We start from the raw sequence: 114,768 nt of genomic DNA on the forward strand, positions 1-114,768 counted from the left end.
ATAGCGTAGCTAAAAGTAGGGGAAATGGTTTCCCATCCAAATAGGCACTTAAAATGACTAATTAATTTGATCATTTATACACGAAAAAGAACATTATAAATACGCAAACCTAATGGGATAGGTTTAAAAATCCTAAAGTTTACATTTCTCTTAAATTTCTTTTCCTATGCCTGTACCTGCACAGACGCAATTTTCGCAGAAAGACTTCAAATTAAATATTATTTAAAAAGTATGAAGCAAAAATTACTGTCTGCTTTCTAAAGTTTGAAAATTGTTTTTTACCAAAGGACGACAGTAAATCTAAGTCTTGTACATAATGACTTTTGTAAATATTTTTTTTCTTTCTAATAAACATTATCTTTGATGTGCTCCTACCGCACATTTATATTTCTTTATTTACTATCATGGGTGTGTTGCGTTATTGTGTGTTCAGCGGATTAGATCTATTTTGTCAATTTTAAGAATATATATATATATATATAAATATATCTGAAAATTGACACGCTTTTTTCTTATCGCTTAACAAGGGTACTACCCTGCACCGCTTTCATAATCCAATTAAGAATAATTGTCGATAAACTGACGCTACGATATCGATTTATGTGATGATATTTTAGCGTCGTTAATAAACGTATGCTTGTTCTCTCCTTTTAATTGCGCGCCGTGTTTCTATTAAGTTTATTCGATTCACGGCTAAGCGGCACTAACCGACACCCGCAGATGTGTTCAGAAGTTCACAATTAACGTATTTATCGAAACCGCCTTCATGCTTACATACAAGAATATTCAATAGATTAATAAAAAGTTTATATAAAAATATTTAATTGATCTACGCTGATCAGTCAATCGTTAATTGTATTTTTAAAAAATGTAAAAAACCTTTTTAAATATAGGCCTGGTGAATTACAATTATCTTTATTTTTTATAGAAAAAACCAGTTTCCCGATAATTATCACTGTATGTTAACTTATGTGCTAATTATATAATTGTATGTTATTTTTCATTTATTTCTCTAATCATTTAGATGTTGGAACTGTTAGCTTTGTGGGGCTGTTACAGCTTCATCAGTCACAGGGGTCGAATTTGAGATCCGTGAGCTTAAATTTAAATTCTTCCACTCCCAGATCTGCCCGTTCTCATGCGCCGCTTAGATGTTAAGTGGCACATCTGTGTGACTCTGGTAAACTATTTCTTCGTCCCTCCGGGTCTTATTTGGTGGAGCAGTCCTCGTTCCATAGCTGTTGCCGTCGTTATGGTCATTCTACAGCTCACGGTGTTAATGTTTCTTTCTTTCTTAGGTTTTTTTCTTTTATTTCAGGCGGCCTTCTTGCATGGACGTGTCCAGTCCATGTGGTAACCCACGTGGTGGTGGTCGACGCTTGTAGCGCTTGTTTTAGGAGGCTTAACCCGTGTGTGTATTTTTCCGCTGCGACAACTATTTTGTCAGGGTGGTGTAAGGTGTCTTTGAAGTATCTTCTTGACGCCTCTCCGAAAAACTCCGATATTGTCAGTAGATTCAAATAGCTATACATATCGATATTTCTCTAGTATGGCTCCGCGCTGGTCACTTCCCGGGCGAAGTTATTTTGGATGACTTACAGGCGATTCAGTTTGTCCTTATTGATATGAGTGGAAGCGACACTGTAAGACATAATTGACTTTAGGCAAGACTTGTACTAGTATTTTATATTTTGTATCTCAGCACGAGTTTACTGCACGAACAGATTAACTGGTATATCCTACCTGTTATGTACACGACCTCGTTTCTCACATTCTCGGTATGTGATGTGTAGCGGAGTTTGGAGTCAAGAGTGACTACGAGGACTTAGACCTCCTCCAAAGATCACCGGAATGGTCGGTCTTGTACTGCCCGCAACCGGCGACTTCTCGTAATGCCGCACTGCAGACGAGCAATTCTTCATTTCTAAAGCTGATGACTTCAGTACTTCTGCGAATATCCTCATTTCTGTTACTATTTAAATAAATAATATGGAATATCTTAATAACAAAATTTGATTCTCTATTATCACTCGATTTTCTGCGTAATAAATAAATAAACAAGGTAATTTTATATTATAAACACAATTTACTGGCGGTTTATTTTCGTTCTAAAATTGCAACAAAAAGGGACCTTCATAACCTGTAACGGGCTGTCGCATGCAGACAGACACGTTGGGATATATACAGAACATAAAGACCAGCATACTGTCAGCTCTATTGATTTCACGGCACATTGCGCACGTGAGTTACGAGCTCTGCGGTGCGCCCTGACTTATGGCCGCATCCTCCCGATTTATTAGACCGTTATACCGCATCGGGGCGAAATAAATCCAATTCAATTCCATTTTTATTCTTCATTCTCTCGCGACAAATTACAGAGGGCCAATCCGAACGTCGGCATGCGGGTGACGCCTTTATTTTGTTTTTCAGTCAATTGCGTTGTTCTAAATAACAACAGGAATATCGGAACCTACACTAATGCTGAGAACTAAATTAGTTCTCAACAGATTACAATTTACCGTTTGTTCGTCGCTGAAGCCTGGAAATATAAGTAAGCTTATATCAGTTACTTTGTAACTGTAGATATTGAAATGACGAGATGAAGACAGACGCAGAGTTGCGCAGGATTTTGTAATATAAATTGCGATTGTCTAATGTTAGAGATAAGTTCCACAGCTAGATTGTCCAGTTAGTATCGTTGTATTAGAGAAAACAAATATCACCTTGTCACCGGTAATGCAGGTACGTTTTGGTCATCTGAAGTCTTCTTCGAATAATGCAGACACCAGTAAATCTGATGACGGATCTGACCAAGTTTTTAATTATGATATTAGTACAATAGATGTATGTAATCCTAGTAAATTGTTTTTCAGAAAACATAATAGGATCCCGCAAATAATATATAATAGCAACAGTATATATATTTATTGGGTTAGGAACAGGAATTTTTTTTATGCCTAGGTTACGAAAAATATCTCAGATTAGCCATATTTTTTAAGTACAAAGTGCCTATAATCCGAGTAAATTTTAATGTGCCCCTGAATGTTATCCAATAGAACTATATTTTTTTTCCAATATCTTGAAAACAAGTAATTACTGTTAAACTTAATACTGTAAAAACTGTAAAAAGTCATCCAAATTGTTTTAGCTGGTGACTCATAACAAATAGATAAACATGACAAATTCGATGATGACGATCGTATGAAACTTATTTTGAGACAGCTTACTATAAGAAAAATAATAAATTCTTTTAATCATAGTAACACTGTATTGTTTTTTCTATATTAGAATTAAAAAACGAAAACTTAAAATTAAAATGTTTGATGAGTTTTCGATACGGATAAAATACTAGGTTTTAGAAAACTAAACATCTCAAGAACATTAATTAAAGAATGACTGCTTACGTAGTATTATTTTACTGAGGGACAATTGATTAATATTCGAATTAGAAATTTCTAAGTATATAGGACTTATTCTTTGTAATCTTAATTGTTAAGTTTAGTTTAGGCAATAAGTTAGATGTTGTGTAGACTTGAATCAGAATTCCCAATATCAATCTTAGGGGCAATTTTTTTTGAAGGCGTGTCAAAAATATTTTTAGGAACAATTAAAGTACACGGACACAGCTGCGTTAAATCGTACATTGCGAAGCTGATGCGGCGAGAGTCATCGCGCGCATTACAAATCGAAAGGGTAATTTCAGTTATATGACACGGCTATAAAAACGATGTTTACTACATTGTTGTTCGAAATAAATGAGCGCGTTTTGTCATGCGGGAAGCGCTGTCACAACAAACGTTATTTCATTTTATTTTTATTCTTCCGTAACGCGCCGTGAAGCGACGCTTTTTGGAAACTGCCATTGTGTAATAACGAAGATTTACAATGTTTTTGAAGCTCTGTTAGGGGTTACATCCTTTTACATTAGTGCTACTCTCGTTGTACCAAACTTTCGCCGTCTTGATTTATTCAAAAAGAATAATAACAGTATAACAATAAATTATTCGGATCACCAAGCATTTAATCATTGTGCGACATTTTAAATGAATGAACAATCTGGGTAGATAAGAATTTTTATATATCATCATCACACTGTCAGCCGATAGACGCCCACTATAAGTCATGGCCTCCCAAAGATCATCAACTTCCCGTGACTTTGACTATATCATCGGTCCTCCTAGTGGGAGCTCTGCCCACGTTGCATCTCCCGGCTTGTCGCCACTCGAGAACCTTTCGGCCTCAACCGCCGTCGCTTGCACAATCAGCGTGCCCCGCTCACCGCCACTTCATCCGAACAACTCTTCGAGCTACGTCAATGACTTTAGTTCTCCTGAAAATCTCCTAATTTACGATCCTATTTCGCAGCAAAGCTCCGAGAGAGCATTTTTATATGTATTCAACAAAAATTCAATATTTCGTTTCATCGTCAATATAAAATAAAATTAATTACCGGGAGTTAATCTAACTGGCAATCCCAAACATAAAATGTATCGATTACGAGCTTGTAAAATCGATAAAGTGGAATTTCAAAAACGATGCGTGAATCAATAAACACATTCCGCACTCCCGTCGCATGATAGAGCCCAATAAAAACCGTAAATACGAGATGATCCGGAATAACAACAGTGTTCAAATTTACGATTCGATTCGGATTTAAACAAAAACGTTTGATTTAATAGTGGTGTGTCGAGCACGGGTGTATGCACTGGCTACACCGGTTCGGTGTGAGCTTTTCTAATCGATTTGGTGGCGGACGCGTGCTCGGTTGGTGCTCTCGAGTACTGAGTTCCGGTTGGTTTCGGTTCCGTAGATCGCATCTGTAATTTCGATTCGGCCCAAGAGCGTTCGATGTCGCTCGCGTGCCGCCGGCCGATGCGATCCTCGGACCGCAATCAGCGATTCGATAGACAATGATTGCTACGAGAGCAATATTGAAATTCTATTATCTTCTTTGTTATTGTGTGGGTGGGAACGTATACTTTACATGCGTTGTTCTAATTCCGAATCATCTATAACAAATTACATTTATTTGTCACGGTGTGCTTTCTAAATTAGAAAACCGTTTGATAGATCAAATGTTACTGTAACGGAATGAAACGTAGCAATTTTACGTTCTTAATTGTACTTTTATTCCATCAAAATTTAAATTGAATTTATTAATCAAAACAGACAAACAAAAAAATCTACGTTTTACGTCTTTGTTTACTATTTAAAAATAAGTATACATGTCCCTCCGTAATATCATTTGATTAAACAAAACAAATCGACAAAATTGTAATTGATTAATCACGATTTTAGTCCATGGTTAGCTGTTTAAAAAATACATAAGAAATGTATGCCATATATATATTTTTAATTTACAATAATGTCTCGAAAGTTTAAAAAATTATAAAGATCGCCCTGTCGCATCCGTGATCGTAGCGGCAAGGTCCTGAGAGTTTCGGTGTTTCAATAAATCTTCTGTTCTGTTCTGGAAAATATAGCAATCGATGTGAAGCACAGTGTCGCAACGAGTCTGGCATAGCACATTCCTTAGTTGTTCAGAGAAACTAAATTATCTGTAAAAGTATGTAATAAAATAAGTCTTGTTTAATAGAAATGTCAGGAACTTGGTTAGTTGCCTAATGTGCAGGTGCGCTTTATAATATCCATATTATAATACATATGGCAAACATTGTTAAATTTTATTGAAAAAGAGCAACTGTTAAGTTTGAAAATCAAGTGGTGGTCATTGGCCTTTTAATGATCTTAAAAATAATTGACGATTCAAGAGTGATATACAAGCGTACTTTAATAAAGATATTTTAAATTTTAAATTCGTATTCGTATATGTCTCGGAACTCGGAACATATAATCGCCAATCGCCTCTCGGAATATATAATCCTACATTACACACACGTCAATATAAACTCGTGACAAATTATTGAATAATAATTACAATTATAAAGTACGTTATTGGTGTACGATATTCTATTTATTTATAATTATACAATTACTTATCGTTAAAGTTGTAGCAGCAACCCTCTCCCCGATTGCTCCCCTTCATACGTACGGTTGTAAGGAAATAGTCGAAATTGTACAAAACGTATGGGCGGGGACATTTTGAGCCCCGCTAATGATATTATTATGTGGTTTATTTTTACGAATATTTACTATGGAAATAAACAATTTAAAAAAATATATCATATAGTATAAACTTATTATTATTTTTGCAAAAATAACACTAGTCGAGGAGTATCCTTGCAACATATACATTATAATAATAATAACAAACATGATAATTACGTAAATTAAAGATAGTGCTTAATAAAAAATTCTACATTAGGCACATCATGTCTCGTTAAGTGAAATTACGTTGTAGTTACTTTATGGATTGTAAGAAGATTAAGAAAAAAAAAAGGAAATTAAAACGGCTACGATAGTTACTATATGCTTTTCATAAAATTTTTATTATGTTAAAATAACCAATTTAACCATTCATTTTTAATGTACATCTATTATTTAGAAAAAATGTTAAACTTATATAAAATCTATATATTTAAAAATTAAAGAACAGAAACATATATGAAATAAATATTTACTGGTGCGTTTAGTGATGCACCTTTTCCACCAGCCAATGATAGTTAACAAGTCTTAGAATAAGTCTGCAACCCACGACTTGAGATTTTTCAAATTTGTTTGTTTTTTTCTTGGACTGGAATGTCACTCTTGCCCAAATGGCATTTGCAGATTCCCCGATTTTGAGGTGGCGAGGCGCAGAGCATGACTAGCCGAAGGCCTCTTTTTAAGTAGCGAAGCAAGAGAACTCATGGGGGAGACCCGGCCCAGGTCACCACATATTATTATTTTACCAGATTGGGATGTCGCTGAGGTCGCTGAGGTTAGGTTGTTTCGATGGACGCTCCAAGGGGTGACTAGGCTAAACCTCCCCCCCCCCCCAGGGGATTGAACTGTCACTCGTCGATATTAACGATAAAAGCCTCTTCCGCTCTGTGGCTGAGGATACAGTATTAAGTATGTGTATAGAAATTTCGTACATTTAATTTTTTCAGTAGTAAAAATTACCTATATCTTTTAAAAAAATTAACTCTAAACGATTAATAAAAATTATGTTTTATTAATAAAGAAGCGATAAATTACCCCAATACGCGGTAAGTCGGTAACTCAATATTGAATCACACCGAAGTTTCCAAATTATCCTCATAACATTGCCGACCCGTATGTCCGTAAAACAATAAATATTTAAAGAGGTTAGCAGGTGCAATACACCACAAATTGGTGTCCAAATAACAGTGTGTGGACGAATAAAAATAATAGTAAAAAAAGCGTTGCGTCTTTGAAAGGTAGGCCGCAATTTTAGAATTAATTCTCTCTCACATTTCGCTTGATTCCCGACCGACGCACTGTTTTATGGCGGCCATGACACCGCAGCAGCTGATTATTGTGAAACAATCTTGCCGCCCGCAATCTCACTTCTCATTAGCGGGTCAATTAACGAGCGCCGTTTATGAATCATTATTTGTAATATCCCTCTTAAGTTGGAATCACTTTTACGACACGTATTTGTATTGGCGGTATTTAGAATCCACTCGGCTACGTTTATGCATTAAGTTGTAATTAGTATCGTCTAGTCTCTTAAAACTCGTAAGAAAATCATCGTAAAAATATGTATAAAACGTTGTAGTAAATAGTGTACCATACGTTAACTGCAAACGATGTATACATTCACCCCTTTAAAGGAATAACTGAGAAATTAAAATCTGTAGTGTTTTTGAAAGTATTGTTAGTTTTGCCGAAATCATTAGCATAATTATTGTGATTGCAAAAAATTAAATACAACATAGTTTCGCGAAATCATCTATTCTACCAGCAGTGAAATAATATCTGTAATTTAAAAACTTAAGCGATTCAAACGACGACTTTATGTCTACTATATTCGATTAATGCTAGGCACTGATAGCTTTTCCGGGTCTAATGGCTTCATTGGACCTAAGTCTATATATCATTAGTGTGTCGTCATTTATACTCACCAACAAATAGAAATATTTGTCTACGATCTATTCATATTTTTTATCAATCCAATTACAAAATGCATGTTTACGGCAACTATATATATAATAAAAGTGTTGCCATGTTTTTTTTTTAATATACAATCTGCCATTATGACTGATAATTAATACAGGCTCTGATATAATAACTGTCATTAACTTTTAATTTATCATTGCGTAGTCGATTTAATTTTTCCTATTTTCTCTTCATAAGAATATTCGTTCTCTTTTAATGTAAATAGAAAAAAATGGTTAAATTACTCGACCTATTTCCAAATTTTGTCCTTGGACGGCTTAAATATTAATGAAGATTATAGAGCTATCAATTTATAATCTGTGTAACACTTAAATGAAATAAAAAATAAAGAGTATAAAGTATGATAAGGCTTGACCAAGTATGTGTTATTAATAAAAATGTTCTTAAAGCGTTTGCTCGTGAATAATTTTGTTATTATATGGACGTTATGCACATGTAGCGCGAAACTCGTTAATTCAGAAGTTCCTAAGCGCATGCATCGCGTGTCCACGTCTCTTAAGTTAGCGGCTCTTGTGCGGTGCACGTGTTTTCTACAAGCGGAACCAACGAATCGATCAAACGGACTATGAAAATTTCTAATTTGGCACAAAACATTGTAATAGCTGCTTCGACCGGCAACCGAATACCGCACACACCGCACACACAGTTTAACGCGTCAGCTGCACTTTAATTTTTTTTTTAGAGTTTATAGTTTATATATTACCAACACGTAATTTTAAAGATACCTAATATAGTAAATAATACACAAAAAAACAAAATTAACTTATTTTAAATGTTTTCATTTGGTTTTTTGGCGATTAAATTCCTTATCTTCCCTGCTATTCAAAGATTATATTACGGCCAGCATTATTTCTCTACTCACTTCTAATTTTGTCATTTTATACAAGAGGTTAGTATAAAGACTTTGAAGGGGTGAATGGATCGCTGGACTTTTAATTTTTTGTATATATCTTTGCCAGCATCATTTTTGTATAATTTTTTTGAGAATCGAAATTATTTCATAATAGCTGAGAATTTTTAACGTCAAAGATTTTTTACAATGTACTATAATATATCCACAGTGTACTATAATACCACACTGCGATCGCCAATTCGCCTGCTAAGCGTGGCGATTACGGTATATCCCTCCATAGATATCTTTGGTGCATATGCCTTGTAATAGGCATCTGTAGGTTGAAACGAGACGAAAACTTACGCATAAGTGAATTCGTAGTGCCGTACAAGCATATTTGTGCTCGATTTTCTTATAAAATAAGCTAAGGGATTTCGTATATAAAAATAAAAAGTTCTTTATCGACGATATCCTTCATTTATTAAAAATTTCTGTACAACATTTCGAAACACTACTACCTTCGCTTGCTTACATTTGCTACGGTGTCCACGAAGTACCCAATCAGTGCGCACCGTAGATAAGTCGCGATTTGTCACGAAGGATTAAACCAACCGGCCCAAGTTCTACATCTCACAAGGTCAAGGTCACGCCCGACGCTGACAGACACCCGGCAGAATCTAAAAACGACCATAAACTACATCATTTGATTGGTTCCAATCAAGCACGGTCTCGATTAAATATCGAAGATACGAAGCCGATTTTAAAAATGATTGCCACGGTCAATTTAAGATCCTTCAGAAATTATAGAGAACTGATATTATTTTAAACGGTGTTGATTAAAATAGTTGTTACTATTTTGATTTCTTGTAATGAATAATTAATCAGTTATGCCATATCCTTTTTTTTGTTTTTAAAGTTTGTTTATGTATCAAAATTATAAAATATATGGTGATTGATTACCTAAAACTGTAAACGCTTTAAAAGTGTGAATGTTCAGCCTTTTTGCTGTCAATTACTTTGTGACATTCAAAAATCAAAGATTCCAGGAACAATAAATAACGTTATACTCGTAATAAAATGTAATTAATTATTATTTACTATTTGTCCCTGCACACTTTATACTGCCAAAAATTATTGTATGTCGGGTTTAAACAAAAAAAAATAATTAATTAGAGTGATCACTTTATGCATAATGATTTAAAATAGCTCTTAAAGCTTTTTACTGTCAAATATATATGTATATGTATAATATATACACTAATATATATTTATATATATATCAGTCTATCACCGCATATAATATATAATAAAATTAGTAGTATATAATAAAATAAATGTCACAGTTTTAATTCGTTCTTACGGCACAAGCACAACTAGCGACATTCACGGACAATTTAGGAACACTACGTCCCTAAATTATGCATGGATGTTTTAATCATTACAGCTACAATTTAAAGTTATAATTAGTATTACCTAACTTCAGTGCAATTAAATGCAATAACGGGGGTCCGTAACGTATGATTAAAACCGTCAAGACCATAGAAATAAGATAATTGCATACGAAACGGTGAACCATCACCGACAACTGTCCATGTAACACATGTGGGCGTGTCGACCAAAAGCCATTTTTAACAATAGAGCACAGCGAACAACGGAAATGCTGGAAGTGATAATTCGAAAAATATAAACCGCAGTGTAATCAGCAAAAAGACGCTCTTCGTACCCGATGAAATGACTACGAAGGGACCCATAATTAGCGTGCTAAGCAAAATGGCTGCCAGTTCAACTTGCATAATTAGCCTCATGCTTAAATTGCTACTAGTCTTTATTTATATTAGTGTAAAGTTTAATTCACGTTGCCGTTTTCGTGTGAGGGATCGCACCGTTTTGGTCGCCCGTCCTCCCCCGTGTTACACGGCGTGCGCGTGTTCTAATTTAATTTTCTACTTGCATTAATTGCAGAGCGCCATGACGGGCAGCGGATCTACGTGACACTGTAACGAGTTATTTGCATAGAACGGGTGCCTATTTGCGTGTCTGTCTGTTAGTTTTCGCCTTGATTTTATTTACTTTAGATTTTGTTTTATCTTGCAAACTATAATCGATATATCACTGAAAGATTTACTTCGTGAGAATTTGTATTATCTTACAAGGAAATTAATTCAATAGCCGCATGTTATATGTTATTATGTGTGAGTTTATTGTACTTTTAAATTGTAATGTTGTATAATTACGTTGGTATTGTGTACGATTTATAATAACCATCACCATATCGCTCATAGACGCCCACAGGTAAATATAGGCCTCCCGAAAAGACCGCCACGATGACCAGTCTTACTCTGCCCGCATAAAGTGACTTCCCACAACTTTAACTAAGTCAACGGAGTAATCATAATATCATTAATTAATAAATCGCTGCACCGAAAGTCAACTTAGTATCTAAATGCGTCGTGAGGATACGAGAGTCAATTGACTATCCGTACAAGTCAATGCGCCGACAAATATAATATTAATAAAAAAATAACGTAATTCGTAAATAATTGCCAATATCCATCTGTGTGGTATTATACAGATTGTTGGGAGCGCGTCGGACGCCCCGCGGCGCTTAGCGGCCATTTTGTGCCATTTGTCATGTTAACACTAAACGCGCGAAGAGCCGTTATTAATGACCAACAGATTATGTCGGCTCAGGCCAATTGTTGCCATTGTCGGCTTGCGTGCGTTCGTGCGGCCTCCGCAATATAATTTTTTTCTTTATTTGCTTAGAAGCCGGAATAATGGTGACATGCCGAGAAGGGCACATAAAAAGTTTATTGAAACACCTGAAGTTAATTGTTCTGCTATTTTAAATAAACAAAAATCACAATGCTCTTACGTATACAGTGAGGAGATTTGTGATTTTTTTCCAGCAAAGAAACTAACTCATAAATTATATGCATGGACGAAAGTCTTTGTCGTTGAATTTACGGGTTTCTCTCATGCGGGGAACTGGTGCAAAGAGATGATATATAGGGATTCTGACAGAAATCCAGGCAGAATCCCTTTATACCATAAAGTTTAATTATGTGAATATGATTTTACGGGTGATGAGTCTAATGTTCCAGAACCTTAAAGCCCATTGCAGGGTGGAGACCGGCATACATGCGTGGGACATCCACTTATAAAGTGAGAAGACCACCTTGTTAAGGTCGTAAGATGCAGGAGACAGGCTGATCCTAATCAATGCTATTGAAATTCTCTGTGTGTAACATGTCCAACAGTGTTCACCCTACGACTGAAACGGTAATGATGATAATTTATTAATAATCCGTGAAAACGTTTTGAAGCTATTGCCTGTGAACAGGTAATATTTCAATTATTAATGTAGCATCTGTTTCGGTTTTAAATTTCAATAAAAAAATTACTATGAAAAAAATTATTTGCGAAAATAAATGGTGCCATTTGTTTTTTACTAAATAAACGTCTGAATGTACATTCAATATATTAAGTATATCTAATTACGTTTATCCTTATATTTGCTTAGTCGATGAATATGATACGGGTCTAAAGTTAAATTTTATTCATATTTACTGATTAATCATGAGTATCGTACGTGATTTCGTTATGATATTAAATATGCAATTACCTACATCTCTTAAATCTAAAGGTGTTATACCATAAACACATAAACTGCAGGTGTTCACCCTAACTACCACCATAATATATCTTCGTTCTCCTCTCCTAATCGTGTTTGATTACGCCTTATTAAAAGCTTCTTGTAAACTATATTCATTATAAGAGAGCAATGTATTTCGACTCGAGCGATCTAGCCTCTTTATTACCTGTGAGTTCTTATATTCTCACACAGAAGTTATGTGGTGTCGTTTACAAATTTATTGTTACGAATTCTGAGAAGATTGTTCCAAGGTTTCATTGATGTTTGTTGTAAAATGAACCAATTATGTAATAAAGTTTTTTTTTCACAAAACAAACGTATGATGTTTTTGTTACTTGGACCGCTTTGATCTTCATGTTATTAATATGGTTATTTTTACAACAAATAAAAGAGATTCAACTGACATTTTCTTATGTAAAGAAAAATATAAAAAACATGGTAATTTTTGATTTTTTGTTTTTAGTAACAGCGTTTACATTAAATTTTATTAGTTGAGTTCTCGAAATACCTTATTACCAACTTCGTCTATTTGAGTTACACACTCATCCTACAAGATATATCGGTATTTAAATGTATGACACGAAGTTGACAGTAGACTTTGTTGAGATCGTCGATAGATCCTGAATGCTGGCCGCTTCCTACCGTTCTTATTAGAAATCTTTGGGCGAGCTTTATGTCCAGCTGTGGACGTCGTACGGCTACAATAATTATGATGATGATTAAAATAAATAAACAAATAATCACAGGGAATAAATAGGCTACAACATATTGTTAAACAATTTTAATTGTAAACGAATAAAGATTATAAAATTATAAACTAAGATTATAAAGGAATCTGTTAACCTGTCTTTTATTGTGCTCTATAAGACTCTTTAACTAAATCGAATTATATAACAGATTATAAATATAAAAATTGCGCAGATTGTAAAAATGACCAAATCAATTTTATAGGTAAATAGTTTTTTTTTCGCGACATCGGAATACATTTGACGTAGGCTGCAATCGGTGCTTCTTTAAATCTTTAGAGGAGGCCTATATCCAGTGGACGTGCTACGGTTAAAATAATAACGAATATGAAATATTTTTTTAAATCATATTTTAAATGAAATGTTCATACATGTTCATAAATAATTACATGTTGATACAATTTCTCTATGGTCTTACTATAAAAGATTACGTCCGAATGACAAGTTCTATAATAAAAAAGACATTAAGGTACCGTAAAACTTTTATATCATAGTTCAAAAATACAAAGAACCTGTAGACAATTTATATTTTTATAACTAATATAATTTTATTTAAAATAACCACATAATAATAAAATTAAATATTATCTAGTAAGAATCTTAACATTAAAGTGTTTAAAAGTAAAACTGTTTCCTCTCTTTTTCCTCTTATTTGCTGTTAAAACATTTGTTTCACTCGTTTTTGTGTCTCGAAAAATATTTAAAATATCCATAAGTTTAAAAAATAATTGTTAATTCATTATTTAGTACTGTGTTATTTATAACATTGGTTTCCAATCTAGTTAATGCAAAAAATGGCGATAGATGATTCGAACTAACCTGATTTATTTATGGTCGAAAAATTTCGACGATTAGCATAGATTCCTTGTAATACTTTTTAGCAAAAAGTAAGGTGTTTGTTTATAAAATGTGAATTATTTATTTATTCTTCCAAATCTATTCGATACCTTCGAAGTAATCTCCCATCCGATAAAACACACTTTTGCCAACGCCTTTTCCAGTCCTCGAAACAGTCGGAATAGTCTTCGGTAACCCTTTAAAGACCTTCTTCAATTTGGTTTATATCTCGTTAACTATGTTAAAACGTCGTGCCTGCCAATACGCCTCTCTAGTTTGCTGAATATCCAGAAGTCGTACGCGCCAAATCCAGCATATACGGTCGTTGCAGAACGGTATGAGTTAAGCATTTAAGGCTTTTTTTTTTTCAAAAAATTGAGCGATTTTGTCATTAATCGATACTTAACGCCTTTGAAAAAATTTAAACATTTGACAAAACATGTGTAACTTGGAGATAAAAAATACACGTTTGACAAATGTTATAGACAGTCTACCAACCTAGGAAAAATTACCTGCTTTCCATTAGGAAACACTCTCGGGCATTAACCCGATGTAAATGTATATGTATGTGTCCTATAATCAGTATACTGGGATAATAGGTTTAAAAATAGAAAGGCGTGAATATGAAGCTCGTTTCTTAAAGAAAAATTTTAAATATTTTACCCCTATTTTCAATCAACTTGTATAAAGTAATCACTGAGAAAAATGTTAATAAAAAAATAATTTATTTTTTCTAATGGAAAGCGACAGGCCAATAAATTCTATCATTATTAAATCTGCTTGGACAGATAGTAAATACTAATTTATTTTAATATGTAGTAATCCGAATTCTGAAAACGATTTTACTCACCATGTTACTTATTTATTATTTCTGAAACCATTAATTTTTGGATACCGTATATTAATTGACGGCAAATGAGTTTATAAAGGTTTTATAGCTATTATTACATGTATAATATTATCATACACTTCTTTTAAGGTTACAAAATGCAAAAAGCGTCGTAGCTGTCAAAATTGACAAAAGAAAACAACATGGCGCTCCATAAATATTTTAAAACACCCAAGCTCATTAAGGGCAAAAGCATTGTGTAACATTATTCCTAATCGATTCAGCCGTAGAAAACAGTTATCATACTTACGCCCAGCGCCATCCGCACCACAAATAACTTGGAACACAACGGATCTAGCATTTCGTGATTGGGGCGTGCCATGCCATGCGTATAATGCACCTACCCGGGACGATAACCATCGAACGCTTTGTAAACGCCGACCCATTGTGAGTTGGAGCCGCGAGAAAAGTAATTCTTATTCTTAATAGACAATAAGACCGGTGTTTAGCGGTTTTATTTATGTAACACAATGCCACGGTTTGCGAGTGATGTATGGATCGGGCCCCGCTTAATCGACGTGCCGATTGGGGCAAGGGGTTAGATTTGGATATTGTAACTTCTTAGAATTATAAAGAATATAGCAAACGACATAGCCATAATAGTTTTTCTGTGTCAAGTATATGTTGTACTGATTGGTTACTCATACAATCATATGTACATGATTGACCAAAAATGTAAACAAAAAGTTGAACTTCTATTTTCACTGTATGTGAATGGCTATAGGTGTAAAGCTTTGAAAGTGAATGCATATCACATTTACTCTCAATTAATGTACACCCTATTCAAAAACAAAAAAAGAAAAAATAAAAAGCGTAATGAGATATAGCGAGAAAAAGCCTTTTCAAAATTTGGATCATTACATATTAAAATTAATTACTGTCTACTATTTGTTCTTGTAGACTTTTTACTGGCAGAAGTTATCGGCTTGCCGCATTCAATAAAAAATGTTGTAACATATTTCAGAGTGATCGCCTTATATAGGATGATTAGAAGTAAGTGTAAAAGTTTAGTCGTATCGTACATTAATCACCTGTATAATAATTTAATGTTCATTGCTAAAAAACCTTTTGTATTTTTTGCGACTACATATAAAGTCGGAAAATGAAATATTCTAATTTTGACAGGTTCACATTTAAAATGCATTGTGAGAATAGACCGAAAAGGCATACTTGCCAAATCCGGTTTCGCTGAGTCACAATCGATTGGCCTTTATCGATTACCGAACTCGAGTACTAAAACTTTGTTCATCGATTTATTAATCGATTTGTTCTCGCTAGATGCTGGCCAGTCGTGCAAGTCGGACGATAAATTAGCCGGTGAGCTGGCCGCTTGCTAATCGCACCACAACACAAATATTTAATAACAATCCCAGATCCTCTGAGACGACCACTTATCTGAACAACATGGACAGAGAAATACATAAAGTTGCTGTTCAATAAAGGATTATTAATATATTCATGTTAAACAAAACTTCTTGTTAATTATGAATATCATCACCATTTCGGCATGACCTCTGCTGGACATAGGCCTCTTCTATAGATCTCAATAGGACTGGTTGGAAACGGATCAATCGTCTTCCGACAATCTTTACACTGGAAGGTAGCCTACGCTGCACTTGAATTTCCAAAACCTTAAGGCATCTATTTGCCAATACGCTGGGCTATTTCGATTACTTTCGTCTACGAAACTCCTCATTCCTGATACGATATCGTAATGTATTCCCAAGCAAACCTTTTCCATTCGAAAAGTATAAAGTAGCAATTATGTGTTAGTAAAACTAAGCCGTTTCGATCGTATTTAATAAAAAGAATTCTTTTTGGAGTATCGTTTTTATGAACGTTGGGTTCAATAATTATGTCAATTGGACATTGGACGTAACATGCTAAGATCTACAATGGCCTAAATATATATATTGTTAACATTAATTCCCTGTGATTATATATCCCAAATTCAAAATAATTTTATTGAGTAGGCATTTATATGCCCTTTTGGATCATCAATTATTCTAATATTGAATACTTTTGATCTACAACCGGCTCGAAAAGCCGATTTTCTGAGAAAAACTAACCAGAACTTCATCAGTGTTTATATATATGCTTTATATATAATAATCAAATTCTACACATTTCGAACAACTAAAAATATTGAATATTATAAAAAGATTTATTTAGTAACATACTTATAATTATATATTTAAAGTTTTTTTTTTAGTTAAAGAAAAAGAAGGTCAGAAGACTGAGATACGTCACGGAACTTTAATTAAATTTATTTTTTCTTGAAGACTTGATTTCTTCCAGAAATTATGTTGATAAAACTGAATACCACACGAGACATTTAATCTTGGCGGGAAAGCAACAGCGACTAATAGCGACTCTACAGTATTCGCTGTTCGAATTATCGCTGCACGATTGTTAAACATTATTACGTCGGGTGTTGTTTAATAGAAACAAAAATATCTGGCGGCTCGCCTCGTGTTTGATCTCGAGGTGTTCGCCCGTCCAGCGCGATTAGCCCTCACTCAACGTATAATCAAATGAGCCTCGGGCTCCCCCCACCATGAAACTTCACAGCTTAAATTGTTATCGCTCCATCACGCAGGTTGTTCACGATTCGTAAGCGTACCTCTCAACGAAATCTCAAATGTACTCTACTGTGCCATATTAAATCGTTTTTGAAAGTATATGAGGTGGAACGTGGTACGAAGGTGCGGACGACTTCGGCTGACGAAGCCTCTCATTTGGACGCCATTTGTCGGCCATTCTGGTGCACAGATCATAAATGGAGCCCGCTTCGGGTCACGTTAACGTCTCGGGAGAAAACGTGAAAAATCACACTTCGACGCGTGAAATTATAATTGCAACGTACATTGCAGCGTGAGCTTAATCACGTTATTGTATAACTAACTTTACTGATCTTGTTTATTATTTATTAGTGGAAACATTAACATTTTATAACCGAAGTCTTAGGTGACATATGTTGTGCTGCAATCGTAAAAATTATAACATAGTCACCGTATGTGTTCATATAAATAATTTTTAACAATAGATGTATGCTCTTACTTTTAATGAATTTAGGAAAGTGACGTATTTCTATTGTTAATTTTAAAGTTATAAATTCTGATGCACTTATGATAATTCTAAGAACTCCTTGATATATACCATGTGGTTATCGATAACTAGAAGTATAGATTATGGCGTCATTTCAACTGCAATCTACTTAATTCCTCATATCAATAGCTGTATTTAAGTCTTCAAAGGCTTATTAACTGCATCGACAGCATACTGAAACTGCGGTGTCAGAGCTATTTGGACGATTTGCGGAGTCAGGCATAATTGTAAAGTCCAACCCTCAACTCCATGAAGGCCTGTAATAATCAGAGATCGTATGTCCAGATGCATATTTAGCAAAAGTAATTAATTGGCTAAGATAACATAGAGATGGCTTTCGTACGTTTTTATAGATAAATTAATTAAAGAAAATTTTATTTACCATCTTCAGCAACTTACAAATATATGTTGTTTACCTGCTTTACACGCTTAAGCGTATTTCGGTATATTTTGTCGATACAAAATAGTTTTTCTTGATTAGGCTACTTCCACCTTTAACAGTTGATATAGGTTACTTCTCCTGGATATTTCTTATAACCTGGCCATATCACATATCAGGAAAAACTCCCGGCTATTTAAATTATATATATATATATGTATATACACACACATATATATTAATTTTATTGTGTTTAAGTTTCTTGTTTGGTTTTGCGAAAAGATTAACTAACCTTAATTGTTTTCTTGTACTTAGCTTTAACAAAGTTATTATACCGAAATGTGTTACATTGGAATGCGACGGGCTAATTATTTATGACAGTACAAAGTCTGCCATTATCCGAATTTAGAAAACGTTTTTTCTTACTACGTTATTAAGTAATTTATTACTTCTGAAATCATAGATTTTTGGAAAGGTTGTATCACGTATTAATTGACATCAAATAAACTATACAATTTCCTTTAAAGCTTTTAAACCTATAAGCGACGAAGTTGAACAACCATTTCTTTTCTTAGCTATATGCATACTTAGGATTCTTATCGTTGTAAAAGATAATGTAACATACTTCATATGTATATATATTTTAGGTGTTAAATTATATGAGCGCGAGAAATAATTAACAGTTAATTTCAATAATGAACTCATTATTAATGCAAAGTCAAAATGCCGTTCAACGTCTGTCATGTCGCTGTGAGTTGCTCATGAGTTTTTTTTTTTAATAACCGGTTGCGTAGGAATATTGATAAGCAGATTAATTGAATGCTCCCGCGAACGGCAGCACTGCATTGATTCGTTATTGATTATAAAATATTAGCCGGCTAACTTGCATAGTCTTAATACTTCATAGTGTGTTCAAGCTTTCTAAATCGTACGGGTATAATTTTTGTAAATTTTAAGAGAACTTGATTTTTTTATTATTATCATCATTAAAGTTAAAGGATGTCCGCTGCTAGATATTTCTGACCCGCGTGACCTACAACTAGCTTTATTCAATTGTTTGTAACATTAGAAAATAATACCTACAAGTAAAAAAAATACTAATAAATAAATGATCATAAGTAGATACCTAGGACCATTTGAGCACGTTATAAGGATACTGCCAGAAAAGGCCAATTTCATCGAAAACCCTTATAAAAGTATTATATTAAGTGGCATCAAGTATTCCCTGGTCTAATAAGAACCCACAATTAACTTAAAAGGATATTTTTTAATCATTTTCACAATATCTTTAATTTAGTAGTAGAGCAATTTTTTCAAGTTTTATTATCTACGTTTATATTTCTTTAATTTATTACATGGCAATTCAGACAGTTGCTCACATAAGAGTAACTAAATTTATGAAGCTTGGTGTAAGGTAAGTGAAGACAACAAATTAATTTTTATTTCTAATGTTTAAGCATTCAATATTTCTAAGGGAAATATTAGAAAAAATAACAATGTACATACATATATAGATTATAGTCTGTAGGCACTTCGGGGTAGGTGTAAAAGCTTTAAAGTTGTAATTGTATAGCTGTCAATATCTATGGTACACCATGAAAAGTCAATGGTTTCAGAAGAAATAAAAACCTAATGATAATATAGTAATAAAAAGCGTTTTATAAAATTTGGATTACTACATATAGCATTTTATTATTGTTTATCATCTATTCCTGCAGACTTTGTACTAATAGAAGTTACTGGACTATGGCAACACAGTAGAAAAAATTAATTAATGTAACATATTTCAAAGTGAGCGAGAGAGGTGTTGCTGTCAAATGAGCTATACATTCACCACTTACAATTTACACCTGCAATCACAGACTTGAAATTTTTCTTGAAAAATCCACAAGCGACGGTTAGTGGCAAATGTTTGAGCACTGTCCGCACAGTTAATCTCGTTCTAAACGAGGCATCAACTCATACATCGGGCATCCAAATGAGCATCGTAAGGGATTAACACGCCGCTTGACGTGATGGATGAGATTTGAAAATTTGTTTGATTAGATACGCCTTGAGAGGATACTCATTAGTTGTTCGGTCATAACCTTTTTGTGTCCAATTTTATACGACTTATGCATTGTTAGGACCGATTCCATTGTTGGATTATTTGGGAACGTTATTAATATAATAACTCATGGTTACTTTATTTGTTTGTATACAGAAAAACTTAATTAAATTTTCGACCAATTAAAGTTTTCAAATTACTTGGGTAGTTCGATTATATAGTGGTAGTGCCATCTGTTGTCGAATAGTAACCTTTTTATTTTTCATAAACTCGCCATAATTTCTTTTTGCATAATCTCAGTAAGACCAAAATAAATAATAAAGTAAAATAACAGGCAATAAAAGTTATAAATGTTTCGGAAGAAAGATTTTGAACGATTTAACGATTTTTATTTCAAATGTCTCTCTCAAGCGGGTGATTTTAATCAGAATCAATTTGCCATGTTGTAGCAATTCAGGCAACAGAATGGCTTGGCGTTGCTTTCCGCCCCTACTGATGGGACTCGAACAATATGCTGAGTTGTAGTCGCAGCGACTTCTAGCCTCCTCGCGACATTGTAATCGAGGGGGACGGTCCCGACTCGTTTGTCATCCCACCCCTGTAACCTAAACCTATTGAAACGAATTTAAGCCCTAAGTGTATTAACCACAGAGTGTAAATTGCATAATACGAAAATTTGCAAGCGTCATAAATTTTATGGCATTTTAATACAGCCGTAACAACATAATAATAATAGGGTAAATGTTTTGGTAAGCCATAAATAAATGCAATTACGTCTCGCTGCGTACGACAATATAAGCAAGTTTGCCAATTTTAGCGCTGCGGGAACTTTCCAACAGAGTAAAAATTACGTACAATATCAAGTTTATTAATACGAGCTACTTATTCAGCCAACTTTTCCTTTTGTATAACATTACACTTTTTCATTTTTATGTAAGACATTTGACGGCTATTTCTTTACCCATCAAATCCACACTACTTCGCTATCTACGGTTGATTGTTTATAGATGTAAAAACTTAAAAGGGTGAATGTATAGCTCAGATATTTTTAATTATTGTATGGTACATCCCATCTAAAAATTAATGGTTTTAGAAATAACGTGAAACAGTAAATAACGTAATGATAATATAGTAAGACAAAGGGTGTACAAAATTGGAATACAAGATTTTATAATTAACTATTTGTCGAAAATTCTTTTTACGATCATATAAACAATCACTCTGTATAAGGCTTTTATGTTACATTTACGTTACCTGAATGCCATAGAATGCCAACCGTGCATAAGCGTCCCCGATAGATTTCCAATAGGAGCTTCTGGTTGTTGAATTTTATATTTTAAAATTTTAAAAATGTAAGTGAGAATGAAAGTTATAATCACGATAACTTGAGCATGATTTTTGATTTATAACATTTACGTTTTTTTTAAATTCGTTTACATGCCGCTCTTACAGCTTCATTGACAAAATTTGACGTTGGAGGTTTTTTTTTAAAAGTATGAACATGTCATGATGTAGCAAATACTGCCAATTTTTAAGTATTTAAATATTTTAAATGTGGAATAAACTTAGACTACACTATTAAGGACTTTTATTTCTCTATTTGGGAAAAACATTCACCCTGACTGACTCTAATATCCTGAACTGGTGACCCCGACGTGATTTGAACAGGCAGCTCTGTTTCTTCCATCGTAGAAGCGATCTAGGCTATATTTACGTACGTCAGCACTGTATAAATTTCTCGAGCAATTTCTATCAAGCGTAAACACGGCTCACACCTCCACATTAAGTACGACCGGAGTGCAATTTTCAATTATTGATGCGACGTTTAGTGCAAACGTAGAGCCGGCGGGCTCGCTAGACACGGCAAAAAACAATGCGCTTGTTTACTCGAACCAGTTAATAGCCCATTAGCTTTCAACTTGCCCGTCCAGTGCCCTCGCATGCACGCAACGGCTTTTAGATAAATAACCTGATTCCTCTTATCATAAATTTTTTTGCGAATAATTAATTGTAAATTGTTATGATTAGAACAATAAGGCACTTCATTCAGGAAATACTCACGTGAAAACTGTTAATGAAATTACAGCACTTGTAATGTCTAACAAGTTAAACTTTTTAAGATTATTGCTAAATATTATAGTTCAAGCGTAACCAGTAGCGGAGGCTCGATCAAAGTTAGCTTAGGAAAAGCGAATAGATTGTTGTTCTGGTTCCCTGTCTATGGGATGGTATCCATAGCGATGGTTTATTTTTGCTATTATTTTCAAATAGGAAATTTTAATATTGCGTTCTTCAATAATACGTAAATTTCGAGAAACGCTTTGTTTATTGTATTAAAATTAGCAGTACAATTACTCGCGTTTATTGATAAAGTAGATAAGCGCCATCTGTCGACACGATTCGAAGTTACAGCGTTCCAATATACTAGGTGTTATTTAAACAGCGATACATGGAAGTTATTTATTAATTCTAATAATTTTTTGATGTATAAGTTTATATATGAATTAAAGATAATATAATACAGTTCAGAGATTTTGGGTACAGCACCCGTTCTTTACTGTAGTATTAGTACAGAAGCAAAGATATATCGGTGATTTATTCCAGCATTATTTGCACTTACACTTTATTTTTACACGAAACCTGGCAACATAAAAGCCGAGTAGGGCGCAGCGCTAAGCACATACAATAAATCTGCTGGATTTATGCCGTAAGAGCGCCGTAAATATCTCGGCGAGCGGGGCGAGAGTGTGAACTGCTGTTAGCGGTAATATCGCGCATACGTGCGGTATTTATTTAAGAGCCACTAAGTGAGGCCGGGCGCCGAGATCCGCGGAAATGGCCCAAAACTAATGCCAAGCCGCCGCCCGATCGCCCCGTCTACATTAATCCACTCCTACTTTCAGCGGGATTTTATTAGCAAACTTTGAACAGTCGACATTTTTCACTGGTTCATTTTATATTTACTCCATCTACACACATTGATTAGTTGAAGTGGCAGTTGGTAAGCCCCATAGCGCGCTGAGTAGGCTACGGCGGCCTTAAGATTCTGGAGTGGAGACCACGGAACAACGGTGCAGCATAGAAGACAAGCCTTGTTAAATCCATCGGAAGTTTCTGGATGCCGGTCGCTTCTTACCGTTCCTATTGGAAATGCATAGGAGAAACCATTTCCAGTAGTAGCCGCCCCACGGTTTAAATGATGATAATGATGATGTAGCTTTCTCGTAAGAACGCTTCGTAGTGAGCAGCAATACTCCCTCATTTCTTACGAAGGTTTTATTACTCCGTTGAGGGATGACGCAACGTTGCGTTACTACGCCCACAATAATTTGTTTTAAATCATTCTTACGAGAATTTTAAATAAGACGCCACCAGTAAAATACTACTGTCGACGTTAGATTTAGGCTGATAAGATGCAAATACGTGCATGGGTGATAGTTAATCACTCACTAAACGCGTATTATGTGATCATCGCAATAATGCTATTAAAGCCGGAGTTGCCGACTTGGTGCTTTAAAGGAACACCATTGAGACTATTTCAATATATACATATTATGTGTATACATTTGATGTGAATTTATGTATAAGATATATATTATCATCTATTTGTTGTGCGGACATGTTTCAAGAAGTAGTTCCTGTAAAGTAAAGTGAAGTAGCCACTGTCTGACCGCCACCGACTATCTCTGCTATACAGTATGCTACATTTAATAAGTACAAACAATAAATAAATAATAAAGTATAAAATAAACAGTAAAATACAATACAATAAAGAAAATAAAGAGTGCAAGAGATTGAAGAAACCGAAATAAAATGTAAATAAAGAATGAAACGTCATGTACTCGCTGTGTTTTGACCAATCTTTTTAAAAAAAACATTTATTTTTTTTATTATGCCCGCCTTATTCGGTATCTTATTCCATAATTAGAACCGTTTTAGTAAGTGACGACACAGACTGTGCTGGGTTTTGTACAAACTCTTTGATAACTTCGCTTTATAACTGATTTGTAGGGTCATTCATCACATTGATTTAATATCACGAAAACAAATAATTTTTATCAATACTTAATAATATATATTACTTAATATATATACGTAATAGCTACACTACAGTCATCTATAAATTTAAGTTTTAAGTAAAAATACATTAAAATACTATAAAACAAAATACAAAAGGAACATTCATCCATCGTATTAAAATATTTTGTCATGAAGACAAATTATAAGAATAAATTGGAAAATAAGAGTCACTAAAAATCATATGTATGAAATGTCAGAATAAATACTCGGACATTGGATAAAAAATCGTAAAGTAGAAACTAAGGAAATCGTTAGAGCAAATATTATTGCGGGCAGTGGAGCGGTCACCGCAAGTCGTACTAATGTGTCGGAACCCTCGTCGGAGAAATAAAATAGCCCTCTTTACTTTCACTGATTGCGCACAATCGAATTACTTTAACGCGACCATTCCTATTAAACCTTTATTTTATTAACGATACAATATTAAAAAAAATATGTACACAAAAAATTGATAATTGACTTCAATTTATTTATTGCATCCTTATATTTTAGACAACCAAAACCAAACAGATAGCACCGGGAAATACACAAATATCGAATAAGTCATGATCAAAACTGCAGGCATAATAATTAGCTACTATGCCTAAAATAATAAATTAAGAGGTAGAAATTAAAATAAGCTAAGAGAAAACAGACAAAAAATAAGCGGTTGTTACATCCCATAGACTACGTTTGCAAGGCATATTTCTCCGCTAAAAATGACTGTATTAATAAGTATCGCAATAAAACTCTCAATAACACTCTGTATTGTTGACAATATAAAATAATATTATGATATATAACTACTATCTTTATAATAGGTACATAAATTGAAAATATATTCTTATTAATTTACGTTCCCTATGTGTAACTTGCGCCTAAAACTACATAATAAAATTATTTTACATGCTCTTTTAATGCAGCTGACAAGACAAATTTATTCATTAAATCGATGAGTGACGGTTACGGCCTAGGTGCACAACGTTCGCTCGCCTGTAATTATGTTGCATTAGCTACCATTATCGAGTACAGTACTATCAATTTAAATCAATGCCACATGAACAAACGGCCGCATGTACATCGACTACCATGTCATTCGATACTAGTATTATGTGTTATATCGATTGCATTACACTCTTTAAATAGCTACGGGATTGGCGGGAAACACGAATATCGCCGGCACGTACGTCATATGTCCTGTCATGTGAAATGTCATCAATGAATTTTAGATGCAAGAAGACGTAATTGTAGAATGCATTAGTGAAAAAGGTCAATTTAAATTGACAATGATTTGTGTTTTAGTTATATATATATATATATATATATATATATATATATATATATATATATATATATATATATATATATATAGTATATAACTTAAAATTATATTATTTTATTATAGAATTGATTTGTAAATAGTAAATCTTTAGTATTAATAAATTTCATGTGTTACTCTCGGGGTTTTTTTCATTTAGTTCAGTCCATTTTACAGATGTCGGTCCCGGAATATGCTGGATTGTTCAGAATGTTTTCACGTATGAGATTTAATGCACACTCAATTTCAATTACTATCGTATATAAAAATATCTTCAACCTCTAGGCCGCCCCCTACCATACTACTTGCATATACAGTTTATCGCACATTAACTTCTGTTTCTGTCAAAACTGTAATTATTTATAAAACTAAAATATTGTTTTTTTAACCTTTTTTTCAGTGTCGATATCAGAGTAAATTATTTTGAATATCCGAGTCTATTTCAGAAACATTCCCTTTATGCGTCCGCTCATCGATTGCTGCAATATCATGTCTATTCCAGTCACTGCTTTTCTCAAAGAATCCTACAAAACCTTTGTGATTCAAAAACTTTTGAAAGTATGAAGTTCATTGAATTTGTTGTTGTCTATGTAAAACCAAAGTCACCAAAGTCGTATTTACAAATTAATAAAGTAAGTTAATAGTTCGTAATGGGAGGAGATATTTATTAAATAAATATTGTTAAATATTTTGTATGGATTTGTACAAAGGTGGTGTTACGATTTTTTTTTAAATGTTACCCAGTCATATTATATAGCCAACAGTTTAAATCTAGACATATGTATAACATAGAAGGAAATTCCTTGGCAGTCGAAAATCGTTGTCAAAAAGCTAAAATGATAATTACTGCGCCGTAATTGACGTATTTTACACAATCTTTTGAGCGAATTTGACTTTTCATCAGAAAATTTTACATCATTGTCACTATTTTAGCCTCCAAACTCCTACCCCCTAACATGGCATATGTTCTCTATAGATTTCCAAAATGACCGGATGTGCCCTGCATCTAGAGTCTACCGACCTTGGAAACTAATAGCCAACGTAGCGTAAAACATGTCACCATCATTGTTCAATCACATCATCGCCGCATCGCAAGATCACCTAGTCGACCGATCTTACGCTACCCGTATCCAAAGATTTCTCGCATCTACCAGCTTGTGGTCACTACTCGAGAACCTTTCGGCTCCATCGGCAGTCATTTCCATGAGCGATGTTCCTCACCCTCTGCCATTTCAGACGAGCAATTCTTCGAGCAACGTCGGTAAACTCGGCCGATCTTCTTATCTCTGATTCGATCTCGTAGCGAAAATCCGAACTCTTTCTACCGATTTCTTGGTGAGCTCTAGTCTTCTGCTTGAGGCCCATCGTAAACGACAGCGTCTCAGAGCCATAAGTCATGATCGACAACACGTACTGATCCAAACCTTCCTCTTCATACATTGCGGTATTTTTGACGAGGAAATGTTATTGCTTTTTCTATAACTCGGTTATCGTAGATGCTTCGTCTTAGAGTTCCATCGTCCCTGACATCTTAAGTAATAGCCCGAGAAGAGATCCTTTGTTGAGGGATTTTGCGGTCAGTCACTGTGTGAATCGTCCTTTCAAGCGGACCAAAAGCTGCATGGTGTACCGATCCGGACAAATAAGAAACTATTAAAACCAAGGCTTCCAAGGATGTCTTCAAACTTAATTATTATGACGAAACCTAGGCATAGAAATTTCAACTAGAAATTCTATAGAGTGATTGGTTATATGTGTAAAAGCTTAAAAATGGCGAATTTATTATACATTTGTAAACAAAACGGTTTAAAGCTTTTACACATATTTACGATCATCCTGTATAAAATGATCACTCCAAAATACACAAGAGACAACGCGATAACTTCTGCCAATACAAAGCTTGCTAGGAGAGATAGTAAACAATAATTATTTTTAACATGCATTAATTCAAATTCTATAAACGTTTTTTCTAACTGTGTTATAATTACGTTGTTTATTATTTCTGTACCCATAGAATTTTAGAAAGGTCAAGAAAAAAAAGGTTAAGAAAATCAAGCATAAAAACAAATGGGAGAGTATCGATGTTTTTGATGACGATATTTTTTTCTGTAGCGTTGGTAAAACCAGTAAAATGTAAATGCATTTCGAAGTGATAGTAGTGTAGCCAGGCATAACAATCGTCCAAGTCGAAGTTCGGCCTTCCCAGTCACTCTTGTGTCGGAATGCTAAACGGATATTAATATTAGTGACAGCCTCAGCCGAAGTCCACACAAGGCCCTTGAGCCTAGCGACCGTGGAGTGTCCGCCGAAGATCTAAGAGCACGGCGGCCTCTCAATACGGTGAAATAGTAGTACATAGTGGCCTGAGCCGAAACTCCCTTAAAGCTCACGTGCTTTGCTATCTTAAAAGAGATCTTAGGTTATATTCCTCTACGTCCTGCCATTTCGAACACGAAAGTGAAACTACGAGGAAACTGCGAATACCACATGGGCAGCCGTGAAACTCCGGTTCTAAAAAAAAAATAAACGTATGAATGTTTAGTATAAACGTTTTGAAATGTTTTATATAGAAGAGCATAGTGTAATTAAATTATATTGAATAACTCAAAGGTGACTCTAAATATAATATAATTATTAATTACACATTAGATGATGAAGTACATATTTTTTTTTATTTGTAAATCTGCTTACTCACTCTTTTTTCATTCACAAAGTTAATTTAAAATCGGGCATTTTTTTACTCAAACACACTTACAGAAATAACTTAGTATTGTAAGCTCAATCTATTAATCTGATTTTCAATCGTAATTAATTTAACTAAATCTAGAAACTTAACGTAAACTTACCTAGGATCAGACTTGCCGCTTGAGTGATCAATTATTATGGTCATATGATTTGATCAATATTTAATTAAATGAACGATTGTCATATACTAAATGTTCTTACACTGAACAGTTTTCTTTTATGGCCTCCGTTATTAAAAGCCTCTTGTTATCCCCTACCTCGTTAAGGGACAATTTTTAATTAATAATTTCACATCCATTTTTTTCTTTGCTCCTCTTTCAGTGTTATTAAGATCATTCATTCGGCCTTTAACATACTTCCCACATAACAACATCTTACGTCACCTCACTTCTCTTTTTAACATAATTTATTTACTGCTTAAACCAATTTTACTAATGAAATTTGTAGTGTCCTTTGACGTGCGCACATAGCATTATTTTAATACCAACGCCGGCATTGTTTCATGGACAGCCGCTAACAAAACAGACTTGCTATGACTGTAGTAAATAAAGTCTAATTAGTACTGTTAAAAATAATTGTTAAATACACTGCCAATTCACAGAAAAGCTCACCTTTTAACCCCTAAGGAGAAAGGAAGCGGTGCGGTCGCAGCAGCACAATAGCCTGTCCGTTCGTCATTAGTGCTAATAATTCTATACGTGCACTACAAGACAGTAAAATAACATAAAAACGACTACCTTGCGGTTTTCAACGGGGCTCCCTTTGTGGCGCCCTAATAATTCTATCAATAGGCGAATGGTTGTGGTCGATGTGGTAATCGCACGTCCAAAGAAAATGTTAAAATTGGTCTTACACTCGCAGGAACAATTGGCTGAGAAGGAACTTTAATTATCAACGTATATTACAATTGTTGGTTATCAAATTATTAATTTCTTTACAGAAATGTCAATTTTATTATTCATGCGATAGCTCCAAAGGGCCTTTAGAAAAGAATTTGTTAAGCAAAAAAGAAATTACAAGCATTTATAAAAAATATTAAATTACTTAATAAAATAATCTCTCTTTGAAAAACTTGCAATGGTTTATAAAAAACCATGTTTCAAGGATTAATATTATTTATATCATAAATTTTACCGGTACAGTGTCGTTGCCAAACAAAATCGTTTTTTACAAATATTCTTGTTCATCACAAGTATGTTTGTGACGTGGATTTTTATAACACACAAAAAACAAAAGACCTTTCATAGTAATTTTTAAAAAATAAAAAAAAAATATCCTTATTCTACTCAACAATAGATGGCACTTTAATGTATCAATTCACAAAATCTTGTCTTGAAAAAGTAAAATAAATAAAAAAATAACTAAAACTAAATTTTTAAAGAAACATAATTCTTTAGGTTATTTGTTGTAATATAATAAATAACAATAATTTTTAATTAGTTTGTACCTCTTTCGTAAACGCCTATGGATCTCATTTTATATACTAAATAAATTTAAATTAAGCTTATCGTCATATAATGAAAAGTAAATTAATTATAATTTTACATACAGTTTCAATTTTATTTATCTGCGCACTGATCATTCATGTTATGTCATGTACGTCAAAATCTGAAGTAATGTTATTGTAGTTATTTTAAAGCCATGGCTCTGCCTCGATTTTCCTATTTAAAATCAATATTCAAGGTGCAGAATTACTTATTAAATCGAAGCTATTGTTCCCAAAATGTAAATTTATCTGATCCCGCTGTACAAACATTTCTTAAAAATTTAATGTCTGAACATGATAGTTTACACACAAAATCCCGTCGAACAATTGAAGAAGCGAGACGCCTTCATGAAATAAAGCCGATAGTGAATGTTCTTGATCAAAGAATTGCATTGTATGATAGTATTGAATCCCTTAAAGAACTTAACAAACGTGATGCAAAGGACCAGGAAATGCAAAAGTTGATAAAGGAAGAAGCTGAATTATATTTAGCACGTCTTAAAGAAATAGATAATGAGCTGCAGTCGATATTGTTAGAGCCATATTTAACAGAAGGTGGGGTGCTTGTCGAAGTTGTAGCCGGAGCTGGAGGACAGGAGGCCATGCTTTTCGCAAGCGAACTCTTTGCGTTGTATGAGTCTTACGCTAATTATAAAGATTGGGAGGTAGACATTGCTTCTCTAGAGACTTCTGACATTGGTGGTATAAGGAAAGCTAGTATGCTGATCAATGGTCTTGGTGCACCTGAGCTAATGAAAATGGAGGCAGGGGTACATCGTGTTCAAAGAATACCTGTTACTGAAAAAGGAGGGCGCATACATACAAGTACAGTGTCAGTTGCAGTGTTGCCGCAACCAACTGAAGTGGAACTTGAAATCCCTGAGCGTGATATTCTTATTGAAACTAAGAGAGCAAGTGGTGCTGGTGGCCAACATGTTAACACTACAGATAGTGCAGTCAGAATCACACACACTCCTTCTGGAACAGTAGTGGATTGCCAAGAAGGGAGATCTCAGATTAAGAATAGGCAAATTGCCATGCAGAAATTAAGAACTCTTCTGCTTCAGAAGCAATTAGAAGAACAATCTTCTAAAATTCAATCCGAGAGGAAATCACAGGTTTTGTTAACTTTTGTTATTCCCATTAAGAATACAACATTTAAAATATTAGTAAACAAATGTGAGGTTGCTCAGAGTGTAATTAAAATGTATTATTATTCACACCTGATATTGACACTTTCAAATAATCACACCAGGTGTCAATAGGTTGATAACTTGACTTCCAAATGTAATGAACATTTATATTATTAAACATAGTATCATCATTCTTTATTATTTTAATGTCCATTGCTAGACATAGGGACCTACCAATTTCCTCACTCACTCAAATTATAACCTAATAGAATAATAAAAGTTCTTAAAAAATGTGAAAACTCAAAGAAAATCAACCACATTAAGAAAAAAAACATAAATGGTGTAAAAGAATTTACACAAAGAACTTAAAATAGTTTACCTTCAGATGTGCATTTTTAATTTGTTAACTTAATGATCTAATCAATGATGCTTTGGACCCTTATTCATGAATTGAGCTGTTGTTCACTCTTGACAGGCCTAAATCTTTCAGCAATTTATAGAGATTTTGCTGTTGTACTTCTCGCTGTTTCATCTTAGTTGTGTGAAATTTAGATTCATGTATCCCAGAGGATACTAATGTCAAACTAATATATACCAGTTTGACATTAGTTTTGTCACGTTGCTGTTATGTAGTATAGCATATTGTTTACCATTGTTATAAAAAATATTGATAGTCTGAAGATGTTATAACCATGAACCAAGTAAAGGGTATTACTTATGGATGGAACTAATTTAATGCATCTAAATTTGTGTTTTTTAATTCCAGGTTGGATCAATGAACAGAAATGAGAAAATAAGAACATACAATTATCCACAAGACCGTATTACAGAGCATAGAGAAGGCGGTGGAACCATGCACAATCTGAAAACATTTATGGAAGGAGGTGCACAACTGGAACAATTACAAGCATCGCTGCTCAGGAAACAAAGGTACCTGATCCTAATGGCGGAAATAAATGACTTCATTAAACAACAAAAACAAGAAACCTTAAAATGAACTGAATATATGTAGCATATTTATGTAAAATGATATAAAAACTGTTATGTAATAAAACACTGATATTACAACAAATATTTATTTTGTACCAAAAGAATACTCACATTTATAAGGAAAGTAAATAGTTAACATCTGCTAACATTATAGATAAAAGACAAAGATTTAAAAGACTATATATAATCTATGAATATTGTACCTAAGATAAGATTCACACAACAATGTTTAAAGATTTGAAATATGGGTCAGAATTAAATTATTGTAAATTTGAAGAATATTCCATCCCAGTCAAAAATAATTAAAAATATGCCAGGACGGAACCAAAGATTAACTATATATTAGTCAATCAAAAATGATGCAAATAAATTACACCTTTAAAAGAAAAAAAGATAACAATGGCTTAAATCATGAAGCCAATCAGTTACAAAAGCTAATTATATTTAATTATTGTTCCATAGTTTTATTCATCAATCTCTCCAACTCCATAACTATCATAGAATTAATATCAATTGTTTTCTGATATGGTATTACATGAAGCCAGTCACATGTATGTGGCACCTTTGGAGTTTGTTTAAATGGGAATTAGATCTAACTACTTTAAGTGATATGTGGTATTGACATGTGAGTTCACCGGTATTCTACAAAGATAAGAAATTTTTATTGTAATCATCTTTGATAAGAAAAGCTTTAATAGACTATTTCATTTATCAACAAGTTTTAGCCATTTTCTACTTTGATTTAAAATAACATGTTCATAAATTGTAACATGCTTGTAAATATTGTTTTCTTTACTTTATAACAATATTTGGTACAGTTTTGCTCTATGTTGAGTTAAAATGCCACAACAATACTATAACGGAAATCCAAAATAGATTCTTGCGTGGCAGACTGCCGCGCCCACACATGTCTATGTTGCTTTCCTGAAAAGTAACATAATTAATTTTTTTAAATAAAATAAAAATTGTAATTAACATTGAATTAATATTTACATTAGTTTACCTACATATGCAATGTATTTAGTTAATTGAGTAAAAAAAAATTGAATCACTACAGTTCATTAGCGTTAAAAATGCAATGAGTCATCAATGTCTGTTGACCTAAATAAATATTGTGTTCAAAAGTATGCCTTGAATTTGTAAGTGTGAACTTCTTAATTAAAAACAATTTTATTGTAATCTATTACTTTTGAAAATACAGATAGGCTAGTAATTAAATACGCCTGTAAAATATTTCACAGTAAAAATAGAACTTACTTCAGTATGATTTCTTATACACGACTTCGGTTGCCGTCTATACAGAGGATGTTTGTGTTTTAAACACGGCAGAGATTCATTGTACTGCACCTCGGCGGGGTCGATGGATAAGATGGATGCGTCTACTTTCGGACACATGGCGTCTACGACTATCATCAGCATGTTGGTGTAATTAACCAACTGCGCGTAAAATGGTCTTTCGCAGTCCTTCACCGGTCTGTTCAGTTTCTCATCTAGATTTTTATACTCTAATTGATAAAGAAACATTTCGCGGTCACAAGGCGTCGGCCTCGTCCGGTTTATTAAGACTAATTTCTCGAAATCCCTCTCCATGATTTTCGACGGTTGCTTTGACATGAACATATCGTCGGTATCCTCGTCGTTCTCGTAATTCTGGTACGCGACTGTGTGATAAATTAAAAATGTTAAACAATTTTTAATTAAAGTTTATTTGCCATGCAATATGTGGACAAATGATTAATATAATATTAACCAGTAACTTGAACATTCTTTATTTAGCTACATGACGGTTAAAGATAATAAAATTTTAATAGCATTAAAAATTGTGACTATGAATGTAAAATATATGAATATGTAAAATTCAATCATTTAGCTAAATAACACTGTCCGAACGCGTTAAAAATGAGAGGAATCGTCTTTACCTACATCAATCATTCAACTTTAAAAGTCAAAAATATATATCAATTCGACTAATTAGGAACATTAAAATAATTTTTTTTTTCGAATAGGCTTTGCTTAAGCACCTTTGAAATGTCAAAACATTAATGTAATATGTATAGCAGAATATGGATAAAATTGGGACCAATTTTATCCATATTCTGCTGCCGGGTTCGGTAAGTGTTCATTTTATCGAGAAGAACCCGACAAAGAAGAATTACGGGCGTAGATAGGCCAGCGGACAATGAAATGGAATTCTTAACGCAAACAGACAATAATGACGTTTGATGAGTATTCATGCTGTACAAAGAACAAAAATAGAATCGACGTCATGGTTACGCCTTTAAAAAGAAAATTTCAATAGTCTGGTACAAGCGGAATGGTACACTTTGGTTAAATTAACCTGCGCCAACATATACTCACCGTTAATATATGCCTTACATTTATAATATTTCTGGTATATAGAAGCAATAGTGAAATATGTCAATTTCATAATAATCATGCATGGATAACACTGAATACATTTCAATTCAAGATGATATTTTAAACGTAAAGTAATTTAATCAACAATTGACTTATTTTACTAATGATAAATAAATAAATATGAGTGATATGTAGTTATTGAACGATATTTTTTAATTTATAATTAATATTTCATGCGCATTCCCGAACCGTATCTACGAGGCGAATATTAAAATCGAAAAGATACTGGCAAAAAGTCAGAGTGCCCAGCCGACACTACAGTGCTCGAACTATAAACTCACCAGTGGGTGTTACATACTCTGAAAACAAGATGGAGTCGTTACTACTTTATAAAATATATAACTACGTCCAATTGTTGACTCCATAACTTAATTTTGAGCTGGCTAAATTTGTAACGTTTTCCCAAAAGACTTTCATTGATTTGCACTTACATGCCCCCGTTGTGGTTTAAGAGTATGTTATATCTAATACATTAAATACATATATTAATATTGAAGATGGTGCAATAATTTTTTACCTTATTTTCAACATTTTAGCTATTTTTATAAATATATAGCTGGACGAAAGATAATATACCTTTTCAGTGTAGAAATTAATTTGGAGCGAACTTTTTACGATCAAAGATAAAACTATATTTCATATTTTAGCAGCACACGAAACAAAAAATTCATAATAGAAAATATTTAGAACAGTTTTGTGTATAATATACATATAGATTATTACAGAAAGAGATAGTTGTTACCTCTATTAAATAAAGCTTAATATTTGCCTATTGATCAGCACAGTGCCCTGTCATGCAAGTTGCACAGAACATGCTGACAATGCCCAAGAGCAACATCGATCGCGATCTTTCTAAAAGGTTTTATTTTGACGGAACATATATTTCACTTTAATTACATTTATTATTTTTCTTACCATCATAGAACGAGTAGCTGGAAGCTTGAGCCAGACTCGACGCGATAGAGTTATAGGTCCATATCGTGGTTGTTATAAACCACGCCATGATGAGACGCAGGTTTTCCAATGGCTAGAATAATAAAATTATATCTGGTTATTACTTTTAACTATCTGAATGATCAGATATATATATTATGTCATTATTATTAAATAATATTTTAGTAAAATTCCATTAAGTACCTTAATTAAAAAAATGATGTTCATCGATAAAAGTATGATTTATTTGAATCTTTCAGTTTTCTTCTATTACGACAGAAGCCTATCACCATCACATTACAGCCATAGGACGTCAACAGCTAGACATAAGCCTCTCCCATATATATCCAAAAGCCTGTTATTATTACTACAAAAGTATAATTCTTAAATGTTCTTTTTCCCGAAGCTTAGCTTCTTAACTCAGTAATGTATATTATTAATTCTAAGGAATAGAAATGTCGCCAAATTATAAAGCCGTTTAGAGGGCTCCATGCAGTGAGTGGGTAAAAAAATCGCAGTTTGAACTGACACTTGGTACGTGTTAAGTAAGTATAACACTAGATTATTCATAGACGCTATTTTAACTGTTGTTTTAATTTTAATTGTAATAACTTTTATGTATATAACGAAACAACTTAAGAGACAATGCAGTCATTTTGATTGTTTTTACGCAATACAGGTTTACAAATACTTACTTTTGGGCTTTCTAATGTCAATAGAAATTTGAACCTAACAAAAGATATTTTTAGAGTTTTTTTACCGTCAATAAGATGGATGCCGGATTGGTGGTCTTTTTCTCCCGGAAGCAGACTGCCTGGTAATCGACAACGTGCACTGTCCGATACACTTCGTCTTCCACCAACTTTTGCATTATGTCTGGCCTGAACTGTAAATAATAAATAAATAAATAGTACATTTTATCTTAGTTAAATTAACATATGCTCGTCTGTAGTGGCAGTAAGTGAGGGAGGACCCCCACTAGTTGAACCGATGACATAGTCAAGGTGGTAGGAAGTCACTGATCGTGTAGATCTTTGGAGGAACCCTATGGCTTGAATTGAGAATCTATCGGCAATGATGAATACGATGGTGATTATATATTATAGTATACTTATATACTTGCTACAATATTTTGTTTTTTTTTAGCTAATAATCATATAATAATATTTTTGATAACATAAGTGTAACAAAACTTGCAAGTCCCAGTTGCAAGATTTTGTACTACCAGAGCCGGAAGTTGTCCTGACTCATTACAAAAAAATATCTAATATTAAGTATTTATGATAATAAATGACAAAAAAAATGATATCAATTTTGACAAGGAAGTCTGCAGCGCGTGAATTGTCAACCGCGCGAATTTCAAAGCAAACTGTCATACGTGCGAAGCTTCCCGATCTGTTAACTGCGTCGTTTTATTAATTACTGTATTTTGAAAGGTTTTTCAGTGTTGGCGCAATTATATAAATTTATTTTTCCATAATGACCCACAAATTATTGTAAAAATGAAATTGAAATATATGAATGTTGATAGGCTCTTTCTCAAGTAATGGCGCGATCTGAATTGGGTTATTGTAAAATAAGGATTAAAGTTTTGAAACTAACCTTGCCGAAGAACTGTCCTGTTTGTGAAGGGTCTTCACTGACGATTATCCATCCATTATTGTCTACTAAATAACAATCCCAGTTGTCCGAGAAACACGTCACGCATTCCTTGTTATGTTCACACTACGAAATTTATTGTCATTAGTAACATCAATTTATATACATTATATATCATTTATATAACTGTGTACAAAATATGTGACAGTTAATTATATAAGAAATGAAGGCACTTATACGCGTAGCCGTTTGTTTGTATCCGTTTAAATTATTTAAAGATAATAGTCTGCGAAAATTGACTGAATCATTGTCTGCTTGCCGAATTACGCCACTTTATTAATAAAATCGTTCGTAATTAGTAGTTGGGCTCGAAAGTATCACTTTAACGATTTCGTTGGTGAGATCGGCGGATAGCGAGGATTCATTGCATTTTTCGCAAACGTATTGTAGTTATTTAATTTACATATGGGTTAAGTTTTCAGCAATATAGAATCGTAGAATTGTAATGTAGGTCGTAGAGATAGAGACTCTTTCCTAACTGATATAAAAGGCTGTTGTGCGAAGAAAATAGCTTGACTTCCATACTTAATCCAATTACGGAATGCTTGTATTTGTGAAAGTTACATGGCGAATTATACATCTGCTGGAATAAAAAGTACCCAAAGTCGAGCTGTGCCTAAGTTATAGTCTTGTAACACTTAAACCGTTGCTGGAAGTCCGCCATCTGTCAACAAGACTATTATTTTGACTCGGGGGTTAGCAAACGACCGATAAACTATGAAGGTTTAAGTGGCATCTAATTGTTAAAAGGAGAAATAAATTATTTACCGAGGATGTGATGTTTTCGAACCACTCGCTCAGGCGTTCGTGCTTAAACTGGAAGCCTACAACCGCCGCTGGTGCCTTCTTGTGTCCGTCGCCGTGAAAGACAGCGTGCGCTGCCGTTACCATGGCCGCGCTAACATTGAGCGGTGCACGTACGGTGCTCAGTTCAACACTGTACACGTAGCTCAGAGGTTCCACGTAGTGTTGTTCCACTGCTCTTCGGTACCAAACTTCATCGATTGCCCGTGGAAATTGCTTACCAAACTCTTGCCTACGAGTAATTTGTAATTTTTTATTGATTTGGTTTACACTCAATATACTATTTAATAATAATGCAAATCATTTTAAAGAAGAAAAATGTAGTGTAAGTATATAATTATTAAAAGTAGACACAGCATTTACTGATTATACACACTACTTATATCTAAGACAAATTAAAGTAGAAGTTATAAATAAACATGGTTTACATGAGCACAATATCTTACGATATGTTTATAATGAGTCCACATGAATGTCGACATATTTACGGTATCCATTAAATAACTAGCACAGCCTAATAATTGAAAAGGTTTAATAAAGTTAAGGGGGCCCTTTAGACCACTTTCCAATTAGAATGCTAAATACTTCCAGAGTGACAGAATAAGCAGTTCTTGCTCAGGAGCTTTTACCCATCCTTAGAACTTGGCGTCCCCCAAATCTGATGTCCCAAACCGATGCTACTCAAAACCTTCGATCTACGATACTAGGTTTATCGCCATCTGCTTCCGCGATCTCAAACCCAAGGTCGCTATACGCGCCAACGGCCTGTCATAATTCGTATTTGATCAAATAAAGCTAATTTAAATGGAATAAATAGAATTTTAAGAATTATGCCCCAACCATTATCATCATTTCAGGCATAGAACCTCCACGTCCACGGCTGGACATAGGCGTTCTCCATAGATTTCCAAATAGGTCCACATCCAGCGTCATCCAGTGACCTTAACAAGATGGCTTGCCTATCTCGTGGAACAATATATTGCTCAATATATTGCGCAATATATATAATTTATTGCTCTACTAATAGTTCCATTCATAGCCCCTAACACAAGTTTTGTCATCAACTTTTAACTATTATATATGTACAAATTCTTGCTTTAAATTACGTAATACGATTATTAAAGCTTAATATTAAAAATCTGTGCTTCTGTAATAATAGTATTTTGTGGCGTAAAATCACATTGGAGACTTGAATAATATTCTTAAGAAAAAAAATCGTGTTTAAAAGAAAATATTTGTATATTAACAATAAGTAACGCATGTACATAGTATAATTTGTTTTATTTATTTCCGTAAAACAAAAATCAAGATTTATAAATATAATTATAATATTAATCCACGTGCCCACGGTAAGAACTAACTTATGGTCATATGCGCCCTACGTTTATGCTGCTATTAAGATTTTAAATACAAAGTATTTCTCAAATTGTTTTTGTCACTGTTAAGTTCTAAAAAAGACGATGGATGCGAGCGGCGCAGGATCGGTCATCGTGGCGATACTCCTAGAAAGCCTTGCAGTGGGCGTCTATCCGTTAAAAAGAAGATTGTGGCAGTGGCAAGATGGTCTTTTGAATAAGGAATTCCACAACGCAGTTTGACATGATGTCTTAGACTCTCCTTTTCTTAGTTTTAAATATAAAATTAAACAAATCTTATTATAGCATTCAAGAACTTGGTTTCTTGACTTATTTGCAGTATTCATATTATAATACATACATCAAACGTTAAATATAATTTAAAAAGAGTAACTGTTCAATCTTTGGCCGGCTCTTCTCAGAAGATCAACACTGATGCCGGCATCACCTTACGCGAATGTTAAAATAAATGAAGATTCAATAGTGCTCGTAGATGTCCTCTTAGTCTAATTAAACTTACTTCTCAGTCTCGTGTTCTTTGGGAGGATGTGTTTGCCAACGCGTCAGTCCACTGTGGGTCGCAAGGAACGCCACTATATAACCGAACCGTTGAATGAATTCCGCCCTACGGACAAACGGACCTCTTTTTAATATTGATTACCTAAAATAGTACCAGCACCTCAATTAAAAGTGCAAATACTTTACCTAAACTTACATATTACCTACATGATAGAATGTCGCTTGTTACTTTGAATCATTATAATAAAACACCTATAACCGAGATTCATTAAATACCGATGTAACAGATATTTTTCTATTTCAAATCAATAACTAAAAATTTTATGCAATATTATTTTGGACAAGTTTTGATTTGCACTGTATAATAGTTTAGTGACCTGAATTAGTGAATTGCATACCACGATAATAAATTCTTTTACTTATTAGAAAGAACATTCAAGTTGTGTCAATGATGAGGTAATTCAACAATTTAGGGAAGCCGCTGTTTGAAGGCCCACCAAGCGATTCTTAGAATAACAAACCATTGTCACGTAATTGTATTAAATTATAATACTTTTGTTTATTTTTAATCATCGACGTGTATTGCAAAACATAGTTCTATACATACATATATTAATATTATAAACTATAATAATATTAACATTTATTTATACACATATAAATACTTACAAAAATCCACAAGCACTCTAACACTATAAGAATTATATAATAGATATGTGAAACATAAATACTTACTTCCATGGTTGCGTTAAGTAAATTATTAAGAAAAACAATACGTTATTAAGTCGACCATTGCTAAATAGTGCCAACATAGAATGGATTTAGTGTGTCGCAATAAATTGCACAGGTATGTGTTCTTTTTAACAGCATTTTTAATTTCCTTTTTATAACTATACACAGCCAACATTTTTTTTTAATTTTTTGTGATACCGCAGTTTTAAAATAAATGTAGGTTATATTTTGTGATTATTCTTCATAATTGTTTAGTTGGTTTTTGTAAGTTATTCGTTAAGATTTTTATTTCGCTTTTGTATTTGAATTTGAACAGGAATTGAAAATAATTAACCTTTTATATTATTAGTAGTCATGATTATTATAATTTTGGACTTAGGACATCCATTGCCGGTCACAGGCCTGCTCTATTGATTTTTAGATGGAACGGTCGGAAACCGCTTGCATCCTCCGACAACCGTAATAAAGTCGACTGTTCACATTTTGGGTTCTACGCTTGCCCAGCTGCCATCGGCTTGCCGACTCCCGCTTCAAATTTCAAATTCGTACAGTTATATATGTTATTTTCGTTCGTCTACTAATCTCCTTATTCCTGATATAATCTTAAAGAGAAATCCCGAACACAACCCTCTCCATGGCTTGTTGAGCCACTGTGAGTATGAGACCACGTTTCACTATTATTAATTTTATTGAATGTTTTAGTAGCTTAGTTTATGTAATTAGAAATTAATAAATACATATAATATCGGATTACCTTATACAGGTATCCTATACTAATACAATGTCTTGGAGCACAGGCATGCAATACATTTGTTTCAGTTTATTTATACTTTACCTCGGCAATAATCCAATCACTTTTGTCAATGGGCTATCCAGGCAAGTTAAAATAAAATGTTTGTGCAAAATGAGTAATATGTGTGTGGAAAAAAATAGAAGGTAGTGATAATACAAACCATATCGTATCAACTATGACACCAAAAAATTATTTTCAGTAGCGAACATCGATTTTTTTTCTTTATCACACTAACGTGTTTTACTTAATGAAGTATTGAAGAAAGACGAGCTCATATAGTGAGAAGAGTATTTTTTTTCATTCATATAAAGATTACAATTAAGTTATCAGTAATTAATAATTTCATAGCTAAATAGTCAGCTTAAAGCTTCGACTTGTGTGTTTAGAATATTAAGAAAATGTCGCTATCCAGTTTACAGACCTTTTTATTTATTTCCTTTCTATTACTAACTAATTATTTTTATAAGTGCAAAAAGGATCAAGTTTTACTCACGCTTTTTCGTCGGATGCTGAATCCGAAATGCTCTTATTGAACCAGGCGGTGTTCCTCGCGTCGTAAACTAAGGCCTGCATCAGCCCGTGGTCACCTTGAATTTAAAAACAATAAAATGTACATTTAAAATACATTAATTATTTGTTCTATTTTCATCAACTTTATTTCTAGATTTTGAAACAAAAGCTTTAGACGGTGCTATAAGTCTTACCGCCTTCAAAACAATAAGCTAATTAATAAACCAAATTTCTTGTCGATTGGATACGGATCTTGCTACACATCTAGATTATTTAATTTTTTTTTTCTACAAAATAAGTGTAATAAATACAATATACGTGACGCAAGTATCGAAACAGACCAACCTGTATTTGTAATTTAATAAAAAAAAGTTTTTCCGATCTATTTTTTCCTTTAAATTTAACATAGAACTCTAAGCGCCGGAATCTTCTTCAAGACACGGGACTATTGTGTTCGTGTCATACACATGTTCATTTAATTGATCTATGAAGGTATGCGGAACACTCTGTGAAATCTAAGTATCAGTGATAACGATATGTAATGGATACGTTAACGTTACTGCTAAAAACCCTATACAAAAGGTTTCTTAATTAAAAAACCGTGCTAACAGTAAAGCTACAAGCTCGTGTAACAAATTTCAAATAGCCTAAAATAAATAAATGGTAGATTATTTTTTGCCTAAATGTAAAGTTTAAATGGCTACAAAAATTTAACTTACAGTAATATTCGACTCGCGGTGTTATATTTGATAACTTATTACGCTCCTTAGTGTCCGGGGTACCTGTAGGGTTGAAATACATTTATTTATTAGAGTTAATTTTTGTACTTGTCCTAATCTTGCACACTTCAATTTTATTCTACTAACTTTTTTTTGCTATTTATACGTTTATTTATTCAGTAACAACACAAACACAAACGTACTTAACGAAATATTAATATTACGTACTATTCAATAAATTCGACATTTATTACAAAATTTCCTTCGGGAAAGCAATTATTATGATTTATTGATTATAAATACTATTTTTGATTCTCATTTTAAAATGGCCTTTAATATGTATCTTGATATTCATATAAAACCGCACCATTACGGGAAAAGAAAAATAAATCAGTCTAATTTTATAGTTTTAAATAATCCGGCTAAAATTATAAAGAAAATGATATACGATATTTTCAAAATGTTTTTCTTTTTCATCTAGATTATTGAAATTTGAGAGACTATTGAAATTTGTCGATCGCGTCGCCAGAAAAGTAGACGGCAAAAGTCCCAAAGACGTAATCCGTCAAATAGTCCGCACCATTCTTAAAACCAAAGTTAATGCTGCATAATGCCAAACATGTTACTTCTTAATAATGAGGAAAAATATACGTGAATGATCTTGGTACATCAAAAGCCAAAAACTTGATACATTTTTGACAATAAACAGCAATTGACATAACTGACGTTCAGTCAAATACCGTTAGTGTGTTTTTCATGTCCGGGCTTGTTCTTGTGGTGTTCCGGGGGTCGCGGTTTTGCGGGCCAACGCCAGCCTGGCTTGGCCACTCTCTCCAAGAAATACAACAATTCTTCTTCAGGTGTCGCGAAGGTGCGCTCGTAATGCCGACAATACAACCTGTAAAATAAAAACGATTTAAATTAAGAAAAAAAAATTATAGTATAAATTATTTATTTTTCTATTTAAGAAATGGTGTAAATATTAATTTTATTACAAATAACAAAGAACATTACAAACACGTTCACAAAGTTGTTTAACCCGAGATAGTATCATCGAACATTAAGTGGATCCAGATGCCGTATGTTTTGATATAAATTTCCTTCAAGTGAAGATATCATCTTTATTATTCTAAATTTTTTTTTTACTTTATTATTTCAATGAGTGGTACAGAATACGATAACTAGACTCAAGTAGTACGTGTGTCCGATATAATAGAATGATAATGTAATAGAAGAGAGGTGCAGCTCTTTTCTATGGTTATTAAAATAAATGTATACCCTTTGCAGGTTTTTTATTATTTAATAATGGAAAACCTAATTCTGCCACCGAACACCATATTAAAGATGCGTTGTATGTGCTGAACACTTAAAGATGATGGTAATTTTACGCCATTTTAATTCCATTTATACTGTGTTTAGTGTATATTAACTAGGGATTGTAGTTTTCCTGGTAAACTTGTTGCAATATTATTACACTTGCTTCACATTTGAATTTATAAAAAAATGTTCAGATTCTATGATATGTTAAATAACTAACCAATCCGGATGCACGCTCCATTTATCGGACAAGTATTGTCTCGCAGAAATGTTTTTGGATGTAAGCGAGAGGCGGTGTATGTCGTCGGTTGGCGGCGGCGTGACGCGATGTCGCCCGTACCCTTCCGGGATGGTCACCACCAACGTGAACGGCGAGTCACTAATGCCCGTCCAGTACATGTGTTTCCTGGCGCGGGATACACGTTTCTGTTGGATTAAATGAACGTATTATATTAGTTAATATCGATAATAGTTTGAATGGAAAGGACAGCCACATTTTTAACACTCTAACGACATGCGCACTAAAGCCGAGTTTATCGTCCAGGTCCCCGAGATCTGTCGAATACTATAAGGTTTTATTTTTTTAGCGTTTACTTGGAGTCAAATGACCAGATGACTCAAGATGCTTAGCCCTAACCTCTTATAGTAAAAAGTTATCCTCTAGAGCCATAATTCTGGTCTTCATAAGGCTAACAAGGTTATTTTTGAAAGATTTGTTAGTTGTTGTTGCCACTGCATTATGTCACATATTTATCATCATTTTAATCATATAATATACTGGTTATCACGACGTTCCGTACAAGGAATAGTAAAGAATGAATAAAATTACGTCTTAATATAAATTGCGACTGTAGGAGTACTGTCTTCATTGGCATTTCATTTGACTTCAATATAGACTGCACGAGATAGATATACACATTATTATTAATGTAAATATATTCTACATTACGTATTAAATAGAAAAAAAAATTGAATAAGGAACGAGGAGATCCGTAGACGAACGAAAGTCGACTTAGCCCTAAGGATTGGTAAGTTGAAATGTAAGTGGGCAAGTCACATAATGTTTTGAACAGGTGGTCACCGGGGTGAGATTCCAATGTGGAGACCACAGACCATCTAGAGAAGTGCAGGACGTTTACCTACAAAGTGAATTCATTAGCTTATTAGGTCTTCAGAAAACGCTCAATGCCGGCAGCTTTCAAACGGTGTTATTGGAAATCTATGAAATAGGCCTATTTTTAACAATGGACATTATGCGGCTACAATGACAATGATGACAAAAATGTTTATATATTTATTTACGGGAAAATAAACAGTTAATATATTTCATTATAAATAAAAAAATAGAAGAAACATATGATCATCTACAAGTTTTTGCGCATTTGGAATAATGACTAATATAATATATTGTCACCAACTTATGTCAAGCTGCTTAGTGAATAATGAAAATCAGCGTGTATAGTGCGTCATAACTTGTTAAAACTCCAACTTGCTCGATCTATATAAGTTTGTTGCCTGTGATGGGAGCAAGGTGGTAGAACACATATTTAAGGATTAACTCTAATTACCTCACGTATTACTTTAAACGAAACTTTACTTAGTTGTCTTAGGTGATAGATATCGTCATGTATTACTTTAAAAAATAAATATAAATATACTTACCATATCTTCCAAATGGTATTTAACATTCATCGCTTTGTTTCCAGTCTTTTGATCGATTACTTCTTTTCTTAGCTGCAAAAAAATATCAGAGATGTTTAATGTAACAATTGTAAGAGACCAGTAACACGTGTGAAAAACTTACCGCAGTCAACTCCCGGCTAAAATTCCTCGGTCCACGATCATCGTCGAACAATTCAATTTCTAACATGTCAACGCTATTGTAACTCGGTTTTAATATTTGCTGGAACTTTGCGAGGAAAAAGTATTATTTATTAACCACTACGTTATGAGTATTTCAAACATTCACAGCGCGATACTTACCACCGGCCGTAAATCTGGATGAATAAGAACGTACCCGTTGTTTGTGACTATGAACGCGTATCCGTTTACGCCAATCTGGAAATGATTTACATGCGAAATTTTTATGCAATGTTTTTTCAAGAAATATCGATGTATCAATCTTTTTTCTCTGGGTTTTTCTATATATATATCTTTAAAACCATAGATTTTTAGATCGGGTGTACTAAACATTAATTGCCGTCGAATAAGCTACATATTCCCTCTTTAAAGCTTTAACATCTTTTATCAATCACCAGTAGAAATAAAAATGAATCGCCTAATGTGGTGCTAAGCGCGAAACTCGAGTACCGCTCCACCTATTCGGCATTATTTTCGTATTTTCGTTAGGGGCCCATTTTCTAAATCAATTAGGATATGATTAATAATTATCACTCGTAACTAACTCAGTTCTTATTTACAAAAATGCAAAAACTTATTTTCTTATACAAAGTAAATCAAAAGCCAAAAAAGGGGTATTAAGATGTGTGTAGTTGAAATAAATTAACGTTCAAGAAAGCATTGCAATGAATATATTTACAAATGTACACCCGTCTTGCGGGTTTCGTAATAAAAAAAAATTGTAAGTAGCCGTAGTTTATTAAGTCATTAAATCAATAAGCCATGTGACCACTCTGAATTACAGATAAGCAATAAAATAAATTATAATTTTTTTTTATTACACTGTGACAGTTCATTAACTTCTGACAATATTAAGTTAGTTTAAGCAGCTAGTATGACATAAAATGCGTATTTTCTGATGTCTGATCTTGCTTATTATTCGTAATAAATGTTTGAAGACACATCAAAAAAAATTACCTTGTACGGTGTCATTAATGCTTGTATTTCGGATAAAGGCACATCTGTTCCCGCTACGCCCAATAATTTTGCAATTCGCATCTGCAATATTGCGAAACGGTTATTAAAAGTTATCGACGAAACATTTCAACTATACTATAAACTAAATTTACTGATTTAACATTTTCGTTTAACCATTATGGTTCTCTCGCAAATAACTAATCATTTCAAATATTAGTTTTTAACTATGAATCGTGTCTTAACAAATAACACTATCTACATGTTTTATTTTATTCACACAATAAATCTACTAAATATATATAGATATAATAATTATTTAAAAACTTTTCTTAAATAATTTCTAGCAATAATTGTTTATAGCATCTACGCCCCGTTAGAAATCTATTGACATTACAATTATAAACTACATATTTCCAAGGATACTAATTCATTGTTTGTAATTATAGGATTCTAGCAATTCTACACAATCAAAAATTAAAGATCTTATCATAATAAAATAACTACTTTCGTATTAAACCCATTATTGAACTCACTAGAATTGTTGTTGTGTTAGGAGCTTCATTGACATATCCTTGTAAGAAAGTGTTATGGTTAACAGATTTAATTATAAATGCGACAACAGATTTTTGTGCGAAATACTAATGAAAATTTAAATCTGTCATATCAGGACTTGTGTTTTTAGATTTTTGATTTAATTATGTCTTTTTAAGCAAATTATACGAATTTATTTCCCCAATTTAATAACCATTATTGTTTTGAATGATAATTTCATAATGCCGATGCTCCATAACCAATTACAGCTTAGCAAATTTTTGAATTTAGAATATCGATTTATAGTTTATAAACCATTAGTTTAATTTTAGTCAGAAATCAATCGAAAGTCCTGTTTATCATTCAAATCGCGCCAGTCATCCGTCGTCACGCATACTATTCTATGAGAGCGTTGGCCTACCTCTGTCTGGCCGTTCTCCTCTACGGACTGCGATTGGTTGTGGGCGAACGAATGCAATAAAATATAATAACATATAGATAAATGCATTGTAACAACCTCCTCTAGAAATCAAAATGTCTCCTCTATTAATGAGAAAACTTATATTTACACTAAATCGTCAATGTATCAAAAGTTATATCATTCGGAAGAATACAAAACTCTGAAAACTGAATAGTATAAGTAAAAGCCCCATAAAAGTCTTATTTCGGGCTGCACGATACTTTTATATTAAAAATATTTACATTTACTTCAGAGAACAAGTAAATCTTCAAAAAAATGTCTCTACGAAGACATTACTAAATTCAAGCAAAAGATAATATTGTTTTTATTAGAAAGTGTGTGTAATATAGATTATGTTTCTTGCACAGAAATAATTAACTTGATAATTGATAGAAAAGTCGATCATAACACCCTAGTGGTCTACTCCTACGATCTAGTAGAAAACTACAACACTACAGAAAGCCAAAGGGGTCGAACACATGGCGCCGGCCGAGTAGGCGACTAGAGAAGACGCACCGAGCGGTCAACATCTATCGAGGACAGATGCATTGCTAACGGGGCCAAATAAGACTTTACCGTTACTGAAATCCAAAAAAACTAAATCATAAAAACTTTCTCGTATCTTGCAAAAACTTTACATTAAAATCATCAAAACTGTCTAAGTGTAGTACCTCTTTTGTAACTGATACCCAGTAAGCCTCGTTTATCAGTACATTCTCTGTGATGTTCTGAGGGGAAACCATCAAACAAAACTGAATATTATTAAAAGGCAAATAGCATTATTACACAATAAAATTAAAACAGATCATTATAAGGCAACATTGATTAATTTGCCTAATCAAAGGAAAGATAAAACCAATCTGTGAAATTTAATTCTTTTGATATTTTAAATCAACAGACATTATTAAGCATGCACAATTAAACTTTTGAATTTGGAAGACAATCGAAAAAATTTACAGAGAGCGTAGAACAATATCTATATTTCAAATAGTTTTTCAACTTTACGTAGTTGCATTTAAGGTAATTATAAAATAGTAATTAATAATAATAGTAATTGTTCCAAACTCACACGAAAACATATTTATATTTTGGGAAAAAAAATACAACACAATTATAAGGACATAACTGCGTGGTGAACGTACCTCGTTGTGGCGTAAATCATAAACCGGCATCGAAACTGAAGTCATGAGTTGGTACTGAGAATTTCCCAGCTCACTATACTGACCCTGCTTCATCTGGTGTTGGATAAATTTAAAACTTAAATAATTTCTTAACATCATTGAATAAGGATTACTTTTCGATTTAATGTATGATATTGTTGCATTTAATAAAAATAAATATTATTCAGGGACTCAAAAAGAATTGCATTGTAAAAATTTGAATTTCGGCTCCAATTTTTCATTTCGTTTTCTCTTTTTTACCAAACCAACTATAATAAACTGTTGTCTTTTTATTCCTGTTTAGGCGTAAGATATCATGGGGTTGATGTTAATGATAGAAATTTTGTATACCAATTAATCATGTGATTCGTTCGTATAATTATGATAAAATTATTACCTGTGTTATTCTCCACCTCCTATCTTGTTCTTTTTCCGAATTAAAAAGCGCCTTGTCCCTCTTCTGGCTCAGGAACCTCTCCTTCTGCTCAGCTCGCTCTCGTTGTTCCCATAAGTAATCAGCAACTTTCGGATCCTGTTAGTTATACTAAACTAAAGCAAATGTCAATAAGATAAAATTTATCTTTTATATGAATAAAAAGTCAAATGTGTTCCAAAGAACTAAACTCAGGGGCGCCAAAAAATCGGCTAATATTTTTTCATCACTTTTTTGGTTCATATACGAGGAAGGTTCTTACAAAGGAAAAATGGAAGGACAGTTCCTTTTTTTCCCCTAACAAACCACAGTAAAATGATTACACGTGGTTAGTGAAACGTGGGTAAATAAAAACGTCCTCGTGTCTAGAAAGCGTGTTAGAATAATCATTGGTTAATCGCATTAATACTAAGATCTTATAGTGAACAAAACAAGAAGAATAAGATGTTAAACATGAAATGGTAACTCTGGTATTCGTTTTATTTATTTTTTTCTGTCGGGCTGTGACAGGCAATAACATTTGGCAGCTAATAACATTTCAGGACAGCCAGTATTCATCATCTTTTCAGTTGTATAGCGTCCGCTGCTAGAAATAGGCCTAACCATTGATTTCGTAAAGGACCGGTTAGAAGCGACCTGTATCCAGGATTTTATACGGCTTTAAAAAGTCATATGTCCACTTTGTGAATGGGCGCTATACGCTGCGCTTGCCGGTATAGCTCTTATTAAATATAATTATTTACTAAATCTTTTTATGGGAATTAAGTTCCAGAAATGTATAAAGAAGCATTAGTAAAACTTACAGTGACGTTTGCATAAACCGGTGTCCAGACAACAGGATGCTTCTCTCGCTGCAGTACAAGCGGGCGCGCCAAAACATTGACGTGTTCCAACACTCTCTCCCGCACCTCAGCGAGGGTACTAAGGTGAACGTAGAACCCTCGATTGGCACAAGCCATCCACTTCACCTCTCTCACATCCGCCACCTGATTTCAACTCATAAAAAATTACATTGCTTAAACTCTTTCTCTTCTAAGTTCTAATCTGTGCCCGACCTATCATTATTTTGCAATGTCAGTCGACTGCATTGTGAAATAAAAAGCATATATTAAAAAGAAAATATTAAATAAAATTTCATAGCGCTTATCTAATAGCCTACTTCGTTATAATATTACTACGTAAGTAAATGATTTAAAAAATTATTCTTGAATATATGTAGTTCATTTTTAAAGTAAGGTTTTAAATTTTTGTTAAGTATACGCTAAGAAAAACATTTCGGCAAGTACTTACGATTTCTTATAAAACTAGAATGCACAAAATTATCAGACAGAATAAAAAATAGTAGAAAGATAAAAGACGAACACATTTCTACGAAATTAGATTAGTAATTTTTTTATTCGTGCAAATTTTATCCTTAAATACGAGAAACAATTACAAAAACTACACAACTACAAGCAAAAGCGTTATGAAGATGGAAAAAGGATAAGAGTTTTGCTAATTGTAAGCAAGAATTTCATGCAAGGTCAGGAACAGCGGCAAGACGTAAAGAGAGAAAGAAGAGAGTACCACGTTCAAGGTTACTGGTAGAAGATAAAAAGGAAGACATTATGCAGGTCGCACAATGACTACGACACACAGTAATACCTGGAGTGGTACTACCTTTACCTCGCGCCCTATCAGGTACGTGAACACCCGCACGGGCGTATCGTACTTCCAATTGAACTCCTCGAAGATTTCTTTGTAGTTGTAAGGAACACCGTCAGTTACCAGCATTATAGCCTACAAAAAAAACAACTTACTAATATAACAATTTTGACAATTACATAAATTTCAAAAGAACCTTATTACCTGGTTACAGTTAGCACCTCCGCTGTTATTCCTATAAATTTCTAACAGAGTAAAAGCTCTAGTCAACGCAGCCGAAAAATTCGCAATTTCCGTTGTTTCGAAATTATCTAACGCTAACTTCAACTCCCGAATATTTGCAAGTGTTGCCTAAAAGAAACAAAATGTAAGTGCTACTCATTTCCATTGCATTTTTATTGTAAAAAGAAGATATAATACATACTTGCACTAAAGAGTCATCAAAACATTCTACAATTTCTTCAACTGTGTCGGCAAATGTCATTACGTTAACGAAATCGTTGTTACCGAGGGTGTCAAGAATATTTGTGACCACGTGTTTAGCGATGTCTCGACGCTGACCGGTCATGGATCCACTTCTATCGACAAGCACCACCACGTCTTTTGGACTAGCTGCTGCCTCCATATACCATGCCCTCGTGCGACAATCATAAATATCCACAGGATCCGCGCGCCATTTCATTGCTGTGTATATAACACGTTCAAATAAAAGCATTTAGTAACAATACTTCAAAATGAAATGTAAATTTTGTAATTACCAGGATAATGCCTCATAAACCCAGAGGAACTGCCAAAGTATTGCCACGAAAGAGTTGGATCGCTTTGGTAATTATTGATGAAATGTGTATCTAATCCTTCTGACCAGTGAATACCTTTAATGACTTCTGGTGCTGTGGGAACAAAAAACATTCGTAGATCATTTTGCTACGGTAAAAACATACGCGATGTAATTCATAATACACGAGAATAGAAAAAGTAAATTGAAAACGAAAGAGAGAGGTAATAGAATATATATGTTTTAAGATATAAAACTGCATTAAATTTAATGCAATGTTCGAAAGAATGCTATCTATAATTACTCACCCCAAGCATAAACGTTAGTGGGAACATGCACACTACTGAAATTGGTGTTCACTGGTATATTAGAGAAATGAGGATTTTGTTGCATGTGGGCACTTTTACTCGGAGGTCGCACTATCCAATTCTCAAGGTTAAAATCTGGCTCTGGTGTTGTTGTAATCGACGTTTCATCGTAAGGCTCTTCCATTTCTTTACTATTATAGAACTGGAAATCCTCTGGTACTATTTCATTTTGCTTATCAAAAGCCATGTTTTCGGCAGCTTCCACGATTCTTTTGACAGCGCTTATTTTAAGCTCCATCATAGCGCGGATATCGTCCGCCATACTTTGCACTAACTTTTCGCCGTCTCTCGATTCAATTTGTGCTGATTTGAAACTCTATAAAACATCATAAATTCGTCGTAATTTAATGCCTAAGCTATTAGAATTAATGGTTCCGTTAAAATAATAAACCACAAAAATAACATGACTCATCAACTTTCAGCTTCTATGAAGCAACTTTCGGTGTAAATATAATTTTAGATGTATAATATTTAATCGTTAAAATTTTTATTTTTATTTTACTTTTAATCGCTTTGGAAATACAATATTTTTAATATATACTTACATCTTGAACCTCCTTCTTCCTGGTGATAAATTCTCCGAAGTGATAAAGCTCTGTCCCAAGCTTAACAGCCCAGGCTTGAACGCTGTAGTAAAATAATGACTATAGATTTTTTCATCTTGTCGTATATCTAGATATATGACAACATTACACATGTTTATTGGTAAAATCTTTCTTGATATTTATAATTAATTTATATTTTACCCTTTACCTGTTGAGTGATATCTTGTTAGCGGTTTCATATTGAGCACTGGCCGTACAGTCCCTGGAGTCGAGGGTAATGAGGAGTATGAACGACACAAAGCTACCGATCCGGTAGAACATCAGAAACACTAATCTAATTTAGCCGCCTACAGCACTGTTTGTACAAGATTAATTCTCAGTCATTTTAAGAAACGCTAAACATTACCCGCACTATTATTGACTATTGAATTAAGATAAGACGCGGTTCCAGTGTACACCCAAAGTGATAGGTTTTTAATGACGGAACAACCGAGGGCGCAGGCGTGGCGAGAGCGTTCGGACATGCGCCTTACACCTCTCCTGTACTTCAACTGACGCCAGTACCGCGCATTTCGGTATCTATTGTGCGTCAGTGTGTGTTATGATAGTTATATGTATTCGAGTTTACTTGCGATTTCGTTCTAGTACCGACGACGATCGATTTATTCATTATGCCACTAGGTCAGTGTTGCAAGGGTGTTACATATGGGTAATAATAACGCGGGGTAAGGGTAAATAGCTTTTATTGCGAAAGTAAGAAAGTTACAAATTCAGTGGATGTTACTTTAACTTTTATTGCAATACAACCAAGGCAGTTAAAAAGGCAATCACAGCGGAGACAATGATGGCCCGCGTATCCACACGAATTCTGTTGCCAATACCGCAAGCCGTAATATTTCTTTCCTGTTAAAAAAAATAAATTTTCACTAATAGGAGACACTTTTATGACTACTTGATGTTGAATTATTAAACCGATTTCCAATTAACTATAAAATATCGTAAAAAGTCTACATCAAATAAAAAAAAATACACTAGTATTTCTTTTGATTTTTAAAATCAACATTAATTCACCAATAATACGGAAAGAAATTTACTTAAGTATCATATTTTTGTTCCCGGCATTATTTTATAAATATGAATTTCTCGATAATTGTAAATTAAACAAAAATATTAATGTAATGTAAACTACAGTTTTAAGTAAAGCCCTTACTAAATAGAAATCGAATAAGCATGACGGGAAGGTAAGAATGAATGTCAATTTGGCAATACGTGTATGTTATGGAACATTTTTAGTAATATTTATTGTATAAAACCTTGTCGTGGTAAGTGAAACAGTCCTCCAGACGTCTTCTCGTCAACTGCCCCAACTCCAATTTATGGCACGGCGCCCAATTGGTAGTGGAATTGCTGGTAGCTACGGGCTCCGTGTCAGGTGGCCTCTGGCAGCTGTCTTTGAAGTGCCATGGCCCGCGTTCTACGACCACGAGCAGCAGGTTTGTCTTGGTCATCAAAGCGGCCCAATACGGAGGATGACATTCGCCCTCCTCGTCCTCCATCACCGCGGGCGAAGGTCCCATGGAGTCCAGGAAGTACGATTGGTTCAGAATGTATAAACTTATGCGGTGGTCGCATGAAAATAGACTGTCATCGTCTTTGTTTTTGATTTCTATAGTGTCGTTCTCTAGCGACGGCGGGATTGCGGTTTCTATATCAAAAGAATACAATATATTTTATGAATATATAAATAATCAAAGGCTAAATGCGAAGAGTTCACACTGACTAGTATTTAAAAACCTGTCTCGAGTCTCAACAAAAACACTGGTGGGTTTTAAGTTTTAGAAGCCTGACACTTATTAATATATTATTATATATTTAAAACTTTAGTTCCGCCTATAGTTTAAATATTTTAGCATAATTTTTGTTACACTCCATTTTTGTATCAGTTCACAAACTTTCCATTATAACACAAATTAAAAATCATTAATCAGATAAATTCTTACGATAATGCCTGCTTTATCGTAGTTTTTCTTATTTCTTAAGTACTGACCTTCATCTTCACTTTCAGCGTATACATTTTGTTGCCAGTTTACCACATCAAACAGAAGTATCACTAATTCAGTTATCATCCATCTCATAAAATTTGTAACAGCGTTAAACGGCTAGAAAGAGAAAGTTATGTTAAAAAAATTAATGCAATCGAGTATATTTTGATGACTACAGAAAAACAATAATTTACAAATAACTGTTTTTTTTTTACTACAAGTTATAAAAACTATACTTGTGTTAGCCCTATTGATAAACATAAATTAAAAAGTAATCTTAAGTCTTTTACTTCAATCTTTAATAATGCACAAAAAAGATTTGCAGATATTGCTTTACTCGAAAATTAGTGATGTAAGAATATTTAATTTTCTATCAAAGCAATGATCCATATAAACATGTAAACGAGAGTTGAATATTTTGAAAAAAGAATGCTTTAGGCTGATTGGATAAGCTTCATCCCTACATCGAAAAGTTCACAATTCTAAAGCAACTCGCGAAATTTGTAGCAGATATTTAACATATCCTTTTAAACAGAGCTCTACGAGTTTTGATTGTTCAATTAGTACTTTGTGGTTACAAAATATCACAAACATTCCAATTAAATATTTTTAATTTAAACGGAAAAGAATTATTTGTTTTGTCAAAACCCAATTTTTTTTAAATGTTCAATAGGATTATGTAAACTATTTTCGTAACATTTTTGTCCCAGAAAATATGGAAGTAATTATCACATTTCACATGTTGTTAAGTTTTAACATAATTCATTCTATATTGCAATATTTATACGATCCTATGTACATTTCTTACAACGAAAGCTCTATGTATAGTTGGTCATAAAAAAGTTACATGTATGGAACATATCCTACCGTGTTAAAAATCCAAGCATCGCTTGTTATATCAGGCAACGCAGATAGCGGACACAGCGCTTGATAGTTAAACACTTCCACGTGTTCATATATACGCTTATCTATGAACGACTGCACGATGTGCGGGTGGATGGCACCAAAGAACTTTCCCACGTCCGATTTGTTTTTAGCTAACACGACGTAGCCGGAGCTGTCGATGATGTAGCAGTCGTGTGTCTCGTCCGCACATGTAAACTCCTGGAAATTAATTCATTATTTATTCTTCCTTTTCGAACTTGTTTGCTATTTCTATACTATTGGTGCGGTACTTCAGTGAATGCAAGTATAACTGTGGCCTATTTTAGTATACAATCAAACATCGCCATCACTATTTCAGCCGTGGGATGTCCACTGCTGGTCCTGCCCATACATTTCCAATAGAATAGGTTATAAGCGGTTAAAGCTTGTATTCTGCGTCTTATGGCAACCTTAACATGGAGACAGACCCAAACCTTCTTTAGACAACCGAGTAACCATCGTAAGTATGAAAAGCGGTTTAACACTAATCCACGTGTGTGACTAACTGCATTACAATCGTAAATCGCGAAAAAAAGTTTTTTGTAAATTAGGGAGAATCCCAGGCAACATCTAATCGTATTCGGTGTACAATTTGTCGGTTACGAGGGTATTATTTTAATTTGAAAATTATTATTTTTCGTGTGCAACAACAGGTTTTCGAGCAAACGATTTCAGAACACAACTTGAATATTAATAAATACAATTTCAATGTTTAAGAAGAAAGACGCTGGTGGCTTTAACACAATTAATAAACAGTACAGCTGCCAACGGTATGATTGAATTAGATCTCATAATTACTAAATAAATAAATTAAATATTAGAATTAATTAAACGCACATTCGTGGTGTTGGTTATTTCCAAAAATTTCTTGTAGAAGCCTGAATAAACAAATTGAAATCCGACAACAGAAGCTGGCGTTTCCGAGTTGCCATCTTTGTAGAAAATGGCGTAACTCGCTGTGATCGTTATGTCTCCATCATCATTCTCCACAGGCGGTTTATTGATTATCGTCTTGTCCAAAACTGGTAGATTAGTTGCCACCACCAACGATTCCTTGTTAATAAGGTGTTGCAACACGGCCGCCTTATACCACGTCTCCTCAATCGCTTTCGGATATATGTCGCCGAAGACACTGCAATTAAAAGTAACACCTGTTATAATTATCTATTAATATTATTAGAAAAAAAAATCCAAATATGTGAAGAACATTCTTTAAAAGAGCGGAGAAGGATGCTGGATGGATGGATTTTTTTTAACACCATCCGTGTTAAAAAAAAAAAACACTTCCTTTTCCATACAAATTGCAAAGACATTTTATTTTTATAATTGATTGTTAGCTAGGGACTAAACAAAGCTCAAAGCTATTCAACAACGCAAAAAATCATATTAAAATTTAATAAAACAGAAAACATCGTGTATCGGTACTATATCAAATGCTTTATTAGTCTTATAGCAGACGAAAATAAAAACTTAATCAATAATGACAAATTCCATGTATAAAATAAATTCATATTTTTCAGACTTACTTCAAGATAAAACGTTAAAGCTGTAACATCTGCTGTTTGAGTCAGGTCAATTAATACTAATTATACTAAGGTTCGGGAATGGAGACATTGGACCAGCAGGCGTAGGGTAGGATGTCCATTCACAAGGTGGACAGACAACCTTGTTAAGGTCTTAAAAAAACTTTTTCGAAGTCTTTGGGGGCAGCTTATGAGCAGTGAACGTCTTACGGTTGAAATGATGACGATAATACATAAAGCTGATTATGCTACCTTCTATAGTTTAAAATAAATTAATTTATTGAGTAATTACCGCAATATTATCAATTTGAATATTATCATATATGTGTCCGCCCTAGTTTATTTTCACTGTAAACTTATATTGAATTATATCTATTGAATAAATAAAATTACAGTGTCTGTATGTAATATTAAAATAACCTCTTTTTCCTACATGTATATGAATATAAATGCGGTACATAAATCAAATTAATATTTTTGGAAATTTTCCTCTGTCTGTCTGTGTTTTTGTTTCATCTAATCTTTGAAATGGAATGGATCTATTTTGACGAGACTTGTACTAATAGCTAGTTGATATAATAAGGAGTAACTAAAGCTTTTAATATATTATTGTCTTTTAAAGTTTGAAAATTTTAAGCATAATAAAACTAAATTTTTTGTTCAAATTCCTCGTGGAGGAAGTCACGGGCACAGCTAGTTGAATAATATAAGTAGATAAATGTAACCATAAACTCTATTTAGTCTGCAGAAAAATAGAAATATTTTAGCCAAAAAAAAATAATAACACTTACTCTCCATCGAAACTTCTGCTTTTCTCTCCCTGTTCCGTCACCTTTTCATTCTTGGAGTCTTCGTTAATGTAGTGCCACCGGGTGAGTCCACTTGAAGTCGCAATGAACCGAACACTGACATTGTACTCGTTTGCGAGCCTTCTCTCGTCGTCACTGGCGTGCCATGTGGCAAAGTAAGGGGTGGTCAGCTTCGCATCAAATACCAGTTGCTTAACCAAATCTTCGTTGCAATAGTAATCATCTTTCCCAAGTTGCTCCCTTTCATCTCCGCAGTGTTCTGAAATGGAAACAATCTAGGTACTAGTTTGATTTTGGAAACCGTTGATTATAAACTTCAAACTAAACTTGCATTAAACATATTTAATCTTTACGAACAGTATTTATATAAATAAAAAAAAATCGTAATATGTGTTACACTTAGCAAACTCGAGAGCGGCAAGTTCGATTCGGCATTTTTTATTCATATTTTCGTTTAGGCACCAGGATGGTACTTGCAATGCAATGGTACTTGCGATGAAAAAAAATGCAAAAACAGTTTTTTTTCTTTCCTCTTACAAACAAAGAACCATCATAAATAAATATTTAAAATACCTGTTTCCAGCTGGAAGATATTTGTCTTCAATAAAAACGAAAAAATGAGTACTTGAATTATATTGTTACTAGATTCTTGCAGTGTACGATATAGAAAAAATATTTTTAAAAGTAATCTTTGTTTTTTAGGATCTTACATCAATAAATGAATTGATCACTCTGAAATGCGTTTTATTTATTTTTTTCTGTTGGACTACTTCAGACCTCTTTAAAGTTACAGTGAATAAACTTATGTTATATGTTATATTATACAGGATAAAAATGTCATTATTTCAAAATATTCATAGGGCGTTCTTTAGAACTTATCCTCCAATTTGAAAAATGTTCTCGTATTTACATGGAAAGTTTCGAAATATTACATTAACTTTTAAGGTGTTTCTAAATTGTTTTCCTGGATTTCTCGATATTTGGAAAGAAAACGTAAAAAAATGGTAAAAGGGATACGATCCTCGTTTAGCTGATTCCTGAGACAATCTATAATTAATTATTTAGAAAAATTTATCTTTACTTGCTTTAATTTTTTTAAACTTGTAACATACGTATAATTATACTAGTAATATGTCACAGCAGAAGAAATATCAACAAATACATTAAGCAGTGGTAGCTCAGCGGCAGAGCACCGAGACCTGCGATCGTAGGTCGAGGGTTCGATTTCCGGGATACAATCTTTTATAACAGTTTCGGTATTATTGTATATTCCCCTTACATGCCTTGCAGTGGGTGTCTATGGCCTGAAACGACGACGATATTACTAATATGCTAAATTTAAATTATTTTTACTCATCTATCATAAAATCGTAAATTACAAAGATAAATAAATTGTAAAGTATTAATAAAAGAGATAAAACGAAACTATCTAATTCAGTGGGGTAAAAAATGTTTTCATTTTAATAAAAACAGAAACTTCGCCACAAAACACGTAAAGGCTTTTATCGGATTACGTGCAGCGAGTAAAATTAATATGCGTGATAATGTTAGCACACGCGCAGTTTTTCACATGCATAGTTAAGTCTTTATTTTTTCTATTTATTCTTTTTTACACCATAGACAATAACTAGAAAAAAAGAAACAATTCATATAAAGATTGTCTATTGTCTCACGTGAAGTTTTTGCTGTTAGCCTTGCGGCTTTTACAGCTTCATCGGAAACGAGTTCACGGAACGGAGGGGTCCGTGAACGTCCCGTAAAATTATACGATTCGAGTTTCCGAACCCGTATCAGTACTCGGTGGGGAGATGAAGAAGTCACAAATGTAGTAGCCGCGAGATAGTAGCAGCGGGGCTCACCCAGCCAGCCCTCAAGGACACAACCCCAGCGCGACCCAGTCGGCGGGCAGAACTCGCGGCTAGCGCGCCTGTCTGGTCAGTGTTACTGAAGTGTACTGAATGAGGAGTTAAGTGCGGAGGGCAGCGTCGACCACTCGGCAATCTAAGCAAGGATACTGATCCTAACTCGGATCGCTCACGCTGTTCGCGGCGGCGGCGACGGGAGGCCTAGGCCGTTTACGTAACGGACGGTAGGAAGTGTGGTGAATTATCTTTGAGCATCACACGCGTTTTTTCGTGCGGTGAGCGGTCGCCAGTGGAGTGATTGCTGTAGATGGTGAATTATCGCTTGCAGTGTAGTGAGTGTCTGAAGCGTGCGGTGAGTAGCGAGTGGATTGTGGAAACCCTGCGATAGGATCAGTAAGGACGTCTTTAGGACGCCTTACGAGGTTTCTGAAGGTAGTGCCAGGGGTGTAGCGAGAGGATTTCGCTATGAGGGGGTTGGGGTGGGAAGAGGCCTTCGCGAAGTATGCCTTTTAGCATGCCTGGAAGAACTCTTGGACGGTTTCTAGTTGGAGGTCACTGTGGAGATCGATGTTCCAGGGGATAGGACGACCGTAGCCAACCGAGCCTACATCTAAGTTGACGGGATAGTTTGAAAACGAGCGCCTGACTTTTGTCAGGGTTCACGTCTATGCGCCACTTGCGAAACCATTTGCCTAGACGAGTGGTTGCGCGTTGGAGTTAGCGTGTTAGAGTAGCTGCGTGTTTGCCCGTGGCGAAGAGCGCTGTGTCGTCCGCGAAGCGGGCTAGATTGACCTTAGCGAGAAAAGCAGCGGGTCATATAGAGAGATGCAAGAGGCGGTTTTATCGCTCGAGGCAATCTCTACCAGACAACCTTTGGACGCAGATGAGAGACATGAAAGAGAGGGCAGATATATACATAAATATAAAAAAAAACTAAAAAAAATAATAACAAATAACATAAAAAAAAACACTTATGTATACACATAAATATATCTATAAATATATATTTACGCGGAAAAGGTATTACATAAATACGAATAAATAACAGATGCTACACAATATCCTATTTTAGAGACCAAAGAAGTGCTCTTTTACCATTTTTTAAATGCCGACAGCCATTTATCGCTATTTATTGGTTCTAGTAAGTCATTCTATGATCCTAAATGTAATCATTTTTACAGATATAGCAATAAAAATTCGTATATTCATATATATTTTTATTAACGTCCAACGATAGACGCTAACGACAAGACATAGGCCTACCTAAAGAATGGTACAATGACCGTTCTTGCGCTGCCAGCATCCAGCGACTTCTCGCAACCCTGATCTGTCGTCGGTCAACCTAGTGGCAGGCTACTCACGGCCAATCTACGGTTACGTGCTATCTTGTAGTTGCTACTTCAGAAGTTTTCGGTTCTAACGACCGGTGTGCCCCGCCCACTGCCCCTACAGACGGGTATGTATAATCGACTAAAATTAGGCAAGAATGAACCAATGAATTCGTGAATATATTTACTCACTGTCAAAGTCAAAAGAAGTGCTCTCCTCCTCTTCGCGATATTGCTTCTTAGTTATATTAAGCTCATTCTTAGAAATATTCACTAAAAACTTATACATCTCAATTTCTGCGTTGTCAGATTCATGGCCTTCCAAGTAATGATACTTACAATACACCCTAGAAAGAAAATATAAACGTAAATATTATTTATTTATGCTTAAACTAAAATGTTATGCTCAAAAAAAATAGACTTTAATAGCTATACGTGGAAGCTGCAAGAAATTGTTAAGGTTTGAAAGGTAAAGTATCATCGTCATCATTACTATCATAATTTTTCCTGTAATGATGTGATAATGCAGGCCATATATTTTCATGTGTGCCTAATGCTTTAACCTCATATTCATGTAATAGCGTAAATAAAAATACCTGAAGTCTAAAATTCGTTTAACAAATGAAATATTCCATTCGAAAAACATGGTTATAAAGTTTTTTTTTTTTTCATTTTATTTTTCTTAAGCATTTTATATTGGTTAATGCGTGGTGGTATTTGCAAATAGAATGAAATAAAAAAAGAAGAACTTGAAATAAAAGTTGTGAATCTGTGGATAAATCTTGACCAAACACCGCACATGTTGAGTAAACAGATTAGCAATAAAATGTGCACTATTTACTTTGCAAGCACAAAATTAGCAGATACCAGAATTTACTCTCTGTTTAATAGATTGTTCGAGACAGAAGCGATAAACACGGCGCCTTGATGCTGTGTTGAAGGAATAGTTGAGTATTTTAACAATTTTTCCTCAACACTTGAGTATATTTAACATATCTTCATCTCCTATAATTCTTTTAAATAGATACGAAAATATTTTTTCTTTAATTCATCGTTAACATTTTTTTTAATACCATAATATGAGTACTAGTGATAATATTTTATAATTGCAATTCGTTTTCAAAACATTACTTTTCATTTAACAAATATTATAAAGAAGGCTACAATTTTTAATATGAATTTAAAACAAGATGGAATTAAAAATGGCGTATCCAGAGGTCGTACATCTAAAATGATAATAATGATGTCATAACCCAAGAAACCAGTCACTTTATATAAATATTGGAGTGTGTATGGAGTAAAGCCTATTAAGAATGAAAACCAATTTATTTTTGACTCTTAAAAGTTTTTACAGAATGAAGTAGTTACTTTGATAAACGATGCAATAAATATGCTATGCGTGTTCGGACCGGCTAGCTACAAAAGACTTACCAATCAGGATGAATTCTGTAACTGAAATTGAAGTAGCTTGTGACATTAATGCCGGTGACTTCTAGACCTTGCTTCGCTTCGAGAGGATTGTCTTTAAGTAAAAGCTCAGTGTCACCATAACCGCCCGGCAGAGAAATGCCCATTGAGAACGGAGTGCCCACAAGTTTATTGAAGAAGTAATCATGTTTTACGCGCGCTATCCTCCTACGTAAATAAAATGTCATTTAAAAATAGTCTAAATCTAATTTATGGGGGGTGATTGCTTATAAGAGTTAAAGCTTTAAAATACCCGGCGATAAATATTGCACATCGACCTTTGGAAAGAGAGGTGGCACGTCTAACAAAACGTCGCATGGGTAGTGTGAGACAGAGATATGCACTACGAAACTGAAATTAGCCAATTGTATTTTCCAAAGGTGCAATATTTATCGCCGGGTACTGTAAATGGTTGAATGAATGGCTTATTTTCTGATAGTTAATGTGTTATCAAAAATCAATGGTTTCAAAAATAATAAACTAAGTAATGATAACATAGTAAAAAAAAGGATTTTCAAGATTCAAATTAGTACATAATAAAAATAATTACTCTTCACTATCTATTTTCGCAGGCAGCACTGCCTGGAGTTATTTTTTGGAAACACGTGCAAAACCTTTGTGGTGGTTTGCTGGCCAATAGGCTATTTGTATATATAAAATGGATTTTGCTGGCCAATAGGCTATTTGTATATATTTATTAGCTTAGTTTATTAGCCAGCAAAAAGCATGTTCATCTTTTTAAAACTTTTGCATCTATAACTAATCAACCTATATACTTCTAATAGAAAATAAATAAATTCTAAAGAGCAGAATGGTAAATATTACACGCAACCTCGTAATTATGGTGAAGTTCCCTATTTTATTATACCGATATTTTTACACGGAAAGGAATATAGAAATCCAAGAAAGATCACAGATGGACGCAGAGGTGGTTTTCACCATAAATTGATTGTTGATAATTATTAAGACATTAGATTCATAAAAAACTGTATACTCAAAAATATAACTTATTTGTCAATACTGTATGTTTGACTTTGACACTTTAATGTCTTTTAATTGTACGAAATCTGACGCTGCAGCTCTGCAGCTAGTTTTATAATGATTATAGGAAACCATCTTTAACTTTAAAAAGAAAAAACAAATTTAATGAAAAACAAATTGAAGCTAATTTCCTTACAAGCAACGTAATATAAAATCACGTCGTTTACCTCATATTGTCGTAGTGGAACAAGACCTTAACTTCAGTTTGCTTCCCTTCGTCGCCATTCACCAGATGCCTCCTCAATGACTTGATCTCCTCGCCAAGTTCCCGCGGACCTTTGCCATCGTCGACCTGCTCCACTTCAACGAAGTCAACGCTGTTGTAGTTCGTTTGTAAATTACCATTGATCTGTAATCATTGCTACTACTCGTAGAATCGATTTTGAACGGATTCCGATCTACAAATATTTTTTTTAAAAGATGCCGAAATATTTTTTATCTTTATATTTCTATAAATCGTTCATGTATAATAATAATACAAATTAATTAACTAGTAAAAATTACAAATTTTCTATAAAGCAGTGCATACTAATGTATTCGGTGTTAGCTCAAATTTAAATCAAAACAATTCAATTTTCAGTTACTAATATTATTTAAGTTAGTAATATTGTTATGTTACAAATACCCCTCGAATATTTTAATGCAATGAAATATTAGTAATATAATAAACTTTAGTAATAAGTAAACCACATTATCTCGGGACAGTAAAATCATTGGAAAACGTGGGGACAATTGGCACAGTTCAATATTCATTACAAGTTAAATAATTGTAATTTTTCGAACTTTTATTCTAACCATTACATAAACACGTACTTATAAAGTTAAAATAGGTAGTCCTTTCATATTATCATATACTTCAATATTATTTTCAGGTTATTTATAGTGTTCAGTCTTTTAACAAAATTAAAGTAAAATATACCAATTGACCTCATGCTTTTCAATTTTGACTCTAGAGACTAAGAGATCAAGTAATACGGTTTTATTTCACTGATAATATTGACTAAGTCTTAATTTTTTAACGCTCAAGTTTAATTCATTATTAGTAACATTTAACATAACAAAATTTAAAATTATTAAGTGTTATGAAAATCACAATAAACTGTAAGTAATTGTAAAGGCGATTTAAAAATATTAATTTGTGCAAAACAATATATAATAACATTTATAAACACCGTCATACTTGGAGAAAGCTTGTACTTAAATTTTGTTTGTTTAATTTATGTATTAAAAAATTGTACCTTACGGTTATTGTATTTTGATTTGTGGAGATAAAGAAGAAAATATATTTTTCTTTTTACATTTTCAGTTTTTATCAATACCTCCACAAAAAATATTATTGACATTAGAGAAAAATCCACAAATTTGATATAAATATTTCATAGTCATGTGCGTTAAACATGTTACAGATTATACACTTTTTATTATTTAAACCAATAAAAAAAATGCAAAGAGAATATCTTTAAGATACTTAAGAAACATTAACATTACGTAAATGGTTAATGTCGTTGTATGCATGCTGTTGGTCAGATGTAAAAGCTTTAAAGAAGTGAATGTATAGCACGTTTGCTTTCAATCAATGTAACCCTTTTCAAAAATCAATGGTTTCAGAAGTAGTACATAAGGTAACGGCAGTATGTCTGAATTTATATTATAATTTTGATTACTACATACAAAAATTAATTATTGTTTAACATGTTTCTCTGCAAAATTTGTACCACCAGGAGTTATTGACCTAGCGCATTCCATAACATATTTTAGAATGATCACTTTAGACAAGGTGATTGGAGATAATTGTAAAGGCTTTAAAGTTTTCTGCTGACATATGAGCTATAAATTAAACTCTTTAAAGATTTTGCACCTATAACCAAATATACTATAATTCTTTATCGCACTACAAAGCGACGTTCATCGCGTCTCTTAGAAATAATAACATATTATAATCTTAGTTACGGATGTAATAAGCAGTGGATGAAGCAGCAGGTATCCGTTGTTGCTCACAATAAATGAATAACCGTTCACTCCGAGCTGAAACAAAATCTAATTTTAGTTGCTAAGTCGTATTGATTTATGCAAGGAGGCACTCATTAGCGATTTATGATTACGGTACACTGACGAGCATTGCCCCGTTTTGTTTGCTCACACCAACCCATTTTATATATTTAAAGAACATTCTAGATAAATTAAAGTAAATTTGAAGGTAATTGTTAATCTAACAATTTTAAAATGGGTTTAGTTATTTTATAGTTTTGTAAAGATTATAATGTAATAATGTAATGTGAATATGGAATTAAGTTTTGTTGGAAGTAAGTACACAATAAAAATAAATAAAATAAGTAAATTTGGACAAAGTTAACATTATTTAGTATTGAATAATTTATTTTACGCGACTGTTGCGAGTTAGCTTTTCGCTTCGTGAATTTTATTTAAATATTCCTTACTACCATTCCCATGAGACAGAAGAATTTTGCTATTATTAAGTACACTCGCCTAGAGAAATGCTTAAATAAGAAACCTTTTTTATAATTATATTTATAGTTTAGTTTATAAAATTATATACTACTTTTACTAAATTATATACTACTATTACTTATTTTATAAGTATTAGGACATATTACTAATATTTTCATTTAAATAAAACTAATCATTTGATTCACAATGAATGTTAAAGGTACAGAAGAGTATGCTAATCCTCATATTCCATTAAAATATTACACCAATGTCACAAAAATATTTAATATCAAGAAATAGTTTAAAAAAAACTAACTGTATAACTATTCCTGTTAACTATACCATGTTATAAATAAAGTATAAGCATAGAGACCTGGTGGGGTTGCGCCAACTTGGCTATGCTATCGATCGGCACGTCGGTACCAGCCACTCCCAACAATATGGCGTCGTTGTGTTCTTCGTTGTATTTGTAGTCGAAAGCAGGGATCGCCACAGACGTCACCAACTTGTCCTCGTCAGGCTAAAATTTATTACCATCGTTATTCCTCTAGCAGGCAAATGCTCCCTAAACACGCACACATGTGATCTATATGGAATGGGCAAATGAAATATACTCATAGCTCATTTTTTTTCCATTTTTTTATTAGTTCTTAAAGTTTTTAAACATTGAGAAATGAGTCAAGTAGAACATCTGGCCCATAACAGGAAAATACCACAAATTATCGTACGGCTAATTACTTACTTACCTTTAAATAACTAACATTTTTTCGCACTTATTATAACTGTAGTGCATTCGCGTTAAGAATGAAGTCAATAATTATTGACTGCCAGCCTGATCACCCTTCATAATCAATTAAATCGTAGAAAATAACCGTTATGCTCAAAAGTATTCCTTCATTTGGTCAGTGTCACTTTATTTGCTAATTAAAAACAATGGCCGGTGTAAAAAATATAATTCGCTGCAATTTTAACGCGAACGAACTATATTTACGGAAGTATAAATGAGCAATCACATCTAAACCCACTATTACACATCGTGAGTCGTTTTCTTTTACGTACGCACTCGACTTAAATTAAAAAAAATAATAAGAATCTATGATTTTACTATTTATAAGGTCAACCGGTGTTTTATAAATTTATTTTAACGTTAATAGTAGTACATTAACGTTAAAGTTGTGAATATATCATTTAATTACTTAGCTATTTAAGCAGAAGGACTTTGACGGCTGTAACGCAGTTTATAACTATTATCCGCCCAGACTTACTACACTTAAATTTTGTGTAATTTCAAATAAATAAATCCCCTATATATTAGTTATGATTACATTAATAAATAACTAAAACTTTGCGCGGACTTTTAGCTCCGTTTAAATAAAAGATTTTAATCTACCCTTGTTCAATTAGTCGTAAAATATCTAACAAATACTTGAACTTTTTTATTAGTGTATTATTAATAAACAAAGAAACCGTTTTACTTATAAAATATTAATTACTTATATATAAGAAATTATCCGAAAACATAATCAAACTTTACAAAATAACGTAAAACGAATCAAATGTATTATGTATTACGTTAAGTCTTAAAGGTTCTCATCTCAAAACATTTTATTGAAGATCAATTGATCAGAAGGTTTTAATATCTGCGGATACTTTTTCCAATGCCCTGTTTTCATCGTATTTGCCGTAATAACATGAAAGGTATAACATCTAATTCTCTATATAATCTGCTGAAGAATTTATTTTAGCTCGCGGACCCCACTTTCCATGGGCTCAATAGTGATGTAGCTGTATAAAGCCAATATGGCTAACAGTAAAAACTTCAAACATAAATAATGGTGGTGAATAATTTAGGCTTGTTAAGAGCGAATATCAGATCATTTCTGGAAGAGGCTTCCAAAGCTACATTGGTAGGATCATTAAAAATTTTGTTACGTAGAGAAAAGAGTCTAGTCGGTAAAAGTAGAGTGTCCCATAAATCAACGTCAATGAGAAGTAAGAATTTTTAGATATTTAAAAATTTGTGCGTTAATTTAAAATACATGTTTTAAAAACATGCTATTTTCTTCCAAATTTAAGCCCCTGCCGTATTAATTTTTATTTGACGTTTACTCAAGGGTTGATTATTCACGGATTATTCACTTTAAAAAGAAAGGTAAAGAAAATTAGAACAGTACAGATTTTCAGACAAATAAAAAATATACATTTATTTATTAAATGAGTTTTTCGGCGTTAGCAACTAATCTGTCACCGAATTTCCTTTTGACGTTGATTTATGAGCCAACACGATCCATAATATATATAATGTTGAGTCCAACCGAACAGCTGTGTAGTGATTTTTGACTTCCTTACTGATTAATAGATATCAATGTATTATACAGTAAATTGGTTTTCTTGCCTTCTGCGACTTTTTATGTATTTATTACGTAACGATAAAATAAATATCTTCCACAATTTAAACTTCTTAAAATCTTGATATTGCAGCAGAAAATACTTAATATGTTTTTTTAATAAAAACTTTTAGTTTTCCTTTTTTAAATCTATTATCAATAATTTGTGGTAATGACAATATTATGAAGGATCTTACCTTCTTTGCATCGATGCTCACATTCCATTCAGAGGTTCTCTGCAAAGAAAATATCAGAAATTATAGAAAAAGAAAACGAAAATAATATATATTTAAATATCCTTAATAATGATTAACAGTCTTTAAATTTATGGCCGGAATAAATTTAAGACAATGTAAAAACAATAAAGCCCGATTCATAACGACAAATTTATTATATTCGTAGAATTGTAAAGATAAATTTTAGATCTTTTTATTTAATTTTTTTTTGCCCATAGTTATCTGATATTCATATTATACATCTTTATTTACAGTTTTATTTGGCGTCATTTTATAATAATTCATCTGTGTTTAAATATTATATGTATTTATTAATATGAATACATATTATATAAATACTTGCGGGAAGTCTGAGGAAGTATCTTAAAAATGTTATCAAAGCTACCTTATTAAATATTTCCGCTCAGGGAAATGCCGAGAGGGATCCTCGGATTAATTTTAAAGAGAGTCTACTTCGCATAAAAATACTGAACGAAATACCTACTATTCGTATAAAAAAATATGACGATTTAGTACATACAACAAGATCATCAATGACAGTTTATATCTTATATTTAGTATCTCTGTTTAGTACGCAGAATGCAAAAACGAAGAATATACTCTAGCATAATAAAAAACTCTTTATTAATTTTAATTATGCTTTCCGATTTTTTTTTTTGTAGGAAAAAGTCTAGTTATTGACATCTAGAACTAAATTATTACTATTTACAATAACATAACTGTTGTTTGATATAAAGGGTGATTTGAAATAGGTGTATAAGTTTTAAAATAGTGAATGATAGCTCATTTGTTGTCAATTAATGCATGGTACGCCTTAACCAAAACCCAATAGTTTAATAGTTAACAAATAAATTAACAACAATAAGGTAAAAAAAGCTTTTTCGTAATTCTTATTAACATATCCTAATTATTTATTGTTTATTATCTGTCCCTGCAGACTTTGTACTGCCAGTTATTGGTCTGTCGCATTCTAGTTAAAAAATCAATGTTAGTTCTAGTTCTATCTAGTTAAAAAAATCTTATTTCTAAATGATATCACTTTATATTGTTATTGTTGTATTGTTTTCATTAAATTAGTATAAATAAACACGTTTCATATTTCAAAAAATACAATTACTGCAATAATATTTTAATTACAATTATAAGTTGTTATTAAAAATGTTACCGTGTAGTCTATAGCTGCGTGGGTCCAGGTCGGTGGCGGTTCCCTTCCCTCCAGGATCATGGGGCGTGCGATCACATTGATGTACTTCAATACCTGCTGTTGGACTTCTTCCACCGAGTGGATGTGGACGAAGTAACCTTGCAAATTCAGCCTTTATTTAATTATTACTACATTGTATATCTTATAAACATGATAAGGAATCATTACAGTCAGTGTAATCATTATCTCAGCCGATAGACGCCCACTGCAAGGTATAGGCCTCCAAAGATCGTCACATTGACCGTTCAGCAATGCTATGCTTGCATCCAGTGACTTTCTTCGACCACTATGTCAGCGTTCCACCTCGTTGGATGCTTACACATGCCGCGTCTACTGGATCTTAGTCGCTTTTCATTTAAGCTTTTTTTTAAGAACTTTTCGGTTCTAATGGCCGTCTGTTATCGATATAACAAAAATGCATAAGTACAATTGGCGGTCTTATCGTATTCCACGTTAACATACAGACAAACTTTGGATGGAACGGTCAAGATTTATATTTTATTAAAAGGATGCCGACCGATACGAAAAAAAATTATGTAATGTTAAAAGAATAACGATGTAACTACTAAAGTAAAATTAGATAATAATGTATTTTATAATAAATAATAATAAAATATAAAAATACAAAAAAAAAACATAAAATTATAAATAGCACAAAAATTTTACAGTCACAGATTAAAAAAAATACAATTCTAAGACAACTTTTTAGATTTGATTCTTTTAATCGACAAAGGTAGCAGACTGATACGACCAGCATTTTAAATTATTTACTGAGGAACTACGTGTATGTTTGAGTATTTGCCATCCGAGTGGGGGTCGAGAATGTGCGCTATGCATAATATTCAAAATAAATTCGAAGTACAGTCCGTTCGCGTTAAGTGAGCAGTGAATCATCATTGTCCGGGCGAGCCACGCCCCGCAACATATCGAATTGTAATTAGAAAGTTGATTTCACAGTGACCAGTTCACGACTTACTTTTAAATAAAACGGTTAATTGATTATTTTATTTCAGGGAATCCAAACATCTCTCGAAAAAATCGAGATCATATCGCTTTGATATCCATACAAGAAAACCTTGACTTTTAATGTGTCCAATAAATAATTTTTTTGTTAATTAAGCACTAATTTACGGCTGGTTTTACATTTTTGCATCAAATATAATAAATACATAATTGTACAAATGATACAAGAACGAAATATTCGTGGTTAAGACAACCTACGCTCTTTATTCTCACTATATACGTCAACAAAGAATTGGAAACGAAGTGAAGATTTATTGTGATTTATTAACGGAACACGGGACAGATATGCTTAGTAATTATTTAAAAATAATACAATTATTATTTATCAATAACGAGACGTGAAAAGACATTTTTTAGCTTGCTGATTCTAGGTAACAAAGAGTATTTTAGGTAAATAGTGGGTGGTATAAGAGTTTTATAGTTTCGTATTCTCCAATAAGCCCAAGAAAACAATTGTGTGTTCTATTAATTTATTAATAGTTGTTATTAACTTAGAAAACACCTGATTCTTGCCTAGAAATGTGAATACATTCATAATAATAAATATATGATTGTTATAAGGGTGATTGGTATATTAGTATTTGTTTTGAATTGTTGTACATTGGGATAGGTTTTTATATAGTTAAATTAGTATAACAGATTGCTTTAATCAATTTTGCTGATACCTCAAATATATTCTACTAATTGCCAAAGTTTGCCCCGCTATAAAAAAAAATTTGAAAGAATATAAAAAAAAGATTCTCGCGGTATAATTTCCACAACCGCCGTATTTGACGAATATCATTTGGTAAGTCGGGAATCGAAAATAGGCTTCTAAATTAAATCGTCTCAAAGATTAATTCTTTTTACTAGATTATGTTTATAAATTGCTTATAGAATGAGAGAAAGTTAAAAATACTTTGAATAATCCATCTATTTATTTGAAATGTAACCCTTAGGGAACGAATGCCGCTATACTTGCGACATTGCAAATATTCTCAAAAAATCGAATGCCACAATTATGGCGAGTATGGCGGAATTAGTTAGCTAAGGGTTTATGCGCCTTTTCTCGTTCTGGAAATAAAGCACTTACTTTCTTAAAAACCCGGCGATCAACTAGTCATTGTTCTAGAAAAATGCGCTCGTTCGTTAAAGTTTAAACATGAAAATCGGAAAAAATGAAATGAACTTACTTGTACTTATATAAGAGTTTACTTTTCTCTTCTTTCACTCTTTTACTATTTTTCTTAAAACACTTACTACTTTCATAACATAAAAGTTATATAAAATAATTAAATTAAAAATTCTTAGCCCGTTAACCCGAGATGTAGATTCTTACGTAGAAGTATTCGCGAGCCCTTACCTCTGTTCAAGCAGGCCATCCACTGTATCTCACGTACGTTAGTGACCTCCTTCCCGATCAAGTACGTGAATACCCTCACGGGAATATAAGTCTTCCCGTCTACCACTTCCCTATTGTACTCTTCAAATACTTCCGTGAGATTCCCGGGCACATAATCCGTTATAACCATAACCAGCTGGTTACAACCTTGTGTACTCGTCACGTTACAGTGCTGTCTCCTCTAACAAAAAAAAATAACCATAATTCTACATACTTTTAAAATTCCAAATAAAGTCATGCAAAGTCTGATAATTTCGATGGCATTAATGTAAGAAACTAGTAACTTTGAATCTATAATTATTACCCTTATGTTCAGAGATCTCGTAATTCTGTTATAGCATTAGGTTAAATCCAATTATTTTTAGTAAATATGTTTTAAAATAGGAAAGAAATATTGAAGATTTTTTACAACTTAACATTACTGAAATTAAATAGCTACAGATATTTTTGTTAAGCTTTAATTACGCAATACAGACAGACATCTGTTGAAAATTAACCCGTTATATATATACGTGATATGAAATGTATGTGTATACGTATGTATATACAAATTGTCGTTTAATTATTTTACGCATGAAGCCTTTTTCAAACTGAATAACCAAGTCTTTATGTAACGGAAATTACGCCCTTTGACATTTGATATTAATTTATAGCCAACGTGTGCGTTCGACTAAATATATTATTTGTATTTAGCCGTATATATGATCATAAAAATAAATTTTTACTGACATTTCATGTTTTAGTAACTTAAAACAATTGTTAAACATAATGATAACTTTTAACTTTGTGTCAAATATCTTTTAATTTTTAAACTCATATTTAAATATGGATTAAAGGTCCGAAAAAATGGGTTAAATAAAGTTTCACTTTTACAGTTCATTTCCAAATAAAAGTCTGTCTGTATTGTGTCTTTTCCACAATAATGTTATTAGTTCAAGAGACCATTCGTAAAATAAATATTAAAAGTGTAGAACAAAAAACAGAAAATTCTCCTACCGGATATTTTATTTAGGGAAAATAATATATCTAAAGCAACGATATAATATTATAATGCTAAATTAATAAATTTAATTACTCCTTACCTCTTTTAATGTAGTGAACGCTGTGATGTATGCCATCGTAAGGTTGGCATTACCTTCTAGAGGCACTTTATGTTTTTTCTCGTCTTCCGTCGGCTCCAAGGTGTTAGTGATAGTTTTCTTGTTCTCCAACGTAGCTTGAACAAGTCCTTCGAAACATTCAACTACTTCTGCCACTTTGTTCTTAAAGGTGAATACATTTACATAGTCGTTGTTAGAAAGTGTATCCAACAAAGACATCAAAGTACTCCTCGCTACATAGTTTTTGAATCCAGTCATTGACCCAGACACATCGAATAGTATAATGACATCCTTAGAGCAAGTGGCTGCTTCTATATACCAGGACTGTACCCTGCAATCGTAGGTGTCGACCTTTTCCATATTCCAAGGCATTCCGGGATAAAAACGCATAATACCGCTTGAACTTCCAAAGTATTGCCATGATAATGAAGGATCGGATTTGTAATTGTTTATAAAAATATCGTTTAAATCTTTTGACCACAAAATAGCTTTTAATGCTTCTTGTTCTAAAATATATAAAATTAAAAAAAAAGTGTTAATTATTTCTTTTGTAATATTAGATTCCACACGAATGTTTTTAAATTCTTATTAAGTTCAAAGTATCAACACCGCGTGCAAAGTTAACATTGGGCTAGGTTTAAGCTTGTTAATTTTTTTTTAAATAAAAAAATTTTGAGGTACTGTCACAAAAAACTTGTGTGAAATGGCGGCACTTAAAAACCGCCAAATCTGTAGTTGCGGTGGCTTTATTACGTAAGTATCGAATTTTCTTTTACTGAATTCATTAGTAGAATCGCGGATGACTATAAAAACATTTTTGGACAATAAAAGTACCGTACCTTTAAAATATATATTAGTAGGTACATGTATGCAGCTTAAATTTGTGTTTACATTTATGTCGTAAAAATGGGAATCCTTTTCCAAAGTCACTTTCATATAATGGGTTTTGTTCTTTGCGAAGATGGGCACTTCACTGGGCTCGATCGGTTCAGTTTCACCCTCCTTATAGAACTCTGAGTATTTAGCTGAACAATATTTGAAAGGGTAATGTTCGTTTATAACCGTGTAATTGTATTCTCGCGCGAGACGCTCCGCGGTCCGATGTATACACTGAAATATTAATGGGGTCTATAAATATTTAATAACTATTTTATTATACAAATACTAGGCTTGTTTACTCTGCTAATTTTAGTCGCAATACAAAGTAACAAATGTTTTAGAATTTTCACTTCATTCTCGAATTTCGATTGTTAAATACAAAATCTTACTCATCATCGTATTACTTAACAATTTGAGGAGTTAAAGACTTAAAAATGCTTAAAATTTATGACTTATAAAGCTTGAAAGCACACAGATGTTTCTAATCAACTTATAAAGTGATCACTCTGAAATATGTTATATTAATTTAGTTTTATATCGGAATACGCCACACTAATAACTTCTGGCAGTACAAAATCTACAGACACAGACAGTAAACAATAATTAATTTTAATGTAGTAATTCGAATTTAGAAAACACTTTTTCTATAATATAATATTTAAAAAAAAACATGTATATTTTATACATAAATGGAGTTATGTATAAAATAAGTAATCCGATTTTTATATTTTATTAATTGACAAAATATGTAATAGTAATTACTCGTACGTTATTAAGTACAGTAAACAAACATTAAAAACAAATTATTGAAAATACATAGATATAAATTAAAAATAATGAAAGAACAAAACACCATCCTTTCAGCGATTTGCATATCAAAAGGTACCCGCTATTAGTATTCGCTTGGAGGTACAAGCCGAAGTAAAACGCCTTTATGGCCAGTAATTAAGTCAGCAACTGAACGTTGACTTGCTAATTGATTTGGTTTTATAATAATTTGTTGTTGAAAACTTTTCTTTAAAAGCTGTAATCTTTGCCGGTATGAGGGCGGCTGTGAGAGATCGCCCTTGAATGTATTCGTTCCTTCTTCGATGGCGAGGAAAGTGAAAGCCAGGTGTGATTAAGGTGGATTATGTAACTTATACTCAGAAACTGTTTACCATCGTGTACTGTTAAAAATTTCGATCAAAACACAACAGCAGTGAACTATCTTACTGATGGCTTCCGAATTCTGATCCGAATTCGGCGTTCGAATTTCAATTCGCGCAAGATGTAACTCTAAAAAGTATTGTGGTCGTAGTGGTTAGTAATATCGAGCGTTCTTACGTGAATGATACACTGTCAATAACGGTTGTTGTATTATTTATCCGTATTTTGTAAAGAATTTTACGTCACGGTGGTTAATATTATTTATAATTGAAAAATAAACATATTTTACAGATTAATGATAAAGATTTACCTTAACAGCATTGATTTTTCTTGTGAGCATTGTACTAACAGATCTCAAAGATGATTCTAAAATTTGTTTACCATCTTTCTTCTTCACGCTAGCGTTCATTTGTTTGTATTTCTGTAAACAAATATGAATCAGCAAACATTCTTTCACGTTATTTTTCAACTGCTTGATAATAAAGTTCATTCCGTATAAAATTTGTTATTTTCAATAAAATAGCAAGTAGATCAAAAATCGGTATAGTGTGTCATCGGTCTACCTAATGGCGAACCAATCCATGCCCAAATAATGATTACTATAAATTTTTTATCGATTACAAGTATTCGGAAATAACTTTAAAGTAAAAATCACAAATTTTATTATCGTTAACTACTTACTATTCTTATTTGATCAGATTTCGTTAAGGACTCGCTTAATTTCCATAAATCTTCGCCCAAATCCGCCGCCCATAACTTTACGCTGTTAAATAATTTAATAAATTAAAGATCAGTCTCGAAGAACCTTAAATAAGTGACAATACATAGTACATGAAACAAAAACATATAAAAAATAAAATAACGTGATCCTTTTCCAATAAATTATTTGAAATAACTTTGTATGGATTTGGGGTATGCGATTAAAAGGTTCTTCCACTAATTAAACCTTTTGAACTTTAAGTTTATCCATTGTCCAGTTTTCACTTTGAACTGAAAGCCCTTTGAGCACAATTTAAAATGAAGGCAATGAGATCAAAGGCATTCTAACCTAACCATGATAAGAAAAATTCAGAATAACCCCTTTTACAACATTGTAATCTAATTTTCCAATCTCTCACTCGTGTATCCTTATTTCTAAATAAAGTATTATGAAAGTCATCCAATTTAAATTTGGAATGATGGAGATGTTTAGCTACTATTATGATTTATGTAATAATGACACAATAACATTGAAACTTCTGCACATAATTCTTACACTGCCTGCCTATTGACTATCTAGCATAACTTAATTATATCAAATTCTATTGCAAAATTATTTTATTACAATAATTATACAAAATAATCGTATTGCATGTTAATCTCATTATATGTTATCGTAATATGTTTCCATTATAATTCTATTATTACCATATAGTAACTATGATTTATGTTAAATAAAAGGTTTATAAAGATGTTCCTCAAATTTATAGTTAGCTGTAGCTTATTGATGAAAACTTTGCTTCTGACAATCCAGCACATAGTTTTTAATTTTTTTTACACGCAGAAAATTCTTTATACTTTATAACAAAACAATTTATTTTTTCCTTCAAGCAATTAGTTTATAATCAGCTGTTCATTACAAATAAACATCTATTTTAATACTACTTATCCCTTTTTAATAAACTACAAAGCGAATAAAATCAAACAACATCAGGTTGTAAAAACCTAGAATTTTATATACCTACACAGTATTTTAAAATACAAAATCTTGCGTAAATCGTATAGGAGAGAAGATTTACACAAAGTTTAGTTTTAGAAATTAGGAAATACAACTCATTTGTCTAATCGTTTGACTAATGTTGCAAAAATTGTTTTGTTGCTGTGGTACCCACAGAAACGGTATTTCAAAAAATATATACAAGAACAGAAAAGATCGGTAAAAGACCCAATTTTCATTAATCAACTAGATTATACCTCAAAACACCTAAACAAGATCCCTTTGCAAAATTTTGGTATAAATATAGACCACTACTTATAAAACAAAGAAACATTCTTTTGAACATTTCGGTAATTATAATAAATAATTGCTGAGACTTCATACTATCACATTATTAGTTTTAAAAATTAAATAGTGATTGAAGTTGATATATATATATAATATATATACCAAATACTTTAATTTTCTAAAATTATCGTTAATGTCTTAATATGTCATATTGAGAACTATGAATTTTTAAAGAGTATTATATATATTAGATTTATTTTTATTCTAGCTAGATGTTTCATAATTTATTTGTAATTGTAAGCGAGATGTTTTTACGTTTACAGTCTGTGTACATATTTTCATAGGGTATGTGAAATGTATCTGAACAACGATAAAAAATTTTAATCTCTAAATTATAATTCTTACACGTCGGCTTTCCATGATGATACGATGTCCGGCACCATAAACAACGCCAGCACCAAAGCCAATCCGACGCAACGCATTTTACAAGTGACTCATACGCATATAACACCTCTGTCGCTGTCAGGAACAACACACACGAACTTTACCTTTTAAGGCACATCATTCACACTAATAAACTCTTAATACAATACACTACACAACACGTAGTCAACAAATATAGAAGCTCTATTGAAAACGAAACCTATACGTTACGGAGTGAGATAACGGACAAGGTCACAACGATAGCGAGATAGTAAACTACATAACAATTAAAAAGTTACAGAGTAAAGCGGTTTAAGGTCGGAGTTAATTTTCGATTGAGTTCCGATGGTAAATCACAACGCGTTTTGTTACGTTTAATTTGTTGAGTTAGGTTTGGCGCGAGCGTAAAGTGGCCCGCGCCGGTCGCGAGCGAGCGACTTCAGCCGTCGACGCACGTGCTGCGTCTATTCTGGGCGGGCGGGCGGCTCTGCATTGAACGGGAGGGAACTAGGTCGCCTCCGTTCTCACTGCGATACTTACGTCGCCACAGTCTATACGTGTTCCAGTTCTACAATGGATATTTAAAAATAAATAACGCATTACTCGAATAATAAATACTACACTTTTTTGCACATTGCGAATTATTCGTTGTTTAGTTGAAAATTAGCTTTTTGCATAGATGTTTGTACTAGTTGTTGTCATAAATGTGGGTGAAAATTTGTGCAGAAAAATATTTTTCAACTAAATGTGAGTTAATTAAAAATTGAAAACAAATTTAATATAAACATTAGCTTCATCCTTTATTTATTATAATGTATGTACTTACAACGAATGATTGTAAAATATTTAGAGAAACTATTATTTAATTAGTACTCTTTACATAAACCGAACCAGAAAATATTGTTCGGGTTAATGATTTTAATATAGTAGATACTTTAAATAATTACGACAATTCACTATGTATTAAAATTACATGTTCGCATTTATATATATGTATATAAATTTATCACAGAAAATTAATAAATATTGGGACAACTAATATTCAATTAAAGTGCAGAGTTTGCATTGATTTCCTTCGACATCGAACGTAAATTCGTAATAGAAAAAAAAACTTTACTAACATAAACAAATTCATAATATACTGTACATGTTTTTCGAGCGGAGCGAACATAGCTTGTTTAATAATTAAAACTTTACGCTGTCGTCTAACTGAAAGTGTTGGCTTATGAAAAGCACGTTCTTTTGAATAATTGTTGTGTCACATGTCTCAGTTATAATTACATAATATTAAGAGTACGGTTGCTGTTTCTTTTCTTTGCAATACAAGAACAACATTCGTTTAACTAGGTACTGCACGTTTATAAATTGCAGTATTTTTATTTGATTCTCAATTATTTTATCATTCATAGATTACTGTTCTGTGTGGTTATATTTATATCGTTTTTCTTTACTAAATTTAATAAAATACTATTTACAATATAGTTAAGCCGGAGACATATCTTTTTATCGTTTATTATCGTTCTACAATCATCATCAATCGTCTGTTTCTTCATACACAACAAAATTAGTACATATAATTAAGCTTAAAATTGTAATATTTCTTAAAACCTTCTATGCAGAAGTAACTTAAAACTAAATTTATTACTGAGTAGAGTTTCCACTCGTGTATCTTTTAACAGGATTATTTTATTCGTACATACACAGCATGCTTAATCCTTTGTCTTCCTTTGTCTCTGAAAAGATATATTTCGTTATCTTTATAACAAAAATACTTTATTTGTATTAGTTTTTTGTTTACGGAATTATGGTATTATAAAATATTAACTTATATATTGTTATTAGTTCCTTGTACTTTTCACGGTTTTTGCTTACAATAACTCGTCGCCGGAGCCACCTTTTAAGCTTAGGCGCCTGTTTTCGACTGTTATTCTGTTCTTCGATATTTGATTGATTCTATTACTTTGCTTTTGATTTGTTATAAAAGTTATATTATATATTTGTTGATATTCCTATTAATATTATAACATACGCTATAACCGGAGACCCAAATTAATTATAGGATGGAGGCTTTAATGTAGAGATGAAAGGAAGCAAATATGTTCACAATTGTAAGATACAGAGATTTGCTTTACATGTTTTCCTAACATAATCTAATTCTAGTGAGCATTGTCACTTAAGTTATTTTTAAAAATATTAGGACACGAGTTCAGTTTGCCTCTGTATGCCATTTCTTAAACCATCGATTCATTGATTATAGCTTGGGAATCCCATACTCGATATTAAAGATTTAATTATGTTTTTTTACTATTAATTCATGTTTTATTAATATTTATTGGTAGCTCAAATTAATTGAAAAAATATTTAAGGCAGAATCGGCCTTTAATATGAGAAAACGGGATACCAATAAACATCTATGTCTATAAAATTTTGTATAGCGCGTCAATTTAATGTACCCAAAGTGGATCAACGATTCTTAAATAGAAATTTTAACGCCAAATTTCTATCAATCAATACTATATATAAAAGTGAAATTTTGTTCCTTTATCAATGTTTGTAAAGGAAAATCTGAAACGTCATTATTCAATTATTTTTTTATACTTTAATTTTATTTCGTATCACTTGTTAATATCATGTTGACAGATTTGGTATGGCCGATTTTGATAGAAAATAGAAACAAACAGTGTTTAGTTATGCGAGCTTATCATGGGATTTTCAAACTTAAATAGTTACGAGGAGTCTTAGCGACCAAAGAACAATTTTTTTAAACCTACATTTTATTATTTATATTTATTCTTAAGATGGTGAAATGCTGCAAACTTAACAAATTAAAGCAACATGCGTTAAGTGTTAGCAGGTAGACGATTAAGACTTACGATCGTTGGTCGCGGGATCGATTCCCAGAATACAATCATATATAATTACTCATCAACCACGCCATCAATTAATAGGATTTATAATTTCTGACAAGTTTCCAGAGCATACGCAGTAGCCTCTGCGTGCCATAATAACACGCTGTAATCACCAGCCTTGCCGAGTATGGTATATAACCCCATAGATAACTTTGGGGAAAGCCTATACTTTGTAGTGGGCATTTATAGCCTGAAACGGATTGAACGAAAGAACATTTAATAGGAAAACATGAAAGTAATTGTAAAAACGTTATACAAAGTTAATAATTTCAATAGCAACAACAACTTTCAACTTGTAATTACACTAACAAAATATCTAAGACTAGAACTCGCCTCACAAAGGATACTCGACCCGTTTGCTTTATTTATTCCCTTAGGAATGTATGAAATATTCAGTATTCTAAGCGAATAAAGGTTTTCTTCACTTTTCATGTAAATCGACATTTTAATATTTAATATGAATGCAATACGTGTGAACATGTCTGTTGTACGATAGATTAATCACCATCATCATCATCATTTCAACCATAGGACATTCACTGCTGAACATAGGCCTGCCCTAAACATTTTCAAAAGGATCGAAAGTTGCCTGCATCCCAACATTTGTCGTCTGTCCACCTTGTGGTTTGACGTCTTACGTTAAGCTTGCTAGTACGTAGCCTTTACTCCAGAACCTTGACGCCACGCTGGACTTCTGTTCTGCGCGCTAAGGAGCATACCCATAGCCTTTCCAATCCTCTGGGTTATGGCTATGTTAGGTTATATATATCTAGACCAATTTACGTCAACCATCAATTTTTAATTGTCGAGTATAATGATTATTGCCATCCCAACTATTAAATTAATTATTTATAATATTAATTAATGTTGTATGTATATATATATATATAAATGTATATACATATGTAAGTATATATACATACATATGTGTAATATGTATATATATATATATATATATATACATATACTACACACTCGATTTTTAAGTAATATTTAACATTGCTTATATCTAACATATCTAAACATTTCTCGTAAGGGAACCCACAATTCAGATTTATTTCTTTTTCTAATTAAAGAATATCACGTAACTTTATACAGCGTTTATTTGCACAAGTTTTATTAAAACTTGCTGCTACGTTATTAAACACTCGCAAAGCAAGTTAAAGACCCATCTATTAAAGTTAACAGCGTGGATTAAGGGCGAACGGCGGCCTACAAGGCCAAGATGACGTAAGTGGAGAGGGTAAGGCGCCACCCTGACGGGGCTCGCAAAGCTTTAATACATATTTCATTCTGATCTATATTCATTTAGTACGAATATATGCATAGTCGTTATTAAATGAAAATGTCCACTACGATCACAATAGTTTTTAAAGTTAACTTATTATACATACGTTTTCGTTAAGGCGAGAGGGTGTTTATTATAGGAAGAAAAACAAGAAAAATTACGACGTAAATGCTAATGATTATTCTTTTTTTCCCACATGGTAAATTAAACATCCACTATATAGTTGTCAAACATTTGGTGTCAATCTAAACCAAAAAACGCGTACTAGAATGTAGTAACAAAGGTATTGTATCCTTACTTAACTAAATCTTGAACTGTTCCATACTAGAAAACTTATTTTTGTAAGTAACTGTTGTTCATTATTAAAACATTAAATCAACAACAAAAGTGATAACTTTGGAACACATCTTTATTAAAACTACGACAGACTTTTAATAGTTTTTAAAGTTTTTCTTTCTTTTTTTTATTCCAGAATTTTGTTTGTATGGTAAGATGGAAAAATATCAATTATTACAACAGAAAAAATATTTATTTTTACTTAGGACACATTAAACTTTGAAGAATTAAAGTCTATAAAAGTTACATCATAAGAAATTCATGAATGAAGAAATTAACATATGAAAGGACCAAAAATGTTTGGCCACCAATCCTCAACGGAACCAAGTTCATTGCAACCCTAACACATTCGAAAATATAGATTTATATCCCGCCTTTGGCAACGTTACATAGTTAATAACAAACTAAGATGTAAATTCGGTACAAATAATTTGAAATTTCACTAGTGCTTAGAGAGAGTTTAATTACGCTCATTGTCTCTCTGCATTGCCACTTAAAATTTAATGTTATTGTATAATTATCTGAAAACAAGTCAAGAACAATTATATAATGACAATAAAACAAAACATTAGAGATATTCTATCTATCAATATTATATGATGAAGAAAAGGACTCATGAATTTTTTTTATTTAGATATTAGGATACTTAAGACTAAGAAAAAGTATAAAATACAAAACACAACAGTTTGGCACAATTGATAGTTATTGCCACGACTACTCAGCCTGAACTTACACGTAAATCTGTAGACAAAAGAAAGTAACACAGCCCAGCGGATTGGCAAGTAAAAGTGATAGTGGGCAAGCCACATAGTGCAAAAAATATATGATCCCAGAAGCCTTATAGTTCTATAGTGTCTCCGCGGACCAGTAAAAGCATTGCAATAGGTCCGCCCTCAAAATGTAAATCCTTATGATATTAGGAAGACGCTGGATACAGGCCGCTTTCAACTGGTCTTATCAAAAATCCATGGGGGATGCCCATGTACACTTTCAAGCTATATTTATGTATAGGTATCCTGTAATAAAAAAGGTTTCTAAAAAAGTATTATAAAATTTTAGGGTAGTTCAAACTAAGAAAATGTATGAAATACTAAACCAGTCACAGCAATTGCCAGTAACTGTACGTTTCTTTCGTCAGAATTTAGTCATAAATTTGGACTTCATCTATTGTCAAGAAATTTCCGACAGCTTTTGTTTTTTGAGTATTCGCCAAAGCACAGAATAATTGGTACAAGGCTAATTGTTGAATTTTCGGTCGTACAAATATTTATGTTTCAATTTGATTTGTTTTTACGCGCATACCATATGACATAGGACACACAAAATTTAAAGAAAAACAGAATATCAAAAAATAAAATTTAAACAATGTTATATCATAATCATGAAAAAGTCTAAGCAAAAATCAAACCCAAGAAATTTACAAATACATACATTGATTTGGAGCCAAATAAATATAAATATCCGATAATTAAGGATGAATATGTAATGCTTGAAGCATTAACAAGTTTATTTACTTTATATCCTATAGTCAACCACGAAGAGAACACGTCATATATACAAAGCTAAAAAAACTTGAGAAGAATACAATCAAAACAGATATTATATTCAGTATATACATACGAGTATAATATTCCGACACAAAAAAATCACAAATATTTAAAATACATTTTCCTTTGATTTTCTAAACATAATTTCGAAAATAAAGTTTTGATTCCGCGTCATTTTCACTATTTACAATATTAGGGAAAAAAATCTTTGAATATTCAACAAAGAATTAAGTAATGAAATGCGGTACTGAAAAATGAGGTATAATATGTGTATCGGGTAAATGCTTCTCCAGGATTAACGAAATATATTTAACTTATATGAGAAACTAGATCAGTGAACACGAAATGTGTTCTTAGTTACAAATTTAAATAGAATAGTCTATGAGAAAAGAATATATAACATATGGAAAGATTAGTAATTTATGTCTACAAGAAGAGTAAAATTTCCGTATAATATTTGTAATAAAATAATAACGGAGTGACTTACTATTATTAATGAAGTAATTTAAATATACGTATCACATAGACGTAATATTTCAAACCAGCGTGCAATAAAACCAAAAACTTTCATAAAACAATTAGTCTTTAATGAAATAAGACGCTAACATGTTATCTTCATGAAGTGTGGTCCTGTCTAGACATAGCTATCGTCATCCATCCGGACTGTCTGCTTAATTAATTTATTATCAGACCTTGAACAAGGAGTGTATTATTTTAATATTACATCAAAGATAAAAGATTTCTGTAATTATAATTTTCTTTTCCGAAATACTATTAGACATACGTAACGTCATCTTAATCGACGGTTAAAAAAGAATTGGTAGGTTTTCAAATAAATATGCCAAATATGGAGTTTAGCCGTAACGAATAAACTGGTGTTTCTCGGTGATGGTACGGTCTAGTAGATGTCTCAGACATCTCAATACAAACACCGCCTTTTTACCTGATACATTCCTTTTATGGTTATGGTATGGTACATCACAGGCTCCCTGAACTTATTTCTTATTCCAAAATCATCATGGGAACTAAAATTAATTGATTACTCACCTCAATACGTTACCAACGAGTATTAAGTCATTTTAGCCATGACGCTCGCAGACAACCAGATAACTTCGACAAACAACTTGTTGTAGGGAAAGACCACATAGATGATCACCCTCCCTCTGATCTGATCAAATCCATACAAGACTACCTAATACTACTGCCCCGGGGTAAACTTATAATAGAATGGCATCGAAATATTTCGCTATCAATTCCGTCAATGAGTTTTCAGACAGACATGACCTTTAAGAATGTAGAATCGAGAACAATGAGAGTTCTGCAAAATGTTAAAAATTACCGTTTTTTCTTTGAAAGTAAAATTCGACAAACTTGCTGTTAATAAAAAATTTTTTGCGTTACTATAGTGTATATTTTGTAAGAGAGAATCACCGTCGAAGCAATTGAAAATTGTTTTGCAGGACAACAGTTGGATAGATGAATGTACCGCTAAAGTTTTATTCGTATCACGTAGTCTCTCACTTCAGACCTTGTTAGCAAGTTTACGGTTGCCCAATGAGCTATGGAGACGGCTTTGCTCTTGATTTCTCTACACAGTCCAACTAGAAGTGACAGGCCGCATAGAACATATTGCTGCGGGAGCCCAAATTTCCAAATTTCTGGAATGGAGACGATCAACGGGCAATCGTAGCATAGAACCTCCACCCAGGTGAACCACCGACCTTATTAAGGTTGCTGAAACACGCTACCGGTCTTATTGTAAATCTATGGCAGGAACTTTTTATGTTCATCAGCGTCCTATAATTGAAATGATAGCGACTCAAAAATTTGCATCAAGTTAGTGTTGAGACTTTTTTATTAACACAAATATTGTATCTCGCTAGATTTATTAATGATATTATTCTTATTAGAGCGTTTTTGCTGCGGAACCCTCTTAAAATAGTAACCAAACGAGAATTCTTGATAAAAAAATTGCTTATTTTGCACATTTTTGCAACTTCACGTGTACACAATTTATAAAAAAAGGTATCGCATAATGTAATAAGAGTTCGGACGAAACGAGAGATGCCTCGTGTAAAAAACAAAATATTCCATAACGCTAATTACATAACGCCTTTTTTTACGAATAATTCGGATATACAATTTTTATTTTGTATATGAAATTGTGTAAGGAATTATTAAACAATAATTTTAATTTCGAATAGATACTGAATACTATTACAAAAAGTAGATAATTAAAAATAACATATCATCATCATCATCATCGTCATTTCAGCCGTAAAATCTCCACTATTGGACTTAAATTCCTTCGATTCGAAGATTTCTGAGAATACTGGTCAGAAGCGGACTGCTTCCAGCGTCTTCCGACGATCTTATCAAGGTCATCGATCCACCGTGTTGGTTTTACGCTACGCTTGACAGTCTATAGTCTCCGCCCTAGAACCTTAATACTTAATCGAAAATTCATCATTATCACGTTAAGCGAAAGGCGCCCCTACAAAGCACAGACCTCCTTCAAAGATCACCACAATTAAAAAAATCATCAAATAATAATTTGTTTCTAATAGGTGCATGCTATTACACAAGACCGACTAGATAAAAATACATAATCATAACTGATTACAGTTTTAAAAGCGCCTTATTGCAATTGCTAAACCAAAGTGACGTACCGCCTCATGACCCAAGGGTGATATGGTGTTGTATAATATAATATTAGAAAATTGTGATTGACCACATTCACTTCCTAGTAAAAAGCTTAAATTTTCACTTACTAGAAAAATACTGATTTTATCTTATCACTTACTACTACAAAAATTACTGATTATAACATTTAAACCCTATTTGTTTAACTACCAACGCATCATGATTGAACTTTATAGGATGTAGGCTTTTAGGAATTATATATTGCTTTTGGTTAGTGATTCGAAATAAATAAAAAAACAGTTCTTCGAGAAATTAATTATAAACCTTTACTTCTCTCTGTCATTAAATTATATCATCGTAATTTTCGCATTTAGATGCTTATTTTATACAGATTTATTGTACATATATCAGTTTTAAATATATAAACATATCAGTGAAGATCAACATTGTTATGAATGCGCCAAAACTTATTGTTAAACTTTTTTGTAACCTTGTAGTAAAACTTAATTTTACAGTGCTACCTCATGCCCCTTGCTGCATTTTTTTTAGCCACGTGGCGTGATCCGGAGGGTGGTGGGGTGGAAAGAACGAACACCTGCCATCCCCTATTGCGTAACTCGATTTATTTCTTTCTTTGTATTTTTTGCCATTAATGAACACCATTTATATTTAGTAGTAGGAGAATCGTATTTAAAGTCAAATCAATGTTTCTAGTTTGTTATAAATTTTAACAAAAAAAACTCTTAGATGTTAATATTATGAAATAAGATGATTTATTCATGAATTTTATGATCCGATTAGAAAAAAAATACATCAAAAAAATTTAAATCCCTATGTATTCAAAAATCTGTTTCGCCTATTTCGATAGTTATCGAATATCAAATATAATATTGTAATCGAATATAATAATCAAAATTCAGAATAGATTTAAATGAAAGTATATAATCTTGCAGCATTTAAATAAAATAAAATTTTTAAAAACGTTGGCCAGAATCTTCTTTTACACTTAAATGTAACTATTTTTCATATAACCTAGCTAAATTTCATACAATAAAATATCTAATTTTTCCAATAGTATTTTATCAAAGTATATATATACATATATATATGTGTGTGTTATATATACATATGTTATATGTATATATATATATATATATATATATATATATATATATATATATGTTTATAAGTATATATAAAACAATAAGCTTTTATTTGTAATGATATGAAATAAGCCTATGAGACAAATTATTAGATTATCCAAATAATCCTTTAGTGATATAAAGCAAGTATCGCAATTTTTAAAATCGGTCATTGTTTAATAGACACTGGAGTTGTATACGTAATAAACACTGAAAGATTGACAGGGCTACATACAGTCTGTCGACGGGCGGCGTACGCAGTGTGTGGCGGGAACACGGCACAGCGAGAGTAGTTCTGCGAACTTTACTTCAAGAAAAAAATTAAAAATCACGTAATAATAACAACCCATAGTGCTAATATTGCAAATATTAGAAATAATTTAGCTTTATTATGTGCAAACATGTTCTCGTTTCCATGGAAACTGGTGACGCAGGTATGTTTAGAAACTTTTAACTTTATAACATTTAGTGACATATTTCTTAACATTTAATATTAATTTTATTTAAACCTTCCTAGATGAAAGACCTCAGACGATGGAAGACATCGAAATGATTTCTATAATTATGAGGAAACTTGATAAAATTCTTATACGAGTATATTTTTAAGTATATTCAATGTATGTAAAAATCTTTTATTATTATTAGTCAGAGATCAGTGTAAGGCAATTTAAAATTTAATTCACAGATGTGGAAAAAGGCTTCAAAGAAGCCATAGGTTTTACCAGAGTTTTTTTTTAATCTACAATATCGCACGAGTGATGTTAAAAATTTATTGAATTGCATTCGTTTTTAGTATTTATAATAAACCAATATACTCAATAATATGCTCTGAGTGTGATAAATAAAATTTGATATAAATGATTTGGACCAAACGTTGCTTATGAGTTTCAATAACAAAGTTTTAAAAATACCCTACCTCCTTAATAATCTATTTGAAATCCATACTTTTGTCTCTATAAACCTAATCTAACAAATTTACAAACATTTACCGTCCACATAATCCTCATTAGTAATTTATTATAATAACAAATTAATAACATAGTCACTCTTCGATCCCGAAACATGATCATTCCAATTTATTTATTTATTTTAGGAATAACATACTGTAATAGAAATGAAGTTAAAAGTAAATAATTATACACTAATTATATGTTCCCTCACATTCCCAGTTAATATCCTTGTAAAGCAGTAGTAGTTCAGCGGTAGAGGAATGAGACTTGCGATCGTAGGTCACAGGTTAATGTCCCTGAATGCTTTCTAATATATAATTCACACTTTGTACAATAATTATATAGGATTGCCACTGCTCGTTAACTAGTTTCCAGAGGAAGGTAAACAGCGTCCTCTGCGTACTGTAAAATGTAATACACATACTGCGATCGCCATCCCGCCTGTCACGGATGGTAATTATGGTATATCCTCTTGTAGATATGGTTGGAAGAGGCCTAGGTGTTGCAGCGAGCATCTATGGGATGAAACGACGATCTTTACCAATCTATAAAATGCATTACTTTGTATTTAAATAATGTCGTAATTATGTCAAGTTTTTAGTAGTAAATAAAAACAACCACACAATAGGAATGTGTTGAAAAGCAACAAATGAAACTCTCCACCTCGTTTTTTGTTTTGCGACATGTTGCAGTCGATGCATAACTTATTGAGCATTAATAACACAACTAACAATATTGATAGATTTGTAAATTAAATGACTACAGATTTTTTATTAAAAATAATGTGTATCTGGATTATACGGAAAATGTGAAAAAATCATTTCGATAGTAATACGCTTCTTTCAACTCCATAATATTTAACCACTGCTTTAACACATGCCTATGACAGATTGCCCCTGAATTTTTATCAAAAAGATGACGGTATGCTCACATTGCGAATTCATTTTGACATTCGACAACCGAAATAAATCAGAGAAATTAGTGAATATTCGCATACATGTTGAAACTTATTTAAAATTTTATAGAAAATAAGGGGTATTTGAAATTGCGATAAAAAATAAACAATGTCAATCTTTACAAATACCATCTGTTAAAATAGTCATGAAAAAGTTACATTGAAAATAAAGTATTCATAAATATATTGTTTGCCGATTTGACATCAATTGCTTTAAATAAGAAACCCATTCGTTTGAATTATATATAACGTTCCGTCTATTAATTGTCACTACGGCTGTTAAAAAGAATACGCTTCCAAATTGGCCGTGATTGTAAAGATTTTGAGCGGAACCGTCCACTGTTGCTATATAGTACATGAATTAACGTGATTGTAAGGATGACACAACAAACTCTAGGGATGGGTTGACATTTTTCTTAAAGCTCAACATCCACAAGACATAAATTAATTATGAAAAACTAATACTTATTTTAAAAAATATCATCAATTAGCATTGACGTTTTTATGGGAACCCTATTTAAGCCAACCCATCAGCCTGGTGCTTAAAATTTAAAACAGAGTAAGAAGTCTTTCTTAAAAATAGATTCATACCACAACTTTAGTATTTGTAGAATTTGTTATTTAAAATTTTTAGATGACAACCCTATGGTATTGTTAGTTATTGAAAGCGGCGCAGTGTGGAGCCCCGGCCGCAGTACTCGGTAACCAGCCGCACATGCGCACATTGATTCTGCCATTAATAAAAACATTGTAATCATATTAAACATGAGTATTTAAGTTTGAATATCGTTTAGTATAGTGCAGCTCTGACGAAGCGAAATTAATGTGAACCCGAATAAAACGCCAGAAAGATGAGGCTGCCGAAATTTGATATGCGTGAGTGAAAACAAAAAATTGTTTTGTAACCTATACCATTGCTTTTGTTTAATAATAACGTTATTTTTTTACGTCAGCATTTTTCTGTTTTTATTATTCCTTTCTGGGATATAATACTTTTAATTCAGCGTATAAAATTTAGCGTTTAATATTATGTCATTTACGCAACCTGTTTGCGGTATTTTGAATGAAACATTTTCTTACATAATAATAATTTTTTTTAATTGTTTGGCTGTACATTGAATTGAAATTTTTAAGGAAGAAATTTTATTTATCTATCTTTTTATTTAATTACTTTTTAAAACATCATCTTAAAAAAATCCGCGAGTTTAATTCACGGTCCTGCATACATTATGAATGTACAGGATTGGTTATAGGTGTAAAAGCTTTAAAAGAGCGATTATATAGCTCATTTGTCAGAAAACAAGCATCCGCAGGCACAAATAGTAAACAATAATTATTTTTAATTTATAGTAATCATAAAAATATCATATTGTTTTTTCTTACTATATTATCATTGCGTGATTTATTATTTCGGTAACCATTTAATTTTGTAAAGGGAATATCTTACATTGATTGCGACAAATAGAGAGCTATAACATTCATTCCTTTAAAGCGAAACACAGGTTACACCTGTAACCAATCGTCCTGTATATATTATCGCAATTCATAATTTCGATAAAAAGTAATCAAACTACAGCTGTAAGATTCTTTTGTCGTTAGTAATTGGCAAAAAAATTGTGTAAAATTTCATACCTATTTGAGAAAGTAAGATTCAGGAGTAACTAAATTTAAACATTCAAAAATAGTACATGAAGATTATTTTTCAAAACGACTTGAATGTTACTGGTTAGCCGCCTTTTGTGAAAAAGACTTTGATCGCTGTAGACGTGTTTGATTACATTCAGTTAACACAACAAGACATTGATGCAAATCGTTTAAAAAAACTTTACGTGTTACAGTTTCATTGTATGATAAATATTTCTATTTACAAGTATACTTACTCCAAATGTGATTAGAGAATACAATTCTATTAAGACCAAAATGGACTGCGTTGGGCATGTGCCCAAGTCGAGATCCTCTTCGGGAACTCGTGGCAAATCACCCGACAACCTACGGTACGTCAACCTTACCAACCTGAGGCCTTGAAGATTCCCGAATCCGGAGAAATATTTACATTTATTCATTTTTTGCAAAAGCAAATACCAGAAATATTAAGAGCTTTGTGACGAGCTTAGTGTACACTCGTCCGTGACATCTGGTCACAAATGTCTTTTTATCTTCTAAGGCTCGTCTTTTGTCAGCTAAAGAACCAGTACGTGTTTAAGAGTTGGTAGCTTTTCCTTGTACGTTTTTGCAGTTAGTCGTATCTTTTCCTTGGCAAATTAACATTTGAATCACATGCGCTTTCCCACGACTGTGTCCAGAAATCGGTTTAAGGATCATTTTGTATAACTTATTGTCCAGAGACAATTTGGAATTGGTTTATACGCAGCATCTAATACAAAATATAAAAATTGTAACGATAAAGACTTCGAGGAACGGCCCCGGGCTTATTCGCTATAAAGGCCTTAGATCTTTTGCCCCCTTGAAATCCGATAATGCTAGCAAATGGATGTCTTTTGTAGGTGTAATTCAATAAAATCCATCCTTGGTCATTTTTAACACGCCCAAAAAAAATTATGGTCAAATTACGTACTAAATTTCGAGTGTTATGGATCAAGAGATATAGTCCAAAGTAATAGTCAATACATAAATGGAAATCTCTTATATACTCAGATTATCTAATTAATTATATGTTTCTTTTATACATAATAGCAAAGTAAAGTTTACGCCGAAGTCGGTACCCTCGTCGGAAATCCTGAATTTTATTGAATGAGATATACTTACAAAAAATCTATACATAATTTAAACTTCTTAATATTGAGAGTAGCATACACTTTAAATACTAAAGCCGGTCTTTCATTAAAAGAAATTATAATGAAAGTGGTACTATGAAAAACAAAAATACACCAAAGGTAACAACGACTTACTTTATTCGGTAAAATTAGTACTTCGTCACAGAAAATAGTCTACGAAACAAATAATTTATTTTTATTTATCGTTCTAGCTTCCCCGCAGGATATCTATAGGAGGATATATCATATACGCCACGCACGGCAGGCGGGTTGGCGATCGCAATGTGGTATTATGGTACGCAGGCGACGCTGCTATCCATCCTCTGGAAACTTGTTTGTGAGCAGTGGATATCCTATTTAATCCTAATTAATGTACAAAGTGTAAATTTTATGTAGTATTTTGTTCCGGGAATCGAACCCGTGACCAAGTCTCGGTCCTCTACCGCGGACCAATCCATTCTTAATTGAACTCAACGAGGCGAAAAGAAAATTTCTACCAAACTTCAAATATCTTTCTCACATTTCTAGAGATATCGTAATGAGCTTTAATATATAAAGATATATGCAGACATTTTAATGTTTATTTTACTGAAAATATGAGTTACAGATAAATGAAAATGAATTATGTGTACAGATTAAATTATATAAATCAATATCAACTAATTCAAAAATTAAAAATATTAGGAAAATTGTTTTTATTTTCTATGAATTAAATAATAAATCACCACGATGCCCTTAAAGACACTTTAAAAAATGAAGATTTAAATCATGATTGGAATCAATGATCTTCGTACCACACGCAGGTGGCCACGATACGGATCGGAATTGATTAGCAAACGTCCATCATCTAGACGAAGCAATTATGCGCATTTGAGAATGTGACATCCAGTTGAACTGTCTACACGGCCACTTAGGGACAGCTGAACTACAATTAAGAAAAGCATGTTTGTCCTACCCCACTGTGGTATACATTGCACGCCCACCAACTTACATTCAATTATTACAGATAAGTAAAAATAAAAAATAAAATTTTAAGCTCCAATTACACTACTGCTACAGGATTATTGGTCATAGGGCTAAAAGCTTTAAAAGATGAAAGGTGAAAATGCTCATATGCTGTCAATTTATGTAGGGTATCTATTCCAAAAAAATAGTTTTAGAAATACTAAATAACCCAATTATAATATAGTAAGAAAGAGCATTTTCAAAGTTCGGATTACCACATTTATTATTGTTTACTATCTGTTCCTGCACACTTTGTACTGCAAGAAGTTACAGTACAGTGTACATCAACACCATACATACATACACACATACAATATAACATACAGACACTTTATACAGGATGATTGGAATTAGATGTAAAAGCTTCGAAGCCTTTTACTGACTTATGAGCTATACATTCACTCCTTTATAGCTTTTACACATATAATCAGTCATCTAGTACATTTGAAAAAGCAATTTCATTAGTGGTCGTCACGAATACATACTATTTGTATACGTACTTCAATCAATAAATGAAAATTCATCCATGCTTGGCATATAGACTATACTTACCTATTAATACATTAAATAAACAATATTTGACTCATATTGAAATTAACAGTTTACCATAGCTATCACTATAGAAACGATGTGATAAAATAACTTAACTATATATACATATAGAAAGAGAGAGAGAATAGTAATTGTTCGGAATAAATAACAAAATAAGACAATGTTTGAAGTGTCAATAAATCAATTTGCTGATTAGCATTCGTATTATTTACATATTCCTGGTGTAAATGACGAATATATTTACAGATTCAATAAATTTCTTAAAACTAATTATATTGTTAGTGTCGGTATTAATTCGCGTACTTCAAATGTTGATTAAACCACAGACCTTTCTAAGAAAACATCAGTTTATTTCTATATAACCAGTGATGTAGCGTTTCTGTGAAAATAATACTCAATAACAATAGTTCTCCAATCGCATAGCCGCGCAGGGCTCGCCGTCACAGTCATTGCGATTTATAGCTCTCAAGCTGTGGCTTCCGCTTATCAATGTTGAATCCATTGACGCCGCCGCCGCGTACTATATATAAGCTATTTGTTATCTGCTATTTTCCCATTCATATAAGTAGTATTTTGTTACACAACACCATTCTTTAATAAAAATGTAATTATATATAACGTCGATTTGGTAAATTTTAAATAAATCTTAAACTAGCATTTGTTACGGTTTTGGGATTTAAAAAGAATTAAAATGACGATTATATTTACGATGTATGTGCAATTACATTCAACGTAATAACTACTTCTATGCACTGTATGTGTAATCTATGCATTGTACTGTTCTATGCATTTCATTAAAATATTCATTATTTATAATACACTATTGTACATATATGTATGCTACTATAGAGCATTACATTCGGATTACTAGATGCCAAAATTTGACTGTAATACCTACCAATGACAAAGTTGTATGCGATCATTTTAGGCAGTCTATTAGTCGTACAAAAGGCAGTGATCAAGCACTTATATTATGTTGCTTGAAGGGCACCGTAATTAATTGAAATAGATAGCACGACAACGCGAGTTTATAATTCTAAAAAAGCAAGCTATCAAGTTGTCATACGTCGGCAAGGCTACGAATATCATTGCTGTCAAAAGTGTCACCTATTCAAGCACTAATGTCTGACAAAAAATATCCAGGAACGTATTGTGATACATTAGAAAACATGTGATAGAACTGTGATATAGTTTTAATAAAATAAAAATAAGAAGTAAATAAACACAATTTAAAACGTATAAATTTTATAATATAACAAAAAACATAAAAATAAACCAAATAATTGAAATGTACTACCTGTAGTTATTCGTTGAAGAAAGGCGATGTGAGCGAGGCAAGGTATGAAAGGAATTAAAAGAATAAAAATAAATTATTGTTGTAACTGTAATCCCTATGTACGCAGGACAGGGGAAGTACAAAAGGTCGCCAATAGCGGGGGCGACATAAAAAATGCGCTAATCTCACGACGTATTTCTTTATTTTTGGGGTAAAGGCGTTAATTGCCGCCATACCGTCAACGTTCAGCCAGCTTAGTTCGGAACAGTAAGTGCGTTTTATGTGACAACTCACGAAAGGTCTCCTGTGGAGGTCTTTGTGAGCAGTAACTCATAAGCGATTCGAGAGCTTGGCAGGTTCCTAATCCGTGAAGCGAATAATATATTGGCCAAGCCGAGATTTCTTAAGGAGCGCCCCGCCTTGCTCGGCATTGAAGTTTTGCCGCCGCAAGCTCTTTTAAGCTGTAAAAGCCTACAGGCAATAGCAATTGTGCCGTGAGCATAAACAGAAATTACAAGCTTGATACTATTAGTGCCGGTAGATAGGCCCCTTTATTTATTCTTAAACGAAAACCTTGTCTATTTGTAAGAATCCAGACTTTTGTTACTGCAAACTTTAAACTCTTCCATCGTTTCTACGTGTTTTGGGAGCATGAGCTAAAAATTTTTCGCTTTTATAAAATAACGAAGACGTGACTCCCACAAGCTTTTGCGCCATAATGTTTTTCTTCTTCATTTCCGATCTTAAATAAATTATCAATTATACCATATAGTACCTTAAATTTGTTCAAACATTACGAATTAAAAATAATTATGGACTGGTATGACAAATATTAAAATCAATGTCATGTTATTACATGTCAGTGTTATCTTATGGTATATAAGACGCTTTATTATTGACGCCGAATAAATAGAAAAAATATTGTGAAATAAAACGTAAGTTTGTTATTTGTAATAATTGATTATGAATGCATAAAATAGTCAAATAACAAACAGTAAAAGTCATAATGTTTAGCAAAACCTATTCGTAAACTCCCTTTCCTAGACGATCAATTTATGCTCGAATGCGGAGTCAATAAGTTACGCGTATTTGATTCACAACAACAGACCGAGCTTTTATTCCGAAGTTCTGGTGATTTTTGATACACTCAAAAAAAATTGCAAAGTTTTCTACCTGTGTGAGCTGTGGTTTTAATGTTTTGTTTTAATAAACGCCCACTAGTAAATCTAACCCAAAAGCGTTACTGTAGTGGTCCATACGATGGAAGTAATAAAGTTGGTAGTTTTGGTCGTTGCAAATTCAATATATGCCTGAAACTTTATATAAGTAACTCAACCTTGAAAAAATGCATAATTGTTATCTTTAATTTCAAATATCAGAGAATATCTGCGAATATATTTTAATAATTATCGTTTTCGCGTAAATATACGTAAGGTCTTTTTTTACGTTCAGGAACTTCATATATAAAGGAAACCTAAAAATAGGGTTAGTTTGTGGGTAACTGTTGTGTATGGTATTATAATACGAAGTGTATTGTCGTGAAATGTTTCTAAATGACGTTGCAATAAATTTAAGAAATTCATCAAAGAAAAAGTTTTCAAAAATCCTATTATAGTGCGAAGATATTGACTACAAAAAATATCTGTCTGAGTTTGTCGTGGGCTCTCTCTTAGATCAGACCGCCTTTCGAACCTTCGTAGTTTTAAGTTGAAAGATTCCATTATAGGGGAGTCTTATCTTTTTCTAGTTTCTATTAAATTGGATTCAGGCATTCTTCGTACATAAGTGGTCCCTGTAAATGATCCTCTGCGCATAATAGTATTAGTAATAAAATAATTGACGTGTTTTACATTAGATTCAGTTTATCATATTGAGCCATAAATTATACGAAAAATTCTTTTAAATTTTGTTTCAATTTATCCTAGAAATCAAAGCTTCGTTGCATAAGGACAAACTCTTTTATACGATGAAACCTTTATTCCATATTGATGCATCAAAATGCCGAGAAGGTCGTTTTTTGTTATAAATTATAGTTTGCACCTTTTTATCTTGATAACAATTACTGCGCGATTTAAAGTTCTCTATTTTAATTTATTTAATAATCGAAACCCGAATATTATTTAATTTGTTATCGTTTTATATTTGAAAAATAATGAAATTATTATACAGCTGTATTCAATTTTAATGTTAATGCGCATAGTTCTTGGTTTTATGTCATCTTTTATATTTAGGTACAATATTATTTTTTGGCACTGATGAATCGGAATAAATCAGTTATCAGTTCATCGCATTTCCCATAGACGTCCACTGCAAGCAAAAGCCTCCCCCAAAGATGCAGGGGGATATAGTATAATCGCCACGCTTGGTAAACGGGTTGTCGATTGCAGTATGATATTAAGTTACGCAAAGGATACTGCTGCCCATCCTCTAGAAACTTATTTGTGAGCAGTGGCAATCCTATATCATTAATGCACAGAGTGTAAATTATACAAGATTGTATCTCGTGAATCGAATGCGCGAGCGACGATCGCAAGTTCTACACCGCTGAGCTCCCTCTGCTCATTTGTATAAATGTTGAAAAATATTATATATTATGAATCATAACGTTTTATTTTGACAATATATTTTAAATTAACAACAGTTACTCCACATAATTTTAAAATATGCAATATCTGTAAAAAAATAATACAATTACAAAAGACTAATACTGTTGTATGCAAATTGTATCAAACGACCTGACAGTTCCATAATTAATTGCTTACGTAGAAATGAAATTGCAGTTAAAGCAGTTATCTACTTATATGGTAGAGACATTCATGTTTGAAAAAAAAGATACATAACAACTATGTTTATTATTAATTGTTGCCGGGCATTTGCTCCACTCTACACTCGTTTAATACGTATAAATACATTCGACGTACGCATTGACCGATTGCAATGAATAAGACCTCACAATCCAATCAACTAAGGAAGACATAAATTAACTTTGGTTCCTTCAACTTTAATGTGCTTCCGTGTGAGAATTGTGACGTAAGCAAACATATATTGATCCCATAAGTGAAGATGTTCATTTCTTCTTCTTTTTAGTCCATAGACCGATTACCAGACTTGTGCTCCCGCATCCGTAACTATATCGCCGGTCCACCTCCTGGGGTGTTTATCTACGCCGCGTCTACTGGCTCGTGGTCGCCAATCGAAAATCTTTCGGCATCAACGCCCACTGGTTTGCACATACGATATACATTTATTTCTATTATTATCTACATAGGACCATTTATAATGACCACTTGTGTACATCATGAGAAGAATGTCAGAGAACCTAATTTGATAGAAATCCAAATCAGACTACTCTTTTGAGACATCCTTTAACTAAAAACAACTAGAATTCCTAACGCACATTGTTCTAACAGGAATCCACAACAAACTGAGACGACTTTTTTAAAGTCCTTTATACAATTACCATATTACAGTAGCAGAGCGATTTATTTCCATGCTTTATTGCTTAAAAATACTTCATGGTATATAATACGATTTTATACAAGTGTCTTATTTAATGAACTTCTTAAATCTATTACAAGATAATTTAGAGACATTATATGGGATAATATTATTAAAGAGTTTTATTAATACGATACACCCAGAATTGGTATAAACAATTATGAATGAGTGTTAAGATCACATGATACTCGTACGTCTACAAATATAGACAATGACATATTAAAAAAACTAATTGCGCAGCTCTTTTTCATAATTACAATTATGGATAGATATTCTTCTTCTCATGCGTTTTGATGATGTCTACCAATCTCGCTGGAGAACTTCCACGCGATCGCTTTCTTTCCACTTTTCCTTGCACCACCAAACGTTCCATTGGGCCCTCATAGCAGGTGATATGTCTCAAGAACTTCTGGATTCGTATTTGCACAGTTGACGGTAGCCTCTCTTTTAAGTTCAGTTATTTCAGTACCGAAACTTTTATTCGGTTTGCAGTCGACGAGATTCTGAGCATCCGTCTCCAGCTGCACATCAAAGCGTCAATTTTCCGACATTCCAGAATCCTCAGCGTCCATATCTCAGCTCCGTATAAAAATATTGGAAAACCAAACTCCTTATAAGTCGAACCTTTATGTTCCTGTTTAGTCTGCGGTCTTTCCAGATATTTCTGAGTTTTTCTAAGAATCTGATCATGTTGCTACGTCTCCGAATCTCACTCCCGCAGTCCTCCAGTTTTAGTGATAGTGGAGCCTAGGTATACGCAGCTTTTAACTACTTCACATCCTATAGTCTATGTTTATGGTTTAGTTTTTTATATTTCGCTTGGAAAATAATTTATCAATTATAAGACAAGATGTTTGGCGTGCCAATCAAACATGGTACTGATTACATCCTTCCATTGTTTTTTTTTTCTGAAAAGACATGTATTATGCCCGAATAATCATATTTTTACGTAAATACTTAGTCTAGCCATTAACATCAATATATTAATATAATAAGATAAATAATGTACAAAGAACTTTTTTAAAATATCTCCGTTACGTTGAATACACTCTAGCACACGTTGAAGACCGTTCAGTTAATAACTATCAATAGAGTCGCGCATACTCTTCTTGGGAAAATTCTTTACCGCCAATGTTATGAATTATTTCAGTTACTTCAAACTATCATTATGTTTAGATAATGCTATATGCTCTTTGAAATGATCGCCAACATTCAGCTCGTGAAGTCCGAAACGTTCGTTTGCAAGCATGCCTAGGTGGACAGAAATTTATGACCCGGTGCGTGTCCTGCTGTACCATGGTTTTGTTAAGAGGCTTAACCACATCACCTTCTCAATAATCGTATCTTGAAATACTTGTGTTGATGTCTTAACACCTTATTCATAAAGATATGTCCCATTGGCTCATGAATAGCTAACATCTCACTAAACCATAACATACAAGTCTGATAATATCAACGTTATACAAAGCTGTTTAATTGGAAAGCTTAAGGCAAAAAAAATTACTTCATAAAACTTCTCAATACTTAAAAACTTACACGCGAATAAATATAATTTTTATGCGATCTCCCTTTGCGTACCGCTAAATAGTTGTTTTGAATTTATTCCCATATTCTTTTTCAAATTATCTGTCAAATAATATATTTGTAACCCATAATTATAATAGGTTTGGCCTGGACATGTTTCGCTATTGAACAGGATTTGTTCAATTTTTTCCTTTACTGTTTCATAGCTTTATTCATATAAATACTACATGGAACGCCAGATCTTTTTTGTCACAAACAAAGGAGTTTTCAATGTACTTATTAACAGCCCGGTACAGACGGTTCAACTACACGAAACGAATAATTTCAAAAATTACATTTAGCCGCTTTCGTAATGTTCCTACTTTGTATTACGCTATTAGAACAACTCGATTCTCTTTATCATTCCACTTCATTATATGACAAAAATATTTAACACTCATTTACTGTAAAATGAGAAAATATATTAATATTCATACATGAAAGAGATATTCAAAATTGAAATGTAATATTATGTTCGTTTTGACTGTAAAACTATTTATGACCAAACTAATTTTTATAATACTTTTAACTTATGTTGCTGTTATCATCTCGTCTTATAATATTCGATAATGAATAAGGACGTGGAATAGTAGACAACATCTTAACATTGAGACGAATTTAAAGACAGACATTAATTATTTAGTATCTATATAGAGTTACTGTTTATATAATTACCGTATCATTGTCATCATTTGCTGTCAATTTATGGTAATGTATGGACACCCTATCCAAAATCAACAGTTCCGAAAATAATAAATAACCTAATAATAATACAGTAAGCGTAGTATAAAAAGCATTTTCAAAGTTCGGTTTACTACAATTATAATAATTAATTATTATAAACAATCTAGCTTTGTATTGCCAGAAGTTATTGACCTTTTATAAATGAATGTAACATATATCCGAGCTTTGAATATTTTTGCAAACAAAACAGCCATTTAAAATTTTACACCTATAATTAATCACCATATGTAAGAGACAATATTTTTTATTTATTCATTAATCTTTATTTATCTTTGTTGAAAATATTTTAAGCTATGTTTTGGTGCAGCAATGAAGAAGTCCTGCAAGCCGGCGATGTTGGGGCGCGTGTGGCAGGCCAGTCGACGCGCACTCAATCTCGAGCATTCTCCACCGCACCAGTTCGCCTGCTGCCAGTGGCAAACTGGCACCAAACCCACGACTCTCTATCTCACGTACAGGTAACAATAGCTACAATACAGTCCAGTCCGATTAAATAATTGTATGTAGTAATGAAGATCGTAAATCACAGGGAACGCTAAACCCCGATCATACCGGAAAGAAGCGTTGCTTGAGTTTCTTTAACCACTTCTTTTCCCAATGCTGTCACTCGAAAAAATTGTATCAGTGTTATTAGCTAGGCAATAGCAACTGACCAAGCATTGGTTCAGACCTCTCGGGCGTCGTCGAGTCGGAATCTTAAGCGCGTATTATCAATGAATGTCCGAGCCAAAGGCCCGTTGAACTTAGACACATGAAGCGTCTGCTGAAACGATCTAAGAGAAGCCAACGCCTCCTGGTCTGATAAAATGAGTATAGAGAGAGCTTTGATACCTTAAAAGATATTTTAAACTTGATGTCCTCTGCGTTTTACCCGCCATCGTTCTAAGGCAGCAGTGATAGTTTGACCCCAAAAAAACACAGAAATTACTTTATTTTATTTTATATATTTTTATACTTATTATCCAAATATTACACAAAAAATTACAAGTTCACCTAAAACTATGTACAAAATCATCTTCGTATCTTAAGTCTTAGGAAACACAGCATACACTACGTAAAAAACAAAAATTAATCAGCAAATGAAAGATAAAATAAACAAGTATAAAACTGTAAAAAATTAAAATTAAGAATAATCAAAGGTAATCTTCTCGTGCAAAACTAGAAATTAATACCTGACAAACACCTTCCTCTTTTTCTTGGTCATATATCTTCATTGCTGAAGGTCGCGTCCTTCCTGGAAAGACACCCGTGGAAAGTCCGAAATTGACTGTTTATAATTTACCTGTAAAGAAGTAAGAACTCGACTTTACTCAACGAAGGTATATGCGGCTTGATATAAATATGTACAGTATTTACACAATTCTTTCTCTTTGGCAGATGGTTGCTGTTCATAACGGTAGTGTCGATAGCAGTGGCAAGTTTCGCGTGCCAAAGACTGCCGCGTCTGTACAAAGGACCGAAAGTCGAATTGAACTACCTCAAATGGTTTATATACTTTACTAATTGGGGCTATTTGCTGATCGCCTTCCAAGCAGGCCTAGGTCTCGCCGTCGTCTGCCGCTATAGAAGTGAAAAAAGCCTACATATTTGTAAGTATTATTTTTACTTTGATAATTTATACTTCATAAAGTTCATATTTACAACTTCTCACTGACCCTAATAAAAACTGATTGAGGAGAAAGCTATAAATTAAATTTATTTTATAATTCTCCAAGATTATATTTAGAATGAAATTTCCAATAATACCCTTATTATTACCATAACAACGCTCTACACTGCGATTGACGGTCCGTGGCCTCCAACCGAGAACCTCAATGCAGGTACTAGCGGCCATTTGTTCTGCTCTACCCTTATTAATGTGTGAAAAAATTACGCATTTACATTTATTGCAACGCTTTACTAGTTTACAGTCTTGTATTACGGGCATTAACATTGTAATAAAATTTAAAAGAAAAAATCTATCGAACTGTACGCGCTAAAAACATTTATTAATGATCTTTGTTCCTCAAGAAAGTCATTGAAATTACAAAAGCAAATGCAGTGCAGCTTATTTGAGATACACTTTTTCAAATTTTCAACATTTCATTAAGTCTCTTTTCAACATGATATTTATTGTAATTTCATTTCATCATCATTATCTTCATCCTGTCATCCGATAGACTCCCACTGCAATTCAAAGGCCTCAACTAAACATCGCCGCGACGACTGGTCTGGCGTTGCCCGTATCGAACTACTTCCCGCGACCTTGTCTATGTTGTCGGTACAACTAGTGGGGGGCTTACCCACTAATTTCATTTATATTTGTACCGAGACATCTTATAATAACCCCGTACGAATAAAGTTATGAATCAACGCTAGAATAGTTTCGCACGAAATAGAACTCTCAGTTATTAGGGCAATGACAAAGATCGCGTTTGAAGTCTTTAGATTCCAATGTAATGGTCGCCGGCCTATGCGACGCAATTAGCCCGTTACGTGGCATCGCGTGCTTAAACACGACAGATGATTGCTGATTACGCAGCTCATACGCACACGTGCTCCTGGTAATGAATCGTATACAATGACAAGCCAAGGAGTTGATTATTTAGACTGTTTATTGACTTCACTACCGCTGAGGCGATAGGTATAGATATATATTGCATATTTTGTATTTATACAGATTGATTTGTAATAGATTTAAAAGCTCTAAAGAGATCATTTATGTATCAGCCTTTATAAAGTGATAACTCTGAAACCCTATTGAGATGCGACAGGCCCATAAACTCTGGCAACACATACACAACAATAATTAATTTTAATATATAGTATTCCGAATTATGGAAACACTCTTTCACATTATCGTTATTAATTATTTTAGAAACCATTTATTTTTGGAAAGGTATACCCTTTCCAAAAATAAATGGTTTCTAATAATAATTGACATGAAATGAGGTATACATTCAATCTGTTAAAGCTTTTACTAGTGTAGAACCAACCACCCTGTAGTATTCGACCTACGAAATCCTTTGGTATTTGCCACATAATTAATACACATCTCGATGAAAGAAAAGTGACTATTATGCCGAAATGTATAATTACGCTTACATTTCAACTATGCTATTAATCCATTATGAACATTACGTCTTTAATTGGCTTCCTAAATATTGTCCTTTCCCCGTTCCGTGACTTTTTTTAAATATTATTGGGTACAGTAAAAAATTCATAAGGTAGTTAATTCTCTTCAACCATTGATTCTACTTACACGAATGCATGGGGCTGACTAAATCCAACACTGGACTTCGGTTAGAAGAAGTTCTTATTGCTAAAATGGTAGTAAAGACATGGCCGCTTTAAATTTATACAAAATAACTTTTAATAAAAAATAAGGGTTAATTATATTAATATAGAGTTCTTTTAATGAAACGAAGACATGTCAATATGACGTTCCGTGTAATATCTAATGCACTAAATAACGCTACAGTGGTACTATTAACGTGTAATTCCCGTCAATTATGTCCACAATGTTTAAAGCGACATAAATCGCTCCATCACAAAACGGCTTGCCATAACAATATCTAAGCAGCATTCAATGGCAAATGAATAGTTGCTGTCCCCGTAATGAAGCCGCGTAAACATCACAGGCAAGGTAATTCGATATCTAAAACTCCGGAAACAAGGTCCGCCTACAAAAGGACTAGATCTTAATCACTATTTACGTGATGTCATGCAATATGGACACGTGTGGTCACAATAATTGTTCTCTCTAAACATTTTCATTGGGTATTTATGTGAAGCTAGATAACTTTTTTTAAATATATATTCGTATCACTCTCAGAGAAGATAAGTATCTTTCTAGTCGAGTTCTCGGTAGAATCAACATTAGTACCTGGCAGATGTCTATATATAAATTTACGTTAGATATGTTTTGACTTTTCGTAAGTACTTAGCAAGGCCTATTCTAAATAATAAATATTTGTTTGATTTTGTCATTGATACGGGGACGTTATTTAATGCCCGAGCTCATCTTTTTAGGCTTGAGGTCCAAAGATAAGTCGATTGTTTACCTTTCCTTGCACACTTTGTATAGCCAGAAATTATCGGCCTACCACAATCGAATAGAAAAAAAATCAGTGTTACATTTTTTTAAAAGTGATCACCTTACACAGGTTATAAGAAATAAATGTAAAATCTTTTAAGGTTCTTGCTATACATTCACCCATTTAAAGTATTTACACCTATACCCAATTAAACCTGTATATTACGGTAAACACCATAAACAGGGTTTATATCTGTGTTTACATATTATATTATAAAAAGAGTGTAGATTATTATTAGAAAATAATAAGAAAATTTATTTAATATTAGAAAATATTAATGGAAAATTGTTTAAAACTTCGTTGCAATATAAAAGGCGAACATTCCCAGACCAGCAACACACCAATCTGTCTACACCCGCCCACATCATCGACGTCCAAGCCATCGACGAGGGGACGCCGGGGTCACGCACACTTGATTGATACAATTTCGCGTCAATTAAAGCGGGCGAGTGGATCGTCATCCACTTCGGTTACAATTATCCTTATTGGTTCCCCATTCCTGTCATTGACGTAGATAAACGGAGCCACATATTCGATACGAACGAGGCAACTGTCATTACGATATTAACTTTGAACATTGTCCGGTCACTTATTTGTCAAATTTATGCGAGCATTTCGAAAACATATACCGTATGTATACTTTGCAAAGTTGTTTTTGAACTCTTTTTTAACTATATTAATAATGAACTTAATCTTAATATTAGAGTTTAAAATATTAATTCTCAAATAAATAATATAAACTAAAGGTTTTTAAGTTTTAACTGTTATACTTAAGTTTGATCTAAATGATATGTAACACTTATATTACCTTGTATATACGGGATTGAGTTTCCAACATCCCTAGGATAACGTTTCAGGTCAAAGTTGTTACAAATACGAATGACATTCCATCTCCTTAATTAAACTGTTTTATCTTCAGTAGCTTCATTTTAATATAACCATGATATCAATTTAAATGATCCCTGCCGTGTGACGATTTTCAGGTGTGACAAGCAAAATAAAAAATTAAATTAAAAAGGCGACGTGTGCTAACAAGAAAACGTTACAACGCATAATGTCGTACTGCTTTTAGAAGCCGCTACGATCCTTAAAAATAATAAGAACAAAGAAACAACGACAACACCATTGTTGAATTATGATCATACGAGAAGCTAAACTTTTTTAAGGTTTTCTAACATCTTCACGTATTATATTGTATATTGATAACAAAGCTTGTCATATTAAATTACATGCTTTTACTACAAGTCGTAAAACGTTTCATTAGCCCTAGTAAGATAACTTACTACGGCGTCTTTCAAATTAAAAGTAGTACAAGTACAGTAGTAAATCTACGGCGACTAAAATTACCATTGTAACCATATTGACGAAAGCCCACTTACAATAAACCGACAGTACTAATCATTTAAAACACAAAAGATTGGAATTATTTATATTTTTTATTTATTTTACAACTATTAGATAAGCTTACAAACTAATTATAATGATTTTTGGGGGAGGCATATGCCTTGCAGTGGTTACTTATCGGCTAAAAAATAAAAGAAGACTTTAACTGTGCTGACAAGAAACTTCCACTTATTATTATTTATATAAGCATTTACCCACAAATACAATAGATACCGAGAAGTTTGAGACTTGTAGGGATATAAGAGAATGAAAAAACGATTTCAACTTAAATGTACTGTTGTTTACTTAACAATTGCGTATATAGTTAGTAGTTACAAATGGAACATACCTATATATTCTTAAAAAAATGTATCCATGTAGACGTAATTGTTTTACTAAGTGAAATTAAAATGCGGTCAAAATGACTTCCTCATGGTAGTCTAAATGTCTAAAATATCTGTCTGTCAGTGACTTATCAACGATTTGTTATTTCAGCTTGCGACGATGACGAAATTCAATTACCTCGCCGACAGAAAACGCCTGTGCTATGCCGCATGTACTGGTTGGCGCACACCGTGGCCACCGACCTGGCCTTCGTCATCACGCTTGTATATTGGACGCTGGTTCACGATCCCAGTAAGTTTGTACAAGTTAAAAGAAATATTTTTCAATTCATATTTACTGAAGTGACTAATTTGATTACAAAAATGAAATTATTCACAATTGTTTAGTCATTAATAATTTCTAAAAATGCTTGCCATGCCGTGGTCTTTACTCTAGAACCTTAATGTCCCATCGGCCATCTTTTCTGCGGCCTGTCCACTATAACTTATTAATCTGCTAAGCTATGTTGGTTACATTCATTCGTCTACGGATCTCCTAGGTCCTGATTTTTTCTCAGCAAAATCCCGAGCATAGCTCTTCATGGTTAGTTAAGCGACTGTGTGAGCTTAAGTTTCTTTCTCATTACTGTCAGGCGGAAGCTTTAGGCCGTGAAAGTTTAATCTACCTCTTGCCTAAGATAATTACCACTGGAATCAGTTTTATAAACAATAACATTTACTTAAATTCAAACAAATATTAATAGTAATATGTTTAATGCACACAATACAATTGTAATTTTTTAACCAATCAAAGTAGACAAAAACATTAGCAATAAATACCCACACTGTTTTCTTTAAAAATGGAGAAATTTATGTAAACATTCCTTAGTTGTCCCGTAAGAAATTGTGTCCATGAGCACGTACATTTGTGTGCATGTGTCCATGTGTTTTGTGTGTATGGTACAAGCAAACCTATTCAGCATGGGAACGCAGACAAGCCATAAGCGTTGCGGAAAATGCGCACGGTCATGTTACTATAGTTAAAATAGTACTATTGTAACAACAGAAGAAATTACAGAAGAACTAGGGTCACCGGTGTAGCTCGAACACTTTCGCGGTGGCACCGGGCATCTGTCGGCTGATATGATAATGATGAACTGTTTTAACAGGTTTTTCTCTGCAACTTTGTATGATTGATAAGATTATTAGCTGGTTACTTATAATGTTGAAATAACTGACATGATTAATGCCTACTTGAATAAAGATATTTAGAATTAAAATTAAATAGTACTCTAATACAAAAAAGGTAAATTAAAGTAATAGTAACATGTTATCGTTAAAGGAATACACGAGGTGAACGCACTGAACCTCCTGGTCCATGGGGGCAACTCCGCGGTGATGCTGTGCGAGCTCGCCGTCACAGCGCATCCGGTGCGAGCGGCGCACGCGTTGTATGGGGCAGGCGCCGGGCTTGCCTACGGACTGTTCAGTGCCTTCTACTGGGCCGTGGGCGGCACTGACAGACTGGGCTTGCCTGCCATATATCCTTCATTGGACTGGAACAAGCCGGGCAAGTTATCAACTTCTAATCTCATGTCTAAGTTTATACTGAAGCGACAACTTAATAGATTAACTAGTAAACTATACAGATTTGTTAGTGTAATAGAGTTTATGGTTATAATTAACAACTAGGTCATAATGTTTAATTTAATAATATAATAGTCTTCATTTTACATGTGTCAGAAACAAATAGAGGTCTGATCAGTCAAGACAACCTTTTATGAATATCAATAAAATAGGCAAGAAACTAGCCAATAGATGGTGCCATCTGTAGCGTTATGAAAGTCAAGAATATAATATTTTTTATAGTATTTACAAATTTTCATTCCCGCTGCAAAGTCAACTACTAACTTCAAGCGCCTAAAACCCTACGTCACACTTTAAACGTTTTTCACACAAAATCATGATATCAGCTGAAGCCTCAACTTCTGAAACAACTGAAATTAGAGATGCACTCTCCCTAATAATAAAATGTACGTGGAATTATCTCAGGCAGAATTTTTTTTGTTATATAATTTTAAATATTTAAAAGTTCGTAGTTCCACTAAGTTTCGTGTGTTTAGATATCAGATGATAGATTCAACTTGACGTTTACAGGTGATTTAATCCTCCGTATATTAAATAAAGAATTTTTGAATATGAATACTTATATCCTATACATTGCTATTAATTTCAGGGTCTGCATTCGGTTTCGTGGCATTGTGCGCTGTGGTGATGATGTTTGCACATGGCGTAGCCACTTGCCTGGCGGCTCTGCGCATGCGCATCGCAGCGCGCATTCGTCCCTCTAGTGCACACCTCGACAGGCTCACACTACCGACACATTGAGGCTCCAGGCATAAGGATAATAAATAACTTAAATATATGTGAAACTCGACGGCAGCTTGCTAATCGAGGTACTTGCGTATTAACGCCACCGCATTAGAAGTTACGTTATGCTTTATTTATTTAATACTGCCAACAAAATTATCAATATTATATATAAATATAAAACAATTATAAAAAAGACAGTAGTAGGTGCTGACAGGCAACCACACCATGCGCTAGGATAACAAAAAAATTTTTTTTTTCAAAAACTCACATTCAGTCGACAAGAAATTTATTTACCTGCACACCCTTATTTAATTCAAAAAGGTAGTAACTAAGTATTATCGATGAATTAACTATCTATTAAAATTTTTTTTAGAAATCCCAAACATTGATTTTCGTAACAAAAATAAATGACGTCGAAAATCAGCAAACAAGGTATCCTAAATAAAGCTGCGTACACACGTGAACAACAAAATAATCTTTATTGGCTCATTAGCACAACATCTACTGCGGTGACATTAATACTTAAGTACTAAATTCGACATTAATTTTATGGTTTCATACAATCATCATCATATCAGCTAATAAACGCCCACTGCAAGGCCAAGACTTTCCCCAAAGTCATTACCATGTGCTTACGCTGCCCGCATGCACCAAAATCCCGCCACCGACTATATCGTTGTTCCATCTAGTGGGCCGCGTCCACCGGCTCACAAAATGTTTTCATATAAATAAAAATTTGCACTTGTGTGACATCTGCAAAATAACAAAATACGTCTAGTTTTCACTTCCATAGACAAGTTAATTATTATTCTTATGCTGTGAATATAATTCCGTCGTTGCAAACAACGATATTGTTAATAATAATTAGAAAATGGTTCGTTTTAAGTAGCACTGTGTTATTTAGATTATTATTATATTTATAGTAACAATTATTGAATTAAAAGGCGTGGATGCAACGTATTATTCTGCGCTCCTAAAAATAATGAATACATTTAAAATAAATTTTAGATTTATTAACGACAATTATTAGTTCAATTAGAAATGTTCTGGTTTTTTCTTTTATTAATAAAACCAGTATATTTCCATACCATTATATTTCTTAAAGTAAAAAAATGTAGAAAAATTATAAGCAAATATGTCCGCCATATAATATTAAACTTTTTTCCGTTTTATCTTTTGTTTCCTTATACTTTTAAATCTAGCGGACATATAGATATCTCAAAAATCACTTCTTAATAGAAAAACGTAACCAACTTGATGTAATAACAAAAATGTTTTAAAGATATGATATAAATTCGTCTAAACAAGCGTAAACATGAACAAGCAAGTTTGAACTTGTAATATAGTTTTTATTTCAAAATTGCATCAAATATACGAAAATCTCAAAGAAATTTAATATAGTGAAGATTTATTATCTATGGATAATACATTAAAGCGCAACTTATTAATGATTTAGTATTAATAGCTTTCGCATTTATATTTTAATGGGCATGTTTAATATTAAATTTAATGTAATTAATGTTTTACCATTAAGCAACAGTGCACAATATACACGATTTGTGTTTATGTCATATATGAAACATTCCTTCAACTGAAACATTTCATAGAAGATGTAGATAAAAAATTGCAAGTTCCATGATAAGTCAAGTACTTTTTTTAACAAGTCCATATTTTATTACTTTAAATCGCAGAATAAAATGACGTTATTTTATACCAATTTTTTTCTTAGTTTTTTTTTAATGGTTACCAAAATTATTGCTGTTTACAAATAGTTATTCTGACAAAAATAGTGAGTATCTATGTAATACTTTGCGGTTAAATGTAAATGAAATTGAAATTTTTATGACTTACGAGTGATAAATTGTGTTATTCTTTATATTTATTCATTAACGTAATGTTTATGTTACATTAAAAGGTATTGTTCCTAGCCCAAGTTAGAATACTTGTGCGATACGCTGTGATCCAAGTATCAATTAGCTTTATGTAAAAACTACGTACGTGTGTTGAGAGCAATCGTAAATGAACAAATTTTTGCATGTCTCACAGTACGTTATAGGTTTATTAGTTGCATGAACCAATGAGTTATTTGAAATAACTATTATATTATGGCATTTACTTAAATATATAAGGTGTTAATAAGTAAAAAATTAAAGCAAATAATTAGTGTATTTTCTCTTGAATTGTATTATTTACAAATAGAATTATTTAGCCGGAATAAATTCAATTTATTATCGATTTATTAAAGCTCTTATTTAAATGCATTTACCTATCCTTTTAATACATTTATTCTAGCTTTAAATAAACATAATCCAAGAAAATTCCTCTCTTACTCTTTATTGACCATTCTTTCAAATGAAATACACTAAAAATGTCAGTTACTACTGTGATTGGTAACAGCGCCACCTATCTATTAGATTATATTTCTATTAGAGGAATACATACGTGTCGAAGTTTTTACAAATGTCGGTAGATGGCAGAAATATAAACAATAAGTTAAAATTTTTAGTCTATAAATAAAAACAGTGACATAAATTTACTATATTATATATGTATATATATATATAATATTGGTGCTTTATAAATTATGCATTTATTGTATCAACAATTTAATAATCAAATATTTGTGAAAACGACTTTCAAAACACGACCAATAGTGGTATATGATACGAAATGCAGTAAAAATGTGGTGTAGTTGGCTATAGATTAAATAAACCTCTTCTTGTTGAATATTTATATTACGTTATCGTAATAATAGATAAGACTAAACCTTAATCCGAGTTTTATCGAAGATTTTTTTAAAAATTCCAGTGGTCTCTATAGGGATCAATATTATTTTTAGGTTAAAAATTATATAGAGTGTCTGGTAAAGAAATGTGCTGACCTTAATTTATTCGTAATAACTTCATAACCAGATTTAACTCACAGAATCTTATGAATGATTGAGATAGCGGTAATTCCATATCTCTCATTCTTATGAATGAGAGATATGGAATTACCGTTGTTCCATTTTACTAACCGGTTACACCACATTAAATGCGCATAAAATTAAGTTCACGTGAAAAAGTATAGATATTTCTTTTGGTTTTTGACAGGAAAAACTTCATAAATTTTCACTTCTTTTATCTTTCGGTAATCAGCTACTCTGAAGGTCTTTCTATCGTCACAAGATACCGGCTTGTCATAGCCTGAAAGAAAAATAAATGAACAAAACGTATTTTAGAATAATCGCTTGGCTGGTTAATATTAACACATTTCGAGCTCATCACTCGAATCCCCGTGCACGCGGCCCGTTCATTTTGAGGTTCATTGCTTCCTGTGGCTACTTTGGTAATGTCGTTAACTCACAAAAACGAGTATTGGATTTATTCTTATACGATCGGATATACAAATCACTACCACAGTTTCTTTATGTCACTACTATGCATTCGTATACACGGTCGTACTGAAGGCAATTTGGGGCTAGATTATGCTAGTAAAACCGTCGTGAAACTCCTAGAAGACAGACTAGATTGTGGCCACCATGTATACATGGATAATTATAACTATTATAGTTTGGCTGTGAAATTGATAGCTTAACAGACATACGGCACAGGAACATTAGGAAAAAATCTCAAGGATAATCAAATTATTGAAACTGGGACTAACTCATTGCTACTAAAGTACGTTGAAGAAGTAGTAAAACCGTAGTAGTAAAACCAACGACAATCTTTGTAAAAAGAGCTCCAATTGCACTCATGAATTGTCTAATGCCATAGGTGACCCAAACCCATTATCTAGGTGTCCTGGATGACAAACTCAATTTCAGTGCCCACGTCGACAGCGCGCGAAGAAGGCTGCCTTCGTACTCGGCTGCATCTATTCACAGCAAGACTAAAATGTCACTGTTGATTAAAATAACAATCTAAAAAGCTGTAATAAGACCCGTCCTCACATACACAAGCCAATACTTCGCGCATGCTTATCCTCTCATCATTTAGTGGCTTCAGGTTCTACAAAATAAGTTTATGCTTAGGGTCCCGGCCGCGTCGTAGTACATACGCAATGAAGACCAACATGTCGACCTGGGACTGCGAATGATCACCCAGTTCCCAAAACGAGCATCGATTCATTACTACGACTTCCGTTTAAAACGCAAAGTCATAGATTGCAGTTGCCGCCATCTACAATACAATTACATCTGGTACATTCAAACGTCGAAACGTCCTGAGACTGAGATACGTATTCTAGTTTCCAAACGACGTAACGACAATAAGACAGGCAACGTATACTGCGCATCGTCATCGTTTCCATTGGATAGCCAACTAATCTCGTAGGAAACGAGGCCGGATTGTATATAACAGAGGATGCCAACTCCTGGTCATACCAGATAGAAAAGTTGCTAAAGTTTTTTCCGCCACTTCTCCAGCGCTATTGCTTTCCGAACTATTATAGTTATGAGTCGATAATAACAACAGACCAAGTCGTGGTTCGGCTCCCACTCGCACCTTAAGCTAGGAATACTGTACGGGTATTATGGACGCGTGATAAAATTAGCCTACGTCTCCTCATGGGAGCGCTTGAGCAAAGTCACTGCATGGAGTTTCTGCCGGAACGATCTAAGAGCTTGGCCGCCTCCGAAAAAGAGGTCTTAGGCCTTGTATTGCAGTACGCCTTATGCGCTGCCGCCTTAAACCCGCGTAACTGTCAAACGCCATGTACACAGCAGTGTGAAAATTCATCATTGTCATGTGTTTTTGTGAACAAGTCTCAACGTATCCTTATACATAAAAGTGTAAAAAGAATAAACCATATTGAGTAACGTAATAATGGCTGCGGTTGTGTTTAGAACTGATCATGGGGTCAACTGCTCTGCGAACAACAATCGGAAGGTTTGTAGTGAGTGATATGTGATAATTTTCCCCCTGAAGATAATGTATCATCATTACTATAATTTCAGCCGCAGAACGTCCACTGCTGAACATAGGCTTCGCCCATAGATTTCTAATATAATTGGAAGCGGCCTGCACCCAGCGTCTTTCAATGACCTAAATGAGCTCGTCTGTCTACCTTTTGAGCAGACGTCTTTCGCTGCGATTGTCGATCCTTTGTCCCAAAAACCTTAGTGCCCCAGCTGCCATTTCTTCTGAGTCATGCTACCAACACTTAAACAAAAATTAAATAATATCAATGGTTGATTCAACAAAAAAAATGGTATTTAATTCTGATTTTTAAATAATATTTATTGTTACCCTAATCCTGCTTGGAAAAGATGGTTACAGATAGAGGACCTATATTATACTAAAATAAAACTAGCTGATACAAGCAGCGACTTATGATGAGTTTTTTAAATTAAAATTTATTTTAATTTAGGTTATTATGTACATTTTTTGCGTCACAATACTAGATGGAGCGGATACTAGACTTGACTAAGTAGATAA

The 114,768-nt window shown here is 32.9% G+C and overlaps 4 protein-coding genes across 11 annotated transcripts; 2 read left to right on the forward strand and 2 right to left on the reverse strand.

Annotated features, from left to right (window-relative positions):
- Positions 1 to 30,334: 30,334 nt before the first annotated feature.
- mRF1 (mitochondrial translation release factor 1) lies at positions 30,335 to 32,569 on the forward strand. The gene is made up of 2 exons (XM_068770969.1): positions 30,335 to 31,304; positions 32,086 to 32,569. The coding sequence occupies exons 1-2, from the start codon at positions 30,342 to 30,344 to the stop codon at positions 32,314 to 32,316; spliced, it is 1,194 nt and encodes a 397-aa protein (XP_068627070.1). The 5' UTR covers positions 30,335 to 30,341; the 3' UTR covers positions 32,317 to 32,569.
- On the reverse strand, positions 32,518 to 53,333 carry stj (straightjacket). 7 transcript variants are annotated; one of them, XM_068770962.1, is made up of 27 exons: positions 53,010 to 53,333; positions 52,802 to 52,883; positions 52,197 to 52,572; positions 51,872 to 52,003; positions 51,538 to 51,797; positions 51,318 to 51,464; positions 51,135 to 51,248; positions 50,273 to 50,455; positions 49,434 to 49,568; positions 49,019 to 49,111; positions 48,548 to 48,604; positions 47,838 to 47,864; positions 46,886 to 46,966; positions 46,052 to 46,126; positions 45,873 to 45,977; positions 45,731 to 45,802; positions 44,289 to 44,494; positions 43,492 to 43,649; positions 42,752 to 42,814; positions 42,016 to 42,109; positions 39,999 to 40,103; positions 38,088 to 38,355; positions 37,263 to 37,385; positions 36,421 to 36,546; positions 35,643 to 35,754; positions 33,567 to 33,970; positions 32,518 to 33,233 (listed from the first exon to the last, which is right to left on the reverse strand). In XM_068770962.1, exons 1-27 carry the CDS (start codon positions 53,120 to 53,122, stop codon positions 33,135 to 33,137), a joined length of 3,810 nt encoding a protein of 1,269 aa, XP_068627063.1. In that variant the 5' UTR covers positions 53,123 to 53,333; the 3' UTR covers positions 32,518 to 33,134. The 7 variants fall into 7 exon arrangements, with proteins under 7 accessions (XP_068627063.1, XP_068627062.1, XP_068627067.1 ...); XM_068770961.1 differs by having other exon boundaries at positions 51,129 to 51,248; XM_068770966.1 differs by lacking the exon at positions 47,838 to 47,864.
- A 247-nt stretch (positions 53,334 to 53,580) lies between these two features.
- On the reverse strand, positions 53,581 to 78,423 carry Ca-Ma2d (Ca[2+] channel Muscle-specific alpha2/delta subunit). Its single transcript, XM_068770264.1, has 19 exons — positions 77,997 to 78,423; positions 76,289 to 76,370; positions 75,918 to 76,028; positions 74,419 to 74,689; positions 73,562 to 74,085; positions 72,441 to 72,660; positions 70,037 to 70,173; positions 68,833 to 68,871; positions 66,622 to 66,768; positions 65,751 to 65,825; positions 63,968 to 64,149; positions 62,724 to 62,927; positions 61,485 to 61,639; positions 58,082 to 58,358; positions 56,605 to 56,899; positions 55,711 to 55,947; positions 54,849 to 54,960; positions 54,115 to 54,506; positions 53,581 to 53,704 (listed from the first exon to the last, which is right to left on the reverse strand). Exons 1-19 carry the CDS (start codon positions 78,071 to 78,073, stop codon positions 53,594 to 53,596), a joined length of 3,648 nt encoding a protein of 1,215 aa, XP_068626365.1. The 5' UTR covers positions 78,074 to 78,423; the 3' UTR covers positions 53,581 to 53,593.
- A 9,708-nt stretch (positions 78,424 to 88,131) lies between these two features.
- LOC137926871 (protein rolling stone-like) lies at positions 88,132 to 109,602 on the forward strand. 2 transcript variants are annotated; one of them, XM_068770598.1, is made up of 6 exons: positions 88,132 to 88,313; positions 101,504 to 101,654; positions 102,574 to 102,785; positions 107,151 to 107,291; positions 108,321 to 108,548; positions 109,215 to 109,602. In XM_068770598.1, exons 1-6 carry the CDS (start codon positions 88,271 to 88,273, stop codon positions 109,364 to 109,366), a joined length of 927 nt encoding a protein of 308 aa, XP_068626699.1. In that variant the 5' UTR covers positions 88,132 to 88,270; the 3' UTR covers positions 109,367 to 109,602. The 2 variants fall into 2 exon arrangements, with proteins under 2 accessions (XP_068626699.1, XP_068626700.1); XM_068770599.1 differs by lacking the exon at positions 88,132 to 88,313 and adding an exon at positions 90,519 to 90,660.
- Positions 109,603 to 114,768: the final 5,166 nt, after the last annotated feature.

Source organism: Battus philenor, unplaced genomic scaffold (assembly GCF_028537555.1).
Source record: "Battus philenor isolate CCGP_79_NKW_IND1 unplaced genomic scaffold, ilBatPhil1.0.hap1 SCAF_3, whole genome shotgun sequence".
Classification (NCBI taxonomy): Eukaryota; Metazoa; Arthropoda; class Insecta; order Lepidoptera; family Papilionidae; genus Battus; species Battus philenor.

Coding starts and splice junctions, on each gene's coding strand:
- mRF1 (XM_068770969.1), top strand. CDS start 30,342: ATGGCTCTGCCTCGATTTTCCTATTTAAAATCAATATTCAAGGTGCAG. Junction 31,305..32,085: donor AATCCGAGAGGAAATCACAG/GTTTTGTTAACT, acceptor TTTTAATTCCAG/GTTGGATCAATGAACAGAAA.
- stj (XM_068770961.1), bottom strand. CDS start 53,122: ATGTTCTACCGGATCGGTAGCTTTGTGTCGTTCATACTCCTCATTACC. Junction 46,967..47,837: donor AGGAGAACGGCCAGACAGAG/GTAGGCCAACGC, acceptor GCAATATTGCAG/ATGCGAATTGCAAAATTATT. Junction 46,127..46,885: donor CATTAATGACACCGTACAAG/GTAATTTTTTTT, acceptor AATCATTTCCAG/ATTGGCGTAAACGGATACGC.
- Ca-Ma2d (XM_068770264.1), bottom strand. CDS start 78,073: ATGCGTTGCGTCGGATTGGCTTTGGTGCTGGCGTTGTTTATGGTGCCG. Junction 74,690..75,917: donor GAAAAATCAATGCTGTTAAG/GTAAATCTTTAT, acceptor TTAATATTTCAG/TGTATACATCGGACCGCGGA. Junction 56,900..58,081: donor AGCAGAAGTTTCGATGGAGA/GTAAGTGTTATT, acceptor TTTTAATTGCAG/TGTCTTCGGCGACATATATC.
- LOC137926871 (XM_068770598.1), top strand. CDS start 88,271: ATGTGCAAACATGTTCTCGTTTCCATGGAAACTGGTGACGCAG. Junction 101,655..102,573: donor ACTCTCTATCTCACGTACAG/GTAACAATAGCT, acceptor TCTCTTTGGCAG/ATGGTTGCTGTTCATAACGG. Junction 108,549..109,214: donor ATTGGACTGGAACAAGCCGG/GCAAGTTATCAA, acceptor TATTAATTTCAG/GGTCTGCATTCGGTTTCGTG.